Source organism: Tauraco erythrolophus, chromosome 26, assembly GCF_009769465.1.
Source record: "Tauraco erythrolophus isolate bTauEry1 chromosome 26, bTauEry1.pri, whole genome shotgun sequence".
In the NCBI taxonomy this organism is placed as follows: domain Eukaryota; kingdom Metazoa; phylum Chordata; class Aves; order Musophagiformes; family Musophagidae; genus Tauraco; species Tauraco erythrolophus.
Window position 1 is genome coordinate 7,466,773 of NC_141490.1, and position 133,815 is coordinate 7,600,587.

The window sequence follows — 133,815 nt, forward strand, 5'->3', positions numbered from 1 at the left end:
GCTTGTACCACTTGGGTCTCGGTGCCCCAGCGCAAGGCAGCGTGCTCTGGGTCCAGGAAAAAAATGTCATATATAAGAGCTTGAAAGTTGGGGTTGGGGGAATGAACTTGTTGGGGACAAGGAGATGACGATGGATGGCTTAGAAGTAGAAATGTGATATTTAGGACAGTGACTCTTGGTTGTGCCAGGCTGGCTCTGTGGCCTTTTGAGCTGGCTGGGTTTGTTTTGGAGCCACGCACCGCAGATCTCCTCCAAGTGACGCGTGTGTAGCCCTCGTTATCGCACGAGCAGTTGGATGGGAGGCTGGGAAGGGAGTTGTGCAACTTCAGCGATGGAATTCCCGTAGCTCAATCTGTTATCATCCCCATGGATATACCAGAATAACTCTTTGGCAGCTCATAAGCTGCGTCTTGTCACTTTAGCATCTTCAGACACATTGAGGGTAGGTAGATACTGTCGATAGGCTCAGAGAGTCTGGGAGATGCAGTGGTTATAGGTGTCTGGGTGGGCCCTCCCTCTGCTCAGCACCCCCAAATCTGTTGTAGGCTTATTTGCTCGCTGGCAAAAGCTCCGATAGCTCAAGGTCAGGTTGGTGAAACTCATCAGCTTTGGCTTTCCCCAGTTTTGTGAGAGCTGGTATTCCTGCGTCGAGCTGATCCCCTTGGGGCTGGGGGATCGGAAGCACTGGTGACAGCTTTCAGCTGTGTTTTGGAGAATTTCCGTGGGGGGCAAAGATAAGATCTTTAAAAGGGCATTTCCCAGTTTGGAGAGTGGGTTTTACTGGTGTTGGCTGTACGTAATTTCTGGTAGCTGAAGAGTTTTGCTGTGTAACGTTCCAACTCCATGTAGATTAAATACGTTGCGGAGTAAAAACCAAACAATAGCATGTGGTTTTTCTTTGTTCCCCCCCCTTCCCCCCTCCACCAGCGTTTCCGAATTACGGCTCCGTGTGGTATGCTGAAGCGTAGGCCCACATTTTCATAAAGTTTGCTGGGGGCTGTTGCTTCTGAGGAGCTATTTCACGTTTGCAATAGCTTCAGGAAATCTCTTTGTTTCTCCAGAGCCTTCTCAAAAGGTGTGTTTTGGATACTCGTTGCCTAAATACTTTGCAGTGACAGTGTGTCGCAGCTTGATGGAGGTTTGAGTCTTCTCTAATAAAACGCAAGCGAAGGAGGAAAACCCCGAGGGTTTTTTGGAACAGAAGATGTTTTCTGTTCCTGCCACTAATCTTTGTTGCAGAATGGAATAGGAATGTATACTTTAAATCTTTGTCAGGGTGTAGAAGGAAGCTGGCAAGGGATGTAATCAACAGTGTTGTTATCAAAACTCTCTGAATATGTTGAAATTTCGGGCTTAATGATATAATTTTCAATTCAGCTATTCAGACTGAGGCATTTTTTGGGTGCAGATTGCACTTTCAGATTGCTGCACGAGTCGGGATCAAGCAGAGAGGAGCTCGGGAGCGGAGGACAGACGGCGGGTACTGAAGTTAAACCATCCCCAGTTGCATGGCTTGAGTCCCTCCAGCTCTGGGGCTCGTGGTAGGAACAGATCCTGGTGAACTGGGCGATTGCATTAAATCAAGGTGTGGTTTTCTAGGTGATTGGCTTAAAAAAAAAAGGTCTCATTTTCAGGTTAGTGTTTTTTCTAATTAGTGTGTTTGCCATTGCTTGTATGTAACTGAGTTTGCCTGAAACAGCTCTTACTGGTTACACAGTGAAGCCACGCCAGATCCTGCGTGCTGTAGGAAAGACCCTAATCTGGTACGACAGGAGACCGAAAGTTTCCAGCCTTGTTCTTGCAGGTTGGAAGAAGGGAACTGCAAGTAACCCTCGCCTTTCCGACCCTTCTTCCTCGAGCGGAGAGGCTGCAGGTTGGGGACATGAAAGAAGCTGAAGTCCTTCTCCGAGCCAGAGGTGTGAAGCTGTTTATTTTCACTCTGGAAATGTATATATTGCAGGAGGCAGATGCTGGCCTGCTTAACCCAAGCGTTGGCTACTTATCTGGGCTCTGGCAAGCGTACAAGTGTTGTCCCTTCCAATCCCCCAATATTAAAAAGTCCAGGCACCTTTCCCTGCCTAAGTCTGAGATTTGCTTTTAAAAAAAAAAAAAAAAAACAAAAAAACCCCAACACACAAAGAGAAGCCAGCAAGAAAAGAAATGTTTGCTTTCTGTGCCAAGTTTAAATGAAGACTAATGCCGTGGTGGTGCTGCTTCGTCTTGTTTTCCGCGCTATCTGATGGACGCGAGCGTGGGATGGAGTCGGTCCCGGCAGCCGGTTATCTTTGCGAGGGCCCCCGTGTTGCTGAGCTCGGCATTAAAGTCTTGCAGGGGGGAGCTGACGTGCTATGGAGAGTCTGGAACCTTCTCCCTCTGCATCCCCTTTTTTCCTTTGGGAAGGCGTCTCCCAGAACCTCTGGTCTGCAGTTGGACGTCGGAACAGAAATCCTGTTCGGCGCAGCAGGATGTGCCTGTGCGAGTGAGAACAGGGCGCAGTCAGGTTAACCCGGTGCAAAATTCTCCCCGGTACCCGTGATGAAACTTAACTACTTTCCTATCAGTTGCTCATGTTTGAACTGGTTCTGCTGGTAGCAGCTGCCATTACCTCTGTCCGCGGGAGGAGGTTTGGGGCACTGACTCACCAACGGCAGCCGTTCCGACGTGGGTGCCCCCGGCTGCCCGTCCGCTCCGGGCTGGGGTCCCTGCCTCCAGCAGAGCCAGCAGCACGGCGACGACTCGGGAGCTCGGCTGCCGTGGGTGCCACCACGGAGCTGGAGAAGCCAAACCCTCGGGCTACGGTTTCATGACCCTTGCTGCCTCTTTGCCCGGGATCGACACTTTCCATCTGCTCCGCTGGCAGGAAGCGACGCCGGCCAGTGCTCGGTCGCGCAACGCCGCTCGGCAAATCTAACCCCAAATCCTCCTCTCCTTCCCCCGTGTTCTGCTACCCCTCTCCTCGCGTGGGAGCCAGGTCAGTTTGTTGTAGCAAACCTGCCCTGACCAACATGATATTTTTTTTTTTTTCCTTCTTTTTCTGCCTGGCTGTTGCGTTGAGACAGCTTTGTTCTGCGCCCGAGGCTAATGGGATAGTTTTGCTGCTCTGCTAAAGGAATATTGTCAGTTGTGTCGGGATTCCTTCCCTCTGGGATAAGAAGGGCAGAAGCAGAGTTTGGACTTCAATTTTGAAACCAGGTTTGATCCGTTGAGCGTGGGGGAAGGGAGGGGAGGAGAGCAGTAAAACTGAATTACCCGGTTATGAAGGATGGATCCTTGGAAGGGTTGTTTTAATCAGGGGAAGAGAGGACGGGCTCTCTCCTGCTTTGTCCCTCAGCTGTCACTGGTTAGCAGGTTTGCTTTTCAATAAGCCTCCTTCTCCTGCCCATCCACCCTGGAGACTGGGTTCAGCAGCAGCGCGTTGGCGGTGTAAAAGGAGGGGAAGCAGCGATCCGGAGTGGAGGCCAGGGCTTTTCTTTAGGAAACGGAGTCAAAATGGGTCTGTTGCTCTGTTCTGCACATGATTTCAGCTGTCCAGAGGCGCGCTGGATTCTGGAGGGCGACTAACACACGGGCTTTGCTCTCTGCTTCCAGCGCGCCTCCCGTATCCCGCAGCCATGAGTTCACAGGCTCCTAATTGCCCATGATGTCAGACAGCAGCCGATGAGGTTGCTATAAATTCTGGCTGCAGGTGTGGGTTTAATAGTCGTGCTTCCCTCGAAGGGCTCACGGAGAGCATGGATCCCTGCGAGTTGCAACAGACGGAGTTGGGCTCGGGGTAAGGCAGCTAGAAGAACCCATTTGCTTGTGATTTTTTTTTTTAGAGCTGTTGCTTGCTGGAGGCTGCCGATGGACGAGGCGGCGGTGTTCATCCGGAATCGCCGGAGGAACGAGCTCTCTGTCCCCTGACAGCTTGCCCAGCGTTGCTCCTCTTCTCATGGACCTTCTCTCATGTCAAAACCCACCAGGCATGAGAGCGCCGCTGGAAGCGGACCTTTAGGCAGCGCGTGTGGACACAAGCTCCTTTGAGAGTCCAACAGGCTTTTGGGTTTTTCTGATGACCAGAGCCAGTCCTTTTTTTTTAAATTGTGCTTGATCTGGTCGTAGGAACCATAGAGAAATTATAAACATGGGTGATTGTCCTTGGCGTGCAAAATGCAAACTTTTTGGAGGGGAAAAGATGCAGCTGAAGGTGGTACTGATGCCCGCTGGGCTAATTAGAATCATAGATTTCTATGAATTCTATGAATTCAATTCTAGAATCTAGAATTTTATGAATTCTATGATTCTAATTAGGATGGCAGCCCTCCAGCTCGCTTCAGAACATGGGCATGTCTCACTTGGAGTTGAGTTCCTTATATTTATGTTTTCTTTCTTAGTTTTTGCCTACGTTCTTGTAGTTCAGGGCTTATTAAAAATACTGAGGAGGTGCTGCATGAGTCCTCACGCAGTTGGAGGGCAAAGTTCTCTCTCATGGACGTCCGTTCCTACCCCCTCCTTTGGGCTAGTGCTCCAAGACTGCGCGGTGAGCTGGAACTGCTCCCTCATCCAGGTGAAAACCAAACCTCGTTTTCCTTTGGCTGAGTTTTTCAGCTGGATGTGCCAGCAGATCTGACTCACTCGGTGGCCGCACGATGGTTGGTGCAGATAGGAGAATGCAAGCCAGGTCCTGAAGGAAGGTGTTGCTGCCCTCCTCCATCTTTAAATTGGTTTCAACTGGGTTGCGAAATCTTATTCTTGGTAAAAAAAAAAAAAAAAAAAAATCGGTTGAAGAATTAAAACAGACCCCTTACTCTGAGGATCAGGCAGGAAGGAGCAGAGAAGGGTTTTTGTGGTTTTTATTTTCTGAAGAACCCTTGGAGACGGGGCTGAAGGTGAGCGGAGCTGTCGTTGGCGATGGTGAGGCGGGTGTCGAGCTGGGCACGGGGAAGAAAACGGGAATATGAGGCCAAGTAGTGCCCAGCCAGGAGAGAAGGAGAGGGGTGAGGGCTCGGGGGGCCTCGAAGAGCAAAGGGTGAGGATTTTGTGTGTGCTTGGTGTACGGTTACTGTGATGGAACTGTTAGACTAATGATACCTTTGGATCCCTTGGGGTCTAAAAGCCCTTATTTAGGCATTTAAGGATAATTGCAGCCCAGCAGAACTGTATATTAGGCTAATGCTCTGTTCTTTTTCTTCCCCCGAGGCTGGAAGAGTCAGAAACCATCCCCACTTCATTAGTGCGGCAGCAGGGGGACTGTCTCAGCTTTTTTTTTTCCTGAGCTTCATAATAAAATTAACCTAATTGTTACGCCTGTTTGTGGGTAAGAAAGTGTGGCTTCTGTGACGATGATTATTTTCTTTATTTTTTTTTTTTTTCCCTCTTTTTCCTTTCCCCCTGGTGCCTGCCTGCCTTGGCGCGGCAGGACGGGCATCCCGGGCTCCGAGCGCGTCCGTGCGTGCCGGTGGCAGAGTGGTGGCCGGGGAGCGTTTTCGGCTGCGTGCTGCAGAGGTGCAGTACACAAACTGTTAAATTTTCCTCGCTCGGCTCACAAATCCATCTCTGCAGCCGATGCCAAAGCATGCGTTCTTCTATCAAGACCATATGTACGCCAAGACCGAGGTTTTAAAGTCAAGGTGTTTTGGAAATATTGGAGTGCAAATTAAGTATCTGAGTAATCTTGACTGTCTTCTGAGGGGAAAAAAAAAAAATAAAAAAAAATTTCCCTATCAGCCTCACGTATAACTCAAAGGATTAATGGAAAGTTAAACTTTGATCAGAGTCCAACAGCTGATACCAACCATGAGACTTTCCAGGCCTGAAAGCAAAATAGAAAAATCCAACAAAAAACTTGGCAAAAGATCGGCTTCTCCATCTTTGAGGCAGGCCAACTCTTTGGTCATGTTTTTAGGCGAATACCTCTATTTTTATCTTTTTTTTTTTTTTTCCCCTTAATTGCTTAATGTCGTCTTGTGTCACCGTTATCCTCTGACGCTGGGCCTTACCTGTAACAGAGTTTGAGTAAATTACCAACGTTATCGAGGGTGGAAAAAGACACGTTTTCCTTAATAATAAGGAAGGCCAACAGGACTTAAGGTCCCCTGGCCTTGTAGGAACCGGGTCGCTGTCTCGTTTGCTCAGCCCTGTTTGTTTTTCCTGCCATCTCCCACCCTGAGCAAACATTGAGTCTTTGCTTGGACAGAACCAGCGTGCCAGCGGGAATCGCCGCGCGATCGGGAACGTATTTCAGCCCCTACAGCTGCTTTTGGGGTTCATCCCGGATTCACGGAGCGGGGTGGGTTTAAATCGTTCCTGCGAGGCTGCTTGTGAAAACACACGTTACCCAAAAAGAGTAAAAATACCCATTGAGTGGGAATACGTGTGGGAAACGCTGGGGTGCTGGCTCAGCACCCATGGATTTGGGCACCGGGCAGTGGGTATGGGTGGAAACGTGGAGATGTTCCTGAAATCCAAGGTGAGGACTGGGAAAAGTTGCCCACCTGTGATTTCTCTCCTTTGAGCTGTCACGATAAGGATCTAGAAAGTTATACTTTCATTTGTTTAAAATGTAATAAATAAATACGAGCAAAACATCAAAGGATGCTTTTTCTTGTAACTTTTCAATGCCTTTCATTGGGTTTGTTTCTGTAGATGCCTTTGAGTATTTCAGTCTCTGACCTGTTTATATTTTTCACACTTGGTTGATTAGGGTCACTGTCAGCAAACTGTTGTGTGTTTTTTTTTTTTTTTTTTTGTGGGATTTTCCCTTTCAGATTTTTTAGGATGCAGAGAAAAATACCAGGCTTTTGCAGCACTGCTAGGCAGAGCTCAGTTTGTTTCCGAAAAGCGCCCACAAAATCCCTTCGAAGCACCTAATTTTATTACTCACGCTCACGAAATCCTGTCTTTGGTGACGCCGTAATTCTAACACAAATGCCTGATTATGGTATTACTGTTTTTTTTCCCCTAGAAAAAAAAACATTTATGTAAATGCCTGGCTCCTTATCTCCATTGCTGGGCTTCCTGTAATTTAGTAACACAGAAACTGCATTTTCAGGGCTCGAGATGGAGAAGAGAGTAGGATGGCAGCGCTTGAAACTTTTATTTTTTAATTTTTTTTTTTTTTTTTTTTTTTTTTTTACACAAGCTGTGACTGTGGCAGGGCTCTTTCCCTGCACTCCAGCCCTCTCTTCGGAGCATAATTAGGAACACATTGATGCTGATTGCAGCTGGCAGCTGCTCGCTATTGCCTTTTTCAGCTTCTGACCCCCATCGTCCCGCTGACCTTTCCTGGGGTTAGGCGTAGGCTCCGGGCATTGTGATGGGCTAGAAGTGGCTCATGTGGAGTTGATTATTTCCTTGCTTGTCTGGCCTTTTTGGTGCCATAACTCCAAGTCACTTCCATTTTCTTCCCCTGCTTTTTGGCTGACCACAGTGAAAGGAAATGCTTTTGCTGGCGACAGGATCGGTTTGCACGCTCGGCTGGCTCGATTGAGACCCTGAAAAGGGGGGAGGGGGAGGGTGATGCACACCGTAGGTGCTGCATTTGCTCTTTAAAGGGTGATGTTAATGATCGAGTGGTCATTAAGCATTCATAAAAACCAGCCTCCAGCCTTCTCGCTACCTCCAACCCGCCTGCTGGCACCAAAAACCCGCCCGCTGCCCGCTTGTAGGAGCAGGATGGGCAAGTGGCGTGGCGTGCCAACGGCTCGGGACCACGGCAGGGCTTTGCCAACCGCCCGGCTGCTGCCCCGCTCCTCCCCGGCACAAAAACCTCATCAAGTGGACGTGCCAGCTGTTACACTCATTTTGCCAGCCCCCAGGAGGACAGCGGGAAGACAGTCAGTGATCAAAGGCTCCGGAGATCACTGAGGAGCCGAGCTGCAGGAATGTCTGATTGCTTTCTCTTGGAATGCCACGGGCTTCAATTCCTTTTTTTTTTTTTTTATTTATTTTTTTTTTTTTTTAAGGTGTCTTGGTGCGAGGTTTAATGATCTAACTCGGCTTGCTCGTGCTAAAGGCGCAGTGTTTTAGTTAATTCTGCTTCGTCCACGTTGAAGCGCTTCGAAAATCCGATTTTTGTTGTACTGATGGAAACAGTCTTGGGGAGCGAGTTAAAATGAAAATTTTCTCAGTGTTCCTGTAACAAGTGACCTTGGGAAAGGACCAATTTGCCATACTTTAGGTGTTAAGTCACGTACAGGTATGATAAAGTGAAGGTGGATTAATTGATTTTGAGTTGCTGCCGATTAGGAAAAGTAAGAAATCTTTCGTATCTAAAGCTGCTTTGCTCCAGATGTCCCATCTGCCTGTCACTTTTTCCTTGGGCTTCTTGGAGAAAGCCATCAGCTGCTGGAGGGTGGAGTGGGCAAGCTGAATAACTCCCTCTGTTCCCGAGTGTGCTGTTTCCTTCCTCCTCCTCCTCCTCCTCCTTCCCCACATCGCTCTGGCATTTGTAGGACCTGGCTGGCGAAGAAACCCTTTTCTCCTTTAGCTTCGGCGTGCCGAAAGGGCTGGCTGAAGGTTGGGTGGGTTTTGGAGCGATGGAGTGAGAGTATGGTACCGGTTGGATCGACGTAGGGTGGTGGCTAAATGGCTCTGGTGGCCACTGGCCATTGGGAAGGGAGGTCCCGGCGTTGCCCTGCCAGCTGGTCCGAGATGGCAGGAAGATGATTCAGGGAACCAAACCAGAGGAAACAAAAACTAAAGGGGGGAAAAAAACGGGTATGAGATAATGTTGGTTTTTAGTAGTGACTCTGCCCTCAGCAGCAAGGGTGGAGATGAGACGTTCATGGTCTGGTAAATAAGCAGGGCAGGTTCTCAGCTGTGTTTTGAAGGACACAGGATCCTCTTGGGCTGGGCAAACAGTGTTTTTGTTACCTTTTAGAGTGTAAAACCCCTTTCTGAGGGCGAGCACGGATAGGAGCGAGTTAATTTGAAGGTGATAAGTTGAGTTAGTTACACTGGACAGACCGGACATGTGGACCCTTACACTGAAGACTGCTGGTTTCTGGAGAAACAGTGACAGACTCTTTGGGAAGAGAGGAGAAGGTCCGCTGCCAGGGCTGCGCTGTCTCACTGCGCTGAGCCTGTCCAGATCAGAGATGAGGAGCCCCCCTGGCCAGTCTGGTGCCTGCGTCTTCCCATCTCAGCCCAGTAGGACGTTTGGATAGGTCCGTGTCTAACCTGGTGAGATCTTCAGGCTTCAACACCCAGGTGATGGTGTGCATGCTGCCCTGCAGAACCTAGCCAGGGCTGCTGTGACAACCTAACAGTGGGGACAGCCCTGCTTCTGCACTGGGAAACCTCTCTGGTGCTCCTAAAGGGATGAATTAAAATGGCACCCTTTCTTTCCTGTTTGGAGTTTGCTCTGATGATTTATTTTCCATGCCTGTGGTTGGCATCCCGAAGGTGGTGGGGCTGAAACTGTGAGCTGATGGACAGACGCGTGCCCGTCCCCATGGCTGTTAGCAAGGTGTCCCTTTAAAAAAGGGTCTGCAGCAAGATATGCACAACCAGAATTATGTCATCTTCAGGAGTACTCCATCTTACTAATTATCTCCAAAAGTACGTGTTTCTGGACACCCCTGTGTGTGCAGCGTGCTTCCAAGTCCATTGGAACGATCGGGACGATGACTCCTCATGACACAAATCTTCCTCGCTTCCCTTGATCCATCAGCAACAAGTCACTTCAGAGCTGACAAGGAGATCAAGTGCTGGATGAAAATAATTGGAAGATGATTTTAGATGAAGATGTCCCGGTGGAAGTACGAAAAATACGGGCATTTGCCATTCGGTGGCTTTCTGGTACACGGCTCTGATGGTCTGGAGAAATGGCCAGTGAAACTGGAAAGGGCTTGAAAAGTTCTTTCATGTCCATCTCTGTTCAACCTCAAATATTATTTATATGAATAATTCCTGTTACTACTGTTTTATGTCGCAAGGCTCAGGAACAGCCCCTTTTCTCAGTGACAACTCCTACTTGGCAATAACTTTTGGACTATTTGATCCACCAGTGATGGAGATTCCTTCTCTCGAGCGAGGAATAGTGGACAGTGGGCAGAGTTGTTCCTGGGTGAGCTCATCTCGGGTTTGAGACGCTCAGATGGAGCCACGTCCAACTGAAGGGCTCCTCTTTCTGTTCCCAGTAGGTCCCTGATGACTGGTACTTGCTGTCGAAGTGGGAGTTGAGGGTTATTGAAATGATGGCAAAGGGGAAGAGTCCTGGTTTTCCATCTCTAAGGCCTTCTAAAGCTCAGATATGTATTAATAGGATATTGAGGAGGCAAAGTTTCTCCGCTGGATTTCCAAAGACTCCAAAGCTACGAGCTGTGGTCTCGCCCTCCTCTCTGTACCTCGCACGGGGCTTCTGCAAGTGACACCATCCAAGGAAGAAAGAGGAAAAAGCAAATATTTTGGGGTGGTGTGGTGCATGTTAGATCTCGTGTTCCCATATCTACAAGCAAATAAGAGGTTTCTGCGGTCCCTTGGGAAGTGGATGGTAGAGGAACTTTGTTCGGATGCCTGAGTGTTGTTGCTGAACAATGCTACTCCAATTAAAGTGAATATTTTGGTGTGGTTTTTCTTTACCTCCAGTCAAAGAATTTTGGTATTTGTGGCTTGCTTTGTGTACTCACTGCCTTACAGTTGATCTTACCGCTCGGCGAGCCTGCGAAAGCCAAACTGGTAGGTCAAAAGAGGAGTAGCTGTTGACACTGGCAGCTAGGAACATGTAAAGAGAAAGATAAACAGAGGGAAATCAGAGACTGGATAAAGTAGATCTCCAAAGATAAAGTTTAGTTAAAGATAATGAGCTGGGCCTTGTTTAAAAAGACAGCTGCAAAATAACCCAGTAGCTCCATGTGCTGGGGTTAAAGTTGACCTGGAATATACGTTTCATTGCTTTTCATAAATAAATAGTGGAGGGAAGATTTGGCAAAAAGCAACATTGCCCCCCACCCCTCTTCAGCAAAGTGTTTGATGTTAACAAGTTCTCCGGGTGTTTACTTTGTCCTCGGCGCTCGCCGGTGGAGCGGCTCTCCTGCCCTTGAACCGAGTGGGAATTCAAATAAACCAACACCACGTTCTGGGCGGCCGGTCCCTTCTGCTGTCCACCTCTTACCAAAGCAGCCCCAGCTCTCGGTGGGGAACCAGCTGGCTCCACGGGGTTCCCAGTCTTCTGGATAGCTGATTAAATTCACTGGGTTAGATAAAACTGCCCGGAAGCGGGAGCAGACTCAGCAGCATCACTTTCAGCTTTCTCAAGCTGACTTTGGAAGCTTGAGATAGTAAGCAAATAGCTCCATAAAATCCAGAGTGCTTCTTTTGTTATTATTGGAGTCTTTTCCCGATGCTTATTTTGCATATATACATTTCACCGTGACGTTCCGATGATAAAATCACTGTTATTTTTAAATAAACCATGGGAATCATTTAGCTGCTGATATCTGGATCCGGCGCCTCGGAAAGCAAACGGCTCCATGAGTGCTCGATTAAACTGGGACTTATTTCTTTGGAGCATATGTGTCGTTGCACTTGTTTCTGCGCGCTGCCAGTAAAGCTCCGAGTTATTCTGTGTGTGTTAGATCCGTGTTTATGCACCCGTCTGATGTATGAGATGTTTAAAATCTATGCTGAGTGTTATCAGCAGGGAAACTGCATGGCCGGGCTGATAAATGAAGTAACTCTGCTAAATGAACTCAGATCTTATTCATCATTGTATTATGCAAAGCAAATAGAAAGTTTAAGTGAGCGACAGCTGCAGATTTTTCTTTTTCTTTTTTTTTTTTTGCGGAGAAAAGAGCGTTTGATGGAGACTGTGAGTGTCAGAAACGCTGTTTTGGAGACTCACCTCGTGCGAGTTACATCGATGGTTGAACGATTTAGTTTGTATGTTGGGGGTTTCGTGATTTAGTTCGTGGTTTTCGGTGCTGAAACTGGGATCTTCTACAGCAGAATGGTCAGGGGTGGTGTGGCCAAGGAGAGGACTGTCCTCTTGTAGAAGCAGCCGTGTAGATAGAAGCACACGTAGTGGATACCCCAGCAGTATCTATGAGAAAGCAGTATTGGTTTGGGAATATAAACGAGAACGAGATGAATATTGGTGATATTTTTTTCAGTAGGCATTGGCCACTGTTTAGCTCTAAAGCTGGAAGGAGCAAGCAGATGCCATGTCTCAGTAAGCAGGTTTAGAGCAATCACGAGCAGTAGCTGCGTGTAGATTCATAAAAACTTGTAAAACAAGCGTAGCCTGGTGATAGATGGTCAAGTGATTATTGTTTGCAAACAATATTATCTCCAATAGATAAGTTGTTTACTTTGGACTTCAGTTCCTCGAGTTGGAAAGTAGTCTAATTTATCAAGGCAGTGCGGTTCGGCACGGATGCCTCGTACCCCAGCTGCGGAAAAAAAAAATCTTAGATGAAGAATAGTGCTTGGAACCATGGTGAAGTTCAACTTCTAACTCATTTTTACAGATGGTTTCTATATTGCGAAGAATATTGGCTGTTTCCTGGTGGAGCTTTTTGGGGTTTTTTTTTGAAACCCCAAACACTTTGTTGTAAGAGAGTTAAAAGACTTAACTCCTGAAGCTTAGAGTGGACATCTGTGTGTTTGTTTTGTAGCTGCTTCGGTGCCTCGTCTTAGTCTGGAGCTTCTTGCTTCCAACCTCTGCAATCTGGCGCTATGCATCCAGATCCTGGACGCTTCCAAGCACTGCTCTTCGTCGCTGCCGCGGGTCTGCTCTCTGCCACGAGTTCAGGTAAGGTTGAGCCCCTATTTTTGAACCAACAGCCATTTGGAGCACCTTTCCAAGTGGCCAACTCTAACGCACGTTCTCAATAATCTGCTTTTATCCATAGGAGGTGGTTGAGTCCCCATCCCTGGATGTGTTTAAGAAAAGGGTGGATGATCTACTTAGGGTTATGGTTTAATGGGGATTAGGGACGGTTGGACTGGATGATCTCTAAGGTCTTTTCCAACCTAGAAATCTATGAAATAATCTGCTTTTAAGGAAGCACGGAGCGCTTGAACGCTATCCGAAGCTGAAAGCTTGGCTCAAAACAACGTGGAAGACTCTCGGTTCCGTAGGTTTGTTCTTCAGGATCCCCGTGGACTTCGCTGGACGCCGATTTTGCCGCGTACAGCGCATCTCGTGTTCCCCTGGGGTTGGGAGGGGTTTGGGATTTGCAGGGGGAGAAGGGGGATCAGGTCTCCGGGAGGCGGACGCTGATGCGTGGCGGCAGTTGGAAGAGCTCTGGCGTTTCAAAAAAAGGAGAGGGCTGGTTTTAATTGCCACATCTGCTCTGTGTAGTCAGCTTGTCTTAACGTAACCGCACAAAAAAAGAAGCTTTTACTACTTTTAGCACTTCATAGCCAAGCGTTATAAGCAAATGGGATAAATTTTATTTTTCAAGCAGTCACGGGAGATAAATTCCAGCTGCAGGGTCGCTGCTACCAATTTTGACTTTTACACTGAGCACAGAGTGTCGGTGGCGTAAGCAAAGGGCAGGGGCGAAGATGAAAGTGGCGGCGCGATTTCGCAGCAGTTGGTGGCTAGCGGGCTAAATTGGTCGTTGCTTTTTTTTCTCTTATCCTTGGAAATGCAAACTGAACTAATAGGAAAAAACAGCTTTCTAATTAAAAGCTAAAAATGGACATCTGGAGTCCTGCGAAACGCTTGGATACCGTTTTTATGGATTTCATCTTTCTTGCTAAGTGAAGCCACACGCGAATTTCCAGTTTTTATTTTATGTTTATGCAGATAGTTTATGGTTCTGTTAAAAATGTGCAGTTTCGCAGCTGAAACTCATAAGCAGAGCTTGGATGGACTGACTGTAGCAGAAAAGCAGGAGCTGAGGGCCCCACCTACAAGAAAATTGTCTCTTATTTGGATGTCACTTAATATCGTCTTGACCTGTGCTGTCTGTTACTCCCAAACTCATTTACAAACTTGGAATTGTTTTCCCCTGCTGCTGTGGCTATTTTAATTTTTTTTTTTCCTCCCATATTTCCAATCAAATAGGAGTTATCGGTGTTAATCGCCTTTTCCTCGGTCCCTTCGTACGGGATCTTTAGTGGAGAATTCCACAGAAAACAAATGGAAATAATTCCTAGTGTTTCATTGGCCAGGATAGGAAAAAAGTTCCTCCAACAAGCAGGAATTTTCTTCTGGCAAATAAATGGATTCTCATAACCAAGTTTTGTGGAACTGAACCTTTTATTTATTAGCAGCTTTTCCTGTTTCTGTTCGTCTTTCCTCAGTGAAGATAATGGATGCCCAATTCATCATTCTCATCCTGATGAAGTCCATGTATCTGGAATTAACGAGAGCCTTTGCTGTTCATCCAGCTTTTTTTTTTTTTTTTTTATCCTACTATTTTTAATTAGTTCTGCAGACTCAGAGACGGTTCTGTACAAATACCTGGCAGGCTGCTACCATTTCTAAAATTTTACAAGTCACGTCCGGGCCCGCTTCATATGGGAGAGATCAGCTGCAGCTGCGTGTTCCCAGTGCTCCATCTCCTCAGGTGATGGCTGCTGTTTCACTCCACATAAATCCAGTGGAAAACTGCAGTTTTTGCCGGCCCTGGCAGGTGTGACACCTCGTATCTCGCCCCTCCGTGCGCTGAACCTGCCTTCGTTTAGTCGCTGCTACCTTCTCCGTGGGGTTTGAATCCTGTCTTCCAGTTTCCCCTGGCGCTGGAGATACTGGGAACCTGTCGTGAGCTCCTCTCGCAGAGGAGAAGGTGGCACCTGCTTGAATATCACTTACAACTCGGAGTTGGGAGACCCTTTATTTGCTCTGAATAGTGTTTTGGTGATATTTAACCTTCAGATGAAAGAAGTTGGCCAGGTCTGAAGAGTGGCAGGAGCCTCGGGAGAGAGCATCACTGTCAAACAGATGATGGTTGGTCTTTTCTACAAGTCAGAGCATCATTGGAGAGGGACTTTTTACAAGGGTGTGTAGTGACAGGACAAGGGGCAATGGATTTAAACTGAAAGAGGGCAGATTTAGGTTAGATATAAGAAATAAATTCTTCCCTCTGAGAGTGCTGAGGCACTGGAACAGGTTGCCCAGAGAAGTTGTGGCTGCCCCATCCCTGGAGATGTTCAAGGCCAGGTTGAACGAGGCTTTGGGCAACCTGGTGTAGTGGAAGGTGTCCCTGCCCATGGCAGGGGGGTTGGAACTGGATGATCTTGGAGGTCCCTTCCAACCCAAACCATTCTGTGATTCTATGATTGACCTTTCCAGATGTGTGAATGCAAAATGCTGCTCACTAACTGAATGTAATTTTATTTTTTTTTTTTTTTTCCCTTTTAGATTTAACTCCCCGTTTTATTTCTGAGCCCTTGGCTACTGTCCAGAAGCCTGGTGGGCCCGTACACCTCCGCTGCTCCGCCGAGCCCGCCGCGGCTCGCCTGTCTTGGCTGTTTAATGGGGAGCCTCTGGACAGCAGGGTGGGAGAAGTGGAAATCCGGTCGGGATCTTTGACAATCGTCTCCCTCAGCCCGCCGAGGGCTGGTGGCTATCAGTGTGTGGCTAGCAGCAGCGTGGGCGCAGTTGTCAGCAGGCCTGCGACCGTATCGATGGGCAGTAAGTCAATTTTTCTTTATATTCCTCACTCCTTGCAAATTATATAGACCTCAGTTGGTCTTCTCACCAGTTTTTTTTTTTTCCTTATGTCATCTGAGACCTGTCAGGTGGTGCAGCCCTGGAGCAGATCCCTCGGAGAGCTGTGGATCTCCATCCTTGGAGGCTTTTAAAGACTCCACTAAACCAAACCACAGCAGATCGATTTAGTGCTGGTGGTAGCCTCGTTTCGAGCTGAAAGCTGGGCTAGAGACCTCAAGAGTCCTTTCAAGCAAATATAAATATTATTCGGTGAAATAACATTCATTTCAATGAATTGGCCTGAAGGTACAAGGTTCCCAGAAGCTTCTTGGTCTTGAAACAGCAGCCGAGCTGCCGTGCCATTACAGAAGCGTGCTTGACAGTTGATTAGAAAAGAGGAGGAATGAATGGGAATTGTCTGGGAAAAAAAGTGAGAATTGCAAAATTTCCTTTCACTTATTTCATTTGGTCAGGACTGTCTGGATGTTCTTCAGGTGGGGACAGGCTTCTGTCCTTTTCGGTCCAATTTCCCGTCTCTGTTGCACTGGTTCTTCTCATCAGTCTTTGCCTTCGGGCGTGATCTGTAAATTATTGGATGTTAAAGGGCTTTAGAAGAGGAAGGGCAACGTTTTCCACGTGGAAAGGACGATGTGGTACTGGGAGCAGGAACACAATATTCCTCCGTGAGCGTGGGATGGCGGCGCCGTCTGAATCAGACCTTTGTCAGGCAGGGTTTGAGTGATTGCTCTGTAAGGGTACCTCATCTATGGAGCATGTCCAAAATCCCCCCGGGAGGAAAATTTCGTAAAAGTGAGAGAAGTAAGTGTTTTGGTAAAGTGCTGACCCTTAGCAAGACCCTCTCAGGAGAGCTATAAGGGTGGCTAACATAGAAAAACTTGACAACCTAGGAGATGCTTTGAACGTGAAGGGAGTGGAAGAGCAGCTTTCACATATTCCTCCTCTTTTTATGATTTTTAGTAGCAAATTAGAAGGTGGTGCCAGCTGTTGAGGCTTTCTGCTTGCCTCATTGCTCGTGGCAATGAGCGGGAGGTGCTGCTGTACTCATGACCTTGGCTGCTCGTAATTTTTGACCAATTCTCTTCTAGGTCTGGCCGATTTTGGCACGCCAGTGAAACCCGTTGTTGCAGCAGAGGAAGGTGGTACGGCGCTCATCGGGTGTGAGGTGCCCCACAGTAACCCCAAAGCACAGGTCCGCTTCCAAGTGCGGGGAGAATGGCTGGAACAATCAACAGGTGAGGTGGTTTGTGCCACTGGTCAGCGATATAAACAGCCAGCAAAAGCTCGTCTGGGTTTTTTTCTTAGGACTTAAAAGGGGAGAAAAAACTTGCAGAACTTCCTGTGCAAATCCCTCTGTCGAAACCTGCCTTTGTAAATTAACGTCCCTCGCGTGGCACCGTGATCTCTTTGTGATCTTAGAGTAGCTTGATATATCTGACAAGTTATTTTAAAAAATGATAATAAAAAAAATTCAAAAAGTCTTTTCTTGGAAACTAAGTTAAATATAATCTTTTTTTTTTTTTTTTTTTATCTTTCCCCACTTGTTTAGACAACTACCTAATTCTTCCATCTGGAAACCTGCAGATTTTGAATGTATCTTTAGAAGACAAAGGATCCTACAAATGTGCAGCGTACAACCCGGTTACTCACGACCTCAGAATAGAACCCAGTGGACATAAGCTCGTAGTCACACGTGAGTATTCAGTTCAGCTTTCCAGAATTAATACATCTCGAACTGAATAAATAACATTCCTAAGATTTTTAGCATGGGCATGTCAACCTAAATATCCACTGGTCTCAGAAACCGTGTTATGTAAAATCTGTCCTGCGTTATTTGCATGTTCCATTCTTATTTCCCCCTTCTTTGGGCAACCTGGTGTAGTGGAGGGTGTCCCTGCCCATGGCAGGGGGGTTGGAACTAGATGATCTTTGAGGTGCCTTCCAACCCAAACCATTCTATGGTTCCTGTGGAGGAGCAGCACAACTGCTTTTCAGATCCCAAGAGGACAGAGCACTTAGCCCTTGAGAAGGGGATACAGCTAACATTCCAATCTCCAAGCTGATTTTGGAGCAGGACTTCTGGAAGAGAGCGTCACTTGTGCTTAGTCACAAGTAAAGCCGTGTTCGGAAGACGTGGCAAACCTCAGGGCTGGAGGATGGGATCATAGAACCATGGAATGGTTTGGGTTGGAAGGGACCTCAAAGATCATCCAGTTCCAACCCCCCTGCCATGGGCAGGGACACCCACCACTACACCAGGTTGCCCAAAACCTCATCCCACCTGGCCTTGAACACTTATGGGATGGGAGAGTGCGGTTAGTGATAAGCCTCATTTCCTTTCCTCCAGGCTCTTCCTCAGGTGGCTTCGACATCCTTCACCCCCTGGCACCCCAGAGCCTGGCAGTGCCCTGGCACAGCTCTCTGATGCTGGAATGTGTGGTCGGTGGGCTGCCCCCCGCCTCCGTCCGCTGGGTCAGAGACGGCCGCGACGCGCGGAGGACGGGCAGGTGGAGGCTGCTGCACTCCCACCTGGTGACGGACAGGCTCGAGGCGTCCGACTCTGGAAATTACTCCTGCGTGGTGGGAAATGAATCCGGAGTGGTGAAATCCGTTAACTATTCGCTGACGGTACTCGGTAAGGAATGAAGAGATTTTTGCGTCCGGGCAGCGAACGTTTTCTTTGTGTGCTTGCTGGTTTTGGCAGCTGATTACAAACAGCCTAACATTCTTTCTCAACCTGAGCTTATTAAAATAAAGAATAAAGGTATGTTCCTAACGACCATATCTCATTATCTCTCCCGAGTTAAAATCCATACCTATTTATCTCCTCAAATCCTTCGCAGTTGGAAATAATTAAACAGTAAAGGACAACAAACTCTTGAGGGAAGAACCAATCTGTTTGTTTTTCTGCAGAGTGCCAAGTGCATATGGGATACGGTGTCAATAATGTGCCAGAGATCAGATGTTTCTCCTTTGCGGTTGTGTTTAAGCAAAAAGCTGGCGAGGAGAGGTGGTGTGTTTGGATGAGGACAAAAACAAAAGCAAAAGAAATATGTTTGGCCTCTTTTGTGTGGCTGCAAGTCGTTCCCCATCTCCCCTTCCCTCTGTAGCAGATTTTCCTGTTGTTGGAGGTTTTTGCCTCCGTGACTGTTTTTGTTTGCTTTTTGAAGTGTGTGCATTAGAGTAACTCAGAAAACAGGTTGTTGACACAAAATACGCCTTTTGTTACTAAGGAATTATTTTGAAAATACAGGTGTTTTATTTGCAGTATTAACGGGAACATGGGGCTGTTTGGAATAGAAGGGAGAGACCCTGGAAATGAAAAACAGCTTCAGGCTGCGTAGAAGGAGAAGAACATGGTGACCTTATAGCGGTCTTCCAGTACCTCAAGGGTGCCTACAAGAAAGATGGGGAGAGGCTGTTCAGGAGGGCCTGTTGTGATAGGACAAGAGGTAATGGTTTTAAAATAGAGGGAGGTAGATTCAGGTTGGATATTAGGAAAAAATTTTTTACCATGAGAGTTGTAGAACACTGGAACAGGTTGCCCAGAGAGGTGGTGGATGCTCCATCCCTGGAGACGTTCAAGGCCAGGTTGGACGAGGCCCTGAGCAACCTGATCTAGTTGGAGATGTCCCTGTTCCTTGCAGGGGGGTTGGACTAGATGACCTTTGAAGGTCCCTTCCAGCCCTTCTATGATTCTATGGTGCTTGCTTAGCCTCTGTACGCGATAACGTTTCGCAGTGTTTATTCCAGGACTTAATCTGAGATCAACATACGGTTGTTTATGTCAAACTCTTTCCCTTTATAGAACCTGCCTCCATCTCCAAGGGACTCCAAGACGAAACCGTGGCCGCCGGAGCGACCGCGCATTTCTGGTGCGACGTCCGTGGAAGCCCGGCTCCCACCCTCGCCTGGCTGCACAACGCGGCCCCTCTCCGTCTCTCCCCGCGACACCTGCCGACGGGCAACCGCCTGCGGATCCGCGGCGTCACCCAGGAGGACGCTGGCTTGTACCAGTGTGTGGCAAACAACGGGGTGGGATTCGCGCAGTCCACTGGGAGACTTCGTGTCCAGCCAGGTGGGAGCACTGGCTGCCCTCAAGAACTCAAATTAAGCATTTGTGCTTCAGTTTTATTCTGATTTTTTCCCCTCTACGTTATGAATCAATTTACTTCTGACCACTCTTTGCCACTTTGCGGCAAGTACCAATAATCTTTTTGATCACTTTTCAGCCTAAGATACTTTCTGTACCTGGAGAACTTGATTTCTGCCAGTACAAGACCTTTGCTGTTCCTCTTCCCCCTGTCAGGTGTAGTTGAAGCTTTTGGTGAAAATTTTAGTTGAAGATTGATGTGAGGCTGGTTGAGCAGACACTTTGTGACCTGCTTGGCTGTGGAGTGGACTAAGCCGATGTTGCCCACACTGCGTTCCTCACTGGCAGCCAAATCTTTGTTATTCAGAAAATTTGAAGTGTGGTTTGAGCGTAGTTTTCTGTCGGCCGTCTCTAAGCACGAGTCTCAGCTGATCTCTTCAGTCTGGAAAGGAAGTCTGGAGAGGCTGTCTAGAGAAGAAATCATAGAATCATGGAATGGTTTGGGTTGGAAGGGACCTCAAAGACCATCCAGTTCCAACTCCCCTGCCATGGGCAGGGACACCCTCCACTACACCAGGTTGCCCAAAGCCCCATCCAGCCTGGCCTTGAACACTTCCAGGGATGGGGCAGCCACAGCTTCTCTGGGCAACCTGTGCCAGTGCCTCACCACCCTCAGAGGGAAGAATTTCTTCCTTATCTCTCATCGAAATCTCCCCTCTTTCAGATTAAAGCCATTGCCCCTTGTCCTACCACTACATGCCCTTGTCCAAAGCCCCTCTCCAGCTTTCTTATAGCCCCGTTAGGTACTGGAAAGCTGCAATAAGATCACCCCGGAGCCTTCTCTTCTCCAGGCTGAACAGCCCCAACTCTCTCAGCCTGTCTCCATAGCAGAGGTGTAAATAACTGTTAAAACGGTTGAAAAGAAGCGTGCATGACTTTTTTTAATTGTATTGACTCATTTTGGCATTAAGCATCATATTCCTTGGCCGAATTCATTCTTTGGTTGTTTCTTTTTCCCCCCCCTAGGCAAACACTCTCGGCCAGCTATAGTCTCCCCACCAGCAAGCATCGCCGTGGCGGATGGCGGGGACGTCACGTTGTCTTGCAACGCCACTGGCCTGCCCGTTCCCGTGATCCGTTGGTACGACAGCAGAGGGCTTATTCCCAGCCACCCTTCCCAGGTGCTTCGTTTGAAACCGCGGAAACCTCCTCCAGCGACGCCGGGCAGCGCCGTCACGGAGCCCACCTCCTTCTCCGTGTCTCAAGGGGGCTCAAGCTCCTTGCACATCAGGAACGTGACTCCCGAGCGTGCCGGGGAGTACGCGTGCGAAGCCGTCAACGAGCACGGCTCCGCGCTGTCAAAAGCCGTCCTCGCAGTCGGTAAGCTTGAAGCACACGGTCGCGCAGTCGACTCCCTGATTTGGGTGAGAAATACCTGAAAATAGGGAATTAATGGAAGGTAGGTGGTGTAGGTGTCCTGGGGAGACGAGGCGGAGGGGCCTAAGTCCTCTTTGTGGACCAGTTCCTCCCTTCCAGCTTAGGTGGAGGAGAAATGGCTGTGTGTACTGCATGAACTCGGCGTTCTTTTTTTTTTTTTTCTTTTAATTTCTTGAAATTGCTGCTGGGAAAAGACAGTTCTGATGCTAAAGGCACCATAGGAAAGCAAGATTTCCTTTCCTTTATGTGATATTAATAACAGCTTTAAGCCTCCCCCCAGGTTCCCCTCCCAAGAGCTGGGATACAGATTTTAGTTACGCGAAGTGACGTAGGATTCTCAGCTGTTTCAGCATCTTGCCTTAGGAAATCCGACGGAATGTCGGTGAGATTTAAGGTCGGTGGTATTTAATACGTGGCCCCATATTTAAAGTTCTTCATTTAGTTCATCATAAAGTTCATCACCTCTGATTAGAGTTTAAAACTCAGGTAAATGATTTGAAAAGATGCTTAAAGGTTCACTTAGAGGTAGAAAGAAAGAAGGAACCTCAAGAAAGCGATCCCATCACGTAGCTTTATAACCTGAGTTGTTGTTGGACTTTGCTGAGTGGAAACACAGAAGTAAATATCATCCCAGAATTCGGTCTGCGTCAAATCGACAAATCCCACTGCTCTGCCTCAGGATTTTATGGCAGTGAGTTGAATTTTAATGTTTTGTTTATTAACTTTTATCGGTTCCTAATATGTTGCACTAACTGCTGATTATGGTGCAGAGAGCGGTTACGGCATTTGGTTTTGATATAAAAGTCATTAAGGAGTTTCTGGGAGCCGTTAGGGTTTTCGAGCCGTTCCCAACCGTGCCACAAGACGTGCTCAAACATTTAGATGTTTTCATGAAGATGTGGTGCCAGGTGACCCTTCCCAAGCACCTGAGTGACTCGAGCTGTGGTTCCAGCGCGCGTCTTTGCTCGTAGGGTGAACTTCAGCAGCGCTCAGCCTCAGCAGCTCGTTCTCGTGATGTGCCTGCTGCAAGCACGCAGTGAGAGCGCTTCTTTGGCTGAAAAACGTGTCTTTTTTTGTTGTTTTTCTTTCTTTCTGCTGGATCTGCTCCACGGCGTGATTCATTGCATGATCCTAAAAGCGGGCAGGGCGACTTAAGCCACCAGCATAGTGAGAAACCACCGAAATGTAAGACGATAGCCTTAGGATCCCGTGCCCGTGGCGCTTGTTCTGAGTCTTTTTTAGACAGTTGTGGCATTGGCACGCGTGGCAGTAGCTTCCCAGAGCTACTAAAGACAGGGTTAATTCTCCAAAATAACTTCTTCTAATGGAAATAAAGGAGAAAAATACGCTTTAGGAAGCCTGAGGAGCAGGCAGGTTAGTATAAAGCACAAAAAATGTAGCTTTTCTTGTAGGTAGGTGATGGAGTGGAGAGCAGGCTGAAGCTCTTTTACAGAAATCATGGACCTCCGAGAAGTCTTGGGGTGATTTTGGAAGACTTGCCAGGCGTGGGTGATGGCATTCAGATTTTCAGAGCTGTGCTGAGGTGCTTGGGAGAGCTCGTTAGGAGGGAGGATCCTCGGGTGGTTTGCGAAGCCGGGCAGCAGCGCCTGGGAACGCGCTCTGTTGGCACAGCGGAGGCGAAATGCCAACGCTCCGCCGCCGGGCAAACCCAGGGCATGCCGGCGGCTTGGAATCTGCTTGTGCCTTTGCACCCCTGTTTCAGGGAGGGCGTAGAAGAACTAGGAAAGGTGCTGTGAGACGCGGCGAGTGGGTTCATAGGGGTGTGGAATAGTTTTTTTCTGCAGGAGGAGAGGCTGAGAGTGAGGGGTCTTTGCCCTCAAAAGGAGGCAGCCGAAGGGGAGACACGATAGCGGCCGTAAAATACCGGGCGTTATGGAGAAAGCGAGTAAAAGCTATGAATACATTCTTTTAATGCCCAAATTTGGGACGTTTGGTCCTTCTCTGGTTGCTGTCAGAGGCAGGGTTTTGGGCCATCCAGCCTCTGGTCTGACCCAACTCGGTGCTGGTTGAGTTTCGCAGTGGGGTTGGGAAGCCGAGGAAGAGGAGTACGTCTCAGTGGCTCAGGGGAAAGGGACGGCACTAAAAGCAGCAGCCAAAAAAAGTTGCATAATGACACAGCAGCAAAGAGCGGTCCGATGTGCTGGTTTATATGGGTAGCAATTACGCCAGAAACGGAGCAGAAAAGAGCTTAGGTCCGAATTGCTTAATGGAAATTGTTACCCGGGGGTTGTTTTCCGAAGCAGGAACGCGAACGGCTCGCCAAGTTGTTGACAACTCCCCTCTCGCAGCAATAAACACAGCGATGACTGCAGGTCTCCTGTCACCAGCCTAAACCACAGCTCATCCTCCCCACCCAAGAGCCCGTTTTCCCCCCGTGCCAGCGGGGGAAAACCACCCGCAAATCCTCCGGGTCCGCCGCAACGCAGCGGGTCTTCCGCCTCCTCCAGCCGGCGCGTCGTCGTTTTCGATGTTAACGCGCGGCACCGCGTCCCGTTCCCGCTGCTTCGGATGCCCTTTGGCTTGGAATTTGTTCTGGAGACGTCTGATGTTTTCAGTAAACTCCATCTGGTTTTGGGGACCTCCTCCCCGCCTTGTCGCCTTCTTCCCGTCTCCGAATCGTGTGGCGTTGCTGAAGAAAACGGGAAGGAACAAACAAGGAATGCTTGCTGAGAGTGTCTTCAGTTGGAAAAGAGAACTTTCCTTCCCTCCCCAGCTTTTTAAAAAGCGGCCAAAAATAGCAGCCACGCTTGCTGCTGGTATTTTAATGGAGGTTTGGAGGAATCCGAGTCAGCCAGGCTAACGCTGTGCCTCGGCTTTACATGACCAAGGAATTTGTTTGGTTTGTAAACCAAGTTCCCTTCGTTCCCTTCCCCTTCCAGACCCTGGCACATAACATAAACCTACACGGATCCGAAAGGACGGGCAGGGCTACGAACATCTGGCAGTCTGGGCGCCGCGGCGTGCAGCCTCGAGGAGCCGCGCCGCTTCCCAAACGCTCTCGTTTCAAGCGCCGGCGTTTTCTTGTCCTGCATCATCTCAGATGTCCAACCTGCCACCCCTTTCCTGCCTGGAATGCTGACAAGCCCTGCATCGGCCAGAGAGTGCTTTTTTTTTTAAATTTTTTTTTTTTTGTCTCTCAGCCTCTTTCGAACTCCTGATGTTATGTATTTTATTTTTTTTTTCCATGGTAGGCAAAGTAAATAGGATGGAGGAGGCTGGAGGAGGATTTCTAGAAGCGCGTTGGTGTTAAATTGCGTGTGAGCTCTGCCTCTAAACTGAGTTTATTCTCAGCATAAATTTTCCAGTGAAGTAGTGGAGTCGTGCAGCTTTCCAAACTGGTCGAAATTACAGCTCAGACCTCAGCAACTGGGGTAGGAGAATGTCCTCTTGTGCTCTCACCGGTCCAGGCCATGAAAAGTTCCTTGTACAACCGCGATTAATTTAAAATTACTCCGTCTCTATCACAAGTGTAGCTATTTATTATTATTTTTTTTTTCTTTTAACATGCATTGCCACTACTTAATTTATTGGAGATACTAATTAAACTGTGCCTGCGGACATGATGTTCCAGGTCTTCTCTCTTTGCTACCGTGGGGGGAAAAAAAACCCAAACAACGACCCAAAAACCAACCCAAAACCCACTGGTTTGCCCTGGAAAAAAAGCTGGCGTGAGGGTGCAGCTCGACACTGGGCTCAGGTCTGCGTGGGCATCTCTGGAACGGGCTTTTTGCAGCAGGGCTTGTTCGGAAACGACTTTTTTTAATTGATTTCGCATCCCCTGCGCGCGAGGCGAACGCGCGTCGTCCGGAAGATGTAACCAGACTCCTCCTCCCTTTCCAGTCCCTTCAGCAACTGGCACGGAAGCAGAAGAAATGGCTCCCGTGGAGGTGGCCCAGGGCGACGAAAGCGACGGTGACTCGGGTGCAGGAAGGGTGTTCTCCAGCTCGCCTCCGACGGGATTGCCTTCGGACGCAGCCGCGACGGAAAAACCCCGGAACGCCGCCGCGCCCCCCGAAGCCCCCATCATCCTCAGCCCCCCGCAGACGCCGAAGCCCGACGCCTACACCCTGGTGTGGCGCGCGGGGAGGGACGGGGGGCTGCCCATCAACGCCTACTTCGTCAAGTACCGCAAGGTGACGCGGCTGCGCGGCGGGTGGGTTTCGGGTGGGTGTTCAGGGGTGGCTGGAGTTGGTCGCCAGTCCGCTGTTCTCTCTGGGTTTCAGCAGGATTTGTTCAGAGCCCAGGCTTTTTATTCCCTTCCCAGTATCATTATGGTCTGTGGGGACTGGGGCTCCGGGGTGTGTTGTTCGCAGCTTCAGTGATGCTGGATACGCGTTCCGGGGGGTTGCGCATGGGATCAGAAGGGATGCTGGGTGTTAGCCTGGTACATCCAAGAGTTTGCTACTCTGCATCCCAAAGAGTTGAACTGAAGTGAACAAACACGAAGGTGAACTAAAATTTCCAAAGAAAATAACCTATCCTGTCCTTAAAAATGGCATGTCAACAGTGAGCTCTCCTGGTTCCAATGAGAACCGAGCAATGCCTGTGCCCGTTCTTCCGAGCGAACAAACAGTTTGCTGCATGGCAAAGCCGTTGGGTTTATTTTTCATAAGCTTTTTAATCCTCTACATCCTGATCTTGTCTTAGCCTGGAGGCAACGCTTAGATTTTTTTTTTTTTTTTTTGACCTGTTAGTTCCTGAAAACCAAGTGCCAGAGTCTGTTGATACAATTTCTTATCCAAAGGTGGTTGGTTCACACAGGCTGAAAGCTTGGAATACTCGTTTGACCTTTTTGATGCTTACCCTTGGCTCCTAACAACCCTTTCCCCATTCAATGTGCTCACTCACGCGCTTCTCGATAGGGAGTTTACTATGTTTTTTTTTAGGGTGGTGTCTTCTTTGTGTCATTAAATTATTTTATTGATTTCCCTCTTTTAAAGAGGGAAAAAAAAAAAAAAGTTGGAATAAAAGCCTCAGAAGAGTGGTTGCTTCAGAAGGAAACACTTGAACAAAGATCTCTGGCATGACCTTTGATAATCCACAACATTTAGATCTTCTTACCATGTTTTATTAAAGTCTTATATTGTTTAGTGGTTTATTTTCGGTAGAATCTTTGTCTTTTCCTTTGGGATTTGGGGTAATGTTTTCCTGCAAAGGTCAAGCATTAAGAGACTACCCCGAATCTTTTTCCTTTCTTAAGTGGAGCTGGAGATTCCACTGTTAAATTAAAAAGTGTATTTAAAAAAAAAAAAAAAGAAATATGCATTAATAAAAACCAAATCTTTGGTCTCCCTACTGACTTTTTTTCCCAGCCTCTATGAGTAACTAAGACATACTTTTTGCTGCCCATTTTAACCAATAAATATTTTAACATGCTTAAGTACAGGAAAAGCTGGGATAGTTCAGGGAAACATATCTTTCTCATTAGGCTGTGGGGTCCAGCCCTTTAATGTCACACATGCTGCCAGCTAAAGGCTGATTGAAATCTTTAAAATCATTTGGTCTCCTGCTGCTTTTAGCCACAGGTGAAAAGGACCGTTTTGGGTTTTTTCCCAAAAGAAGCGTGCGTGTGTGTATGAAGGGGGAAAGTAACTCCACTTATTGAAGGAGCACTGTGTTGCAAAAGTGCTGGTTTGTGGCAGAAGCCCTCGGAGACAAACCACAGGTAGATCCAAGAGAACATAAGGAGTTTTGGCAGGTGGCAGAGGTCCTTTGGATGCTGGTGTGTGAAAACGACGTGGGGTTTGAGTATTACCTTGGGTTCTGTGCCATTCACTGCTGACACTGAGTTTTCTCCCCCTGCCCTCTGCAGCTGGACGACAGCGCCGGCGCGGCGGGGAGCTGGCACACGGTGCGTGTCCCCGGTAGCGAGAACGAGCTGCGGCTCACCGAGCTGGAGCCTTCCAGCCTCTACGAGGTTTTGATGGTGGCGAGGAGCGCGGCGGGCGAGGGCCAGCCCGCCATGCTGACGTTCCGCACCAGCAAAGGTGGGTGCAGCGCGGCGTGCCCCGTGGCCGGGGCTTTCCAGAGGGCATTTGTTTAAATGGCATCAACCGTAAGCCATCTATGAAATATTCTCTGATTTCCTTCCTAAAGAGCAGCCTCTAAAAGCTAGAATAGCTGTAAGGCAAACTTCCCCGAGCGTTACCAGGGCTGTTGGTAAGTAGGAGCTGTTAAAAGCTTGATAATATTATTTTTGGGAAGACAGGCTGAGAGAGTTGGGGCTGTTCAGCCTGGAGAAGAGAAGGCTCCGGGGTGATCTTATTGCAGCCTTCCAGTGTCTAAAGGGGCTACAGGAAAGCTGGAGAGGGGCTTTGGACAAGGATGTGTAGTGACAGGACAATGGGCAACAGATTTAAACTGAAAGAGGGGAGATTTAGGTTAGATATAAGAAAGAAATTCTTTACATTGAGGGTGGTGAGGCACTGGCACAGGTTGCCCAGAGAAGTTGTGGCTGCCCCATCCCTGGCAGTGTTCAAGGCCAGGTTGGATGGGGCTTTGGACAACCTGGTGTAGTGGAGGGTGTCCCTGTCCATGGCAGGGGGGTTGGAACTGGATGATCTTTGAGGTCCCTTCCAACCAAAACCATTCCATGATTCTTAAGGTTTATACCACAATGTTCCTCTTGCTTAAAGGAGGTAAGTCGGGGAGCAGCCCATCCTTGTTCAGGTTTTCCACGGGATCACGAGCGAAGCTCTCTGCTCCATCACGTTTTCGTTCACCAACAAAACTGCTTCTGGTTTGCTTTGCAGACGCTTCGGTGGGAATCTCTCAGCTGACCAGGAGCCAGCTGTTTTGGTAGTTGCGTGCAGACAGCGACCAGCAAAAGGCTGTTTCTGATCAAAGTGGTGTTTTTCTCTCCAGCTTGGATGCTGGTGGCTGTACTCTTAAGCCTGCAAGCAATCAGATATTTTTCGTACTGTTGTACGAGAAGCAGATAGCTTACAATTTTATTAAGAATGTAATGTATTTGTGAATTCGTGGTACACAGGCACTGCCACAGGGCAAAAGTCCACTCAGCCCGGTGTCCTGGGTCCAGCTGTGGCTCAAATGCAGCTTCCATAGCGTTTTTATTGAACCTCTTTCAGTAAAAAGAGGTGGATTGACGTGGATTTCGGTGTGCAGCTTTCACCACCTGTTGTGATTTGATGATGAGAGAAGGCTTTGCCCCCCTGAAGCAGCTCCTTAATTGCTATCCTGATGGATTAGCTTGTGATTTGGAGGCAGGGCCTTAGTCCCCTGCAGCGACTGATCTTGTGGAGCCTCCCTGCTTAGGAGAGGCAGCCAACAGCGTTTCCTTGTCTCATCCCTGATGTACTACTGTGTGTCGAATGTTTCTTAGAAAGAACATCACCCTCAAAAAACACTCAGGCTCCATCTCCCCCGGTCGGCATTCCGAAACATCCCGTCGTTCACGAAGGGACAAATAATTTCGGTGTTGTCCTTCCAGAGCTCTCTCGACACAGCGGAGGTAGGTTTGGAATCCACCTGCACGTGTGGCTCTCAGAAAGTAAGATTTTCACCTGTAACCCGTGTTCTTGCTGCTCGTATTTAAACCTGCTGTTGCTTTTTGCTAAATACTCTGGTTTTCTCTTTTATTCCTCTGTGGAAGATCCAGAGGAAGAGGGGAAATGGGAGATGCCCGTGTCAGAGTTTTAAGTTCTCAAAGTGGATTATATCTGTTCCAAATGTTTTCCTGTGGCTTCTCAGGGACAGGCTTGTTTCTGCTGGCAAGGAGATACAACCACTGCCTGATAGGAAAGTGATTTTTTAGCCTGTTTTCCAGTGAAAACAGTGTGTTTGTAGTCATTTTTCTCACCACCCCAGCCTTTGAACTCGTTGACCTGATTCAGGCAAATTTACTCAAGGGCTGAGACCTCCCAGGTGACTTGGTATTTAAAATTTGGGGTAAAACCAAAGGTGAGTGGAGAGGTTCAGTAACGCAGGCGAGGAGCTGAGCGTTGGGTGCTTGTGACAGTGCTCAGTGTCAGAGGAGCCACGTGTGCCCAGCTGCAGACACTCTCAGCCCACTCCATGCCCCCCTGTTGCTTGCCCAGTTCCTCATCTCATCGATGATCAGCTCCGGGTTGATGAATCCACGCTGATGTAGCAAACCCTTACAGCTCTCGTTGGCCATCAGAATGGTTGCCACCAGATTTACTAACCCCACCTCTTTCTGTTCTCTCTGTCCCACTGCTCTCTGTAACTTCAAGTGAGGTCAGTAAGTATTTCATTCCTTGCATGCTTTGTTGGCTCTCCGTTCTCGTCTCGCCGGCACTATAGCGCTCGTCACTGTGGATGGGTTAAAATCACGTTGGGTCTGGGGGAATTTTGGGGGTTCGAAAGGGAAAACAGATTTTTTTTCCTCTTCTCTCAGTATATGTTTCTGTTTCCATGTAGAGATGGGTTGGGGTAGTGCCACACCGTATCTTTTTTGATGATTATACTGCTAAAGTAATTGATTCCTCTGCTTTCTACTCTTTGAGCATCTTTTCCAGAAGAGTAAGGGGAGTAGTTATTACCGGGGGATTTAAGATTCTCTGTGTTGATACATGAAGTCTAATTGAATCACCAGCAACTGCTTTAATTGATTGCTACAGAAAATGAAGTTTTAGCTGATCCCGATCCTCTTTTAACCGCATTTCCCATTGCAGTTCCAGAAGCTCCCGACCGCCCCACGATCTCCACGGCGTCGGAATCGTCCGTCTACGTCACGTGGATACCACGAGCCAACGGGGGCTCCCCCATTACTGCCTTTAAAGTGGAGTATAAACGCCTGGGTCGAAACAGTGACTGGCTGGTTGCAGCTGATAACATTTCTCCTTCCAAGCTCTCCGTGGAAGTTCGTAACTTGGAGCCAGGTATTAAAAATGATCTTTCCTTCACCTCGGCTCGTGTCGCCGTTGTCTTCGCTTAGATGGCTGCGGTGGTGCTGAGAGAATACTGCAACTCTTTGGTTGTTTCATTTTAACTTCTGCCTGGATTGTCCTGTCTCTGGTCAGTTAGGTTTTTTGTGTGGAATAGGAGCTCATTGCATGAATTCAAGTCAATTCCTGGCTTTCCAAGTGGAAAAAAAAAAACCAGCCAAATGCCCTGATTTAATACTTGCTCATGTGGAGAGGAGGGTTGTGTATTATTGCTACTTTTAACTAAATTGTCCCTCTAGTAAGCACTCAGAATGTGAAAAAAAGAAAAACGTATTGATGGGAAAACTTCTGTCCTGATTTCTGGTTTCTCCCAGTGTCCAGCCCGAAAAGCTCGTTGAAAGAGTGCGAGAGTAGGGGGAATGGATGATGGTAGGGATCCTTTGGAGCATCTTCTCAGTGCCCACCAGTTTGCAGCTCAGAGACTTGCTGAGCTGCTGGAGGCATCTCCATCTCCGCGTGTAACAAATAGCCCTTGGATTTTTCTTGAGTGACTTTCCCTAATAGCTTTCAGAAGCTGTTTACATTTCTGATGTCCACATTAGTCTGTGGCAATGAGTCCTACTTTTTTTTTTTTTCTTTTCCCTAATTGAACGTTGCGCAAAAAGTACTTCCTAATCTGTTTAGTCTCTCCTCGAATCCTGTTTCTAGTGCTTGTTTTGCTACAACGTCTTCTTTCTTTCACTTTTTCCCTTAAAAGGAGAGATGTATAGGTTCCGTGTGATTGCTGTGAACAATTACGGGGAGAGCCCGCGCAGCGCCGCGTCTCGCCCGTACCAAGTGGCCGGATTTACCAGCCGGTTCTCCAACCGCCCCATCACGGGACCTCACATCGCCTACACCGAAGCCATCAGTGACACTCAGATCATGTTGAAGTGGACGGTAGGTACCATTGTCTCTCTCCTCTCACAGTCCCAGGCCAATTTTTACTGCTTTGGCTCTTAAAAAGTCGAGGATTGAGAGCTGATTGCAGAGTAGGGAGTGGTGGTTTCCTCCCCCGGCACTTGGAGACGATCTTTTTTCTAGAAAACTAAGATACTTCATAGATTTCTAGATTGGAAAAGACCTTAGAGATCATCGAGTCCAACCATCCCTAATCCCCATTAAACCATATCCCTAAGTAGATCATCCACCCTATTCTTAAGCACATCCAGGGATGGGGACTCAGCCACCTCCCTGGGCAGCCTATTCAGCTGACAACCCTTTCAGAGAAGAAATACTTCCTAACATCCAACCTGAATCTCCCCTGACTAAGCTTATGCCCATTTCCTCTTGTTCTATCACCCATCACTAATGTAAAGAGCCCTTCCCCTACCTCCCCACCATCTTTTCTCAAGTATTTGTACGCTTGTATGGTCGGATTGGGTGACTTCAGTGGGCCATATGCCTCTCATGCCCTTAGCCCCCCATTCCCAAACCCTTTTTACCTCCCCCATGACAGCCCTGAGTGGTTGTTTGCTCCCTGTTGCGCTGTCTCCCAGCCTTCCTCCTCCTCACCCTCCCCTTCCAGCTCCCTGGGGATGCCGGGCACCACCTCCTCGGGTTACGCCAGATGTGAGCCCGCCTGGCAGCTCCAGTGAGCCCACCTGCTTTGGCACAGATGCATCAAGAGGCACCAACGGGCTTAACTCTGTCCAAACCGCTGTTCGTGCCGCGAGTCGCGAGCCGCTTGGCTTCGTGCCCTGCAATTCCTGCTGCCTTTGTCAATCCGGGGCTGTGGTGGCTGGAAGCGGGCGCCGCGTTTGAAACCCGCCGTCTTCCCTCGTGGTCCAGTCAAGGTTTCATCTTAGAGAAACGTTTTCCTTTCCCCTGCTACCTCGTCTTTTGTAAACAAGTACTTTAAAGTCCTTATTGGAACCCGCAGAAATTCTTCGCTCTTGTTTTGAAATCTAACCCCCTGGTGTACTTTGGAGGATTTAACGGGTAGAGTTCCCGGTGTTAGTTTGCTCTGCTAGCTCAGCCTTAAGAGATGTTAAGGATAATAAACTTAAAATAACCTCTTGTTCCTCAGGAGGCTGCATAACTTGACGTAAAATATTCTCAAGCTGAATTTCACTTAACTCTTTCCGAAGTGAAAGTGGTCTTAGCTTTCCCATTTCCATTAATGATGGAAAATTTTCGGGCCGTTCATGGTCAAAGCCTGATTGACGGTTCGGGAAGTCAGGTGGGAGGAAAGCGTCGTCCCCAGCTCAGTCTCTTGTCCCAGTGCTACCCTCCCGTTTTTCCACTGGTCCGAGGAGTTCAGTGGCAGGGAGTTCTCCTGCAGCCCCGTGGGAACCCCTGGCATGGTGCTCATCTTAGCTGTGTCTGCACGCCAACAGCAATTGATAATCCTCTTTTGTGTTGTGGCTCCTGTGCAAACCTCCCCCTACGCCTTGTTTGCACAACCTTATTAAAAAAAAAAAACCCCAAACCACAAAAAACCAACCAAACCCACACATATTTCAAGGTGATGAGATGTTCAGTGACGACGTTTCAGCAGGACTCGATTAAAATTGTTCTTCTCTAACGCAGTCTTTTGAAATTCTCTCCTTAGTACATTACATCCAGCAACAACAACACGCCCATCCAAGGATTTTATATCTATTATCGGCCCACGGACAGCGACAACGACAGCGACTACAAGAGGGATGTCGTGGAAGGTACGGCGCGGGGTACGCATGCGTGTTCCCCCACTGCTCCGTGGGGAAAAACATCATGTAGCCGTGTTGGCTGTGTTTATATGAAATCTAAACCGCTTTTCCCAAACTAAGCCTTATGATATATTTCACAGAAGTCACTATCTCAACTACATAACATCAAGTTCTGCCCACACATGAACTTGTTTCTTCCTCCTGAAGCCCCTTTCTACTTGGGAACTGGAGAACGCAACGCTGGGTTGGAGTTTGGCTTGTTACACTGCTGCAAACCCTTAATGCTGATCTGTTTAAACTGGTTTAGCTGGGAGTAGTTGAATAAAGAGAAAGCGGCGTAAAGGAGGCTTAACCCAGGCTGTGCTAATAACGAGCTGGCTTTTCCAAGGATTCACCCCAGCACGGATTTTCGAAGCCAGGCAGCACCTTGTGTGTAATTACCCTTCTCTCCTTTTACCTTTCTTAATTGCTTATCCTGCTATAAGGAAGTTACTTTTAGCCTCAAGTGCTGTAGGACGCTGTAAGTGCAGGTATGTTTGTGCTTCGTTTTGCCTTTTGATCAGGTTATAGATATATTTATTTTTTTTTTTCCTGCACGTATTAGATCATCGTTTTCCTGGAAGAAGTCATTAGATAATGTCTGTATTAGTCCAGAAGTGGAAAACCCTTTTAAAAATATTTTACTTCATGTCCTTACTGCTTGGGCTGAGTAAACGTAGTGATCTCATTCTGCGCCAATGACGTTAATTATTTTTTCCCCTCATTTATTTCAGTTACAGGAGGAACAGGCCTTTATTTTGAAAACTTTCCCCTGCTAGACAATACTCCGTGGAGCACTGCGATGCGCAACATAAGCTCTTGCACACTCTAAAGCTGTGGAAGATGCAGAGTTTTGGTTCTTGCACGCTCTAAAGCTGTGGAAGATGCAGAGTTTTGGCTCTTGCACGCTCTAAAGCTGTGGAAGATGCAGAGTTTTGGTTCTTGCACGCTCTAAAGCTGTGGAAGATGCAGAGTTTTGGCTCTTGCACGCTCTAAAGCTGTGGAAGATGCAGAATTTCAGCTCTTGCACACTCTAAAGCTGTGGAAGATGCAGAGTTTTGGCTCTTGCACGCTCTAAAGCTGTGGAAGATGCAGAATTTCAGCTCTTGCACACTCTAAAGCTGTGGAAGATGCAGAGTTTTGCCTCTTGCACACTCTAAAGCTGTGGAAGATGCAGAGTTTTGGTTCTTGCACACTCTAAAGCTGTGGAAGATGCAGAGTTTTGGCTCTTGCACGCTCTAAAGCTGTGAAAGATGCAGAATTTCGGCTCTTGCACACTCTAAAGCTGTGAAAGATGCAGTTTTGGCTCTTGCACACTCTAAAGCTGTGGAAGATGCAGAGTTTCGGCTCGGAGGGTTGCTTTAAAGCTGCTTACACACTCTGCACCTTCACCTGCAGATGTGTTTTAGCCTTTGTAGGCAGAACCTGTGTGTTTGTTAATGTTGCACCGAAGCAGTTGGTTGTCCAAGTGGGCTCCGTTGTGCTGTTTGGGAATTTTTTCCGCGGGAGTACGTGTGTGCATCGAGCCCTTTGTGGCAGGCTGAAACCATCAGGAGCTGCTCTGCTCTGCCAGAGCCTGGAACAGAAACTCTGTGTGCTGGAAATATTGAAACTTAAAACTTTTTCTTTACTGTGCTCCCCTAAATTAGCTTTTCGTGGGGGGAGGGAAAAAAAAAAAAAAAAAGAGCTATTTTCAATTAAAGTGTGATTGGAAGTATTTGATGTGAAATATGTAGAGAAACACGTGACTTAAGGTATTTTTGCCATAAATCACTTGTTCCTCGCTGTTTTTTCCCCTCAGTTACCTTTGAATTAATCTGTCTGTTTTTTGACAGGGAATTTTATCTTGAAATGACTGCGTGAGTTGTGGAAAAAGTGTTGTGATGCCTGTATTAGCTAAGTACTTGCCGTAGGCTTTCCTTACTGTTTCCTGTTAAGTCTTGTCTTTCGAGACATTCAAAACTCTGCAGAAAACTTTTTTTTTCCCCCCCTTGTGAATGCCGCTACAGGCAAAATCAGATTTTATTTAAAGGAAAAAAAACAAGCGAAAAGCTCCACTCGGATGGCTCCGGCGTATCTCTCAGCAACTTTTAGCAAAAGCGAAGCAAAATCAGTGGATGGTCTGAATTTTCTCTCTTTCGAGGGTCCTGGAGATTGAATTTTAAATGTAAATGCAGTCTGATGTCAGTTGTTTAAATGTTTTTCCTTGCTAATGGTGCACGGAGAGGACAGTTAAAGTGCCTGTGCTGATTCCAGTCCCACTAATGGTTTGAAGCGGAAACCTAAAACCTGGTGTAGTAATTACTGAAAGGAATGCTTGGGGGTGGGGGCGCCGGGAAAACCGAGTATGAATCTTGGGAAAACGTGCCATTTAGGGAAAGGCTGATTCCAGCTTCAGGCTGGCTGCCCTCACTCGGGACGCCCGGCGTGCCAGGGACGGAGCTTGGACCGTGCGGTGTGTGCCGTCGAACAGAGATGGGGTTCTCCTGGGTACCCCCTGCCCCTTTTTGGCTGGGCAGGGGTACCTGCACCTGGGCTTGGATCCCGAAGTTGGAACAGAGTCCCGGTGACAGCCCCCCGCCAGCCGAGCAGGCTTGATTTTTTTTTTTTTTTATTAATACTTAAATCAGTAGGTGGTATGACAGTTTCTTAGAAACAGTGGAAACAGTTCAAGGTGGTATTTTTCCAAGAAGGATTAAGAGCGCTCAAACAGTTAATTAAACTCTCTTAAAAAAAAAAAAAAAAAGGGGGGGAGGTAAAAAAAAAAAAAAGAAAGGGTGGCTGTTTATTAAAATTTGTCACAAGCCCGTGAAAGTAGAAACTGAGAGTGATTTATATGGAAGTACTCAGTACTTCAGGAGGGTGTCTAAATGAAAGGCTGGCCAGGAGCCAGAGATGACAAAACCATCCTATTAGGGAGGATGGCTTGGCTGGGGACCCGTCTCCGCAGGGGCAGGCAGCGCGAGCGGCCGCCTCGCCGCCCGGCTTGGCTTCCTACCACGTTTAATAAAACGCACGGTCGATTGTTTGCGGTTTCGGCTGAGTCGGGCATCCCAGATGGATCCTTCCTGCGGAAAACGAGCGGCTTCGGGCAGTGCCTCGCGTCCCTGGGAGAGGGGCTTATCACAGTGAGGTTTTTCCCCTTGTCCCAAATTTAATCCGTTGTCTTTGCCGGTTTTCCCTTGGTTTGTTTGCCCCGCGTGTTGTAAAGAGCTGGCATGACCCATCCCGCCAGCAGTTTCACGGTTAAGATGCACAGAACTGCATTTGGAAATTCAGATGTCTCTTTTTTTTGGGTGTAGCGACTTCTGGGCTTCGTGGAGAAAGCTATTTTTTTAAAAATCAGTTGAAAATACTGAAAAAAACCACTTTTATTCATCAACAGATGCTTCTAAGAATCTAAAACCCCACTTTTATTCATCCACAGATGCTTCTAAGAATCTAAAACCCCACTTTTATTCATCAACGGGTGCTTCTAAGAATCTGTTTCGCAAGACAACGCGAATCTTACGATTTCAGATAAGTCAGTTGAGAGATATATCTATTTTTTTTTTATTTTTTATTTTTTCCCCCTCTCTCTCCAGGCACGAAGCAGTGGCACTTGATAAGCCACCTGCAGCCAGAAACGTCGTACGACATCAAGATGCAGTGCTACAACGAAGGCGGCGAGAGCGAGTACAGCAACGTGATGATCTGCGAAACCAAAGGTGAGCGCGGCAGCAGCTGCGGGAAACGTCCGCCGGGTGGAATTTTGGGGGAATTTTTTATTTTTTTTTTTTTCAGTGAGAAAGTCAGCTGCGAGGAAGGCCCTAATTTTCCGGAATGTTTTGGAGGATTGTTTTGTCTTCCGAAGCTGGGATTGTTTTGAACATATGGGAACTGATCTGTTGCACTCCTGAGAAAGGCTCTTAGCGAAGCTCTGCAGATTTGCCAGACCTAAGAGATAGTATTGTTCTGGATTGGGGTTTTTTTTCCTTTTTTTTTTCCATGCTGATAGCCTCTCCTTAGGAGACAACTGCGCTCTTGAAGATGACAGAATTGATTTGTACGTCTGTTTTCTGTCTTCGGGGCTCTGTGACACGTTGTATAAGTGCAGACCGCAGCAATTGATGGTTGTGTTGGCTGCCTCCATCACTAATCCTGCATGCCTCTGGCACAAAGTTTGCACTGTTCTCTGGAAGTGTCAGATATGGCAGTCACATTTATTTTTGCAAAGAATTCCTGTCTCCTTTAATCTCTAAAACCAAGTAAGGTTGTAAAGGGAAAAGGCAGACAGTAAACTTCAAATGCAGTGCTATGAAAAAATGTTTTTTAAAAAGAAAAAAAAAAGCCCTCTAGGAGCGGAACCATCAAAATTTAGCTAAGTTAGTAGCAAAGCCTTTGAAAGAAGGGCTAGGAGCTGCAGGGTTTCAGGCTGTGTGCATGTTTGGCCTTCCTCCTACAAGGAATATAACTTTTTTCCCCAATTTTAAAATTGGCAAGACGCAATCTGTCGTTCATACTGCCTCTTCCTTAAAACGCATCTCCTCCAGGCTCATGGGAGTGATCCAGCTTATCTGACTTACCTGCATGGAGGTGCTTGTGTCTCTCTGACCAGCTTTGCTCCAAAGCCAGTCACCTCTTTTGGGTTTTTAGTGTCAAATGGAACGAATCTGAGCTGTGGTGTGCCGAAAACGAATGTAAATTTAATTCCTGGGTTAAACTGGCATCTCGTTTTCAGTGATTTTTCTGTTCGGCTCAGTGTCTTAAATAGTCCAGTTTGGAGAACGGGGTTAGCAGGGTTCACATCAGATAAAAGTAGGTCGTCTGGCAGCGGTCAGGCGATGGAAATGCGTGTTGTGGTTTTTCCCGACCTCAGAAGTGGAAAGATTTGCGCTCTTTCAAGTTGGGAGTCAGTGCAGTTCTGGCCGTGCGTGCGTCGAGTTGCTTGTTAAAAGTTTCGAGCGACCTCAATGAGAGGGTTAGCAAGCTGGATAATAACCATTTTCCAAGGCAAATAGTTATTACCCAATAGTAGTTGGCCTTCTCGTTGTAGGTTTTAGTATTGACTTGGAAGCTTTCTCTTGGAGGCATTAGGAGTCTACCTCAGCTGTCATAATTTTCACTTCATAATAGAATCATAGAATGGTCAGGGCTGGAAGGGACCTTCAAAGGTCATCTGGTCCAACCCCCCTGCAAGGAACAGGGACATCTCCAACTAGATCAGGTTGCTCAGGGCCTGATGCGAGAACGCGTTTAGAAAATGCCTTCGGCGAACGCGGCGCCTACTCGTCTCTCGTTTCGTCCAGTGAAACGCACGCCGGGAGCATCCGAGTACCCGGCGAAGGACCTGAGCACGCCGCCGAACGCCCCGGACCGGGCGGGGGGAAGCGGAGCTGGGCCTTCCAGCGGCCCCGTTCGGAGCAGCGACATGCTGTACCTGATCGTGGGCTGCGTGCTGGGAGTCATGGTCCTCATTCTCATCGCTTTCATCGCCATGTGCCTGTGGAAGAACCGTCAGCAGAACGCCATGCAGAGTGAGTCGTTCCTGCTGTCCTTCCCGGAGGAAAATGTTATCAGAGGAAGATTAGGAACGTTCATATTGCATTTTATGAGTGGGAAGTGGTTTCCTGTTGGGAGCCAACTGGCTTTTGTTTGGAGACTTGTACTTTCTAGGTGAAGGTTTGTGTTGAGGGCAGCAGTGTCTCCATGGCTTTGCGTGGGTGCTGCGTCGCTGTACCATTTTGCAGCGGTTTCACCCAGCGGTGCCCACCAAACGGTGGCTCTGTGCCAACAGAATCTGGCCCTTTCTGCTCGTAAGGCGTGCATCAGCCTTGCTCTTTGCGCAGCCTGCGGTTATTTTTAGGTGTCCTTCCTCTCTGACAGAGAGAAATGAAACACAGCTCCTTGCCAGATAAGATAGTGTCTCCACGTATTCCAGACATGTTTTCTGGAAGTAGTTTGTTGCAGATAGCAGAGGGTCTATGGATTATACTGAACGGCCCGTTTTTAGGATGCTCTTCGCAGTGACTGACGTCAGCTGAGTCCTCTCAGACCAACGTTGTAGTATCATAGAATGGTCAGGGCTGGAAGGGACCTTCAAAGGTCATCTAGTCCAACCCCCCTGCAAGGAACAGGGATATCTCCAACTAGATCAGGTTGCTCAGGGCCTCAACGTTCCTGGTCTGTTCTCCAGGACGTGGCTGTTTTCCATTTCTACTTTTGTGTACCAAGCACTTGATTATTACGGTTAATTTGCAAAAGCTGTAGAAAGAGAAAAGAAGTTTCTTTTGTTTCTGAGAGACGCTCGTTCGACTTCTCACGTGGCAACAATTCGGTCGTAACGTCTCTTGCAGAATACGACCCTCCTGGCTATCTCTATCAAGGGGCAGATCTCTCCGGGCAGTTGATCGAGTATGCCACCTTACCTGGCACCAGCCGAGTCAACGGCAGCATCCACGGAAACTTCCTCAGCAACGGCGGCCTGGGCAACGGCTGTCCGCACGCCCATCATAAAGTGGCTAATGGAGTTAATGGGATCATGAACGGAGGAGCTGGGCTGTACCCAGGACACACCAACTCCCTGTCCAGGACGCACGTGGACTACGAACATCCCCACCATCTTGTGAACGTAAGCCCTTACAGCGGGTGGGAGGCTCAGCCTAGACCTTGGGATTTGCTCAGAGGTGGTAGAGGCAGATTTAATTCGGGTGGGGGAGATACTCATCCATTGATAACAGCCAGTTCCACTAAATTACTTATCCCAGAGGAAGCAACTGGGCTGATATTGCTGATACAAACATCATGGTTTTCGTTGGAGAATATCAGATGACAGCAAGAATTCCACTTACTCTGGGAAATCTGCCTCTACCCTCCTCCTCCTAACAGCATGTAAGCTCTGAGAACGCTTCAGCGCTGGGCTGAGATCCTTTCGTTGTACATATGGTATTTCTCAATCTTCAAGTTAAATAGATTTAATTATAGCTGCTTATTCTGCAGCTTTATGGATCACCCGTTTTTCCCCCACCTGTTTCAGATCTGTAACTCCAAGCAATGCTATTAATTATGGCAAAGCACGAATGGAGCAGGAGGTTCCATAAAATGAAATGCCCCATACATCTCAAAATGCAGCAACGTAGTAACGCTGCCTTTTATTTTATATTTTTTTTTTTCAGTCCCTTGTTTGTGACTGCTGAGACAGGCTCATTTTTAGGTTTGAAATTTAAAAATAAAATGAAAAACTAATTGAAGTCTGTGATCCAGCCTTCGTGTGCTGTGGAAAAATACTTCATTTGCTGAAATGTGTCCCGTTTCCAAGAGAGAATAATGATTTCATTATTGTCTATGGAAACAGATGGCTTGCATTCAGACTTGCTAAACTTACTCAAAACTGTGAACATTGCCCAGGAAAACTGAAAGAAAAAGTTCAAAAAGTCTGAATAACCCATGCTGTTGCTGGAGAAAAAAAAAAAATAAAATATGGGGCTATTGTTTGTGTTAGTAATTGAACACAAGCACTTGGGTTTATTGAACAACAAATTAGCACTTGCACAGTAGTTGCCACTTCAGTTACCTCCAGCTTTGAGCCCAGACCCGGTGGTTCTTCACCTGATTGTGTCTTTGGGCTGCTCCTGTAGCCAGAAGTTGGTTTCTTTTTCTTTTTGGTTGCTTTCAAGAGCACCCAGGCCCCAAAACATGTTTTTTGGACCCGTCCAACCTCCCGGTGGGTGAAACTCTCCCAACACCTCCAGCTGCACAAGCTCTCACGAGGGGAAGATTTTCGCAGCGCTCAAGAAAGCCCAAGGGCTTGTGTTAATGTTTCATCCCTCCTATTTTTCTTTTTTTTGGGGAAAAGAAGGAAATGGTGGCGCAAGTCTCCATCCTTGGAGCTCCTCCGTGCCGCGAGCCGGGACGTGCAACGCCGCTGTCGCGTGGAGTTTTTTTCTTTTCCCCGCTCCACGTTGTTGGAAGTTTTGAGTCACACAATCCCTCCCCAGGTAGAAGGACGGGGACTGGCACGCAGAGCAACAGGATGTTCTCATCCTCGTTAGGGCTCTCTTTATTGTTCCCTTGATTGGACTGAATTAGGAAGAGAGCAAACTGGCCAGGATGGCAATCAGGGCTAATCAGGCATTTCCTCATCGCACTGAGCAGCCTCAAAAACTTAAGGATGAGCCCTGCTTCTGCAGAGACAGGGATTGTTAGGAAATCTCAAAAAATGTCGAAATCTCAAAAACCAGGTGAGCTTTCCCAAACTGACTTTTCCCAAACTGGCTCCCCTCCGGAACGCCGCGTGGTAGCCTGGCTCCGCAGCCCCGTGCCCCAGTGTCCGCCCAGTCTTTAACAATGAGGTATGTGTTAATCTGGGCATTTTTACTGGCTTGTAATGGTCCCTTCAGCCAAAACTAACAGCACCAAATCCCTCTCACCCAGAGTCGTTGCTGGCTAAGGAGTTACCCCATCTGTAAAAATACGAAATGGTTCAAAAAATCGGTGGAGCGAAGTAAACTGATCTAATCGGAGTAATTACAGGAAAGTGGGATGGGTTTGTGTTGTGACATCAGCCCTCCAAATTTAATACCGGCTCTGCTCGGCCGGGCACGGTTTTGCTAACGAACAGCCATTTGCTTTCATGTCTGTCGTCAGCCTTAAAAATAAACATATTTACAGCGTGTTTATTAAATCAAACCTGAGCGTATGAAGCTGAAAACAGACCAGGGAAATGACCACATACTTGTCTAAGCTGCAGTTATTTACTTTTTCCCTGGCAAAAAAACCCCTCCGCTCGACTGCGGATAATAGCCCAGTGTTGCCCCGGAGCGCGGATCCGGGGATCGATAAGGTGATGGGAGTTGGGAAGCGCAGCGAGGGGCACAAGCAGGAGCCAAAGTGCCTCCTCGGTGCCTGGCTCTTGTCTTTTTGGAAAAGCCACTGATTTCTTTTTCTTCCCTGAACTCGTCTTTCCCGCTGCAGGGCGGCGGGGTGTACGCAGCGGTGCCGCAGGCCGACCCCTCGGAGTGCATCAGTTGCCGAAATTGTCGGAATAACAACAGGTGAGGGGGAAAAACGGGCAGGAAGGCAGGACCTTCGGCCAGCCAACGGAAGCGGAGAGCTCGAGTCCCGAAGGAGAGTCGGGAAGAGCTCCATGTCGGGGTAGGAGAAGCAGTTGGTGATTGTGAGATGGAATAAAACAAGTTATTCAACCCCCGGCACTCGCTTTGCCCAACACATTCAGCTGATGCTCTCTGGGAAGGGGGGCAGGTTGGGCATAGGATATTCTATTTTTTTTTTTTTTAAACCTTACTTCCTGTGTTTTCTTCAGTTTCGAGATAACAGAATCATTCCATATGGAGTTTGTCAAGCAGGATTTCATTGGTCTGTATTTTGCATTTCCTGCCGTTCTCCTAAGGACACCGACGGGCTGGAGTCGCAGCTTTGCCGTCGCGGCGCCGTTCCGTGTAAAACACGGGATTTGGGGTTCCTCAGGCCTTCGGGAGCAGTCCCTGCCAGTGTGGGATAGATTTGTTGCGTGAGAAAAAGAATTCTTGTGTAGAACAAGGGAAAAAAATCTGCCTTCTGCGTTGTAGCTGGGAGTCTGGATTTTTATTAGGTTTTTAACTTTTGGAAGTTTTAAAGAACATCTTTCCAGGGGTCTAACTGAATCCCTGGTTATTTTAATGATTAAAAGTAGGGCTTGAATGTCAGACGTGCTGGACTGCTCTGACTGGTAAATTCTGGATTTTTTCAATCATACTCGGAGTTTTTTGTCTTATTAAAATTGCCAGCTGCCTTTAGGTGCCCATCTGGAGAAGGCTGAGTTGAAATTAAGCTGTTGTTGAATGCAGAAAACCTGTTTGCTTTATTTTCGTGGGCTTACTTTTGAAAATGCAGTGGGCTTTAACCTCTTCCTCCCTCCAAAAAGATTCGTGTGATGGAGACGGGCTGCCACTCGCAGGTGGAGCTGGGTGCACTTTGTCTGGACCGGTGTCGCGGCTGGTCTCCGGGGAGAGCGAGCTCATTTCCTTACAAGCCAATTGTCTGTTTTCAGGGCAGGCTGTGTGGCAGCAGTCACCAAGATGTGCACGACTGGCTGTAATTTGGAACATGCTGCATGTGTTACGCCGTAATTAAGAGCTCGCTTTCCAGTTCCAAGCGTATCTAAATTTTTAATTGCTCTTTTTTTAATTCGGAAAGCAGGGAGAATGGGTTCCGTCCTCTGCAACTGTACTGTTCCTCCCAGATGGGTCATCAGCAGGGTCTGAACTTGGAATTTTCACATCCCCATTCTATATTTGACTGCTTGATAGAGAAACAAGTTGTCCTTTACAGCTGTCTTACCCCAGAGGGGACCATTAACCTCCGTTTGGCAGAAGAGCTGCGCAGCCGGGACTGCTCCGTTCCCTTCCCGGTGCCGGGGGAATGGAGGGAGGACATGGGAGAGGGGAATGGGGAGGACCTGGGACGTGCCTGAATATTACCCCAGGGGCCAGGGAGCTGGGTGAATGGCCGGGGTGAGGAGGAGGAGGAGAAAGGCCTGGGTCAAGTCAGTAGGTTTTTGGCAAGCGGGAATTCGGAGCCGGAGTCGTTTTCCCCCGTCTTTGTGCAGGTGTGGGCTGTCCCCTCCATCTGGTCTCGTTGGCACGGAGGGGACCCGAGCCGTGTCCCACCCTGGCATCATCACACCTCCCGTAGCAAAACCAGGCGATTCCCTCCGCAGAGCCCCTGCGAGGGGACAGAGGAAGGCAGGATCGAGCGGAAACGCCTCCGGCAGGGGCGATGGTCTCCAGCTCCTGAGCCTTTCAGGTTCTGAAAGGTTCTGGCGCGTTCCACGTTCCAAACCGAGCCCGTTGCCACGGAACGCCCGGAGCTGCTGCAGGTTGACCCGCGACCGCGTGCAAACGGATCCGAAAGGTTCGAGCGTGTTTCCGAGCCGCCTGCCAGGGCTGCGCTCAGCAACCGGCGTCACGGAGCAGGTTTGATTATTACGAGGGTGAAATCCCTCGGTCTTCTGTTGAAATTAGCACTCGATGCTCTCGGAACGGCTCGTGGAGCCGTGCCAGGGCTGGGAGCTGCTGAAACCCGGATACCCGCTTTGCTGGCGTGGACAAAGCCGGTGAGACGAGCGTGGTTTGCGCTTGTTACGTGAGGATTGAGAACTGATTTATTTTTTTTTTTCCCCCTCCTCTGGTGCTTTTGCACTAAAACTTTCTAGATACCGGTTGGTTGCGGAGGAATTTACGTTTTTCCAGCAAATTGGCCGTATTCTGATCAGAAATCTGAAATATACATTCCGAATAAACCAGTATTGGTCTGGTTTTCCAGCTCTTCAAAGCCCCACACCACCGTGATTTAGATTTAAAGTCAGATGACAGTTTGGTAAGGGTTGCTTTTGAAATTTGAATTGATAGAAACTTTCTTCTCTGAAAGGGTTGTCAGCCACTGGAACAGGCTGCCCAGGGAGGTGGTTGAGTCTCCATCCCTGGATGTGTTTAAGAAAAGGGTGGATGATCTACTTAGGGATATGGTTTAATGGGGATTAGGGACGGTTGGACTCAATCTCTAAGGTCTTTTCCAACCTAGAAATCTATGAAATCTATGAAAATGTGTTTTCTGCAGCAGGGATTTTACGTGGCTGTTCATGTGCACACCGCTCTGGATATGCCAATGGCTAGTTTCCATCAAAACGTGGTTATTCAAGCTTAAAAAGCTGAACTGCTGTCTTGAAACATCATTCAAGCCCGTACAGTAACACAAGGAACTACACCAGCCTCTGTATCTTTAAAAAAGAAACCCCCGTAAACATGCAAAACCAAACATTTTAAATGGGTTCCTCTAAGATTATTATTATTTTTTTTTAATAATAAGCGAGTGTAGTCAAAACCTCTGCGGAAAGAAATGCAAACTAATAAATGGATTTGTTTGAAGACCAGATGTGTTTCATGTGGCTTCTTCCAGTGGCTTCTGTGGTATTTTGGTGCTTGGAATAACCATTTTGGAGGCGGTTATGGGAGCAGAAGGACAAAATAGGAGAGTGAAGGTCGGTGCTGCTCCGTCCTCGCCGCGTTCCGGAGGGGAGCGGGCTCCCGGGGCGGCACCGCCGCTGCTGGAGGGATCCCCCTTGTCCTGCGTTTTGACTTGGCCAGTGAAGCATCTGCCAGAGGGGAAACTCGCTCCAGTTCCTCTTCTGGAAAGTTTTTTGTGGGTGTTTTGTTGCTCTTTCAGTCCTGGCACTATTGATGGCGTTTTACAGGTGAAAGCATTGACTGAGGCTCCGAGCGAGCTTGTCGCAGGGGTGTGATGTGTTTGTGCGTTGCTGCCACCTTTTTCATGCAATAAAAGTGGTTTTCGAGGAGCTGGCAGGACCTTACTGTGATTTCCAGTGTTTCAATCCAGTGATTTCACGTCTCCCAGTTGTCAGTCCATCTGGAGTTTAGTGCTTTGGTGCTGAGGCTCTGCTGGCCGATACCCTGTCACCGATGACGTCAAAAGTCCATCTTTCCCCCCACTTTTGGCAATACAACAATCAGCTCTGCTCAGTTTTGGGCCAGAATCCCTCTAAAAGAGCCAAGCCAGCACTTGAACCGCCAGATCCCAGGTATCCACTTTTATATTTTGTTTTTGTAGTTCTATTTATGGTGGCATCCCAGCAGTAACCTATAGCACGGTGTGTTGGGCTTGTCACCGTGAGCGGAACAGCCGACGGATCTATTTAGGATATTTATATTTATTTAAAATTTATATTTAAATTTTATACTTATTTTTAGCAGCAAAAAAATATAAATCCTCTGAGTCGTATCCCTATCACCATATAAAAAAAAACCATCATGAAGCCTGTTCAGCCTTCGTGGGAGCGTTTTGGAATATCTCTGGCTGTGGGTTTGAACACTCTCCATCCTTATTTCGATGCTTTTTTTCTTTTTATCTGCGGCTCCATCTCCGTTCCGCGGAACACGGAGCGTTTTTGGGGGGTGGTTTCCCCAAGTTTATGGCAGCTGTACAAGCGGACCTTTTATTTTCGTGGTAATTATGGTTTTGTGGAAAACCACACTGAAGTGTGAGTTTCGGGCTTTCTTACGTGGGAATTGCTTATGTAAAAGTTCGCTGAGGCCACGTTGTTCCCGGGGCTCCGAGCACCGTCGGCGCTTTCCCTGCTTGCCATGGTGGTATGTGTGTCTCCTAAGGTCCAGCTCTTTTTTGTTTAAAGGTTAAATAACGATTGATTTAGGAGTTTGACTTCAGTTTCACAGCCTTATGCACGTATTACGGGGCCACGATCCGAGCTACACAGCAGAGGGAGGTTCATATTTGTAATATTCCATCAATTTTTCTAATCCATGTTCCCTCTGATAACGCTCTGTGTTTATTTTCCAAGGTGCTCAAGTTTGCTGGTTGGCTTTCAAACTTGAGCTCTTTTTCTTGGCAGCGAAAACCTGTTTTATGGGGCTGCCTTGATGGAGAAATGGACTCACGAGTCAGGTCACCGGGTCGCAGTCGATGGGGGGAGTAACCGAGCGCGTGTTTCAAATGTTTTCCGCTGTCTGTTGGGATTCAAAAATGCTGGATCCTTTTCTTAACGTCAGGATTGATCCAAAAATGTATGTAAAACTTCCCTGGCGAGCTGTCTGACTGTTGTTACAGCGAGTGACACGTGGTGAAGTCCTTCAAAAATTGCCGTTTCTCAGGATAAGTGGTGGAAATTGCCCAGAGAAGTTGTGGCTGCCCCATCCCTGGGGGTGTTCAAGGCCAGGTTGGATGAGGCTTTGGGCAACCTGGTGTAGTGGAGGGTGTCCCTGCCTATGGCAGGGGGGTTGGAACTCGATCTTTGAGGTCCCTTCCAACCCAAACCATTCTGTGATTCTATGAAAGCAGCAGCTCTGAGTAACCCCACTTGGGCTTGTGTCCCATCTGCAGGTGTTTCACCAAAACCAACGGCACTTTCGGCAGCACCGCCCTCCCCGTCGTGCCCATCGTGGCGCCTTACCAGCAGGACGGGTTGGAGATGAAACCTTTGAATCCCCACATCATGGTGGCCATGTGCTTGGCCTCCACCGTCCCGGAGTGCGGCGCCCGGCTGGAGGAGGAGGAGGACGGCAAGGAGAAAGCGGAGCAGCCCTCCGCACGGCATCCCTGCTGCCGAGAAGGCGTGAACCGGCTCTCCACGGATTTCGGGGACGGTAAGGCGTGCTGGAGAGGATGGCGCCCGGCTTTGAAGCCGGGAACGTTCTGTAGGACAGCTGTAGGGCGCTTCATTTATTGCAGTGAAGCTGGTAATTAAGCCCACAAAAGACCTGGCTGTTGGAGGAAGGTTGAGCGTTCCACCTTCCCCATCGTGGACGCGAGGTGTGCCCGTGGCTGTCGTGACTGATTGCCTCCAGACGGAGCTGGGTCGCGCTCCGGGTATCGAGGCTGCGGCTGATGTACGTTGCCACGCCGTTGCCTGCACCCACAGCATACCCGTGGTCTCCCAAAAATGCTGGAATTCTTCCTTAATGGAGTTTTCCCCTAATGAGCAGGCAGCTGGAGGCATCCCGTAGGCAGGAAGAGGCGCAGAACTGTAGTTGGGAGCTGGGCTGACCTAATCGGCGTGAGCTATTCCGTAGCGGTGCCGTCGGATAGAGCCGACGCTCCGATACGGTGGGGATGAGCCTGAGCTGAAAGAGCATCACCCACTTTGATGAATCTGAATTTTTGGGGCTTGTGGGTCCACCGAGCGGGAAGAGGAGATGATCTGCTTAAAAAATAAAACTCCAAAAAAAACCCCACCAAGCACCAACCAACCCCACCCCGCTCTTGCTTTGCAGGCGACGCCTGCGCCCACTCGGAAACACCGAACCACGTTTTGAGCTGGAGTCCCCTTATTCTGCAGCCCGTTCCGAAGGACTGGAAGGAAAAACCAGGATGGGCTTCATCCGGAGTCGCCTTAAACGGTTCTGGGGACCTTCGGCAGCTCCAGCTGCAGGAAACCTGAGGACGTGCCCGTTGTCCCCAGTTGGCGCCAGTAACTGCACAGCCGAGTCGCCGAGGGAGTGATGGGGGGATGTTAATTATAACAGAGAGAGTCACTATTTATTTTTTTGTAGTAGTGTCGTGTGAATGTATCTTGGGTTTAAAAATTGCCTTTTTTTATATTATTTATGCCTGGAAATTCCTTCCCCCCCCCCCCCCCCACCACACACCGCGAAACTAGCCTGGTTACGTGTATATAAAAAAAAAAAAAATTGTAATAATATAAAAGAACAACGATGGGAAATACGGAGTGCGTTTTCCGTGGCGCGTTCCCGGCGCGGGAAGCTCTTCCTCGGAGTCTGATCCGATGGCTGCCGGCGCGGTACTCGGAGCCTCCTTTCCACCATCGCTTCCCGGCCTCTTCCAGGTTCTCCGGGAAGAACCTGGTGAGTAAATAAGAAAAATAAAGAAGAAAAATGAACTTTGGCTGAGTCCCTCCGGCGCGGCTGGAGGAAGCGGAGCTCGGTTTGGCCACTTTTGTGTCTTTCGGGGATCCGTAACGCAGAAGCGCGGAGGAAAATCCAACCTCCCGCTTCCAGAAGACAAAATCCGCTTCGGCAGCGCCGGTGACTTCTCAATTTCGGGGAATATTCGTGGCTGGAATGGTGCCTGGAATGAAAGAAGTGGTGTGGGAGCAGCTCCCGTGGCCCCGCGGCGAGAAACCCGCCTGCCACCGGGAAGTGGTGCCGGGGTCGCGCCGTGGGCGGCGGGGTCGGAGGTGGTTGTGGGGTGGTTTTTCCAAATTTCATCGGGAAATAAAACGAACCGGTGCTTAGGAAGCACTCCCACCCCCCCCAAAAAAAAAAAAATGGAGAGCGCATAAGCCCAGAAATTACAATTAGGGCGACACGTGCCCGCAGCCGCCTTTTTCGCCGAGCGAGTGTTTTTCCAGGATTTTTTCTTTTTTCCCCTTTTATTGTATTATTTAGAAATATATTGATTTTTTTGCCTTTGTCTTTTAGGGTCCTCCCTACCAGAGCTGAACTTTGAACCTGCAACTTCCATCCCGGCACCCTGGACCCGTAGGCTTCGACTGCCGCCTACCCCGGAGCCGCTGCAAAGCCCTTCTCCTCCCTCTTCATTTTCCTCCTCTTCCTCTCCTAAACACTCATCCTCCTCCATCTTCTCCTCGCAGCGTGGCTTTACCCTCGCTGGATTTTTTTTTTTTTTTCCCTTCACGACACCTGCTCCAAGGCTTTTCCAACGGAGTGGTTGGGTTTTACCCCTGGCTGCTTTGTTTTCCCCAAACGCTGGGATTTTCACCCCATTTTTAAACAACCTGGCTTACATCGGACCCCGCACGTGCTCCTGTTGATCATTTTTGTGTCGTATAAAGCCTATATTTTCCTAAGAAGCTGTAATTTTTTTTTTAAATGATACATATTTTGAAATGATGCAGTTTTTTGCAGGGTTTGGGTGTTATTGGGGGTTTTTTTGGGGTGGTTTTATGAGGAGGGTGATGCTGCTTTATGCCAGGAGTGGGGATTGATGCTCCACGGACACCGAAGTGAGGTCGGTTCTCATCGCTCGCCGCTGGGCTGGCAGGTTTTTAACCAAACACGGGAGAAAATGGCCAGGAATGCTCTTCTTTGTCACACACACCACTGGGACCAAGGAAAGGCAGAGCCCCTTTCCTCGCAACCCACCTCCCTCCACGCTTGCTTTTCCAGAGGGGGAAAAAAAGGTCACTCATCCCTATTTTTAACATTCCGCAGTTTGCCCTGAAAAGGGGGAATTTGGGGTGAAGACGAGGACCCTTCCCCGTCCCACCAGGGCTGTGTGGCATAAAGCTCAGTGTGGTCCCAGAACAGCATCCCCGACCGCAGCTGCCACAAGCCCTTGGTTTTTGGGGTTTTTTTTCCTCCCATCGGTGCGAAAAATATTTTATTTTAGCCTAAATATTGATTTTAGCTCCAGAAGTAACTCGAGGGGTTTTCACCGCGTGCCGGCAGGCGCATCCCCGCGCCGCGCTGCTTTTTGTAACCCGCTGACCTCTCCCCAGTGCCTAAAACTGGGCGAAACTGGGCGCGAGGCTCCTGGCGAAGCCTCCCGCCTTTCTCACCGCCCGGCTCTAGCACGATTTATCCCGTCCTCCCTACTTTCTGGGATCAGAAAAGCTTTTCCTTCCCTAGGAAAAATCACACATCTCCCTCGAAGCATTTTTTTTAAATATCATAAAGAAGTGAAACCCTTTTGCCGCGAGCCCCAGATTTTTTGTGCCGGATCTGGATCACGGATATTTTTCCAGCTGCTGAGTTTTGACTTCAGCAGCATCGCCGGAGCCGAGGCAGGGGAGACGCATCCACCCTTCCCAGTTTATTAACGCGAAGGGACGGGTGGGATGCGGCACAGGTGGGTGCTGCTGTCCCGGGGTGTGAAACGAGGGTGGAAAAGGAAGAGGGAAAACCGGAGGGATCACGGTGTCGCCGTCACGGTGATGGTGACGTTGACCGGTGGGTCATCGGTGGCGTCCGGCGGTGCTGAGAGCGGCTCTGCAAGGGGTGGGAGAGCCCCCGGTGCCACCAGCTGGGTGCTGGGTCACCAGGGTGGGTGGCTGAGCCCTCGGCTCACCCCATGGGTGCCGTTACCTGCCGCTGTGCCGGGGGCAGCCGGATCTCCCGGTGCCGGTGTTGCTCCGTCCTCCGTGCTCGCGGCTGTTTCAGCATCCTCTGGTGTGCCAATGGGCTCCTCGGTGCCAGCGCCGGCCCTGGAGGGGGGCATGCAGGGGTCCCACCGGCGCTGGAGTGCGGCAACGACGGGGCAAGGGGCTTGGGGCACTCACGTGCGGAAGAGCAGGTCGTGCAGCCCTGGGGACAGACGGACGGACGTGAGCTGTGGGTGTCCGGGGTCCCGCCGCGGCCCCCGCCGAGCCACCTCGGCCCCGGCACTCACGTGGGAGGGTGTCCCGGTGGCGCGCCACGCAGCGCACGGCCAGGAGCGATGCCACGGTGGCCACCAGCATCCCTGCCACTGCTGCCCCCGTCACTGCCGGGTAGGCCTCGAAGGGAGGCTCGGCTGGAAGAGAGCGGCAGCTCGTCAGCCTGTCCCCCTCGTCCCTGGGGATAATTAATTTAACGAGGCACCTGGAGAGGAGGGAGCGTGGCAGGCACCAGGCTCCTCCAGCACAAGGACTGGCAGAGCCCAGAAAGGGAGAGGACAGTGGGACCCTGTGCCTGTTCACTCTGAAACCTACTGCCGGCTGCTCATACTCGGCTCCACTGGGATGCAAACGTCGCCCTTCTCCGCTCAAACCCTGCTCTGCCCGCACGGAGCAGCGTCCCCCCGCCCACTTCACCTGGCGTCTGCACCTCGGAGGGGTGCCCGGCCGTCCGGTGGTTGACAGCCAGGACACGGAAAGCGTAGACCACCGCCGGGTCCAGCCCCCCCAGGCGCCGGTCGCGGGAGTGGGGCTCAATGTCGCCGGCGGCCGTTTCCCAGGGGCCGGGCACCCGCCGGGGGGGTTTCTTGGCTTGGCGCCGCTGTACCACGAAGCCGGTGAGGTTGCCGGCGCCCTGTGTCCGCCACTCCAGCCGCACCTCGGTGCGCGCCCGCGTGTACCGCAGCTTGCTGATGGTGACGTTGGGAGGGGCCGGGTACCCTACGGTGAGATGGCACCCAACAGGAGGGGGGCTGATCACCCCCACCACCCCGGGGTGACCCCCAAAACCCCTCCCAGGACTCACGGTCCACGCGGAGGCGGACGGGGAGGCTGGCGGTGCCCACGGCGTTGGCTGCGGTGCAGCGGTAGATCCCACCGTCCCCCGGCCACTCGGCATCCCGGACGGTGAGGTTGACCCACGTTTCTCCTCGCTCCAGCAGGTACTTGGCCAACCCCAGCGTCACCTCCCGCTCCTTCGGATCGTACCAAGCCACGGCGGCACCGAGATTGACACCGCCGCCCCGCCGCCGGCACGCCAACCGCGCCTCGCCGCCCTCCAGCACCGCCACCTCGCTCCTCTCCACCTCCAGCTCCGGCACCTCTGCGCGGTGAGAAGTGGGCAACCGGGCTGGCAGGGATGCGCAACCCCACCGCGGCACGGTCGGGGCACCCCGGGGACGGATCCGGCGTACCCAGCCGGAGGCGGCACTCGGCGCCGGTGGCCCGGAGCGGGTGGGCGGCCGCGCAGACGAAATCCCGGCCCCGCAAGCTGCCGTCGGCGCTCAGCACCAGGACGGCGGCGGAGAGCGAGGGGTCCCCCAGCGCCCGGCCCCCGCCGTCCCGCCAGCGCAGGGTGACCGGCGGCGTGCCCCCCTCCCACCGGCACCGCAGCATCACGTACTCGTCACCCTTGGTGGCCGCCGCCGCGCAGGAGGGGCCGTCGGCCGGGACCCCTGTGGGATGGAGACGCGTCAGAGCGGGTTCCGTGACGCCGTGCCAAGGCATCCCCCAAAAAGGAGACCCCCCCCCAGGGCACGGGGGGGCTTTGCACTCTGGCTGTGCCGTGGGGACCCCCGTTTTGGAGCAAGTTGGGATTGCTGGAGGTCCCGGCCAAGGTGGCATCACCTTGAGGTGCCCATCCCATGGCGTGGCCATGGCACGGGGGTCACCGTGGCTCTGCTGTGCCAAGTTGGGGGGGTCAGGAAGGGCTTTTTTTGGGGGGGAATGACCTGTCTGCACTCACAGAGGGTGGTCCCGCACGCAGCCCCCTGCGGCAGCGCGGGGTGGGAGGCCAGGCAGGAGAAGGAGCTGCCGTTCCTGGTGGCCGCCCCTGGCTGGATGCTGGTGGCCATGGAAAAACTCGGCCCCATCATCCCCTCTTCCTCCTCCTCCTCCTCCTCCTCGGGGGGCCCGGGGCCCACCCAGCGCAGCCGTGCCGGGGGGAAGCCCCCCAGCCAGCGGCACCGCAGGGCCACGTCCCGCAGGTCACCGGTGGCCAGGGCGGAGCAGCTGGGGCTCCCAGCTGGTGGATCTGCAGGAGACCATCAGCGCTGGGGTAAGGTGGGCTTTCACCCCCCCTCCCAAATTACCCCTGGCACCCACGTCCTCACCAGGGAGCTGCGTTGGTCCGTCTCGCCCCAGGGGGGACCCACCGGGCCACCCCCTCCCCACCCAGGGTTACTTACAGTAGACGGTGAGGACGATGGTGGCCTGGGTGCGGGTTTGGAGGTGGGTGTTTTCGGCCAGGCAGGTGTAGGTGCCCGCCTGGGCGCGGGCGATGGCGGCAAGGACGTAAGTCTGGCCGATGTGGACCTGGGAACCGTTGTGGAGCCAGACGTAGCGGCTGGGGGGGTTGGAAGGGGCCAGGCAGCTCAGCACCACGTCCTCCCGCTCGCCTGCTGAGAAGCCCCCCTGTTCCGGGGAGAAGGGCTCCACGCTGATGGCTGGCTCGTCGGGGCCATCTGCGGTGACACGAGGTCCCATAGCCTCGGGGATGTCCCTGCGGAGGGGACGCAGCCCTCCCCAGGGCACCCTCCCACTGGTTGGAAACAGCCTGCGAAGCCTCCTTAGAAAGGGCGCACCATGGTGGTTGTGAATGCCAGCATGGTGCGTGGTGGCCATGGGGACACCGTGGTGGCCATGGGGACACCGTGGTGGTGTGGTGCTTGATGGCCACTGATGTGCCGTGGTGAGTGGTGGTCATAGGCACGCCGTGCTGGTGTGGTGAGTGTGGAGGTGGCACCGTGTATGGTGGCCATGGACGTGTGTCACGGTGGCAGCATGCTTGTTGGCTGTGGACGTTCCATGGTGACCTTGGACATACCATGGTGGCCCTGGATGCATCATGGTGGCAACATGCTTGTTGGCCATGGCCGTACCATGGAGGCATCGTGGCGGCAGAGTACATGGTGGCAATAGATGCATCATGGGGGCAGCGTGCTTGGCCACGGCCATACCATGGTGACCATGGAGGCATCATGGTGGCCATGGCTGTACCATGGTGGCCATGGATGCATCATGGTGGCAACATACTTGGTGGCCATGGCCGTACCATGGTGGCCATGGATGTATCATGGTGGCAACGTGCTTGTTGACCATGGCCATACCATGGTGGCCATGGATGTATCATGGTGGCAACGTGCTTGTTGACCGTGGCCATACCATGGTGGCCATGGATGTATCATGATGGCAACATACTTGTTGGCCATGGCCGTACCATGGTGGCCATGGATGTACCATGGTGACCATGGAAGCATCATGGTGGCAGGGTGCGTGGCGCCCATGGATGTACCATGGGAGCTGTGGTGGCCACGGCCATGCCATGATGGCATCTTCAGCCCTGCAGATGCCCCCACAGCTGGTGCCCAAGGCCACCTCCTTGGGGCAGCTCCCCCGGGAAGGTGGGACCGAGCCCCGAGACACTCACAGACGATGTCCAGGTAGACGGGCTCGCTGGTGTGGTTGTTGACCTCGTTGCGCACGGTGCAGGCGTACCAGCCAGCATGGCTGCGGTTGGCGGGCGTCAGGTGCAGCTCTGCCCCGGAGGCCCCCAGCCCCGCTGAGGGACCCCCCCGGGGCTCCCGGTGCTGCCAGGAGAAGCTCAGCGGCTCCGTCCCCTCCCGCACGGCGCACGTCAGGGCCACCGCCGCCCCCTCCGCCGCCGCTGCCGCCGTCGGCCGCACGAAGGGCTTGGAGACGGGCACTGGGGGCACCGAGCCATGAGTGGCCCCTGAAGATGCCAACCCCTTCCCCCTGGTCCTGCTGGGAGCCCCCCCAGATCCTCCCTCCCAGGGATGATCTTTCCAGCCCGGATGATTTATTGGCTAGCGAGGTGCTATAGCGGCTAGCGGGATGGCTAGTGAGAACATCTATGGGCTAGTGAGGGGGTGTCCTGGCTGTGGGCACAGGGACTTGCTGGAGCAGTCATGTCCAGGCTGATGAGACCAGTTGTGGGCTGCTGGGTTGGCTAGAGGGGCAAGGAGATAGAGATGGCTAGTGGGGCGCTATGTTGGCTAGAGGGGCACTACATTGGCTGGAGACATAGGAGTTCATTGGCTAGTGGTGTGCTGTGCTGGGTAGTGAGGTGCTATGTCAGCTACCGGCATGCTTTGCTGGCTGGTGGGGCTCTATTTTGGCTAATGGGGTGCTTCATTGTCTGGTGAGTGCTACGTTGGCTAGTGGTGAGCTGCTTTGGCTAGTAGAGTGCTTTGTTGGCTAGTGCAGTGCTACATTAGCTCATGGGGCACAACATTGGTTAGTGGGAGTGCTGTCTTGGCCGGTGGGGTGCTATGTTGGCTAGCGCAGCACTACGTTGCCTAGTGGGGTGCTTTTCTGGCTAGTGGGTGCCACATTGTCTGGTGGGCCACTAAGTTGGCTAGTGGGGCTTGACATTGGCTAGTGGCATGCTTCGTTGGCTAGCTTCGTTGCCTAGTGGGGCTCTTGGTTGGCTAGTGGGGCTCTTGGTTGTCTAGTGGCATGCTTCATTGGCTGGTGGGGCTCTACATTGTCTGGTGGGGCTCTACGTTGGCTAGTGGCATGCTGTGTTGGCTAGTGGGGCTCTACGTTGGCTGGTGGGGCTCTACATTGGCGGGTGGGGCTCTACATTGGTGGGTGGCATGCGTCATTGGCTGGTGGAGCTCTACCTTGGCTAGTGGCATGCTTTGTTGGCTAGTGGGGCCCTGTGTTGGCTAGTGGCATGCTTTGTGGACTAGTGGGGCCTTACGTTGGCTAGTGGCATGCTTTGTCGGCTAGTGGGGCTCTATGTTGGCTAGTGGGATGCTTTGTTGGCTAGTGGGGCCCTACGTTGGCTAGTGGCATGCTTTGTCGGCTAGTGGGGCTCTATGTTGGCTAGTGGCATGCTTTGTCGGCTAGTGGGGCCCTACGTTGGCTAGTGGCATGCTGTGTTGGCAAGTGGAGCTCTACGTTGGCTAGTGGCACGCTGTGTTGGCAAGTGGAGCTCTACGTTGGCTAGTGGCACGCTGTGTTGGCAAGTGGGGCTCTACGTTGGCTAGTGGCATGCTGTGTTGGCTAGTGGCATGCTGGGTTGGCAAGTGGGGCTCTACGTTGGCTAGAGGCATGCTTCATTGGCTGGTGGAGCTCTGCGTTGGCTAGTGGCATGCTTTGTGGACTAGTGGGGCCTTACGTTGGCTAGTGGCATGCTTTGTCGGCTAGTGGGGCTCTATGTTGGCTAGTGGCATGCTTTGTTGGCTAGTGGGGCCTTACGTTGGCTAGTGGCATGCTTTGTCAGCTAGTGGGGCTCTATGTTGGCTAGTGGCATGCTTTGTCGGCTAGTGGGGCCCTACGTTGGCTAGTGGCATGCTGTGTTGGCAAGTGGGGCTCTACGTTGGCTAGTGGCATGCTGTGTTGGCAAGTGGGGCTCTACGTTGGCTAGTGGCATGCTGTGTTGGCTAGTGGCATGCTGGGTTGGCAAGTGGGGCTCTACGTTGGCTAGAGGCATGCTGTGTTGGCTAGTGGGGCTCTACGTTGGCTAGTGGCATGCTTCATTGGCTGGTGGAGCTCTGCGTTGGCTAGTGGCATGCTTTGTTGGCTAGTGGGGGTCTACGTTGGCTAGTGGCATGCTTTGTCGGCTAGTGGGGCTCTATGTTGGCTAGTGGCATGCTTTGTTGGCTAGTGGGGCCCTACGTTGGCTAGTGGCATGCTTTGTCGGCTAGTGGGGCCTTACGTTGGCTAGTGGCATGCTTTGTTGGCTAGTGGGGGTCTATGTTGGCTAGTGGCATGCTTCATTGGCTAGTGGGGCCTTTTGGTGGCTAGTGGGATGCTTCATCGGCCAGTAGCACGCTCCGTTGGCCAATGGAAGACTGTTGGCTAGCGGGCGAGGGGATGTTTCGCCCCAAACCAGGGCAACGCGATGCCGGTCCGTGGCTAATGGGGACCCCGGGGGAGGACGCCGGCCGGCGGCTTACCCAGGACACGCAGGTCGATGGCGGCGTAGCCGACGCGGAGCCGCCCCAGCTCCGGGAAGAGCCCCTGGCAGAGGAAGCGGCCCTGGGCGGCCGCCCGCAGCTCCCGCAGCTCCAGCGTCCCGTTGCGCAGCGTCACCCGGCCCAGCGCCCCCGCGCCGGGGGCCACCGCCACCTCCGGACCCGAGCCCACCGCCACCGCCCGCGGCGGCCCCGAGCCCACCGTCGCCGTGAAGCTCCAGAAGACCACCGCTGGCGGGGCCACCACCGGCCCGCAGCTCAACTCCACCGCCCGGCCCCGGATCCCCGTCACCGGCCGCTCCGCGTACGCCGCCTCGCCGGCCGCCAGCGGCTGACCTGGCCGACAGGTGCGGCGAGTTGGTCAGGTCTCTGCTCAGACCCCCCCCCCAACCCCATCCCAGGGGAAAATTTTGGGAGAAGGGGGTGTCTGCTCACCCGCCACCAGCGCCGGCAGCAGGCAGAGGATCCAGGGCCCCCTCCAAGGCGGCGGCGGTGCCCGGCCGCGCTCCATGGCGCCATGTCCGAGCGCCGAAGCAGGGCTGCGCTCTCCACCCCGACCTCCTCTCCGGTTACCCCTGGGTAATTAGGCCCGGCCCTGATTAACTGTTAATTATTGATCACCCTGGCCGTGCAGGCGGGCGGGGAGCGTGGCGGGGGGGGGGGGGAACCCGGCTCAATCTCGGGGCTGAGGACGGGCACGCTCGTTGCAGGAATGGCACCATCACCTCCTCCCTCCCCTCCTCCTCCTCGCGGGGAAAATTTATTCCTGAGTGTTACCCTGCCACCCCCAAATTTTTTTTTGGGGGGGTTAAAGGAAGGGAAAACAAGCTGGCACCCCCCCTCGATCGAAAAGCGGGGAGTTTGGGAGCCGGGGGAAGCCGGGCGAGCGGGGTTTGATATTTCATCTCCCGCTCTCCGGCCCATCAAACATTCATGGGGGGTGGCGACGCCGTAATGCGATGCCAGAGGAGGGGTGGGGGGGGCTGGAGCATCCCAGCGGGAGGATTTTGGGGTGGGGGTGGTGCCAGTGGGGGGCACCAGAAAAATACCTGCTGCCTCTCATCCCCCTCCCCGCCCATTCTTTAATTGCTCGTTAATCACACCGTTAATGCGCAACGTGAGGTTTTTGGGCTTAAAATACCCAAAATAGGTTAAAGCTGGGTGCTGGGGGGGGCGTAGAGCTGGGGGGCAGCTTCGCTCCCCACCTCCAGCCGCTGCCAGCCACCTCCAGGCACATTTTTCTGCCCGTACAGGTCGGGTTTGGAAAGAAAATTGTTGTTGATGCTTTGACCACCTAAAAAATAAATCCTTCTGCGAGTAAAACAAGCAATAAATTTCACGGGGTTTCGGTAAAAGAGGAGCGACACCACCGCTGCGATTATAAATAATTCTCTTTTATTAGAGCTCCGCGCGGCGGCGGCGAAGGGAAAAACTTTTCCTCTGGGAACAAACGCCGCCCTTGGGGGCGCCGGCGGCGGATTGACGCCGCCATCTAGCGAAACTGGGTTAGTTTTGTATTTTTTTATAGAACTCGCTCCTTTCTCTCGATTCATTTTTGCCTTCTTTAACGTTTTCGCCGAGATTTTGCCGGCAGAAACGCCACCCACCGCTGCTGCCTGGAAATAACCCCCAGATTTTTTATTTTGGGGGGGTGAGTTACCAGAATTTACCTGTTTTCTGACCGCTTTGAGCGTGCCTAGACCCGTTTTTCCGGAGCGTTATCCCATGTTAAGCCCTCGGGGTTGGGATTCCTCAAGCCACAGCTACGAAAACTTCACCAATATAACCAGGAACAAAACCATCGTCACCAGCTCTGAGGGTTCCCACCCCCCATATTTCCCTAAAACATCCCAACAAAACCAAACAGGAAATGGTAAGAGAACTGGGAGATTTTTTTTTGCTCCCCTGTAACTTTTCCTTCATGAACCAAAACTTGGAATCGGGGCGGAACAAACCCCCCTCTTCCTCAGTTTTCAAGCTGCTCGAGCTCATCCATGTCATCCGGGTCCAGCTGCTTGATCTTTGTCTCTGTAAAAAAAAGAAAAAGGAAAATATGGTCAGTGTTTGGCACAACCAGGGTGAAAAAAAACACTGGGAAAACAGGCGCCGGGAACTGAAAAGCCACCGGTGCAGCACCTTGTAAATCCCGTGAAAATCCTTATTGATGCTTACGACTGACAACGGAGTTGCCATCAGGAGAGATTTCAGCTGCTGGCTTCAACCCCACAGCCAGGGCTGAGCTAAACTGGGGCACCAGCTCCCCTGGGACAGGGATTTGCAGGGTAAAGGCAGCTAAAAATGCCTGAAGGAGGGAAAAAAAAGGAGGTGCTGAGGCATCCTGGCTACTTGGAAGGAATGTCACAAGTCACGCACAACCTCTTGGGCTGTATCGCTGAAAAATTTGGCTGCTAGGGGAAAAAAAAAATAAAAAAAACCCAAACCCTGAAAGGGTGAGGGGCTGGAAGGAACAGGGCTGTTGCCTGTACCGAGCAGGATGAGGCCCGGGAGGAGAGCAGCCCAAAAAGGTCCGTTTGTAGATGAGAAACGAGCCGGAGGGGAAACACCGATCCCAAAACGGCCTCTCGGAGAGATGGGATACGCGCGGATACTCACGGAAATGCTCCTCTATCTTCTGCACGAGCCTCACGTCCTGGCTTTCCACCATGCTGAAGGCGATGCCCTTCTTCCCGAAGCGGCCCGTGCGCCCGATGCGGTGCAGGTAGGTCTCGAAATCCGGCTGGCTGTTCCGCTTGGTGGGGAGGCTGAAGTTCACCACGATGGTCACCTGCTGCACGTCGATCCCTGTCCCAAAAAAAAATGTGGAAAGAGGGTCACCTCACCCCTTGGATCGGGGACAATCCCTTGCTCCAGCCCCCGCTGCCAGCGGAAGAACCGGAGGCCAGGAAGCGCGTTCCGCGCCACGGAAAGGGTGAGGGGCGTTGGGTTTTCCGGCGCTACCTCTGGCGCAGACGTTGGTGGCGATGAGGACCTTCTCCTTCCCTTCCCGGAAGCGCTGGATGACGTTGGCCCGCTGGGCTACCGTCAGGTCCGCCGTCAGGAGGGCCACCTGATGCCCGTCCTGGCTCATCTCCACCGACAGCCAGTCCGCGCTCCTCCGAGTCTGGACGCGCGGGGAGAGGCAGGTTGAGGTTTCACAGCTCTGCTGTCGCTCCGCTCGCTCCCAGCCGATATTTTCCCCTCTCCCAAGCCCCCTGCTCCTTTCCAGGGAGCACCTGGCGCTTTTTAACACCTCAAAACAAGGCAAAAACGACGGGGACGAGCAAAAAAGGGCCGGGAAACGTCGTGTTTTCCGTGCGCTGGTGACTGCGGAAGCCAGGCAAGGGCAGTCCCAACTGCTGGGAGAGATGCTGTCAAAAACACGTTCCCACCCCTCCCTGGGCTCCTCTCCGTGGGTTTTCCAGGGTGCTGAGGAGCGTCCCGCCGCATCCGTTTCCGTTCTCGCCGACCGCAAATACACCGATGTCCCCGGAGCGGGCTGAGCCGCCTCACCTGGCAGAAGATCATGGCCTGGCCGATGGTGATGCTGCCGTAGATGTTGCAGAGGGCTCTGTACTTCTCCTCCTGGTTCCTGCACGTGAAGAAGTACTGCCGGATGTTGCCGAGGGTGAGCTCTTCCTCCCGCAGCTTTATGGTGATGGGGTTGGAGACGATGCGCGTGGCAAAGGACCGCACACTCTCCCTGAAGGTGGCGGAGAAGAGGAGCATCTGGCAGCCCGTGGGTAAAGCCCTGGAGCAGAGGGAAAAAGGACTCGTCAGCCCAGTGCCCAAAGGTATAAACAATCCTGATTTACGCTGATTTTGTGTCAACTTGAACAGAAACGGGACCCATCCCAAGGGCTCAAAGGAAAGGTAAGTTAGAGAAGAGTCTTCCTGCGTGTCTTATGGACGTGGTTTGATCCCTGGACTCACGTTTCCGTCAATGTGACTCTCACTGCCGATTGTTTGGTCACTGATTCCCTCAAAGCCAAGCAAAGAGGGGGGAAAAAAACCAGGGAAGTGGGATGCAAGCCGTCAGGAATACTCACCTCTGAATGCGAATGCTTTGACAGGATAAGCCCTGCGTGTCTATCATGATGTCAGCTTCGTCCAGCACAAACATCTTGATCTTCGTCATGTCTACGACCCTCCGTTTGAAACACCAGTCCAGCACCGTCCCCGGAGTCCCGATGACGATCTGCTCCTGCACCGCGGCGTCCTGCGGAGCTGCGGGAAGGGGAAATGGCGACCCACCGTCTCCAACCATGACGTGTTTTCTCCTGCTCCAGCGCATTTTTTGCATCTGGAGCACATTTTGCACTGGAGCACCTCTGCTCTGGAGACAGGCTGAGAGAGTTGGGGCTGTTCAGCCTGGAGAAGAGAAGGCTCCAGGGAGACCTTCCAGCACCTTCCAGTGCCTGAAGGGGCTACAGGAAAGCTGGAGAGGGGCTTTGGACATGGGTGTGGAGTGACAGGATGGGGGGCAATGGATTTAAACGGAAAGAAGGGAGATTTCGATGGGATTGAAGGAAGAAATTCTTCCCTCTGAGGGCGGTGAGGCACTGGCACAGGTTGCCCAGAGAAGCTGTGGCTGCCCCATCCCTGGCAGTGTTCAAGGCCAGGCTGGATGAGGCTTTGGGCAACCTGGTGTAGTGGAAGGTGTCCCTGCCCATGGCAGGGGGGTTGGAACTGGATGATCTTTGAGGTCCCTTCCAACCCAAACCATTCCATGGTTCTATGATTTTCCCTCGGTTCTCTCCGATCGCGGCCTTGAGATGAAAACTGCCAGCAGGGCTGACGCTTCCCCACAGCCTCGTGGGGGTGGAAACCAGCCCCACGTGGGAACGAGGGAGCCTGGAAGCAGCCAGCGGTCCTGACGAAGGCTCCTGAGCCAGAGAGCGGAACACAAATGCTATTTGACCACCGAGGTCCGTGCGGCTCCCGGTAGCCGAAGGCTCTGAGAGAGGATCCCTGAACCTGTTCCAGCAGCGGTAGATCCGCTCGGCAGGACGGGACTCACCTCGGTTTCCCCGGACGGCGTACATCACCCTGATGTCGGCGCAGAACTGCCCGATCCTCTCGATCACGCGCCCGATCTGCAGGGCCAGCTCGTAGGTGGGAGCCAGGCAGAGGCACTGGGGGGGGAGGAGAGAAGAGCTGTCAGAGGGAAACGCCACATCCAAACGCCGAGGGATACACCGGGAAGGCGAGGAGGAATTTCAGAGGGACAGAGAGACGAGCACGTGACGATCCCGCACCGCTGAACTCCCTCGAAAGCGCAGGGGATCGGGAAGTCAGGCGTGGTCGGGGGTTAGGGAGCTGGGAATGCCACCCAGCTCGAGGGATGAAGGCAGAAAGATGTTGCTGTTGCCATTTTTGAGGGGAAAATCTGTCTCCTGAAGCACGGTGCGGCTCCTTTCCGCGATCCGCTTGAATCGCCCCGTGTGCTCCGGACGAGAGACTTCAAACCGCGCTGACCCGGCACGCAGAGAGGCGACCGGGGCCGAAAAAAACAGCCGTCTCTGCAGCTGCTTTTCCAAATTTATATTCCAGGATATCTAAAGCCTGGCTCAATCCGCCCCGAACAATGACCTCCCTTCAGCGGGCGCCACGCGTTCCGTCCTACCTGCTGCTGCAACGGCACCTGGAGGTTTATCATCCATCCCTCCAGTTGATAAAACCAGAAAACGGGGATAAAAACCGGAGCTCTGCCCCCGGGCAGCGTCTTGAGGCTTTGGACAACCCCCTCCTGCATCCAACTCTCCCTTTCCCTACGTTACCTGCGGGAATTTCTCAGCGGCATTAACTCTGCTCAACATGGCCAAGACAAAAGCTGCCGTTTTCCCTGTCCCCGACTGGCTCTGGGCAATCAGATTTTGGGGCCTGCAAGGCAAAAAGCTGCTTAGTGGCAGGAGCGGGCCGGAATGCCGCCCGCGCCCGCCTGGCATCGCTACTCACGGGTACGCCAGCATGATGGGCAGAGCCGACGCCTGGATCTTGGATGGTCTGTTGAAGCCCATGATGTAAATCCCCTGCAAAAGCTCCTTTTTCCTGCAAAACAAAATAAAATGGGAGAGCATCCCGGAGGGCCCGGCGGAGGGACGGCGGCGGCTCCGGCGGCCACTCACAGCGGCAGCTCCTCGAAGGTTTTGGCGGAGAAGAGCGGCGAGGTGGGATCGCGCTGCAGGATCTCCACGCTGTGGCTCGATTCCACGAGGGACGTGCGGATCAGCTTGTTCAGCAGGGAGGTTTCCGCCGCGGCCGCTGGAAAAGGCAAGGAAAAACGCACGGAACGCTAAGGGATCTCCCCCGCTTCTTGCAAACACGCAAAAATTAGTGAGTAATTAATGAGCGCGCCGTGCCGCAGCGCCCCGCGCCGTGCCTCAGTTTCCCCGAGCGCGCAGCCCGCGGCGCACGGACCCACCTCGCTCCTCCTCCTCCTCATCGCCGCGGGCTCCTGCGGAAGGTGAAACCGGGATGTGCGGGGCCGCGGCCGGGAGCGCTGCCCGGAGGCGCACCAAGGGCCCCGCCCCCGCCATGACACCCGCCTCATGCATATTCATGAGGGACGCGAGCGGAAGGGCGCCCCCCGGCGGGCGGGCGGACCGCGGCTCCCGCGCCCAGAGGGCACCGGACGGGGCGGGCGCTTCCGGAGCGGCGGCCCCGGGACCGGTGGCGGCCTGCGGGTAGGGTCGGGATGGGGAATGGGGTGGGGGGGCGCAGCGAGGCCGGGGGCGGGGGGCGGCTCCGGTCCCGGCTGGCGGCTCCGGTCGGAGGAGCAGCGACCCCACGGAGCGGTGGTGCTGCCCCACGTGGGGTCTCGGGGGGTCCCTTGGGTGCTGGGGGGGGGGGCAGACCCCCCCATGGGGTGATGGGGGTCCCTGGGGGATCATAGGGTGGGGGATTCCCAGCATGATGGAGGAGCAGGTACCCCCGTAGGGTTTTGGGGGGGTCTCTAGGGTGGTGGGGGTCCCTGGGGTGTTGGAGGACCACACAGAGCGGTGGTGCTGCCCCACGTGGGGTTTTGGGGGGTCCCTTGGGTGCTGGGAGGGGAGGCAGAGACCCCCTCCCCATTGAGGGACCATAGGGTGGGGGAGTCCCAGCATGCTGGAGGAGCAGGTACTCCATAGGGTTTTAGGGGGGGGGGGTCTCTAGGGTGCTGGGGAGTCAGAGACCCTCTCAGAGGGTGGTGGGGGTCCCAGAGGGTGGTGGGGGTCCCTGGGGTGTTGGAGGACACGGACCCCCCCCCCATAGGGTGGTGGGGGTCTGCAGGATGCCAGGCACAGGACCCCATAGGGCGGAGGCGGGGAGCTGGCCCCAGGGTGATGGAGGAGTAGGGACCCCAGAGGGGTTTGGGTGCTTGGGGGGGGGAGGAGATCCCCCATGGGGTGATGGGGGTCCCTGGGGGACCATAGGATGGGGGAGTCCCAGCATGCTGGAGGAGCAGGTACCCCCATAGAGTTTTGGGGGGGTCTCTAGGGTGCTGGAGGGGCAGAGACCCTCTCAGAGGGTGTTGGAGGACCCCATGGAGCGGTGGTGCTGCCCCACGTGGGGTTTTGGGGGGTCCCTTGGGTGCTGGGGGGGAAGGCAGAGACCCATCCCCATTGGGGGACCATAGGGTGGGGAGTCCCAGCATGCTGGAGGAGCAGGTACCCCATAGGGTTTTCAGGGGGGTCTCTAGGGTGCTGGGGGGGCAGAGATCCTCTCAGACAGTGGTGGGGGTCCCTGGGGTGTTAGAGGACACGGACCCCCCCCCATAGGGTGGTAGGGGTCTGCAGGGTGCCAGGCACAGGACCCCACAGGGCAGGGGGGGGGGGCTGGCCCCAGGGTGATGGAGGAGGACGGACCCCAGAGGGTTTCAGGGGTCCCTGGGGGGCAGCGACACCCCCATAGGGTGGGTTTGGTCTGCAGGGTGCTGCAGAGCCAGGGACCCCCCTCCCCGAGGGGTCTTTGGGGTGCCAGGACTCCCCAACATGGGGTGGCAGCAGGGTCCCCATACTGGGGTGAAATGTGTGTATCCCCCTTCTTTTCCTCCGGGATCCCCCCGTGCTCCCCTCCAGAGGTTTGGGGGGAAGCTCAGCACAGGGCTTCAGACCCGCTTCCCATCGTTCCCACACCCTTTGCCAGCCATCCCAAGGTTTCAGGGACTTTTTCTGTGGGGTCGAGAGCCCCCAGCCCCTCTCCCCACCGCAGCTTCATGGAGTTTCCCTGCGGAAAAACTGCCAAATTTTCAGTCCACCCTGCTACCTGGGGAAAAAAAAAAAAAAAAAAAATTATTATCTCCACTTCATCCTAAAGCTCATTTCTTTTAAAAACAAGGTGAAAATAAGGCAAGGGGAGCCAAGAGCTTGGTGGTGCGAGGATCCCAAGGGATTAACCCACGGAACTATGTTTCCACATGCTTTATTAAAGTGAATAAAACCGCCTGGAGAGCCCGCACGACAATCCAGGGATGATCGCGTGCCCAAAATCACCAGGCTCCTTATATTCCAAATTTCTCCTGATTTTGGAAAAGAGCCGCCGCTGGGTTTCTCCGTGCCCGTTCCGCCTCAGCTCGGACAGAAGCTTTGCACGACACGGTACGGAAGCAGAGCGCCGGGAAAAGTTTTAATGCCAGAATTTAACCCGCTCGAAACGCAAAAATGAGATTTTTTTTTTTTTTTTTTCCAAGTTATCGAGGACTTTGAGGAGGAAAAAAAAACCCAATAGTACTCGGTTAAAGGATGGTCCGTGTGGAGCGGGGCTTTAGGGAACTAGGAGGAGGTGTTTTTTCTGGGAATGAGGCCCTTGGCCAGGGCACAGCGCACCTCCCAGCGCAGGGCAGCTCTCTTTTTTTCGGTCGGCACGGCGTAGGCGTTGGGGGCGTAGGAGTGCTGCGGCTTGCTGGGGGGCTCGGGCTTGCAGAGCATCTGCTCCCGGATCTCCCAGCGCAGTTCTTGCCGCTGATCCTCTCCCGGGATTCGGAATTTCTCCCATTCACGTTTATATTCGAAATATTTGGCCACTGGGTCGGTTTTGCCCCGGTTCCGGCCCAGTGGCTCAAACCGTGGAGGGATGAAGGACTTGAGTTGTCCTGCTGCAGTGGTGTACAGAGAAGCGGGAGAGCTCCGGCTCCCGAAATCCCTGAGGAGAAAGGGGACGTTGTCCCCACGGGGCCACCGCTCTGGGGATTCATCGAGGGAGCTGCTGCTCGTCTCGATCTCCCCCTCGGAGATGCTGTCTTCCAGACTTCGGTGGAGCGTTTTCTGCCTCAGGCTCCACGTTTCGGCGTCGTTCTCCGGCTCGCTGCTCACCGACTCGTCGGAGACCTCTACTCCTCCGTCGGGTCTGCGCCGCAGCACTTTCCTTTTCATGACCAACCTCCTGGTTCCCCTCTGATCCTCGGAAGATGGAGGAAGGGCTGGTTGCAGCTCCGGAAGGAGGGAGGTCTCGGCGCAGGGATGTGCTTGTTCCTCTGCCCGCTGCTCCTCCTCGTCCAGAGCTGCCCATCGAAACCTGTCCGGTCCCGTTGGCTCCTCCATGATTTCCACCAAACTGGATGGATTCTGAAACAAACAACAACAACAAAAAAAATCCCAGGAATTAATTTCTTACAGCACATCTGAGCTGGCTGAAGACATAAAATTAGTCTCAAAACCTGCTGCGGAAAGGGACACAGACAGAGGTTCGGGATATCTTTACACCATGAAGAAAACCAAAAAAAAACGTTAAAAAAATGGAAGTTTTAAGCGTGGCGTTACGAAATGCCGGAGCAGATGGCACGGCGGGATGAGTGGCAGCCGTTCGCGGGCTGTCTGAAGCGTCGATGCTGGCTGAGCGCGGTGCGAAAACGGAACGGGCTCCGTGAAAGGCCACCCGGGAACGCGCTGGCGGAGCCGAGCCCGTCGTGCGGCGGTGGCTTGTGGGGGGGGAGAGGAGTGATGAAAAAGTGCAAAAAATTAAAAAAAAAAAAAAAAAAAAGACTTGAGTAAGATGAAACTGTCCGAGCTAAATCCACTCGGCCCTTCCTGTGCTCTGCCAGGAACGCTGAGGGGTTAAAAAATAAGGAATTATTCCACAGGCAACAATTATTTTACAGGTCAAACCTCTAGGTGTGATAAACAACCACATAAAAACACAAACCCTCCAATTTTTTTCTTTCTCTGCAGACCCTGAGGAGCTACCAGCAGCTCCGGAGGGCTCCGAGACAGCGGCTATGGCAGAGGAGAACGCGGCCACCGACCAAGAGCGGCTCCTGAGGAGGGTGCAGGAGCTGGAAGAGGAGGTGAAGCGGCTGCAGGAGCAGCTCCGAGAGGAGAAGGAAGGCGCTGGGCGAAGAGAAGCTCCGCTGGGCCCTGGCAAAGCCCGGAAACGGCAGCAACGGCCGTTCGATTTCGGCGCCCACGGCCGCAGGCACGTGGCGCTGAGGATCGCCTACCTGGGCTGGGGCTACCAGGGCTTCGCCAGCCAGGAGAACACCAGCAACACCATCGAGGAGAAGCTCTTCGAGGCCTTGAAGAAGACGCGGCTGGTGGACGACAGGCAGAGCTCCAACTACCACCGCTGCGGGCGGACGGACAAAGGAGTCAGTGCCTTCGGACAGGTCAGCAGCCCCCGTCGCCACAGGCTTTCCCGGGTTTCCAGGCTCTCACGTGGGATGGAGATCCCGTGGGATTGCTGTCCCACAGCACAGGATTTGGTTTTGAAAAGCCATCAGCTTTTAAATCTGAAAGCGAGCCTGGCGATGGCTTCCCGCATGCAGAATGATGATTTTTAGACCCTCCAAGTGTTTATTAGTATTTTCCATATTAGTGCCAGTTTTTTCCCAGGGGCCTGTTTTGAGAGGATCAAACGCATTTTAGACTCCAGCTTCCCCGATAGCTCAGCGCTGCCAAAAAAAAAAGGAGATGCCCTTTCCTTGGCAGAGCCCTCTCAGCTGATTGAACTCCCTAACCCCACAAAAAAAAAATAATAAAAAAGAAAATATCCAAGAACTGGATAGCTTCCTGCGGAATCAGAGAGCTGAATTCCTGCGCAGAAGGGTCTGAGGGGAGCGGGAGCCAGCCGGCCCGCTCGGTGGGCACAGAGCCATCAGGGAAAGCACAGCTCTTGGGCCGGTTACTCCTTCCGTCCCGGCTCGGGAAGCGGAGCTGGCTTAGCTAAAAAAAAAAAAAATAAATATATATATATAAAAAAAAAAAAATCACATTCCATCCTAAAAACAGTGACTAAAAGCTGAAGCTGTTTCAGGACCACGTAGGCAGCCTGCAGCTTTCCGTGGTTTATTAAAGGAATCCGTAGCAGCTGGTGGGAACCTCGGCAGAGGCGCGCGCAGCTTTTCCCACGGGAAGGAGGGGCGGAATCGCCTGACTTGAGACACCTTCATCCACAGATCCGGAATTTATTCCGCAGCGGTGCAGGAAGACGTGGCTGAGACACCCACTACGCCCGTCCGCGGTCTAATCCTGGCTTCCCTCGTGTTGCAGGTGATCTCCCTCGATCTCCGCTCGAAGCTGCCGGAGGGGAAGAAGCTGAACGGCCACGAGGCGGAAGGCAGGAGCGAGGAGGAGGAGGAGGAGGAGCTCCGCTACACCCATATGCTCAACAGGGTGCTCCCACCCGACATCCGGGCGCTGGCCTGGGCCCCCGTGGAGCCCGGTTTCAGCGCCAGGTTCAGCTGCCTCCGCAGGACCTACCGCTACTTCTTCCCCTGCGCCGACCTGGACGTGGCCCTCATGCACGCCGCCGCCCAGAGGTACGTGGGCACCCACGACTTCCGGAACCTGTGTAAAATGGACGTGGCCAACGGGGTGGTCAACTTCCAGAGAACCATCCTCAGCGCCGGAGTGACGTGGGTGGAGAGAGGGGGAGAAACGGAGCGGCGGGATCCCTTCCGCCTGTGCCAGTTCGAAGTGACGGGACAGGCGTTCCTCTATCACCAAGTCCGCTGCATGATGGCCATCCTCTTCCTCATCGGGCAGAGGATGGAGAGGCCAGAGATCATCAACGAGCTGCTGGATGTGGAGAAGAACCCCCAGAAACCGCAGTACAGGTACGGAGAGCTCGGGAGAACCTCCCAGGCTGCTTCTCAAAGTGAGCCTCTCACAAGAGCGGCCTCTCTGGCAGGTATCCGTAGAGATCCTGTTTTTTCTTGCTTTCGGAGCAGCTCTAGTCCCTGGTATTTTGTTAAATTTAATTCAGTTTTTATCAGAAAAAGGAGTTCTGGAAAAGACAGGGCTGGTTTGGACACACAGGACAGACCGATGCGCTAGTGCACAGCCCTTTTTGTCACTGCATCCCTACAGAAAGCAGCGGATAACACCCTCTCTCCTTCTCCCAGCATGGCAGTGGAGTTTCCCCTCGTCCTGTACGACTGCGAGTTCGAGAACCTTGAGTGGCTCTACGACCGAGAAGTGCAGGAGTTCAACGTGACCCACCTGCAGCAGCTCTGGGCCAACCACGCCGTCAAAACTCATGTGCTACGTGACATGTTACAAGGATTAGACACTGCTCCCGTGGCTACTGGGAAAAGTAAGGGATGGTTTTGTGGCAGTACCTTAGATTGTGTCCAACGCAAGGACATGGAGCTGTTGGAGCGGGTCCAGAGGAGGCCACCAAGATGATCTGAGGGCTGGAGCACCTCTGCTATGGAGACAGGCTGAGAGAGTTGGGGCTGTTCAGCCTGGAGAAGAGAAGGCTCTGGGGAGACCTTCCAGCACCTTAAGGGGCTACAAGAAAGCTGGAGAGGGGCTTTGGAAAAGGGCGTGGAGTGACAGGACAAGGGGTGATGGCTTTAAATGGAAGAGAGGAGATTTAGATTAGATCTAAGGGAGAAATTCTTCCCTCTGAGGGCAGTGAGGCACTGGCACAGGTTGCCCAGAGAAGTTGTGGCTGCCCCTTCCCTGGAAGTGTTCAAGGCCAGGTTGGATGGGTCTTTGGGCAACCTGGTGTAGTGGAAGGTGTCCCTGCCCATGGCAGGGGGGTTGGAACTGGGTGATCTCTGAGGTCCCTTCCAACCCAAACCATTCCATGATTTACAAAGGGATGGGGGTAACTCGTTTAGAAAAGATAAAAAAAAAGAAAGAAAGGGGTAATTAAACAGATTGTTCAAGCCACTGGTATTTTTTCCCTTACATCACAGGCGCAGGGAACAGCACGACCGTCCTGTGGGGCGACGCGGAGCCCCCGCTGCGCAGCCAGCTCATCGGCTTCGTGGAAGGCGTCCGAGCCCGCACCTACAAGCCCTTACTGGCGCGGCCCAAGTGCCAGGGGCTGGAGGCCCGCATCCAGCACTTCGTCCGGAGGGGCCGCATCGACTCCCCCTGGGAGCCGGGGGCCAGCGGGGAGCAGCCCCCCGAGCCCAAGAGGAGCCACTGCCGCGACGACGCCCCAGAGCAGCCCCCCAAGCGGGTCTGTGCAGACATGGACGGGTCACCTCAGCGGGAGGAGGGCGGCTGCCCCTCCACTGCTCTTTTTTAATGGGAAAAAATGCCCTTTTCCAGCCCTGTTTTTTATAAATTTCAAGGAATCACGTAGAGGGCTGCTGTGTCCTGGGCTGGGAGGGGACGGGGGGCGCCTCGGCCTCTTCTGAGCGCCTCACCCCGCTGTGAGGCGGCCCTGGGGCGGAGGGGAACCGGTGGGCCACGGTGGGTCCCAGTGGGCTACCAGCGGGCCCCGGTGGGCTACCGTGGGCTACCAGCGGGCCCAGCACACCTACCTGCTCGGCCTCCCCGCGGGGCCCCCTGCCCCGGCCGCCCCGGTACCGCACGGGGCCCCGCTGCTCCCGTCCTCCCGCCGCGACCGTTACCGGCCGCCAACGGTCGCCGGTGTTTAAACAGCCGGGCGGGGGGCGGGGCCCCCTAGCGCGGTCCGCCCCGTCGCGGCGGCGCCATTGGGCGGCGGGGGTGTCGCTCGGCTGGTCGCCCTCATCGGATTGGACGCGCCTGTTGAGGTGCCGCCTCCGCGCCGCTGCTATTGGCCTGAAGGGGAAAGCGGGGCGGAAAGGAGGGAAGATGGCGGCGGCGAGCGGCGGCGGGGTGAGGCGGTTCGCCGCGGGGCTGGGCCGGGCGGTCTGCGGCGGCGGCGGGCGGGTGGCGGAGGCTCCGCAGGCTCCGCGGGCCGAGCAGCTGGCGGAGCGGCTGCGGAGGAGCGAGGAGGAGAAGCGAGAGGTGAGCGGCGGGCGATGGGGCGGCGGGGCACGGGCCTGAGGGGAGAGACTACAGCTCCCGGCGTGCCCCGCGCCGCCTTCCCGGCGTGCCCCGCGCGGCGGGGGCGCACACGTGGAGCGGAGCGGGGCGGCGGGCGCTTCGCTCCGGTTCTCTCGCCCTGCCCGGACCGGGCGCTCCCCCGCGCCCGCTGTGGGTTGGGTGGGCAGCCGGGGCGGGCGAGACCGGCCGGCCGGCGGGTTTTGCCTCCCCGCTTTGCCCGGGGAGCGGGGTTTGGGGGTAGGCACCCCCGCGTGTGGCCGGGCGCGATGCCGCCGAGCCGGGCGGGGGGTGGGATGGCGGGGGCTACGGCTCCGTAGTGACTGTGTGCATCACGCTCCGCCTCAAACGCGGCCGCCTGAAGCGAGTGGCGGGAGCAGATGGAAGGCGAGTGAGTTGCCGGAGCTTTGCGCCGAGGCCAAGAGCTGTTTGCGAGTGAGTTCCCGAAGCCAAGAGCTGTTTATCCCCCACCCACGGCGTTTCATTCTCTCCTCAGATCCCCAAAGACCCAGCGCGGAGACGGGTGCAGGAGCTTGCCCTGCTGAGCAAGTGGCTGCAGCAGGTTCACCCCAACGTCCTGGCCAAAGTGCTCAAGCAGGCAACCGTGTACCAGAACGAGGAGATTGTGGTGATCAACAAACCCTACGGCCTTCCCGTGCACGGTGAGGGAAAAGCCGGCTGTGCTGCCTCTGCACTGATGCCTTAGAGGGAGAAATGGAAACGGTTCCATGGCACTGATAGAGGATCCTCTGTCTCCATCCTTCCTGTGCTGAGGTTTTCCTTCCCAGGGAGGGGTGCAGGGAGTTTGTCACCTTTAGATCACCGCAGCCTTCGTCTCATGTTTTGGAGCTGATTTAAGGTATGCGGGGAGATGACCGCCTCCCCTGATTGCCTTGCCTGTGGGTTATGCAGGTGGCCCTGGGATCAAGAACTGTATCGCTGACGTGCTGCCGATTTTGGCCAAGATGTTGGAGAACATGAAAGCAGAACCCCTCCACCTCTGTCACCGGCTGGACAAAGAGACCACGGGTGTGATGGTGCTGGCGCGGAGCAAGGAGGCGGCAGAGAAGATCCGGTTTCTCTTCAAAACTCGTCAGGTGGAGAAGGTCTACTGGTAGGAAAGGCTTGAGTGGAAAGGCTAGGAAAGCCTTCAAATGGCTTTGAAGGGCCTGTAGGGTTTGAAGAGGGGTGAAGGGACATGGTGTGGGGACGTGGGGCCTTGTGGAAGTGGTTGCTTGTATTTGCTGAAGCGTCTTTTGACAGGGCTGGGTCATGGGGAGAGAGGATGAGGGGAGGGTTCCCTTCCCTCTGGAGGGACCTCTGGTTTCCTTCCCCAGGGCAATTAGCCTAGGGGACCCAGACCCTGCTGAGGGCATCGTGGACATCCCCATCGTGGAGAAGGAGGTGCGGAGCCACCAGTCGCACTACAAGGTGAGCGGGACATCCTCTCAGCCATTGTTCCGGCCTTGCGCTGCCCCCCCTCCTGCTCTTCCCCCTGCCTCACCCTCTCATCACCGTTCAGATGACGCTGGCCCCCAACTATCGCCTGTCTCCAGAGGACGGGAAGGTGGTGAAAATCCGCAAGAACCGCAGCGCGGAAAGCGCCGTGACGCGGTACCGCCTTCTGGCTAGCTCTTCCGCCTGCTCTCTGCTGGAGCTCCAGCCCATCACAGGTGAGGCCTGGCTGGGTGTCCCTGGGCTTGCTGGATCCGTTTTCCCTGCAGCTTAGCAGCCAAGATCAGCTCTGGAAGCAGGAACTCGTCGTTACAGACGACTGAAATCCTTTTTGGGCTGAGGCTCTGGGAATAAGCCACCCTGGGGGCAATGGTTTGCTGCCAGGCCGCTCTCCGGCTGCCGGTGATTTGGTTGCAGGATTATCCAATGCTGAGGGTGGCAGATGGGAGCCGAGGCCTGGCATGGCTGGTTGTCACTTTTCTCTTCTTTCCCTTCCCTCCTCAGGGGTGAAGCACCAGCTCCGGGTTCACCTGGCCTATGGGTTGGGGTGCCCCATCCTGGGGGATCACAAATATTCACACTGGAGCAAGCTGGCGCCCCAGGTAAGGCGGGTCCTGTGGCGGGGGGGGCACTGCCAGAGCCAGATCCAGGGCTGGGCAGCCGCTTTGTCCCCCAGCTGCCCCTTGGGCCAGGGTTTTCAAGTCCCCATGGAAAAGACGGGGTTGTGGAAGGGACGTTTTCTGTCCTCGCTGCAGAAGCTGCCTGAGGTCACCCTGAAGAGGCTGAAGCTGGAGCAGAGCAAGGCTCGCCACCTCCCCCTCCACCTCCATGCCTACCGCCTCTCCCTGCCCCTGGGTGAGCGGGTAGACCTCGTCTGCAAGCCACCCCTCTTCTTCCAAAAGACTCTGAAGAAGCTGGAGCTGGATGTTGCCAATGACTGATGAGGCAGGATGAGAGCGGTGCCGTCTATCTCCGCGTCTCCAGCACGTGGGAGCACCAGGGCTGGCCGCTCCGCGGCGGTGTCCGTCCGGGAGCCAGCGGTGTGATGAACTCTGCGCTCTCTGCCTCTTGCCAGAGACCGCCTGTGTCGGTACTGGTGTTGCTGGCGCCAAACCAGGTACCCACGTGTGCTTCTTGCCCTGATTTGGCGCAGAGACACGGCTGGGGGCACCGAAGAGCCTCCTGTTCGGACAGACAGGGCTGGGTGGAAGCTGGGCTTTGCCCAGTCCGTGTTTGGAACTTGTCCCTGAGCAATAAACGATCCGGCTCCTGCCGAGGTGAAGGGTTGTGTGTCTCTCTCCGCTCTGGCCGGGAGGATCTCGGTCCCTGGGTGGGTTTGAGCACACCTGGGTGCAGTCCCTCCCGGATTGAGGCCCGGAGCTGTTCAGCAGTCTCTCCCTCCTACCCTGGCACTCCGCGCTCCAACTGGGAGACTCCCTCCATTGGAAAATCCATCGAAAGTGCAGTTTGGCAGCGGCCGTGGGGTTTTTTTGCTGTGCTGAGAGACGGCGCGGGGAGTTCCTCCGCTCGGCTGAGCAGCTCCGGGACTCCCTCCGCTCTGCGTGCTGCCAGCAGTGTTGGCACGGGTTTCTGGGCACAGACCGCGCTGCTGGGAGCAACTTTTATCCCACCACTCCATCCAGTTTCCCCATTGCTTGTTTCTAGATCCCGTTACCGGGATCCCTCTCCCTCAGGAGCTTGCCTTGGAGCCAGGTTCCCTTCCCTGTACCCTGAGAGGGAGGCGAGTGGGAAAAACTGGGGAAGAGTAGCCGATGTCCTGCCTCAAAATCACAGCCACCAGCGTTTGGTGCCTCCTGGCCGGTCCCCAAAAGCCCGGGGCCGGGCAGCAGGACGTGTCTCCAGCCCCTCCGTCTGGTTTGGGTGCTGGAAAGGGCTCTTTGTACCCCACGGAGCCACCGTGTACCCGGCTGGGGCTTTTCCAGAGGGTACCGGCTTTTCCAGAGGGTCCCGCACTCCTCGCATGGGGCGAAAATAGCCGGGGAGCCCCACGCCCCTCGGAAGCGCCGCCAGAAATTCCTCTGCTGATGAGAGAGCGGCGTAAAACCACGGGGAGCCGGAGCGGCCGCGGCGGGGCAGGAACGCTGCCTTCCCAGCTCCGTGCCCCGGCTCCTGGTGGATTTTTTTTTTTGTGTTTTTCTATTTTGGGGCGTGCTATTTTCCCCCCTGTAATTTCCAGTGGATTTAACGCGCCCTCCAAGCTGCCATTTGCAGTCGCTCCTCAGACGACATCCCGGGCAGCAGCAGCAGCAGCCATCGTCGCCGTCGCCTCCTCCTCTTCCTCGACAGAAAAATGTCCCTCTCGCACACGGCCGCCGATTACATGCTCTCCGATGCTCTTCTCCCGCATCCCGGCGGTTCCCGAGCCAAGGGCCTGCGGCTGGAGCTGCCGAGCGATCGCCTGCTGAAGTTGGTCACCGTGGGGCTGCCCCTCTTCCTCGTCTCCCTGGCTTTCGCCCGGGAATTCTCCGCCGGTGAGTTGCGGCTTTCGCTGCAGGTGGTCGCCGCCACCGGCAGTTCGGTTGCCGCGGTGGTGTTGCGGGGCCTGGAAATCCTGTTTTAGGAATGTCCTTTCTCAGGGATGTTTATTGATTGGTTTTAATGGATCATTGATCGCTGGGAAAGCCCGGGAACAGCTGTGTTAGACGCCAGGGCTGGCGGTGGATCAATGCCTGGGCTCAGCTGTTTCCCTCCAGCACCTTTGGGTGCCGCAGGGCTGTTTCCGAGGAGGAGGAGGAGGGTGCTGGCAGGGTGGCTCGGGATGCGTCCCGCCAGGATTTGCGAGGGCGGCACAGAGGGCTGCATTGATGGTGCTAAATCTGGCCTCAGCCCACATCCCACTGCTGCCCCTGGGGATTTGGTCTGACTCTGGTTTCTGGCCGGTCCCTAATTCCCCCTCACCGTGTACCCACGGCCGAGCTCAAAGGGTTTGTGTTCGGGAAGCGCTGGAAAAGTCCTTGCTGGAAAACGCAGCGGTGGGGAAGGACAGCTACAGAACGGTTGTGGAAAAGGCTTTTTTGAATTCCAAGGTGTCATCGCCCTCCTGGAAGGCGTTGGCACCCGGCTGCGGCGCGCTCGCCCGTGCTCGCCGGACCCCCGCGGCCGACGTTCCCCCTTCTCCTCGCCCCAGGCTCGCAGATCAGCTGCTTCTCTCCCACCAACTTCACCGGGAAGCAGTCCGCCTACGTCGACACGGCTTGCTGGGACTCCCTGGTCCACCACGGCTTCGACGCCGAGGGAAACGCCGTCACCAAGTCCCTCTGGGCTCTCAAGGTACGGGTCCGGCTCACGCCTGGGTGCCCTCCGGTCCCGTCCGGGCGCACGGCAGCTCAGTGCCCGCTCCTCTCCTCCTCCCAGGTCTTCCCCTACTCGCTGCTGGTGGTGGCGGTGCTCATGTACCTGCCGTACCTGCTGTGGCGTTACACCGCCGCCCCCGCCCTCCACTCCGACCTCCTCTTCATCATCGACGAGCTGGACAAATCCTACAACCGCTCCGTGCGCCTGGTGCAGCACATGAGGAAGGTCCAGCAGGCCAGCGCCGAGCCGGAGCGGTTCTGGGAGGAATATGAGAGGTGAGCCGCTGGGAAGACTGACTGGTCCCTCCCAAGCCCCTCCACGTGGCGTCGTGGCCGCGTTCAGGACGGACTCCGGTGAAGCGACTGGGTTTGGGGGGTGGCCCTAAGTCCCCGCTGGTGTCCCCTCTCCCCCCAGGGCCCGCCGGGAGAGGTACTTCGAATTCCCGTTGCTGGAGCGCTACCTCACCTGCAAGCAGCACGCCCACTCCCTGGTCTTCGTCTACGTCCTGAGGAACCTGCTTCTGCTCTTGTTCTTAGCTGCCACCTGCCTCTACCTCATCTTCCTCCACCTCAACATCTTCTTCCAGGACGAGTTCAGCTGTTCCATCAAAACGGGGCTGCTCCAGGCGGAGCCCCACATTCCCCCGCTCATCCCCTGCAAGCTGGTCTTCTTCTCCATCTTCCAGCTCATCAGCCTCTCGGTTGGCAGTGTCTACATCCTCCTCGTACCCGTCGTCATCTACAACGCCCTGCAGCTCTGCCAGTGGGACAAGGGGCTGCTCTCCGTCTACGAGATGCTGCCCGCCTTCGACCTCCTCAGCCGCAAGATGCTCACCTGCCCCGTCAACGACCTCAACGTCATCCTCCTCTTCCTCCGGGCCAACATCTCCGAGCTGACTTCCTTCGGCCGCCTCAACGCCGTCAGCGCCTTGAGGGAAACCGCCGACAGGCGGGACATCGATACCGTCGTCGACTTCATGACGCTGCTGGCCGGCCTGGAGACCACCAAGCCCAAACACCACGCTTGCACCCCCGAGGCTGACGGCATGGTGCCCCTCTCCGATGGCACGGTGCCCCTCTCCAACGGCGCGGCCCTGGGTAAGGCTCTTTCGGTAGAGAAGGCTTCTTGGCTCTTCCTCTGGGATCCCACCCTGGGCGGTGAGGCTGGATCCATCCACCGTGGCCCTAAACCCTTTGCCAAGACCTTAAGGTTTTTTGGGGGGCTGCCAGGGGTCGCCGGGAGGGCCGATGGCTGCGTTGGCAGCCGAGGATGGGTCCTGGCAGCCGGGATGCGGGCAGGAGTTGCTATAGGCACAGAAAGCCGAGAGCTCATGGCTTAAACCTGAGCTCTGGGCAAAGCAGGGGGCCAGTGGGTTCCCCTGGTTTCAGCAGGGAGTGGGGTTGGGAGCTTTGAATCCTGCCAAGGATGCCATTCCTGCCCCCTTCTCCCGTTAGCATGGCACTGGTGGGCACAGCCAGGGCTGCGTGGGGAGATGGAGACGGGTCTCCGAGGTGGATCCGCATCGCCCGGCGCCTGCGTGTGCCCTCCCTGGGCACCGCTGCTCCCTCTGCCCCACACTTGGGGTTCTGGGGAGCCGGGGGTGCCCCCTTTGCGGGCTCACCGGGATCGCCGAGCTGGCAGGGTGGGAGCTGGGACGCCTGGGCTGCTTCCCTGGCCCTGAACGCAGCCTGGGCTGCGGTTTGAAATAAAACCCACCCAGACTGAGCTGTATTTAGCATCCCCGTTGGCATGGCAACGGCGGGGCTAGCACAACTGCCGCTCGGGCTAGTCGTGCGCTGGTGGAGAAAGCCCAGGATCCCAGTTCATTAACTTCCTCCTCTTCCCTCCCTTGCCCAGGAACGAAGCCTGGAGTGGAAGCGATGGGAAAAACCTCCCGGGACTCGCTCGGCTCTGCCTGACCCCAGGAGCAGGCGGGGTGGCTGCTGCCGGGACCTGCCCAGTTTGACCCCCTGGCATCCAGTTTGACCCCCTGGCATCCAGTTTGATCCCCTGGGATCCAGTTTGATCCAATTCCTTCTTGCCAGCGGTCGCATTAAACTCTGGTTTTGATACAGCCGGGTGAGGTGACGTCTGTGACGCGACAGCGGCGCCCAGGCGGGGCTCTCCCGCTCTCTTCCCGCTTTTGAGGTTCCCCTTTTTAGGGATGATTTTGGGGTGGGGGGGGTTGATCCCTCCCTCCTCTCCAGAAAAAAAAAAAAAGTCAAACGATCCATTTTTGGGGCAGAAAAACTCTTGGATGTCTTATTCCGGGCACTGGGTGCGACGCCGTGCTTCTTCCACACAAATTTCCCAGCTGTTGTGGCAGGAAGGTGGGAATGGAGGACTAAGGGGATGCTCCTCTGAGGGGGAAAAAAAGGATCCAGGAATAAAACGAGCTGGTTTATTAACCCTTTATTAACAGGGGAGGGGGAAGGCACTCGCTGCTACAAAGCAACACGCCCTGTGCAGCGCCAGGGCTCAGCCTCAGTTCCGGGGGGGGATTTTTTTGGCAGAGTTCCTCTCCTTTCCCCCTCTCCGCCCCACGCAGACGGAGGCCGGACCCCGCGAGCACCCTGCCGTGGGGGTCAGCTCTCCGTGCTCCGAGAGGTTGGGGTGTCCCCCGGGGGGGGCCAGGACCAGCTCCACGGGCAGGGAGGAGCAGCAGTGAGGGGTTAAACTCCCATCCCTGCATCCCGCTGCTTGTCTTAACACGGTTTTCCGTAAATTTTGTTTTAAATTGGGTTTGTTTGGGGTTTTTTCCCCTCCCCTGCAGCCTTGACTTCAGGCCAAAGCGGAGCTGGAAAGTGTTTTAATTAGTCAGACACTAATCAAGCATCCCTGAATCGGAAAGGCACGCTGCCAGCAGCCCTGAGCCGCTTTACCAGAGGTCAGACTTCCCTCCGCCGTCCACCTAAATCCCCGGAGAGAACCGGGAGCCGGGGAGGAGAAGCAGCTCTCTCCCTCCAGCTGCTCCGGAAAGCCCCGGGCTCTCTGCTGTGGGCAAAGCCTCCAGGAGGAAGGGGGGCACGGGCAGCCCCTGGGCATTGTAGAGGGCACAGGACTGGTACTGGCACGGCCACTCGGCCCAGGCGTAGCGCAGGGCCAGCACCGGCGGCGCGCAGCCGGCCAGCGCCAGCGTCACCGTGCGCGACTCCACCGCCAGCACCGGCACCGGCAGCCACCGGCAGCGGGACGGCGGGCTGGCACAGCACACCTGGCGTGGGGAGAAAATTCCATCAAGGTGGGCTTCCCTCTTCCAGCCCTGGGGCCGGGGGAGCTTTTCCCGCTCCTCACCTCGAAGGCTGGCACGTCCCGCCGGCGCCAGACGAGCTCCTGGGTGTAGGTGATGTTCAGCAGGGCCCTGGTCGCCTCCAGGACGGCGCGGGTGGGATACGGCCCCTGGAAAACCAGGTCTTTCTCCCCATATGCCACAGCCCGGGCACCCAGCTGCAGCCGGTGGGCCACGTTCTGCTTGTCCCGGGGGTGGATGCTGCCGAGGAAGAGGAGGGAGGCGCGGGGTTGGGACCCCAGAGCTTCGTCCCCGCGCCCCCGCCGCCCGGGACTCGCCTGCCGTAGGGCGAGCGCTCGTCGCACAGATCCATCGCCACCGCCATGAAGGTGCCGGGCATCCTGGCGTTGGGCACGACTCCCAGATCAGCCGTTTGGTGCCAGCGGAGGCGGGCGAAGCTGGCGCCAGGGCTCTCACGGCGGTAGGTGGACAACTGGAAGGCAGAGGCGGGGGGAGCTGGGGAAGGGGCTCAGCCAGCGCTCCCAATCCAGCCACCTCAGCACCCTGGCAGGATCTGTCCACCCGCTTCCAGCATCCTCTCCCTCCTGCCAGCTTGGAAGCAGCCTCCGGAGCGCGAAAGGATGGGTAAAACCTGGAATGTTGCGACACCATCCCGGCGGGAGGGTGGGGGTCCTGCCCCTCGCCCCCTCTCACCTGCACGAAGCCAAAGGGCAGGAGCAGCTCTGTCTGCCCGGCCGATCCGGCGTGGAAAGCCCGGCGCCAGTCGGCAATGAGCGCGGGGAAGGTGCAGTTGTACCGATCCGTGTGCAGGAAGGCGTTGGCTTCGCCTGGCCCCGAGAGCGAGGGGGAATAACGGGGTGGGGGGGGTGCTCCACGCCAGGGAGGAGGGATAAGGGGGTGGGGAGCTTACCCTGGTACCAAGCGACACCCCGCAGCGTCATGTTGAGCAGCGGGTGGATCATGGCATTCCAGAGCACGGAGGGCGTTTGCGGGCCGGAGAGCTGCGGGTGCGAGGAGATGCTGGAAGACAAAGCCGGGATTAAAGGGGGTGCGAGGAGCCAGGCTGGCACAGTTAAAGCAAGTGCCACGCAAAAGGGGAGCCCCGGGGTCACCCTCGTCCTTCCCTTCCTTCCCTCCACCCCCTTTACACGCGGAGATGCGCCCCAAAAGCCATGTGGCATGGGGCAGGAGGTGATTCCTTTGCGTCTCCTCTCACCTCCCCGTGCCCTCCGGCAGCCCACATGCCCGCAGAGCCCCTCGGGAGGACCAGGCCTCGATGGGGGTGCCCCCCCAGGCCGCCTCCACCAGCCCCACCGGGTACCGCAGCGCCTCGTAGAGGTACCGCCCCAGCAACCAGCAGACGGCCGAGAAGTAGGTGAAATTCCCGTGGCCCAGGTTTTCTGGTCAAGGAAAAGAGGGCTAAAAAGGGGGGGGAAAAACCACCATTTCCAGGCTTTTTTGGTTTTTGGGAGAAGCGTTGGCACTCACCGGCCGTCGGGATGGACCACGGCAAGTCGATTCGCTCCAGGTCCTCCAGCTCGATGTCGGAGCGGGCAGGCGCCGCGGCGAAGACGCGGACATAGGGGTAGCGAGCGGCGGCGGCGAGCTCCTGGCTGGCGTTGGCGATCTAGGGAAGGGGTGGGAGCATGCCAGGTCCTTCCCTGCCCGATCCATGCCCAATCTGGCAGGATCAGGCTGTGCCACGGGCACTTACCTGCAAGACCGTCATTGCCATGTTGCTCTGCCCGCTGCAGAGCCACACGTCCCCAAAGTAGATGTCCCGCAGCGTCACGTTCTCCGTGCCCTGCCCGGCCGTTAGCGTGTAGGGACCACCCTGATCCATAGGGTCCAGGACAGTTGTCCACGTTCCAGAAGGTCCTGGAAGAAGGGGATGGTGCTTGTCTTTCACAACTCCTACGAAGACCTGAAGATCTTCAGGAAGAAGTTGGATGAGCGGCCAACAACCAGTGGGGATGGCCAGGCAACAAGGAAAAGCTTCCCCACCATGGAGCCGGGCCGGGGAAACGGATTTTGGAAGCTCTCCATCATCAGAGGGTCTTTCCTCCTGCAGGAACTCAGGGGTTAAAAAGCAAAATCTTGGAAGACAAATGTGTGTCAGAGCAGAAGCTGCTGGGAGGAACTGGGATTACAGGAGCAGCCTGGTGTGTGTGACACCGAGATGTCTCCAGCTAATTTTAGAGGCGCCGAATCGAGGCGTAAAGATATTCTGCTAGAGTGGAGTGTGGATTTTCTGGCCCGGCTCGGGCCGGATCCCGCAGATCTCCCGCTAGTGCCGGATCGCTGCTTTCTCACAAGACGCCTCCGGGCTCTCCGGCTTGCGGAGGAGCCCTTTAGGCAGAAGTTTCTCCCCCCCAAAAAGGTGCTGAGCAGCACCCCCGACTCCTTAGGCAGGGAATGAGGCCACCAGCTGAGATCCGAGATGCCTCCAAGCCCTCCCAGCCTCGAGGAACCTGCAGAGTCAACGTCCCTCAGGGCTCAGAGATCCCAGCAGCATCCTCTGATACATCAAAAAAAAAAAAAAAAGAGGAGCCAGGAACGCTCTGGAGATTTCCCCGGAGATGGTTTTGACAGGGAGAGGAGTTAAATCCCGCTCCTGTCCCCTCCACAGCCTCATCGTTGGGCTCAAGCCTACGTGGTGCCACCCACGCCAGCGGCAGCTCGGCTCCCGCTGGGCGCCTCCGGGATCCCTCTGTTGGGAAACCGAAGTGAGCAAAGGCCGGCGTTGGCACGGAGGGGGACGGCTGAACCCCCTTCTGGGGACGGGGAGGATGGCACGGCCCCGGGGGCACAGAGCTGGAGATGGCACTGTCACCTCTGCAAGCCCAGAGCAGCGGTGTGACATTCCCAGGGGGTGACAGGGGTGATGGGACCCACCAGCAGGTCCCATCTGGGCTCCGACGTGTTCCTCGGCCACCAAAACCCCTGGCGAAGGGCCGGGACTGACCTTGAACTCGCGCCGCCTTCTTCCCGACGATGCCGCCGCCGTCCCTGGCGAGAGCCACCGTCACCGTGCCCCCCGGCTGCCCGTAGCCCCACACCAGCGCTCCCGCCGGCTCCTTCTGCAGCACCATGTGGTCGCCGTAGTAGGACGCGAAGCCAAACGGTGCCCCTGGCATCAAGAGACGGAGCAAACATCGGCTCCGAGCGGCAAAAAACCCCCCGCACGGCCTCCGACTCCCTCTTAACTCCAGATTATTCCAGATCCCACTGAATTTATCGCTTCCTTCAGCCCTTAAGGGTTCAAAGGTGGTCCTTTCAACCACCTTTGAACCCTCAAGGTGGTTCAAATCTCCAAGGAGCTGAGGAAGTCGCCAGGAGAGTCCATCCCTACGAGGGACGTCGCCTCCCGAAACACGGGAGCTTGTGTTACACGGAGTTTGGATACAGATTTCGCGAAAAATTCTTCTAATAACGGCGCGGGAGCATCTCTGCCAGCCCAGCCTTGCGAATAAATACGCTCCGATGTTATTCTTCCCCTTGGAAAAAGAGTTTGGCGAGGGGTGGGATGGCACGTGGCACCGGCAAAGGCGCCTTCCGCAAGGAGAGGAGCAGAGGGCTCAGCCCTGGCACCCCCAAAAGCCTCGTTTTTTTGGGGTGTGAAAATAAAACCACGCTCGGAAGGGGGTCGGGGCGAGGCGTGCGGGGCGTGGAGAGGCGATCCGGGCGGCGATGCCCATCTTTGCCATCAACCCGGGGCTTGCGGAGCCCCGTTTTCTTCCGTGGCTCGTCCCAGGCTGGGTTTAAGGATGGAAAGAAACGACGGTTCCGGCCTCTCCGGAATCCGCCGCGTCGCCGGTTGCACCATCATGCGACGAGGCTCCGCGAAGGACGAGTTACATAAAAAAAAAACGAGTTGGAGGAGGAAAAAATTAAAAAATAAAATAAAGCCCGAGACGCCGGGAAGAGAGCGGCGGCTATAAAAAGCGGCGGGGAGGAGGGAAGGGAGGAAGAGCCCACGAGATGCCAGCCAGGAGCCGCGTGCGACTCCCGCCTTACGTAAAGCACCGTCCCACGGCGGCAGGAACGTGCCAAGGGCGTCCAAGAGGGGCTGAGGGGGTGCCAAGGGCATCGAAGTGGGGTTTGGGGGGTGTCAAGGGCCCTGAAGCGGGGCTGGGGGGTGCCAAGGATATCGAAGCTGGGCTAAGGGAGATGCCAAAGGCAGCGAAGTGGGGCCAGGGGGTGTGCCAAGGGCATCAGAGCAGGGCTGGGGGGGTGCCAAGGGCATCAAAGTGGGTTTGTGGGGGGTACCAAGGGCCCTGCAGTGGTGCTCAAAGCAGTGCCAAAGGCATTGAAGTGGGTCTGGGGAGTATCAAGGGCATCGAAGCGGGGCTGGGGGGGTGCCAAGGGCATCAGAGCAGGGCTGGGGGTGTGCCAACGGTGTCGAAGAAAGGCTGGGGGGGGTGTGTAAGGGCACTGAAGCGGGGCCGGGGCAGTGCCAAAGACATCAAAGCAGGGCTCAGGGGGATGCCAAAGGCATTGAAGCGGGTCCGGGGAGAGGTGCGAAGGGCATCGAAGCCGGGTTTAGGGGATGCCAAGGGCCCCGCCAAGGGCCTGCAGGTGTGCAAAAGGGCTCAGGGGGATGCCAAGGGTGTCAAAACGGGCCTGGGGGGTGCCAAGGGTGCCGAAAGGGGGCTCGGGGGGGTGTCAAGGGCATTGAAGCGGGTCCGGTGGGGTGCCAAGTGTCCCGAAGCAGGGCTGGGCGGGGGGTGCCAAGGGTGCCGAAGTGGGGCTGGGGGGGTGCCAAGGGTGTCAAAACGGGGCTCGAGGGGTGCCAAGAGTCCCGAAGCAGGGCTGGAGGGGGTGCCAAGGGCGCCGAAGCGGGGCTCGGGGCATGCCAAGGGTCCCGAAGCGGGGCTCGGGGGCTGCCAAGGCTCCTGAAGCAGGGCTGGGGGGGGTGCCAAGGGTGCCAAAGCGGGGCTCGGGGGGTGCCAAGGGTGCCGAAGCAGGGCTGGGGGGGGGTGCCAAGGGTGCCGAAGTGGGGCTGGGGGGGTGCCAAGGGTGTCAAAACGGGGCTCGAGGGGTGCCAAGAGTCCCGAAGCGGGGCTGGGGCAGGGTGCCAAGGGTGCCGAGGCGGGTCCGGGGGGTTCCGCTGCCCGGGCCGGGCCGCAGCGGGTGCCCGCGGGGCCGGGGGTGCCGAGCCAGCCCCCCCCAGCCCGTTACCTGCCGCCAGCGGAGCCAGCGCCAGCAGCAGCCAGGCCGCCATCGCGGCGCCGGACCCTCCCCTGGCCCCGCCCCTTTCACCAGGCCCCGCCCGTGTGGGCGTGGCCAGCGCACGGGGGGGCGTGGCCTGGGCACGCGCCGCCGGGGCGGGGGGGGGCGGTTGCCAAGCGACAGCGTCCTCACCGCAGCCACAGGCGCCGGCGCGGCCTGGCCGGGTGGGAGGGGCTGAGGGAAGGGGCCGGGATGGGGTGCGGGGACCGGGGGGGCCCGGGGGGCCCGGGAGGGCCGGGGGGCCCGGGGGGGCCCGGGGGGGACCGGGGGGGACCGGGGGGGACCGGGGGTCCGGGCCGCTCTGCGGCCGCTCACCCGCCCTGCCCCGGCGGCCGCCGCGCAGGCGCAGTTCGAGGTGGCCGCGCGCAGGTGCTGTGTCTCCCCCTCCCTCGTCCTTGGAGCCGCGGGTTCGAGTCCCGGCACCGCCCAGTCGGGATAGGGGGAGTGTGAGTCGTGACTAACCCCGGCCGTGCCGCTGCAGGGGACTCGTGAGAGGCGGCCATGTCCATCCCCTTCTCCAGCACTGCCCTGCCGCTGCCTGCCGGCTTCCGACACCTGCTGGAGGGGCTGGTGCTGAAGGTGCTGCGGGCGCAGCCCACCGACGTGGTGGCCTTCGCTGCTCAGCACTTCCAGACGCTGCTGGAGCAGAGGGAGGGTGAGTGGCCCCAGCTGGCAGCACCCATCCCTGCACCTCCATCCCCTGCTCCGCGCTGCATTTCCTGTCTATCCTGCGGGGCATCACGACTGCCACATGTGCCCATCACCCAGGGTGTTGGGCATTCCCCATGTGCTCATCACCCAGGGCATCAGGCCTTCCCTATGTGGCTATCACCCAGGGTGTCAGACCTTCCCATGTGCCCATCACCCATGGCGTCAAGGCCTTTCCATGTGCCCATCACCAGGGTGTCAGACCTTCCCATTTGCCCATCACCCATGGCGTCAAGGCCTTTCCATGTGCCCATCACCAGGGTGTCAGACCTTCCCATGTGCCCATCACCAGGGTGTCAGACCTTCCCATGTGCCCATCACCCATGGCGTCAAGGCCTTTTCATGTGCCCATCACCAGGATGTCAGGCTTTCCCATGTGCCCATCACTCAGGGCATCAGGCCTTCCCCATGTGCCCATCACCCAGGGCATCAGGCCTTCTCCATGTGCTCATCATCCAGGGCATAAAGCCTTCCCCATGTGCCCATCACCTAGGGTGTCAAGCCTTCCCCACGTGCCCATCACCCAAGGCATCAGGCCTTCCCCATGTGCCCATCACCCAGGGCGTTAGGCCTTCCCCATGTGCCCATCCCCGGGGTGTCAGCCCTGCCATGCGTGCCCATCTTCTGTGGCATCAAGCCTCCTCCTTTCCCAGGCAGCTCCGCTGACCCAGCAGCACGGGGATCCCGCTTGGAAGACGAGCTTCTCCACCAGCCCCCTTTCCAGGTAGGCTGCCCTCCCTGCCCGCCCCACCGCAGGATTTGGGGTGCCCGGGGTGAAGGGCTGCGACCCTACACCCCCTGACGCCCCCCCCTTATCCCACAGCACCTAAATTTTAGGATTTTCCTTTTTTTCCTCCAGGAGCCGGATGAAGAAGAGGAGGAGGAGGCAGGAGAGCAGGTGGGCAGCGTTGTACCCACAGGCACGGTAAGGGGCACAGCGCCCGCACCCAAAACCGGAATATTTGAGCCCAAAAGAGCATCGGGCACAGCCACCAGCACGGTGATTCCTCCCCACAAACCCTCGCTGCGCCCCCAGACCCCTCTTTAAAAGGGGGGCACCTCCCCGGGGACCCCACCTGAGTGCTCGCCCCAAATCCCCCATTTCAGGACGTTTCAACCCAAAACGAGGTGCCACGACTCAAAAAAAGAACCCGACACCCCGTTTCATTTCCGTGCCCTCCCTGGAGGGTTTCCCATCCCACTTTCCCCCCGCCCCCGGCGCTTTTTTAATGAGAATTTTTATTAACGAGGTCCCTGCCGTTATTAACGACCCTCACCTGGGAATTTTATCCTAAAAAACCCAGATTTAGGAGCCGGGCTGAGCTCGAGTTGATATTTTAAGTCTCTATATTTAGCTCCTCCGAATCCCTTGGGAATGTCGAAAATTGAATATCGGCCCCGCGTGAAGGAGGGATGTGACATTGCTCCTCTTTTACCCCCCCCCCCATCCAAAACCTCACTTTTCCCCCCGGTATTTTTTTTGAGGAGGGTCCCCCCGTTCTAATAAACTGACGAAATTCCTGTTTTCCCACCCGGAACGGTTTCAAAATCCCAACCAGCGTTGGAAAAAAAAAATACAAGGGGTGATGGGGTTGGTGACGAAGCGGCTGCTCTTTTTTTTGGGGGGAGGGCTGAACCCCCCACCCATGTTCACCCCAGTTTGGCCCCCCCGTGGTTGTTTCTCCCGGGGGACGCCGGGCAGATGCGGAGCGCGACGCTCGCCCACGGGGACGCGATGACGGTGGATGCCCCGGAAAAAAAAAACAGGAAGGAGGGATGGCAGTGATAAGGGGGGGGGTAAAAAAAGTTGGCAGGGACCCCACGCCGGAGCTGGTGCCAACGCCTTGACCCCCCGCTCCTGGCACCGCCTCGCCGGCTGCCGGCTCCCGCTTCGGCAGCCGGCGCCGCTGCCCGCCCAGGGCACTTTTCCAGCGTCAAATTTTCCTTTCTTGAATCCCGTATTTTATTTTTAAAAAGGAATTTTTTAACACCTCGGTGCCACCATGTCAAACCACGACGGTCGGATGGTTCCGCTCCCCGTTCCCCTTCTTCCCAAATACGAATGATTTGATGGGGATTCGAGTTCAGGAGATACCAGAGCACCCGGAAAAGCGCCACCCCGATATTCCCTCCCTGGGGATTAAAAAAAAAAACAGAAAAAACACCAAAAAAACCACCGCAGAACCTGGAACGGGCTCAAAAGCCGCCGTTAATGATTAGAAATGTTCTGGCATTTCGCGTCCCTCCTCCGCAGCCGCAGCCGGAGGGAGACGCCGGCGCTTGGCGGCTCTGCCAGGACCGGGGGGCCGCGGCCGGAGCCGGTTTTGGGAATGTGGGAGGGGGGTTCCATCCGTTCTTACATCAAAACTGCTCCCAAATCCCTCGGGTTTGGTGCATTTTGGGGGGTTGCCGGCAGCGGGATGATCCAGCGTTTTGCCGTCCTAGTTTTGGGTTAATTTTCCCAGATCTTTGATGCAGGAGTCACCCCAAAAAATCTTTCCACGCGAGGGTGTCACTGCCCACACCCCGGCTGGAGCGGCCTTGGGGACGGAGATGGCTGCAGGGGTGGGGATGGGAATGGGAACAGGGATGGGGACAGAGACAGGGATGGAGATCATGATGGGGACAGGGAAGGAGCCAAAGACGATGGTGGGGATGGGGACAGGGAGGAGGATGAGGACAGGAACGGAGGTGGAAGTCATGATGGGGATGATGATGGGGACGGGGACAAGGATGGGACAGGAATGGGGATGGAGACCTTGACGGGGATGATGGGGACAGGGAAGAGGATGATGGGAATGGGGATAGGGACAAGGGTGGGATAGGAATGGAGATGGGAATCATGATGGGAATGGGTACAGAGAGAGGGACGAGGATGGGGACAGGGATGGAGATGGGGAAAGGAACAGGGATGGAGACTGGAACAGGAATAGGGACAGGAATGGGGATGGAGTTCATGACGGGGATGATGATGGAGACAGGGAAGAGGATGATGATGGGGATGGAGGCAGGGACAATAATGGGGACAGGAACGGAGATGGGGATGATGATGGGGACAGGGAAGAGGATGATGATGGGGACAGGGATGAGGATGGGGACAGGAATGGGGATGGGGAAAGGAACAGGGATGGAGACTGGAACAGGAATAGGGACAGGAATGGGGATGGAGTTCATGATGGGGATGATGATGGAGACAGGGAAGAGGATGATGATGGGGACAGGGCTGATGGTGGAGGTGATGAGATGAGGACAGGGATGGAGATAGTGACAGGGCTGGTGGCAGCAGCGGGGATGGTGCCAGTGCCAGCAGTGGGAACAGTGCCATCGACGGGACAGGGATGCTAACGGTGACGGTGAGGATGACGCCGGTGATGCCAAAGAGGAAGGTTGATGCCACCAGACCCCCGGGCAGGTCACAGCCCTGTGAGCAAGCCCGGCCGTGGAGACCTGGTGAGACCCACACGTGCCGGTCGTCCGTGGGGTGCCGGTGCCTGGCTGGGGGGTCCACGGTGTGTTTCGGGGGCCGGCCGGAGCCACCACCGGCATGCGGAGCCCACGGGCGATGGATGCGGTTGCTTAGCAACACCCAAACCCGGATTAAAGGCGAGCGAGGCAGGCGGGGTGGGGGGCTGCATCGCCCTGGGGGTCCCCCCCTCTTTTCTGGGGTCCCCCCATCTCACCCTGGCACCTCGCCGTGGTCGGAGGGCGAAAGCGGGGTCAGTGGATAGCGGGAAAACCATCTGGGTTTGCAGTTTGGGGGAAAACCCCCCAAATTTGGGGGGGGGTGTCAGTTGCTCTTGGGGTATTGCCCCCCCCCTCAAACCCCAAAAGCGGAGCCCCCTCCTTTTTGCAGAGCTCACGTTTGGGCACGTCACCCCCTGGGCTCCAGCGGGTGCTCGGTGGGACGCAGCGTCCTGCCGTGCCCACCCTTCCTCAGCCTCACCATCCTCATCCTCACCCACCTTCGGGACTGAGCACTAAGTGGGTCGGGATGGTTTTTGGCCCATGGAGGGGTAAAACACCCCCCCAGCATCTCTACAGGTCAAGCATCCCAAAAATCCTCCTCAAAAAATAACCCGTCGCCCCTGTTTGGCTGCGGATTCGCCCCCCTGCCAAAAAAAAAAAAAAAAAAAATTAAAAAATAAAAGAAATCGCTGCAAATTTTGGCGTGGGGCTCCTAAACCCGCCAAAAGCCCCGCGTGGAATTTGGCACGGCAGCCAACTCCGCCGCGAGCCGCCGGCTCCTTTAACGCGCGGGGAGGCTGCGGGATCGCGATCGGATCGGAGGTCGCGATGAAATAGTGAAAAAAAACCCGATAAAAATTAGAGGGGGGGGGAAATAATAAAAAAAAAAAAAAAAAAAGAGGAGAAAGGGAATTAAAAAAAAAAAAAAGAGAGAATAAGACATTCCTCCCCCCCTGAAAAAATGGGAAAATGGGAAGCAGGCTGGCAGGGGTGTGGGGCTGATAGGCTCGCCCGGAGCAGAGCGCATTACGTAGGCACCCAGCTCCGCTCAACTTGCCACCCGCGCCCGGAGAGCAGCTGGGCAGGCTGAGCGCGTGCCGGAGCCCCTCGCCCATCGCCCGCCACCCACCCACCCACCCGCCGCCATGGACTGCTGCAATGTAGGTGCCCCCCCCCCCCCCAACCCCGCGCTTTGTTTTTGCTTTATTTTCCCTTTTTTCCCCCACTCCATGTCGTTTTTTTTCGGCTTTGCTGGGATTTTATTTAGCGGGAGGAGTGGTGGGAGTGGGATCCGGGGGTGGCGGAGGGGTTTTGGGGGGTGATGGAGGTGGGGGGGGGGGTGACTCGAGAGCTTGACCAACTCTATGGCATGTCCCCCCCCCCTGCCCTGGCACCTGCAGACCCCCGGGTCCATCATCACCCATCATCTTCCTCCCCCCTCCGACACCCCCATCGTCCCGTTTGGCACCGGTTCGGCTCAGCGTCCCGCTCGGGAAAGTCACCGTTTCACCCCTTTTGGCCCCAAATTCGGTGGCTAAACAGGGGGGTTTTGCTTTTTTTCTCCTTTTTCTGTATCCCCCCCCCCCCGCCGCCCCTTTCCTTAAATTACTCTCCAGGTGGGATCGGGATAAACTGGGGGGGCTGCACCCGTCCAGCCTCACCCCTCGCTGCCCGGCCACCAGCCAGCTCACGGACCTGATCCATCAGAAAATCACTTTTTTTTTCCCCTTTTCTCCCTTTTTTCCCCCCTTTTTCCTCCTTTTTTTCCTCTTTTCCCCCTTTGTCTCCTTTTCCCCCTTTTTTCCCCCTTTTTTCCCCTCCTGCTCAGTGGCAGCACGGAGAGAAGCGCCCATCTGCCCTCCCGAGCACCTCCAGAGAGGCAAAGCCCACCCTGGGTATAGGATTTATTTCCCTGGATATAGGATTTATCCCCCTGGCTATAGGATTTCTTCCCTGAATAGAAGATTCCCCCCCCATATATAGGATTTCTCCCTCTGACTATAAGATTTCTCCCCTATATATAGGATTTCTCCCCCTGGATGCAGGTTTTTCCCCTCCTGGATATAGGATTTCTCCCCTGGATACAAGTTTTCGCCCTTTGTATATAGGATTTCTCCCCTGCATGTAGGATTTCTCCCCCTGGATGTATGTTTTTCCCCCCCTGGATGTAGGATTTCTCCCCTGGATATAGGATTTCTCCCCTGGATATAGGGTTTCTCTCCTGGATATAGGATATGCCCCCCCATATATAGGTTTTCACCCCTGATAACAGGATTTATCCCCTAAATATAGGATTTCTCCCCTGGATATAGGATATTACCCCTCCGTATATAGGTGTTCACCCCTGGATATAGGATATCTCCCCTGGATATAGCTTTCCCCAATCTGGATATAGGTTCTCAACCCTCTATACAGGATTTCTGCCCTGAATATAGGATTTCTATCCTAGATACAGGATTTCTTCCCCCTGGATATAGGATTTCTCCCCTGGCTACAGGTTTCCTCCCCCTTATATAGGATTTCTTCCCTGAATATAGGATTTCTCTCCTGGATATATGATTTCCTCCCCTCCAGATATAGGGTTTCTCCCTCGGCTATAGGGTTTCTCCCTCGGCTATAGGATTTCTCCCTCGGCTATAGGATTTCCACCCCTGGCTCTAACATTTCCACTCCGGACGTATCATTTCCACCTCGGACCCGTCACTTAAGAAGCCGTCGTTCTTTCGCTCCCCTCACCTTCCACCACGGTAAAAACAACTTCGCGGAGCCCTGGGACGCTCCGAAGGGAAGAGCATTCCCCCCCCCCCCCAAATCTGCAGCTTCCAAATTACTCCCCCTCCCGAAAAAAACCCTCCTTTAAAGAGCTCCCAGGGTGATTTAAAGGATGCACCCGCTGCCGACACCGGAGCATCCAACGCCAACTCGTTCCCATCTCGTTTGGTTTTTCCTGTGGGATTTTTTTCCCCTTCTCCCTTGACCCTGGCACCGAATCCAACCATTCCGGTGGGATGTGGCTGGAGGGGAGTGGGCTGCAATGATTTATCCTCCCCTCCCCTCTCCAGCATCACTCCCTTCCCCAATTTCCGAGTGTTTTCGGCCAAAGCCCTGAGCTGGGATTCAGGAGGATGCAAGATGCTGCGAGGGAAGGGGAAACTGAGGCACGACCAGCTCGGCGTGACCCCCCTGTCATACCCCCCCAAAAAGACCCATCCTCTGCTCCTGTGACTGCTCCTCTCGGGAGCAGGATCAGGCCCCAGCAGTGGGGGGAATGCAGTGGGGTGGTCCGGGGGGACACCTCATTTTTAGCAAAGAACCCTCATTTTTAGAAAAAAATCCTATTTTTTAGCAAAGCACTTTTGGTTGCAGCAGAGAACCCTGATATTTAGCAAAGAACTCTTGTTTTTAGCAAAGACCCCTAATTTTTAGAAAAGACCCCGCTTTTTAGCAAAGATCCCTCATTTTTAGCGAAGGACCGTAATTTTTAGCGAAGAACCCTCTTTTTTAGCAAAAAGAACTCTCTTTTTCAGCAAAGACCCTGGATTTTTGGCAAAACCCTCTCGTTTTTAACAAAACCCCCTCAGATTTAGCAAAAGACCCTCATTTTTAGCAGAAAGAACCCTCTTTTTTTTTAGCAAAGATCCCTTATTTTTAGCAAAGAACCCGAATTTTCAGTGAAGGACACTCATTTTTAGCAAAGAACCCGAATTTTCAGTGAAGGACCCTCATTTTTAGCAAAGTATCCCAATTTTTAGCAAAGAACTCTCTTTTTTTAGCAAAGGACCCTCTTTTTCAGCAAAGACCCCTGATTTTTACCAAAGAACTCACTTTTTTAGTAAAGAACCCTAATTTCTAGCAAGGACCTCTATTTTTTTTAGCAAAGCACCCTCATTTTTAGCAAAGAACCCACATTTTTAGCAAAGATCCCTCATTTTTAGCGAAGATCCCTTATCTTTTTTTAACAAAGACCCCTGATTTTTAGCAAAGCACTCTGAATTTTTAGCAAAGAACCCTCATTTTTAGCAAGGACCCTTAATTTTTAGCAAAGAACCCTCTTTTTTTTTTTTGGCAAAGGACCCTCATTTTTAGCAAAGAACCCTCATTTTTAGCAAAGTACCCCAATTTTTAGCGAAGTATCCCAATTTTTAGCAAAGTATCCCAATTTTTAGCGAAGTATCCCAATTTTTAGCAAAGTATCCCAATTTTTAGCGAAGTATCCCAATTTTTAGCAAAGTATCCCAATTTTTAGCGAAGTATCCCAATTTTTAGCAAAGTATCCCAATTTTTAGCAAAGAACCCTCTTTTTTTTAGCAAAGGACCCTCTTTTTTAGTCAAGACCCCTCGTTTTTAGCAGATAATCCTAATTTACGACCTTATTTAACGGATCGAATCGGGGGGGAGATGCTTTTTTTCGGACCACCCCCAGCCGTAACCCTCCCGTTGGTCTCCGGCAGGAGGGAGCGTGCACGAAACTGGACGAAGACATCCTGGACATCCCCTTGGACGATCCCGACGCCAACGCGGCGGCCGCCAAGATCCAGGCGAGTTTCCGCGGCCATATGACCCGTAAGAAGATCAAAGGGGGCGAGATCGAGCGGAAAACCAAGGACGCCGAGTGCGCCAACAGCACCCGCGCCGGCGACCTGCGCAACGGCGACTAGGTACGGCCCCAAATCGGGGAGATTTTCAGCAGGATGCTCCTCCGAGCATCCTTCAATTTGGGCCGGAAAAGGGGTTTTTTTTTGCTTCCCAGGAGCCCCTGCCTGCCCTAATTTCGGGAGCGTGCCGTAGTAGTCAGGGAGGGGAGGCGAAGCCCTAGATTTAAATCGAATTTCTCCCTTAGCAACACCGCCCCGAACGCCTCGCCTCAGCACATGCTATTTTTAAAAGCCTGTGTCACAGTCTCCTGGCAGGAAAAGGGGAATTTAGAAAAGCACCCACGGGGCCGCGTGGCACCCGCGTCCCGGCGTGGGGCGGTTGGTGCCGCGGCCCGCGCGGCCGGCCGGGAACGGTGCCCGTCACGGGGAGGGTTTGCTGCCGGAGCGGTCACGGGGGTGCGGCGGGGCTGGGGGCGCAGCGGGGCTGCAGTGGGGATGTAGTGGGGATGAACTGGGATGCAGCTGGGATAGAGTGGGGATGCAACGAGGATGAACTGAGGATGCAGTGGGAACGCAGTGGGGATGCAACTGGGATGCAGTGGAGATGAAATGAAGATGCAGCTGGGATAGAGTGGGAATGCAACGAGGATGAACTGAGGATGCAGTGGGAACGCAGTGGGGATGCAACTGGGATGCAGTGGGGATGAACTGAGAATGCAGTGGGAACGCAGTGGGGATGCAACTGGGATGCAGTGGGGATGAACTGAGAATGCAGTGGGAACGCAGTGGGGATGCAACTGGGATGCAGTGGGGATGAACTGAGAATGCAGTGGGAACGCAGTGGGGATGCAACTGGGATGCAGTGGGGATGAACTGAGAATGCAGTGGGAACGCAGTGGGGATGCAACTGGGATGCAGTGGGGATGAGCTGAGCATGCAGCTGGGATAGAGTGGGAATGCAACGAGGATGAACTGAGGATGCAGTGGGAACGCACTGGGGATGCAACTGGGATGAAGTGGGGATGCAACTGGGTTGAAGTGGGGATGAAATGAGGATGCAGTAGGAACGCAGTGGGGATGCAACTGGGATGAAGTGGGGATGAACTGAGGATGCAGTGGGAACGCAGTGGGGATGCAACTGGGATGCAGTGGGGATGAGCTGAGCATGCAGCTGGGATAGAGTGGGAATGCAATGAGGATGAACTGAGGATGCAGTGGAACGCAGTGGGGATGAACTGAGGATGCAGTGGGGATGTAATGGGAATGCAACAGGAATAAACTGAGGATGCAATGGGAATGCAATAGGGATGCAGTGGGGAAAAGCTGAGGATGCAGCTGGGATAGAGTGGAAATGCAACGAGGATGCAATGGAGATGCAATAGGGATGCAGTGGGGGAAGTAATAGGAATGCAGTGGAAATGAACTGAGGATGCAGCTGGGACAGAGTGGGATAACAATGGGAATGAACTGAGGATGTAATGGGCATGTAACAGGGATGCAGTGGGGACGAGCTGAGGAAGCAGCCGGGATGTAGTGGGAATGCATCAGGGATGAGCTGAGGATGCAACAGGAATGCTCTAGGGCTGCAGTGGGGACACAGTGGGCATGAACTAAGGATGCAATGGAGACACAGTGGGGATGACACGGGGATGAGCTGAGGGTGCAGCTGTGATGCAGTGGGGACGCAGTGGGAACGCAACAGGGATGAACTGAAGAAGCAATGGGGATCCAGTGGGGATGAGCTGAGGATGCATCTGGGATAGTGTGGGAATGCGATGGGAACGAACTGAGGATGCAACGGGAATGCACTAGGAATGCAGTGGGAACGAACTGAAGATGCAGCTGGGATAGCGTGGGAGTGCAACAGGGATGAGCTGAGGATGCAACGGGACCGCTATAGGGATGCAATGGGAATACAATGGGGATACAGTGGGAATGACCTGAGGATGCTGCTGGGATAGAGTGGAAATGCAAAGGGGATGAACTGAGGATGCAACAGGAATGCTACAGGGATACAGTGGGAATGCAGTGGGAATGAGCTGAGAATGCAGCTGGGATAGTGGGGGAATGCAATGGGGATTGATCTGAGGATGCAATGAGGATGCAGTGGGAATGAACTGAGGATGCAGCGGGGACACAGTGGGGATGCAACTGGGATGAGCTGGGGATGAGCTGAGAATGCAATGGGAATACAACGGGGATGAGCTGAGGATGCAATGGGGACACAGTGGGGATGAACTGAGGATGCAGCTGGAGTAGAGTGGGAACACAATGGGGATGAACTGGCGATGTAAAGGGGATGCAGCGGGGATACAGTGGGGTCGCAGTGGGAATGCAATGGGAATGAACTGAAGATGCAATGGGGATTCAGTGAGGACGCCGTGGAGGTGCAGTGGGGAAGCAATGGGAGTGCAGTGGGGATGCAGTGGGGGTGCGGTGGGGATGCAGTGGGGGTGCAGTGGAGAAGCAATGGGGGTGCAGTGGGGGTGCAGTGGGGAAGCAACACGGGCACAGTGGAAATGCAGTGGAGGTGCAGTGGGGGTGCAGTGGAGAAGCAATGGGGGTGCAGTGGGGATGCAGTGGGGGTGCAGTGGGGAAGCAACACTGGCGCAGTGGAGATGCAGTGGAGGTGCAGTGGGGATGCAATGGAGAAGTAATGGGGGTGCAGTGGGGATGCAATGGGGATGCAATGGAGAAGCAATGGGGGTGCAGTGGGGATGCAGTGGAGAAGCAATGGGGGTGCAGTGGGGATGCAGTGGGGGTGCAGTGGGGAAGCAACACGGGCGCAGTGGAGATGCAGTGGAGGTGCAGTGGGGGTGCAGTGGAGAAGCAATGGGGGTGCAGTGGGGGTGCAGTGGGGAAGCAACACGGGCGCAGTGGAGATGCAGTGGAGGTGCAGTGGGGATGCAATGGAGAAGTAATGGGGGTGCAGTGGGGATGCAATGGGGATGCAGTGGAGAAGCAATGGGGGTGCAGTGGGGGATGCAATAAGGAAGCAGCTGCCAATTGCAGGGGCCGTGATGCTCGTTAGGACCACCGCGTTAGGTGGGCTGAGCAGGCTGGCACCCCGGGCAGGGGCTGCAGCCCCAGGTGAGCTGGGTTCACCCCTGTACCCCCCACCCTGGGGTCCCCCGGAGGCTGGGTGCGGGCAGCAGCGGGCTGCAGGCAGGACGGGGGCGCGGGAGCAGGGTGCAGGCAGGGTGTGGGTGGGCTGCAAGTAGGGCATGGGCGGGGGGGGGAAGGCATGGAGAGGGTGCAGGATGCAGGAGAGCGTGGGCACGGTGGAAAGAGGGCAGGGAGGGGGCAGGGTTGGGGGACGTGGATGCAGCAGGGTGCAGGAGCAGGGTGCAGGGCCGCCGGCGCTGACCGCTCTCTCCTCCCTGGCAGGGGCCGCCCGTCGCCGCCCGGACCCCCGTCGCCGCCACCGCCCCCCCGCCGAGGCCCGGGACCCCCCGCTTCGCCCCGCCGCCCCCCGCATGCGCCCCTCGGGGCCCCCCCGCAGCCGAGCCCCGCCCCCGCCTGCCCACCCACCCCCCCAATAAAGGTCCCTGCCAGAGGCCCCGGCCTCTCCTTGGCGCCTTTTGACGTCACGCGGCGGAGCGGTGAGGTCACACAGCGGAGCGGTGAGGTCACACGGCGGAGCGGTGAGGTCACGCGAGGCGGGCGACGCCCGGCAGCGATGTCATCCGCACACGCGTGAGGTCACTGGCAGGTGCGTGGCGGCCGGCGTGACATCATACAGGCGTGCGTGACGTCACCGCAGGGCTTGCGCCGGTTGGTGTGACATCACGCAGGTGAGCGAGGTGCCGCTCGGGGGTGGGGGAGGGCTCGTGTGATGCTCTGCAGCTGCAAGTTGGGTGGTGTTACGTCACTACTGGGCGTGTGACATCATACAGGGACAGCACTGCCGGATGTTGTCGGGGTGTGAGGTCATACAGGCACATGTCGCGTCACTGCCCGATGTGTGACATCATGCAGGGACATTGCTGCTAGTCATGGTTGGGGTGTGATGTCATACAGGCACGTGTCACGTCACTGCTGGATGTGTGATGGCTGGTGTGACATCACAGAGGTGCGTGGGACATCACTGCTAGATGTGGGCAGGGGTGTGACGTCATCCGGGTACATGTCACGTCACTACTGCCTGCGCAGTGGTGAGTGCGACATCACGCAGGCGCGCACGACATCACTGCTGGGCACGTGGCAGCCACCGTGACATCACACGGACGCGAATCGGGCGCTGCGACGCCGCACGCTCATCGTGACATCACACCGCCCGACTCAGAACCGGGGCAGGGCATGACATCACGGTGACATCACGCTGGGTCTGGCGGCATGACGCCACACGCACGTCGCGACACCACCCCAAGGACCCTGGCGGGTGCAACACGACATCACCCAGCCGCTGTGACATCACCCAGCCGCCGTGACATCACCCAGCCGCCGTGACATCACCCGGCAGGCCGCGAAGCCCCCAGCCCCCCCCCAAAATCCCCACAAACTCCCCCAACCCCGCGGCGCTGGGCAGCGCAGCCACCTTTTAATCAGAAAATCCCTAAAAAAAGTGCACGGCTGTGTCGTCCGTCCCCCCCCCACCCCCCACCCTCCCCCCCCACCCCCCCCCACCCCGCCCCCGTTAACGCTTTTTGTGAAAAATCCCCCATTTTGACTCATATATAGATATAAAAAAAAAAAAAAAAAGGACTCCCCACTCCAAGTGGGGCTGTTTTGGGGGGGGCATTTATGGGGAGCCTTATGGGGAGCCTCGCCCCCCCCAAAATGCAGCGACCCCCCCCCATTAAAACCCCCCCACGATGAGTCCAGCTGCTCGAGGTGTCTTTTAAAACCAAAAAAAAACCCCAAAAAGGGAAAAAGCCCCCCCAGAAAATGGGGGGAGGGGGTGTTGGTGGATACAACCCCCCCCCATGTTTTTTTTTGGGGTGCGGGGGGGTCACACCAAGGAGCCGGCTCGGCTCTGTGCCGGCACCATGACGGGGACGGCGCCCGCCCGGGCCAAACCGGAATGGGGTAAAAATCCCGGGGGCGCAGCAGCGGCCGGATCCTGACGGCGCTGGGGGGTCCCGTTAACAGCGGCGGGGGGGGGCGGGGAGAGGTTGGGGGTGCGCCTTCCTCCCCGGGGAGGGGGTCCCCGGTAACTGGCGGTGTCGGAGGGGGGGTTGACCCCGTAGGTTTTTTCCCGGGTGCCGGCGATGGAGGACAAGGTGCTGGTTTTGGAGATGGTGTCCGAAGCCGGGTGCCGGGCCCACGTCGGGGTTTTCGGGGCTACAGCGTCTTCCCTGCCGAGAGGGGACAGCGTCGGGGGGGGGAGAAGAGAGGAAAAGGAGGGGCGGCAGAGGGGAAAAGTGCCCTTGTGAACTCTGAAACCTAATGATGGCTGGGCGGAGATGGAAACTTCCTCCTGTTAACTCTGAAACCTAATGATGGCTGGCCAGAGAGGGAAACCTCCTCCTCTCTGTTAACTCTGAAGCCTAGTGATGGCTGGGTAGAGATGGAAACCTCCTCCCCTCTTGTTAACTCTGAAACCTAGCGATGACTGGCCAGAGGGTGAAACCTCCTTCCCCCATTACTCTGAAACCTAATGATGATTGGCTAGAGATGAAAACCACCTCCCCCTCCCCTGTTAACTTGAAAACTTAGGAACAACTGGCCGGAGGTTGACACTTCCTCCTCCCTGTTAACTCTGAAACCTAATGATGATTGGCTAGAGACAGAAACTGCCTCCCCTCTGTTAACTCTGAAAACTAGCAATAACTGGCCAGAGGTTGAAACTTCCTCCTTTCTGTTAACTCTGAAACCTAGTGATGACTGGCCAGAGATGAAAACCTCCTCCTCCCTGTTAACTCTGAAACCTAATGACGGCTAGCCACAGATAGAAACCTCATTCCCCCCTTCCTGTTAACTCTGAACCCTAGCACTGACGATTTGAACCTCCTCCACGGGAGAGGCGCCTCACTTGATCTCATTGGCTGCTTCTTCCTGGTTGTCACGTTTCTTCCTCCGGTAGCCAACGACCCGCTGGGCGAAGAAGACGACGGTGGCGAGGGCGCCCAGGGAGCCCAGCACGGCGCCGGCGATGACGGCCTTGGTGCTCGCTACCGGAGAGAGACAGAGAGGTGGCGGGGGGGGGGGTGGAATTCGCCTCCCTCCTTATTCCCACGGGGACCTCGCGGGGGCCGTGTCCCCCCCCCAAACCCTGCGGACACGTACTCACTTGAGTGCACCTCCAGGACAACGCTGCACTCGGCCAAACCCGCTCGGTTTTCCGCCACGCAGACGTAGACACCCGACATGTCCAGGGAGACGTTGGTCAGCTTGAGGGTGCCCCTGACTCGGTCTAGGGTTGGGGGGACGGGGCCAAACTTGGGTGCTGCCCCACGGCCACCCATCCCCACGCCTCCTCGCGCAAGGAACGGGCGGAGCGAAGGGGGCGAAGCCAAAAGCGTCCCCCAGTTGAAGCTTCTCGGGATCTTCCGGCGTCCCCCACCCCACCCCACGTCCCCGTGTGCCCCCCGCCACCAGCGCCACCTTACCCTGGGCGGGGGGGAAGAAGACCTGCAGGGTGGGCGCCGTGCGCTGCCACTGGTACATGGGCGAGGGCTTCCCCTTCTCGGAGGAGCAGCTCAACGTCACGTTGGATCCCACCACGGGGTTGCCGTGCAGCCGGCAGGCGGGGGCGGCCGGTGGCACTGCCGGGCAAGCCGGGTGAGTCCTGAGGGACGTCCCGCTGGGGTGGCAGCGGAGGCAGGGGCACCGGCGGAGCCTTACCCAGGACGGTGAGGTTGATGACGCCGACGTTCTTGCCCGTGCTGGTGACGTCGTCCACCACGTTGACGGTGCACATGTACTGGCCCGAGTCGCCCTCCCGCGTGGCGTTGATGAACACCGAGATGTTGTGGGTGACGACCGGGTACAGGAAGCCCACGCGGGGCTTCAGCTCCGTCTCCTCCACCTTCACCACCCCGTCCAGGTAGGTCAGGATCTGCCGGGCGGGGGGGCAAAAAATCACCCGCTCAGTCAACTCTGGCTGGCATTGCAGGAGGAGGAACCACCCCCAAATCCCAAATTTTGGGGAGCAGCTGTTCCTGCACGAGCTCCTTCCATCCTCACCTGTCCTGAGCTTCCACAGCATGGGGACCATGGGCATCTCCCCACCGTGGGCACCTCAAGTAGCCCCATCATAGGCACCATGAGCAACCGCCCCATCGTGAGCATCTCCCCATGGTGGGAACCTCCTCATCATGGGCACCAGGAGCATCCTCCCATCATGGGCATCTCCCCATCACAGGTACCATGAGTACCTTCCCATTGTGGGCACCACGAGCATCCCCCTATCATGGGCATCTCCCCATCTTGGGTATCTCCCCATTGTGGGCACCACAAGCACCTCCCTATTGCGGGCACCACAATGACCTCATGGTGGGCATCTACACATCATCATGAGCATCCCCCCATCAAAGGCACCTCTTCATGGTGGGCACCGTGAACTTTACCCCATCATGGGCACCGCCTTATCATGGACCCATGACCTTCCCCTCATCGTGGGCAGCTCCCTATCGTGGGGACCACAAGCAGCTCCACGTTGCAGGCACCATGGGTATGTCTCCATCATGGGCATCTAACCATCATAGGTACCATGGGCACCTTCCCATCATGGGCACCATAAGCATCTCCCCATTATGGGCACTGAGCACCTCCCCATTGTGGGCATGTCCCCATTATAGGCACCATGAGCATCTCCCCATTGTGGGCACCATGAGCACCTCCCCATTGTGGGCATCTCCCCATTATAGGCACCATGAGCATCTCCCCATTGTGGGCACCATGAGCACCTCCCCATTGTGGGCATCTCCCCATTGTGGGCACCATGAGCACCTCCCCATTGTGGGCATCTCCCCATTATAGGCACCATGAGCATCTCCCCATCATGGGCACCACAAGCATCTCCCCATTATGGGCACGATGAGCACCTCCCCATTGTGGGCATCTCCTCATCACAGGCACCATAAGCATCTCCCCATCATGGGCACCATGAGCACCTCCCCATTGTGGGCATCTCCCCATTGTGGGCACCATGAGCTCCTCCCCATTGCAGGCATCTCCCCATCACGGGCACCACAAGCATCTCCCCCATCAGGGGAATCTCCCCATGGTGGTCACCTCCCCGCGGTGGGCACCGTGATCTTCACCCCATCATGGGCACCTCCTCACCATGGGTACCATGAGCATCCCCCCACTGCAGGCACCACAAGCACATCCTCCATCATGGGCATCTACCCATTATAGGTACCTTGGGTACCTCCCCATCATGGGCATCTCACCATCATGGGCACCATGAGCATCCCCCCATCACAGTCACATCCCCATCATGGTCACCACAAGCATCCTCCCATCGTGGTCACCTTCCCATCATGAGCACCATGAGTTTCACCCCATCATGGGCACCATGTCATCAGTGACACTATAAGCTTTTCCCCATCATGGGCATCTCCCCATGGTGGGCACCATCAGTCTGCTTCTATTGTAGGTACCTCCCTATCATGGGCACCATGGGCAACTTGCCATTGTGGGAACAATGAGCATCCCCCCATTGTGGTCACCTCTCCATCATGGGCACCATGAGCATCCCCCTCCACCATGGGCACCTTCCCATGGTGGGCATCATGAGGCTGCTTCCATCATGGGCACCTCTCTGTCACAGGCACCATAGGCACCTCCCCATGGCGGGCACCTCCCCATAGCAGGCATCTCTCTATCATGGGCACCATGAGCATCCCCCCATCATGGTCACCTCCTCATCATGGGCATCATGAACATCCCCCCCACCATGGCTACCTCCCCATGGTGGGCACCATGAGCTTCATCCCATCATGGGCACCACCTCATCATGGACACCATAAACTTCCTCCCATCATGGGCATCTCTCTATGGGGGCATCTCCCTACCATGGACACCATGGCTACCTCCCCATGGTGGGCACCATGAGCTTCACCTCATCATGAGCACCTCTCCATCATGGCCATCACAAGCACCCCCCCACCCATGGCCACCTCCTGGCTTGTCCCCCTCCCTCTCCTGCCACGTCCCACCCCACCGCTCACCTGGAAGGGGTCGGCATCATCCTTATCAAGCAGCCAGGTGATGTAGGGCTTCTTCTGGGAGCGGCTGGTGTACCAGACGGGCAGCACCGCTTGCTGCCCCTCCACCGCGAACACCGAGCCCGTCCCCACGTGCACCTCCAGCATGGCCGAGGAGACACCTGCCCGCGGCCGGAGAAGGAAGAAAACGGGATGTGACTCAAGCCCGGGGGCCGTTTTTTTTTTCCAGAAAAACCCACCCATTGTTGGAAAACCTCCCTGTTCCCACGGGAAAACCCAACGATCCCGGGTTCTCGCTGGGAGGTTGGGCCAGGAGGACGTTTCTCCTCCTTCCCCACCACAGGAAAGGCTTTTCCGGCCGCTCCGGAGGATGCGGGACAATGCCGCTCCCTCCCAGCCCCGTTTCCCCTCGTTCCTCCGCCTTGGGAAAACCTCCGGCCAAGACTCCCCCACACCCCTCCCACCACCCTCTGCCGGGGGGGCCAGCAGCCAGACCCCCCTTAGCTCAGTATCGGGGTACCCCGACCCCCACCATGACGATGCAGAGATCCTCCATCCCATGGGATTTATTCTGGGGGACTGGGCACCCCACAAGCCCTCCCCATCATGCCAGTATCCCCCCCTTTTTGTGCCAGCGTTGAACTGGGATTATTATTCTCTTGAACCTCCATCTCATCCCACCCCCTCCCATCTTATCCCATCCCATCCCACCCCATCTCATCTCATCCCCTCTAGATCTTGTCCTGTCTTGTCTCATCCCATCCCACCCCATCTCATCCCATTCCATCTTATCCTGTCCCACCCTATCCCGTTTGACCCTATCCCATCCCACCCCATCCCGTCCCACCCCCTCTCATCTCATCCTGTCCCATCCCATCTCGTCCCACTCTGTCCCATCCTACCCCATCTTGTCCCATGTCATCTCATCCCACTCCGTCCCGTCCTATCCCATCTTGTCCCATCTCATCCCATCCCCTCTCATCTCGTCCCACCTCATCCCACCCCATTTTGTCCCATCTCATCCCACCCCCTCTCATCTTGTCCCACCTCATCCCACCCCATTTTGTCCCATCTCATCTCAGCCCACGTCCCATTTCATCCCACCCCATCTTGTCCCACCTCATCCCACTCCCTCTCACCTCATCCCACGCCCCATCTCATCCTGTCCCGTCCCATCTCGTCCCACTCCATCCCATCCTACCCCATCTTGTCCCATTTTATCCCACCCCCTCATCTCATCCCACCCCATTTGTCCCATCTCATCTCATCCCACCTCATCCCATCCCATCGTGTCCCATCTCATCCCACCCCATCTCATCCCCCTCCATTTATTCCCATCTCATCCCATCCCATCCCACCTCATCCCATCCCGTCCCATCTTGTCCCATCTCATCTAACCCCACCCCATCTCATCCCACCCCGTCTCATCCCACTCCATTTATTCCCATCTCATCTCATCCCATGTCCCATCTCATCCCACCTCATCCCATCCCACCTCATCCCATCTCATCTAACCCCACCCCATCTCATCCCACCCCGTCTCATCCCACTCCATTTATTCCCATCTCATCTCATCCCATGTCCCATCTCATCCCACCTCATCCCATCCCATCCCATCCCACTCCATTTATTCCCATCTCATCTCATCTCATCCCATGTCCCATCTCATCCCACCTCATCCCATCCCATCCCATCTAACCCCACCCCATCTCATCCCACCCCATCCCACCCCATTTTGTCCCCTCTCATCCCACCCCACCCCATCCCGTCCCACCTCATCCCACCTCATCCCATCCCATCCCACCTCATCCCATCCCATCCCATCCCATCCCATCCCATCCCATCCCATCCCATCTAACCCCACCCCATCTCATCCCACCCCATCTTGTCCCATCTCACCTCATCCCACCCCATCCCGTCCCACCTTATCCCACCCCATCCCACCCCACCCCCCGGACGGCAGCACTGGGCCCCGCCGGGTACCACCACCGGGACGCTGGGAGGAAGATTATTCCCCGGCTTTGCCCGTTAAGGCTCAGTCGGAAAATTAATCGGCTCAGCGCGGTCGGGTTTGTGCCGGGGGTCGGGTTATTTTTTTTTTATCCCAGGGCGGGGGGTGTGGGGGGTGTGACGTCACCGCATCCCAGCGCCTCCAGCCCCGCATCCCACCATCGATCCGTGTCCCCGGCCGGCCCCGCTCCCGCCGCCCCGGGGATGCTCTGCCACGGGATCCGCAGGGGGAAAAACCACAGCACCGCCCTCGCTCCGGCCCACGATTTGGGGCAAAATCCTCGTTTTTGAGGGATTTCGGGAGCCTGCGATGGCTCCATCTTCTTCCCTGGGAACTCGGAGGGTTTAATTTCTTGGGTTTGGTTTTTTTTTTCCAGGGTGGGAAGAGGAAAACAAGGCGCAGGGTGGGTATTTTTAGCTTCATCCCCCCGCCGGCATCCGGACGGAGCCTTCCAGCACCGGGCAGGAAACTCTGCTCCGGCCGATAAGTCTTCCCAGGAATTTAAAAAAAAAAATAATTAAAAAAAATCAAATTTTCCAAATTTCCTCTGCTGAAAAAGCGGGAGAAATGAGGCCCGGTCTGGTGAGGATGTTTAAAAATAGCTCGCTTGAGGCTAAGAACCTAAATCCTTAAGTCCTGGCGAAGGGAGGGGGGGGAAGTGCGCCCGCGGGCAAATTAATCGATATTATTAGTATTATTAATGCTATCGAGCTGTGGTAGAGGATCAAACGTATGGCGTGGCAAAAGCCCGGAAATGACATCGGAATTATATGCCGTTCGGAAGATTATTCTATTAAAAATGGAGAATATTAAAGAAAATATACTTTGTCTACTAATCATATTGTAATTTTGATAATAAAATAGGTAATAGGTCATATACATTCCATAATAATTATACGGATCTTTTTAGAAGAAGAATGAGAATAGTGGGTGATAACGATAAGAGCGATGATAAGGATGATAGTCATTAGAAGAGTGATGATAATAACAATATTAGTGGTAATAATAAGGATATTAGTGGTAATAATAGCGATATTAGTGGTAATAATAGTGATATTAGTGGTAATAATAGTGATATTAGTGGTAATAATGGTATTAGTGATACTAATAAGTGATTATAATAATGATATTAGTGATAATAACGATAATATTGGTATTAGTAACTATAATAGTGGTATTAATAAAGACAATAATGATCTTAGTAATGTTAATAGCTATCTTAGTAATGATAATAGTGATCTTAGTAATGATAATAGTGATCTTAGTAATGTTAATGGTGATCTTAATAAACATAATGGTGATAATCATAATAGTGATAATCATAATAGTGATAATAATCACGATATTAGTGATAATGATAAGGATTATAATATTCATGATGCTAATAATAATATTAATAATATAGTTCATTAATGATGCAGACGGCACCATTAAATGCCGCCACGGCTCCAAAACCTCTGTGTGTCCCCAAAAGCCAGAAAAATCCAGGTCTTTGCATCCTGGTTCCTCCATCACCATCATTTTTGGGGCTAAAAAATGCTGTGGGTCCCCAGGGAAATCCAGGCTCCAGAGGTGGGAAAGATGCTCCGGCACCAGCCGGGGGTTTCCCGCCACAGCCCTGGCCATGGAAACAGCCCCACGTGTCCCAGCCGTGGCACAGTCACTGGTGCCAGTGCAGGCTGGGCTCCCCGTGCTCTCACCGGGGTGTGTTAACTCTGAAACCTAATGACGACTAGCCTCCTAGCCCTCTACAGCTGCACCTTAGCTGTGTCGTTCTCAAACAGCTGCGACAGGAGATCACGGCTCCGTCATCTCCCACCCGGCATGTCGGGGAGAGGTGGATGGATCCGGATCCGGAGAACGCTCGCTTCCTTAACCAAAAAATCTCATTTTTTCTTGCAAAATTCCTTACCTGGGCCGAATTTGATTCTAAAAAAAGGGCTGGAAGAGCTCGAGCTGCGGGCACGGGACCGAACCCTTTGGCATCAGCTCCGGCTTTAGCCACCTCGCCGCTCCAAATCCCCTAATGCTTTAACCAGATCGAAAAAATTAAGCCGCTCCCGGCGCTCATACGCGTCTCGGGGGGGTGGCGGGGGGGCCGGACACGGAGCTCGGGACCTCCCGGTGGCTCTTTGGGCGGAAAATCCTGGATTTTTATCCAGCTGCCCCAAGCTAAGCACCTGCCCGTGTGTTTGCTCTCTGCTCCAGCCCATCTGCCGGGATTTTTTCCCTATGGAAAAAAAACAACCTTGAAATTCACCTTTAAAAACATTTTTAAAATTCACCTTTAAAAATACCTTTAAATTTTTCCCTATGGAAAACAAACAAACAAACCACCTTTAAATTTACCGTTAAAAATACCTTTAAATTCACCTTTAAAAATACCCTCAAATTTTTGCCCTATGGAATAAAAAAAACCCTTTAAATTCACCTTGAAAAATACTCTGAAATTTTTGCCCGACAGAAAAAATACTTTTGATTTTACCTTTAAAAATATCTTTAAATTCACCTTTAAAAATACACTTAAATTTTTCCCTATGGAAAAAAAAACTCACCACCTTTAAAAATATCCTTACATTTTTGCCTTCTGAAAAAAACACCTTTAAATTCACCTTTAAAAATACCTTGATTTTTTTTTCCCCTATGGAAAAAAACCTCACCACCTTTAAAAATTATCCTTAAATTTTTTCCCTATAAGAAAAAAAACTTTAATTTTACCTTTTAAAATACCTTTAAATTCACTTTTAAAAATACCTTTACATTTTTTCCTTATGGAAAAAACCACAAACCACCTTTAAATTCCCCTTTAAATTTAAAAATCCCTAAATTGTTGCCCTACAGAAAAAAACCCGCCCTTAAGTCCCTGAACCGACATTCACCACCCCATCCTCATCTAAAATCCATTATTTTCCAAAAAAAAATCCATCCCCTGCCCCAAACCAGCATCCCCCCCTGCCCCTCTAAGCCGTTAACCCTTCGGGGTCTGCCGACCCGGCTCCAGAGGATGAAGGCGCCGGCGTCACGTGAACCCCGGCCCCAAATTCCATCCCGAGGGACCAACTTCAGGATTTAAAACACGCAGCGGGAATCCGGCCGGAAAAAAAAAGACCCTTCAAAAAACGTCGGAAAAAGGTCAAAGGGCATCTCAGCGATGCGACGCAGGCACTTTTTTTTTTTTTCCAATTATTATTTTTTGGGGGATTTTTCTTTTTGGTTTATTCCCTGAACTCCGACTATTTATAACCGGGCAGATAGGAGCTGCCGGGCTGCGGAGCGGCGTCCGTTGGGAAAAGCCACGGCGGCTTTTCTCATGACCCCGGGGTGGGGGTGGCAGGGCAAGGAGCAGGGGGTGGGGAGCAGAAAGGGCCGTAGCGTCCGGAGAGGCCAAATTTGGGAAAAAAATTTAAAAAATAAAATTAAATAATGATAATATGTGACTTTGCTATAGATAGAACTGCCGGTTAACTCCTGGTGTCGGAGAAAGAGGCGGCCATGGGATAAGGATGAAGATGGGGAATGAGACAGGGATGAGGATGAGGACGGGGATGAGGATGGGGAATGGGACGGGGATGAGGATGAGGACGGGGGATGAAGATGGGGAATGGGACGGGGATGAGGATGAGGACGGGGGATGAAGATGGGGAATGGGATGAGGATGAGGATGCAGATGGGGGATGAAGATGGGGAATGGGATGGGGATGAGGATGAAGACAGGGAATGGGACGAGGATGAGGACGGGGGATGAAGACAGGGAATGGGACAGGGATGAGGATGAAGACGGGGAATGGGACGAGGATGAGGATGCAGATGGGGGATGAAGATGGGGAATGGGATGGGGATGAGGACGGGGATGAGGATGTGGAATGGGACGAGGATGAGGATGAGGACGGGGAATGAAGATGGGGAATGGGATGAGGATGAGGATGCAGATGGGGGATGAAGATGGGGAATGGGATGGGGATGAGGATGAAGACGGGGAATGGGATGAGGATGAGGATGCAGATGGGGGATGAAGATGGGGAATAGGATGAGGATGAAGACAGGGAATGGGACGAGGATGAGGACGGGGGATGAAGACAGGGAATGGGACAGGGATGAGGATGAAGATGGGGAATCGGACGAGGATGAGGACGGGGGATGAAGACAGGGGATGAGGACAGGGAATGGAATGAGGATGAGGAAGGGGGAAGAAGACAGGGATGAGGATGAGGACGGGGAATGGGATGGGGATGAGGATGAAGACAGGGAATGGGATGGGGACAAAGATGGGGAATGGGACAGGGAATGGGACGGGGACAGGGACAAGGAACGGGATGAAGATGGGGACAAGGAATGGGATGAAGACATGAAATGGGATGAGGATGAAGATGGGGAATGGGACGAAGATGAAGACATGAAATGGGATGAGGATGAAGACGGGGAATGGGATGAAGACAGGGATGAAGACGCTGAGCATCGCCCCTCATTTTGCCCTCCCCCATCCCATACGGATTGCGGGCTCTTTGAATGCCAACTTAAGGGACAACACCACCCATTTTGGGTCCAGAAGCATCTTTTTTGCTGCTTTTTTATGCTATGGCATCACTTCCCAGGATTCGGGCGCGATTTTGGGGGGCAGGGGGGATCCATCACGACCCCGCGCGAATCGACACCGTCGGGAACACCTCGGTGGGTTTTCAGGATAGAGCGACCTCCGCATCTCATCCTTGACATCTTTTAATTAACTTTTAGGGGAGGAATTAAAAAAAAAAAAAAATCCCAACCGCCTTCAAGATGGAAAAAGCGGCAGCTCCGGGCGCAGGGACCCCCACCCAGCGTCCCGCCGCGGAGGAAACGTCGCTGCCATTGTTTTTGGGGCCGTTTCCTTTCCCCAAAGGCCTCTCCTTCAGCGGGAACGCCAAGGGACGTTTCCCTTTGGAGCAACTGTGGCGCTTCCCAAAAAAAAAACCCAAAACCCAACACCCCCAAATTCAAAGCGGGTTGGAAATTAAGGGGGGATGGAGGAAAAACCCGCTTTGAATTTGGAAAAAAACAGCTGGAGTGGCCTTGAAGCACCAGTGAAGAAGGGAAGCGGCAGGTTTTTATCATGGGAAAACTAAAAAAAACGGATTTTTTTTTTCCCCGTGGAGGGAGGGGAATTGTCGGCTCCGGTAAATCGGGGTCCCCAAGGTCCCCCCCCCGGGTGGCTTTTGGTTTTAGGGTGCTGGAAGGTGCCATCCGGCAGCTCCAAAGTGGCTTTTCCCAGAGGATCCCAAAAAGGCGACGGGGGCAGACTGGGTCCCCCCGGCACCCACCCGACTGCTGGGTGGGGGGATCGGGGACACGGAGAGAGGCGGTGGGTGCTGTGCACCCACCCCCCCTCCGGTACCCCCCGCAAAGCTCCCCAGCGTCCTGCCCGCTGCTCCCGAGTTCCCGCACGTCTCGCCGGTGCCCCCGGCGGCTCCGCGCCCTGCCCGGTGCCCCCCCGGCTGCCCCCTATCCTGCCCGGTGCCCCCCCGGCTGCCCCGTATCCCGCCCGATGCTCCCCCCAGTAGCGCCGGGTCCTGCCCAGTACATCCCAGTACCGCTGGATCCTGCCGGTTATTCCCCTCCAGTACCTCCGTGTCCTGCCCAGTACCCCCCCAGTAACCTCAGCTCCTGCCCAGTGCCCCCAAAAAACTCCCCTGCCCCTGCCCGGTGCCCCCCACCGTGTCCTGCGCGGTGCGCTCCGAGATCCCGGGATCCCGCCCGCTGCCCCCGCCGCTCCCACCGCCGCTCCCCGGGGCTGCCCCCCCCCTCCGCGGTGCCCCCCCCGGTTCCCGGTGCCCCGGGGCTCACCCAGCAGCGCGGCGAGCGCCAGCGCGGCCCGCGGGAACGCGCCCATGGCCGGAGCCGCCGCCGCAGCAGGTGCCGGGGCCGCGCCTGGGGCGGGGTGGGGGGGGGTGGTGGTGATGGTGGGAGGAACTGGGAGGGGGCGGTGCCCGCCCAGCAGGTGGGGGCGGGGCCAAGGAGGGGGCGGGGCCTGATGAAGGGGCGGGGTCTCTTCCCACCCTGCCCCATGGGGGGGGAGGGGGTCCCAGTGGGAGCCCCCCCCCCCAACCCCCAAGCCGGGAATAGCGACCACGCACCAAGAATTTGGCGATGATTAGTTAATTATCGGGGTTATTAGTAATTAATTATTAGGGTTATTAGTAATTAATTAATAAAGGGGTGCAGGTGTAATTTTTAGGGACCCCTAAACCCTCCCCAGCCCCACTGTTCCCAGCTTCCCTCCCCCAGGGGCCTTCGAATAATCACCTTAATCCTTAAAAACCAAATTAAAAATATAAAAATACCCTCCCACCACCACCAAAAAAGGACATTTTTGACACTCTGGTTTGAGGGAGCCCCGGGACGAATCCCTCCCGGCTCGGCCGAGGTTATCCCGGATCGTGGATGCAGCCAGGGTCAGACCTCGAAGCCGGAGCGGAGAGATTAGACATCAGCGGAGGAGGAGGGGGGGGGGGGGGGGGGGGGAGGAAATTAATCCCTTCTCGCCCTCGTCTCCCCCCTCCCGGTAAATCCAGCCTGGCCGGCGGGATTGCAGGATCCAGCCTCGGCTTTGGGGAGATCGACTCAGCCAGATCCCACTGGGATGCCACCTTTCCCCGCAGCCGGAATCCCCTACCTGCCATCTCACCTCCTGGTCCATCCGGTGCTTCCCTCTTGGCTCTCCAGGAAAACTCCCCCTCTTTTTGGGGGCAATTCACCCCGGGGGGCGAGCGGGGCGACCTCCTCCTCTTCCTCTCTCCACTGCCTTAAGGCTTAACCGCATCCGAAGGCGACGCCGATCTCCAGCCGGGCAGCGCCCCTCGCAATTCCAGGCATCTCCGTGGGGAAGGGAAGCACCTCCAGCCGATAAAATTAATTAATTAAGCATCTCTCACCGTTAACAACGCCCCCGTGGAAATATCCCAGGAGGAGACCTCTGCATCTGTGTGTCCCCCCGCCCAAAATTCCCCGTGTTGGGGGAGGAGAAAGACATTTGCCAAAGCTCGTCCGTGTTTGCTTGATTTTATTAGGACCGACACATTCATCGTATGTCACAACTTCACCGATCGATGAGCTTTAGAAAATAAAATAAAATTAAAAAAAAACAAACAAACAAACAAAAAAAAACAACTGAAACTGCCAGCGCCAGCCAGCGAGATAATGGGGCTTCTATAGTAACACGTCTGAAAAAGGCATTAAATGCGTCCTCCCCCGCCCCCCCCGTGACCCTCCCCATCCCTGTGTCCCCCCCTCCCCTCCCAAGCCCCCCCCTTTTCCCATTCTCACAGCTTTGATTGTATCCATAAGCATGGTTCGACCGGAAAAAAAAAAATAAAATATGTTTCCCAGCTGCCAGGTTATTCTCACAAAGAGGCTAACTAGAACTCGGAATAAAAAAAAAAAAAACAAAACACCCCACAAAATTAAAAAAAAAAAAAATAAAAAGGCCAGGAATTATTTTAATGTTACAAAATAAAATAAAATAAAATAAAAGCGGATATGGCAACGCTACTAGTAAAGTGGAATACATCACAGAAACCAAAGTCTTTTTTTTTTTTTTTTTTTTTTTTTTGCAGGCAACACTGTTCGGAGAGAGGAGAACACTTGACGGGTGAAAAAAAGTGACGTTCTAAATTATGTACAAGAGTATCCAGGGGTGGCTTTGGAAAAAACAGCCGCCTTTACCGTGGTTCAAGGTTTAACTCGCCGTTATCTATTGCTTATCGAGTCAGATCCGTAATAACACTTAAGAGACGGATGCGGAAAAACGAGACACTGTGGAAAAAAGAAAAAAATAAAAACATAAAACCCCCCAAAATCCAGCTTTTTTCGTATGAAAACGCCACGTGTACGCGCTTGTCCGATGTGGAATGTACCTACAGTCGGGAGGTGCTCGCCTGGCGGGGCTGAGCTCGTGGGAAGCGCCCCGCGAGCCTCCCGTCACCCCAAAACTCCTTCCCGGGCGGAAAAGTCCCGACTCACCCGGAACAGGATCCGAAAGCGGCTGGTAGCGAGATGGAAAACAAAAAAAAAAAAAAAAAGGGAAAAAAAAAAAAGGGGGGGGGGCAGAAAGCCCTAATCCTTATGAAGGATGAGACTCAGTTGTTAAATTTTAAGGGGTATCCGATGGCTTTTTCCAGGCACTCTACCAAAGAGCCGGCGGAAAGAAAATCCCTCTCCACCTCCACAAATTTGATGTAGATGGATTTGGGGGAGACGCCGGGCTCTACGACGCAGTTCTGAGATAAAAAGGCGTTGATCCCCACCCAATCCTTGCTGAAGGTTTTGGTGTTGGCCTGAAAATGTAGGAACAGGCACTGCTGGAGAGTCCGCACCTCGGCGATGCCGAGGTAACAGTAGATAATCCGGGCGGATTCCATGTCCACCCGGAGGGAAGCTTGCGGCGAAGGGACCTCCAGCTCCGCTTGAGTCTCACTGCCAGGATCGGGCCCCCTGTGCTCGGCCAGCGGCGACAGGGGCTTCTCGTGGCACTCTTCGTAGCCGATGGCGTACAAGCCAGGGCTTTTTGGGATCCCTCCCGGTAATAAATACTGCACGACGTTGCCTCCGGTGGGTTTGGAGTGAGCGATGGGGATCCAGTCGATCTCCATGTGGAGCTCGAGGCACCTGGCTTCGCTGATGGTGATCTCCAAGAATTTGTAATAAACGTTTTTCCAGTTCATTTTCTGCACTCTGGTCATGATAACCCGCCCCTCGGGTTTTTCCGAGTTGAAATATTCCCGGAGGCGTTTGCCGAGGGGTACCTGCGAGCTGATCTCCGCGTAGTGGTAACGGATATCCTCCTTCCAGCGGGTGTTGTAACCGATGCCGAAAATGGCCAGTTTGTTAGAAAGATGGAGCCTGGAGAAGTCCGTCCAGCTCTGGAACAGCTCCCACTTCAACTGCACCGACTCCAAGATCTGCATAATGTTCTGCATCACGTCGCGTTTCCTGCAAATTTAAAAAAAAAAAAACATGGAGAGAAGGATAAAGGCATCGGTCAACCGGAGCAGCGAAACCCCCCCGGCGAGCGCACCGACTTTTGGAAAAATATGAATCCCTTCCGGTTTTCTCAGCGGCGGGTGTTTTGTATTTTATCACGACACACGTCCCGCTTCCGAGAAAGATTTCTGCTCGTATCCACCCAAAAAAAAAAATCCCCGTGGTGGAAACGTCCTGCTCCTACCCGTGCTGCTTCACGGCGAGCGTGCCTCTAAATCAACGCCATTATCCGGTTATTCTTCCCAGCCCGGCTTCCCGACCGGCATTCCCACCCGAAACGCTTCCACCTCGTTATTGCCCTGGAGTTAACGTGAGCGAACGGCGCTGTGAATTGCACAAAAAGCCCAAAAACAACCCAAAGGAAGGGCCAAGGCGCCCTTTCCAAGGTGGGAAACACGGCTCGAGGAAGCGATCCCGCGGAGCAGAGGACACAACCGACGCGATAACGCGCTGCGCGACGGACGGGGAAAATTCCCTCTGGATAACGAATAAAGGAATCCTCGTGTTCCTAACGATCCCTTTCTCGCTGACGCCGCCGGCGTCAAAACGAGTTTCCACGGAGGGATTTAGGCTTTTGCTAAGCCATCGGGAGAGAGCGTTCGCTCCAGCCAGCGTTCCCATCTCCCGGATGAACGAGGCACCGGGGCGCTCATGAGTGCGTAGGGAGAACGACACGTTTTTGGAATTATTGTCCTACAATCAAAGCTGTAGGATGATAAACACGACTCGTTTGGTAATGGGGAAACCTCCCTCGGTCCAACAAACGGGATTTAAAAGGTTGCTCCATGCAACTCTCCTCCTTTTTTCCCTTGTCGTGTCCCATCTGTAAAGCTGAACCGGCCATCGCATGATCACCGTGTCCCCAAGAGGGTGGTTCTTCCTCCCATGTCCCACCAGGAGAACGTTCTGCACCAGGCAACATCAGTTTCCTTCTTTCTTTCTGCCCGATAAATCCCTACGTGGATCAGAAGGTCTCTTGTTCCATCATACTGATGGAAGCATTGAAATGAAAAAAGGTTTGGGAGCTGCAGACCCTTTCCACAGTGTTAAATCAACGTCATTATCCTGTTATTTTTCCCAGCCCGGCATCCCGACCGGCATTCCCACCCGAAACGCTTCCACCTCGTTATTGCCCTGGAGTTAACATGAGCGAACGGCGCTGTGAATTGCACAAAAAGCCCAAAAACAACCCAAAGGAAGGGCCAAGGCGCCCTTTCCAAGGTGGGAAACACGGCTCGAGGAAGCGATCCCGCGGAGCAGAGGACACAACCGACACGATAACGCGCTGCGCGACGGACGGGGAAAATTCCCTCTGGATAACGAATAAAGGAATCCTCGTGTTCCTAACGATCCCTTTCTCGCTGACGCCGCCGGCGTCAAAACGAGTTTCCACGGAGGGATTTAGGCTTTGCTAAGCCATCGGGAGAGAGTGTTCGCTCCAGCCGGCGTTCCCATCTCCCGGATGAACGAGGCACCGGGGCGCTCATGAGCACGTAGGGAGAATGACGCGTTTTTGGAGTTATTGTCCTACAGTCAAAGCTGTAGGATGATAAACACGACTCGTTTGGTAATGGGGAAACCTCCCTCGGTCCAACAAACAGGATTTAAAAGGTTGCTCCATGCAACTCTCCTCCTTTTTTCCCTTGTCATATCCCATCTGTAAAGCTGAACCGGCCACCACATGGTCACCGTGTCCCCAGGAGGGTGGTTCTTCCTCCCATGTCCCACCAGGAGAACGTTCTGCACCTTTAGTCCCTGCATCAGGCAACACCAGGTTCCTTCTTTCTTTCTGCCCGATAAATCCCTACGTGGATCAGAAGGTCTCTTGTTCCATCATATTGATGGAAGCGTTCGAACGAAAAAAGGTTTGGGAGCTGCAGACCCTTTCCACAGCGCTGGAGAGGTCCAACCTCCCAGCCTCCCATCTCAAAAAAACCCTTGCTTTTACAAGTTTAAGTGGAACACACGTGATTTTGGGAAGGTTCTCCAAGCGCTGGTGCCTCCAGGGGGGACTGAAGGCACTGGGTTCCCCATCGAGCAGTTTGGCACACGATGGCTGGTGCACCCCAGCTCTGCAAACCTCAAGTGGGGTGTCCAAGCTCCTCCACAGACCAGCTCTGAGCGACCACATCCATCAGTACATCAATTTTTTTTTTTTTTTTGAAGACTTTTGGAAGTGGAAATTCACTCTCCAGGGATGAGACGGACAAGAGGGAGGAGGGCATGTGGCACAAGGCCGTTCGGGAGCGCAGAGCCCGTGTTCCACCTCCATCGATACGCTCATCCGACTCAAGACAGACAGCTGAACTCAATTTAAAGCAAGCAATCCCAATCCAAACCCAGGAGAAAAGCAGCGTGGGCAGGTTTTCATTCAACAGTGGAGGAACAGAGCGAAAAAATCTCAAAAAAAACCCTAATAAAAAAGCCCCCACCTTTATTAATTACACTATAAATACTCCTGCTAAGTTTAGTTCAGTACGAAACAACGCTAAAAAAAACGAAATTAGTCACTCAAACTGTTGCTGCTGGGAAGAGGAATAATTTCATGAGATGATCTCCAGCAGCACCTCGCGTACGGGAGAGGAAAAGGGCTTTTTGTGGGGGGAATCCGTCACTTCCAGCACGGAGGAAGCGACAGGGAGAAAAGAAATTTCAAACAAGCTCTGCCGTTCGCTGTCCCGGGCTCTATCCAGCATCTCCACGACTCGGCCGAGCAGAGGTCTCCAGCAGCAAGAGTCAAATTATGACTATTTTTTGTTCTTCAACAGACAAACCCGAGCTGGCGGAGGGTTTACGCCGCGTCTCGCAGGGCAACCTCGTTTTTCATCCGCAGAAGGTGGCCCAGGGCTGGATTTCATCCTATCGGCAAACCACGACCTTCTACTTAGAATCATGGAATCACAGAATGGTTTGAGTTGGAAGGGACCTTAAAGACGATCTAGTTCCAACCCCCCTGCCATGGGCAGGGACACCCTCCACTACACTACTTCTCCAAACCCTTCGCAAGCAGCGGGAACACAGCGAGCTCCCTTCGTTTTTCCAGGTTTGCAGTCACTGATAGCCACAGCAGCCTCACACGTGGGGGTTTATCAGGAAAAGAAGAGCTAGAATAAATTCCAGCGCCCAGGAAGCCCATGATCCGTTTCCTGTAGGAAGCATCTCCCACCCTCTCTGCTGGGATAACAACGTCGTGGCACACGTCCACGTCCCGGGGCTTCTGCAAGCTGCTAGACTCCAAAAAAAACCCTTCCAAAAATCCTTCCAAAATCCCAGGGAGATGAAAGAGAGAAGCAAAGACATTCTCTATGCAATTCCCTAAAGCATTCCTTGAAAGGCAAAATTATCCCACAACAGTCCTAAGAAACTGCTCCAAGAGACAACAATACCAGAGGATTTTTTTGAGCTTTGAGAGGATTTTTTTTCACGTTTCGGAGGATTTTTTTTCACGGCATGTAAACACGTACGGTTGCTGACTTCCCACCCTCCAGCAGCTCGTTTTCCAGCGTAGGAAACACCAGCCTGACTTGGGATGACACTACAAATTACCGGCAGGGGAGCTCGTGTGCGGAACGAAGAAGGATCCGCGAGTCCGATTGGGATGGCTCGTTCCCATCACAGACAGATCTCCAGCCACTCCCTGGATTTTAAAACCCATTTGGGGTTTTTATTTGGGTAAATACGGCACAACTCCCCTCATTTTTGGAAATGCTCTGGGTATTTATCAGATTAAACCGATCCAAAGGGTTACAAGTCAGCTCTGGAAAGTTATAAAAATCAAATAAAAATAATCCCAAGCTTTGGCATGCCTTCCCACCGAGGAGGGGAACTGCCTGAACTTTTCCTGCAAGCATCACTCGCACCGAGCCATCAGAACACGCCACTACCGCGGTGCCGCGTCCCTCTTCTCACTCCTCTTTTCCTCCTCTATTCTCCTTTTCCCTACATCCAAAGGGGCAAACATCAGGCAGATGTGGGAAAGAAAAAAAAATATAAATCAAACAAACCTCAGAGATTACAAATAGATTTAAGAGTTTGGCCTCATGTCGCGATACCCACAGCCTGCCCGCCTGCATCCCTAATGAATCCGATGTGGAGTTTATCCACATTTTAAGTCCTTGTTTTCACGCAGTAAGTCTCATTTTCAACGAGAAGAAGAGTTGTGAAGCTTTCCCAACACTCTGAGGTAACTGGAATAACGTGGAAAGCGGATTTGAGTGTACAAAGAGTCTTGCACAATGTACTTCTAATTACAATCAGAAGTTTCAAATATCCTCCCCTCCTGCACCACATCCCCAGGGAAACACATTCCAGAGGAAAACATTCAGAAATTACTTACTGCGTGTCTTCTGAAGATTCCTGTTTTATCTTTAACGTTCTTTTCGTGGTAGGCATTTCATCTGAAAGGTAAAATTCCAACACATAATTATATTTTAAATAATGCTCCTGGGGCTTCTTGTTTCAAAAAAAAAATTTTAAAAAGGCTGAAATTAAATTAAAAAAAATAAATCAGAGTTGCTTCCTACGTCAGGAAAGTCCACTAGAGCTCTGCACGAGACAGCTCCAGTTCCTAAATCCTCCGTAACTGAACAGTATTTTTATTTTTCTTCCCCCTTTGGAAGAGACGTGGTCAGTCAAGACCTGAATCCCTCTCCGCACGTGCAAAACCTTTCAAGGACGAGACTACAAATTCTCACTATTAAATCACAAATCAACAGAATTGTTTGTTTGGTTTTTTTTTAAAAAAAAAGAGGAAAGAGGGGAAAAAGAAAAAGAGGCTACTCTGCTTTCAGCGGGCACCAGCACGAAGGCACCTGCGTTCCATTTAGACGCCGTGTGCCAACTGTCTCCGATCCGACGGAAGGAGAACAAACCAGGAGACCATGGAATGAGTCAAACTAGGCAGGATTCGGCGCCGTTTCCACACGTTTTGTAATGTCACCTTCTCCCCACCGTTTCTCTCCCACCTAATTTGGAATTTTAAACCCTCTAGGGAAGAAGTCTGGCAGGACCGGAAGGTTGTTTAGAGCCAGCGTGAAAATTTGAATGTTAAACTGCGATTTAAGCCTCTTCCAAAGCATCTCAGCTCACCGACCCCCCGAATACAGATGTGCCCAGGTAAGGAACTGCCTCTCTTCTCCCTGTTTTAGCCTGGAAATCACAAGGGGAAGACAAAAAATCCACCCCATGGCACCAAGAGCCTTGATCCAATTCACTTCCTAACTACTCCCTTGCTTGGGTCTCCATTGAATTTGGTGGACTTAAAAGTTTCCACCTCTTTAAACTCAAGTCTTGATCCTAAAAATATTTTAGGAACCGTGGTTTGCTTTTGATGATGGACTGGGGAACTTCTTTCCCTTTCCTCCCCAAGGATGTCAGGTGCTGGAGACACCCGGAGCACGTTCCGTCCCAAACACGAAAGCTGATGCACGAGACAGGCAGGAGCACAGCGTAAAAGCGCCGTGCCAACATCTCACCCAACTCCTGCTCGCCCGTCTGGTAGCAGTGAAGATCCTGACTGTGGTTTCCCCAATCCTCCTGCGAATATTCCTCCATCGTGCTGCCGTCCGACTCCAGCTCCTGGTACAAGCCGCTGCTGTTGATGAGGACGGGCTGGCAGGGCTGGGAGTCCCATCCTCCCTGCCCGAACACCTGCTCCAGCTGTTCGAAGGTGTAGCTGCTTTTCCTCTTCCCGACGCCGTGCTCCTTCACGCGGCTGTAGCACCTGCGAAGGGTCTGAGACGGAAAAATTCCCGTTAATCAGGCGGCGGCGCGGCGGAGGAGCACACATTCACACCCGCAGACAGTCACGCAGCTCTAGGCAGAGGTTAGGGGTTTCTTTGGCTTCTGCTGGTGGGAATTCGCCCCGCGCTCACGAGCTAAACACAACGCTCCCGAATTAATCTACGCCCGCCAGGAAGCGCCGGTACGTATCCGACGTTCCCGCTGCAGCGCTTGAGCGTTAACGTCCACCGCACGGGACAACGTTGCGTAGCAGCTACAGGTTCGTCAGGTTTAACTCGGGTGATTTATTCTCTTCCCCACTCCAAAAATTAAAAAAAAAAAAAAAAAAAAAAAAAAAAAATCCCCAGATCTGCTATGTAACACAAGGGGAAAAAAAAATAAAAAAATAAAAATACCAAGAGACCCCGAGTCAGAGATACCAACCAGCCAAGAAAATGCACACCTACTACGAGGAGGAGAAAGCAGAGCTGGTGTTGTGCCCACAGCGTGGAGGAGGTGAAGCAGGGAGGGGGAAAGAAAGGGAAAGAGAAAGGAGAGTCCCCCAAAGCAAAGACGGTCCAACCTTCCTCACTCTGGTAAGAAGACACAAGGTACAAAATGTGTATGCCTAAGCTATTCAGCTAGGAAAATATATATTACTTACATATTTTGCATTCCTTACTAACTCACTCTGCCTCTTGTGAAGCTGCTGAAATTTAAAAGAGGTCAAATCAATAATGCTCCCAATGCCCAGACTTCCATAGCAAGCATTAAGTAAGGAATAATAAATACTCTGCCTAATAAGCCTTTAAAAACGGCGCTGGGGCCGAAGAGACGGATGCAAAATCCTGCTCTACTTTCGGGTGATCCCTTCAGCACCGAGGCCAAGCCGTAGCCACGTTTCCCCCCTAATCCGGAGCGACACGCAACTGTTTGGGGATCAAAATTTAAAAAAAAAAAAAAAAAAAAAAAGCAATCTTTATGTGCATCCCTCAATGTGGTTTTAATCCTACTCCCACTCCACATTTGAAAGATAACGATGTGCCCCAGGTTCGCTGGATCTCGATGGTTTTCAGATCGGTAGAGTGCTAAAAAACATATTTTTTTCCGTATTAAATTTATTAGACTGCTCAGGTTCCGGCTCGAATGGCAAAACCACCTCCGGAATTCAAATTTGGGAAGAGCTAGCCCTGTCCCCTCGTGGTCTGGAGGAGGACTGTAACGGACTGCCGAGCACACAGCGTTGCAAAAACCGCTTGTTCCCCCCCAAAAAGGAACCTTTACATCTCCAGAGAGCTCAAACCTACCTAGTGCTCCTCACATACTGGTTTTACAGCATCAGCGGGAAAAGGAATACATTCCTAACCAGTTGCCTCCCGATATTCAGAGCCCTGGGGGCAGAAGCAGAACTCCTAAGTCAGTTTGACCCTGCTGTTTCAAAATAAATAAATAAAAAAAAGACAATCCCACAACCAATCGCACCCAAAAAGAACCCAAAGTAATAAAAAAATAAATAAAGTCGATAGGAACACCCAGGCAGCAATAAGCACCGGAGTTATCCAGAGGTTTAAGGTGGAACCTTTCCCTCGGGATAAATGGGCAGATCCTCTTTGGATGGACATCGCCGAATTTTTACGTTTTGGTCTGCCGGCGGGGTAGGAAACAACCGGCTGCGTCGACCTGGGACAAAGACTCGGCCAAGAAACCTGTTGATAGTCACTGGAGGTAAACTGGGTGGCTGGGGGTACTGGTTTGTTAAAATTTGGCTGGCAAAATTCGGCAACAAGAACCCCTCGGGAACATCCAGGCAGTTTTAATGCTCCGCTTTGCCCTCCTTCCCGTTTCAGAGGGAAAATCACGCCGGAGGACGCATCGCTCGGCTTTTGCACTCCGATTTCTCTCCTTTCAGCCCAAATCCCACCCAGCGATGGGGGAAAACTCTTTGTTTCACTCCCAGACTCTTCCTAGCATCCACCCAAGCCCCAGTTTCTCGGAAATACGTTTCCCAAACCCCAGTTCTTACATCTGCCCCGGCTTATCCCTCGGAGTGAACGGCAGATTTAGAGCCTCTGGAACCTTCCCCACCGCAGTTAACCAAAAACGCCAGTTCTGTTGGCCAAATCCTCTTGGGAACGCTCCACAGCCACAGCCACTCGCTCTGTTTTAAGTGTGTGCTTCAAACACCTCTCCCTGACGATGAAGAGGACTCCCAAGGGGACTGTCTAGATGATTCCGGACCTGGCTGCACAATTCATCTTCTACCTCTGCATCTGGCAACAGACAAACTAAAATTGGAGTGGGATGAGCTCAAGTTTGGTGCCCTCAAAAGCACCAGGAAGCCTGTGGCCAAGCAGCTGGCAGCTCCCTGGTCTTGCTTCCCGGAGAATCAAGACTCCTGCTAGCTCTTCCTCCTCGGAGGCAGTCCCTACCCCTTCTCTAAGTGATGTTCACCTCCGAATAACACGGGTCAGCTCCGTTTCACGGGCGCCCACGGGCTTCTGCCTGCACCTCCCGTGACGATTTTCTTCAGAAATCCTGGGAAGAACCTAAACAACTGCTCAGGACATTTCCCCGGGATGTTTTATAGCACTCAACAGTTCAGACACCTTTCTCCCAAGCAGCTTGTTCTGATCGCCCAGATTTAAGACCGAGGTTTTTCTTACGCACCTCCTCTACTCCTGCCGGTGTCCAGCTCAACTCCTGCTCCGTGGATCCTAAAGTGCACATACATATGTTGGTACAGATGGACAAGAAACCAGTAAATTTAGGACAAGGAACTGAAAACAGACCTGATAATTGCCCAGTGACTGCACAGACTGGAAGAGACCGAGGCTTTTGCTTACTGTTCTGCAACACTGCCTGCAATACGAAGACAGATTATCCCCGCTTAATTCAGAATTACGGAATGCGAAGGAGGAGACAGTCAAAAAGCTCAAGGTGGATTTTCTCACCGTTTCTAACTTACGAGCCCTCGTTCTTCTCTACGAGTGAAGCCACAGGAGAACTGATCTGCAGGAGCTGCAGCGTGACGACCAGAAACACCGGTCAGAAAAGCCTTAGGAAGCAATTTTGGGGAAGGCTGTAGACACAGACCTCCTCCCAACAAAAAAATGAGGGAGAACCACAGCCCAGCGAGCTTTTCATGTATAACCTCAGCGATGGTCCAACGCGAGGAACTCCAGATCCCTGATCCAAGACATACTCTTACTCAGCGAGATGCTACAGGCTCCACAGAGCAGTTAGGTGGCCTACAGGCATGTCCACATTAACCTGTTTAAGTCTCTTAAACGACAGCAGCTGGCCTGGAAGCGGTCCCGATGGCTCAGAGCATCACTTAGCACAACATTCAGCTTCAAAGATGCTCTTTTACTGAATGGGAGAGAAGAGCTCTTGGCTTTACGTCCCGAATTAAGAACAGCAATATCCTTCCTCACCGTGCCACAATACTCACAAGCAACACGAGATGAAACCACACTGGGACGAAAGAAACAGCTTTCAAAGCCTGGAGTGGTTGTAGGGGGCACAGGCACGACGGGCACAGCAAAAGCTCTTGGAATCTTCATTCCTGAGCTGGCTAGTGGGAGCATAAGGGAACAGAGCTGACGACAGTAGCCCGATAGCTCTGCTCAACTTGCTGGCTCATGAATTTTTAGGTTCAAAGATGTGCATGAGGCAGGAGAACACGAGACTGACACGGGATATTGCCACGAAAAGCCTTATTTCTGTGCTCTATCCAGACCAGGAGAAGAAAGAGCACCTTAAACTCTGGAGAGTTTACAGAAAGGGCAGCCAACAACTTCAACACGCCTCCAACACGGAAAACCAAGTCGTAATGCTCCTGTGCAGAACACCAGCAGCCCTGTGCAAACCCATCCTTAAAATTCTGCAGGTGTGTGCTGCAGGAGCTGCCGTGGACCTGTCCACAACGGCTCCGGCCCCACAGGTCGGATCACCACCGGCACTGGGGGACAGGCCAGCAGCCAAAACAAACCACGCTGTGCACCGGAGAGCGAAGCCGCAGTCCTATCCCGACCTGCCCGAACGCACAGGGGCTTCCTGAAAGCTCTGGCTCTGGCCCAAAGGTCTCCGGGACGGAAGAAGGAAAGTGATGGGAATGTCCTGAGGGGAGAAAGGTGGTGAGCGGGAACACAGATGAGCCGATTGTCTGATCGAGCGAGGAACCAGAGATCTCTTTGGACAACGACTCGAAGAAGCAAAGTCACCCTAGAAGACACAGATAAGGGATGTCAGTCGAGGCAGGGCGGGCACGTGTTTTGAAATCGGGTTAGCGAGAGCTAGAACCTCACGAAAACCCAAAAACCAGCAGATTTTCCACCACTGCCAGTTCCTAAATCACAATTAAATACATTAAAAAAAAAAAAAAAGCTCTTGCCTGGGCAGGAATTATTTACAGAAGTGCTACAGGTCAGCCTGGATGTGGCAGGACTTTGCTGGTGACCAACAGGGAACGAAGCCACACGGTGACACGCGGTGCCGAGAGATGAGGAACTTCCTCGCAGCCTACGCCTCGTGTCCCAAAACCAGCCACCTGCGAAGACGCTCCACTGGTTGCTGCCATTAGAGAGCACAGAATAAAATGATTCCTACCCTTCTCAGGGATCTGACGCTGATCAGGTTAGACATGGAGAGACAAGGAGCTCTCCAGCATCGCCTGTGGAGAGGCAGATGGCTGGGCACCTCCATCTCCCACCACACTCAGCTCCCACTTTTGGACAGCACTGGAGGAAAGGAGGAGAAACCAGGCAGAGCTTGAGAAGGCAGACCAGCAAAAAACCCTCTGCCGTGCCCATACCCACTGCAGCCAAGGATTTTTGGCTCTGGAAAGAGTTTAGATGGGATGGATGCATCCTACAGACAGAGCTTGAGACGCATGAGGAAGCGCAGCAGCCTGGACCAAGGAGGTCCCAGAGGCCACCCAGGGCTCGTATCTCTGCTGTCAGCAAGCCACGAGAGACCTCCAGCTCAAATCCTTGCTGGTTCCCACTCTCACACGCTCCTTCCCGACGCCAGAGCAGCCTCTGCAACGACTGACGCCCAAGGGATGCCCAGAATTTCCACCTGCACAAGGGCAAGTGACCGAAATCAGGAGGAGGATTTTTGACACCTTTCCAAGTCCTCTCTAGTTGAGAAGCACGGCAGGGAAAAACTGTTCGGCCCCAAACTTGGATTTAACACTCCCAAATCTCCCAAATCTCGATTTAATGTCCAAGTTTGGCAAGTTTGTCCTTCTGCAGTGAGTTCCTGGCCATCAGCCGTTTCTGTCTCAGCAGGATAACCCGCCGGCTCGCTCCCAGCTCCCTCTGGGAATCACTTTGCACCCATGCAATGAGCGGTGGATGAGCCAGGTACGCCGGAACGACCAGTCCGGAGTATTCCAGACTCCCAGCACGGCTGCAGAAGCTACTGGGCAGTAAAAACGCTCGTCCTGCACGTGCAAAGCCAGACAGATCCCGAGCGGCACGACACCGCTCCGCAAACACCCCGGCCGAAGGCAGCAAGAGGGTTCACTCCACGCGACGCCCTCCTCCCCGAGACGCTCCTCAATACATCCCAGAAGGAGCAAACCAAATAAATCTGTTCTTTGCCACCAAAGAGTTTTATTTTTTTTTTTTCCAGCTTATAAAATCGCTCCCAAAGCCCCGTTACGAACGAGCGCGGCGTCACCGCCTGGAGCTAGACAACACCAACGGCGGATATTCAGGCGGAATTTTCCGTTCCTTCCCGTTTCATGTGGCTTCGTGGCATCCTCTTCCCCCCTTTGTGCCTACGTTCTCCCCGAGCGTTTAACCAGCGTCTTCAAAGGATTTATTTTTCCTTTGAAAAAGAAACTACACGCTTAGCGGGCAACCACAACCCAGCGGAAACCTCCGGTGACCCGTCTGGGGTGAGAGGGAGGTCGTTACCTACGGAAAAATCCAACAGTTTGCGATGGGCAGTGGGACTCAGGAATTCCTGCAGCCAGGAATTTGATGTTGGAGCTGCTCCTCTGAATCAACAAACGCCTCGGCAGCGGCTCCGGGGACAGGAGAAGGAATTTCAGCGGCCGGCGCGCAAAATGAAAACGGAACTCGTGTTTCTGCGGCAGCTGAAGGAACGACACGTTAAAAACATCCCTGAACTCCTTTGAACAGTCTCCTGGCAACTTTTAAGGATTTCTCTCCGCTGGAAAAAGGCTGCAGCCAGGGAATTTCTAGCACCGAAACGCTCTCGCGGCTCAGCGAAGTGCTGTCAGGAGAGGGAGTCTTTGATTCCACCTTCCACGAAGAAAGCCGCAGGCAGAAACTCTTGCGCCGATCCGTACGACCCAGGATTGGGAAAACGACTGGAGCGCGTTGTTGCAAGACCATTCCTTTAACACAAACCAAGACTTTATCCCTCAAAAATCACCCCCGACTCGCACCGCTCCGCGGCAGCCGTGACACCTGAGCTCACCTGCGCTTTCCCACCGCCGCAGCCACGTGCGAAGGCTGGAAGAGGATGAAACGATGAAGTCATGGAGTATTTCCCGACGGAAAACCACCTCAAAGAACTGGGTACGGCGGCTTTCGGCAGCGACGGCTCATTTTCTGGGATTAAAAGCGCTCGAGTTAACGGCGAATCTCCCGCTCGCCGGCTGGAACATGGAAGGGCACGAAACCAGCGGGCAGATCCGACAAGGGTTTGGCCAAATATTCCATCACCTGCCGTAAACACCAGCGCTAAGGTCAAACCTGAAAACTCACAGGCTCTCCGCGCGCTGCTGGAGGGAGGTGATGAGTTTTGGGATACACAAACCTTGGGATACACGCACTAAATCCTTGACCGTGAACATATTTAGGAAATCGGAGAAGGTCTGGATGAAAACGACTCTTTAACAAGTGCTACTTATCATAGGGATGGTTGGAATGTGTCACTAAAGGAGCAAAGATGAAGGACACAACAGGATGAGGAACCTACAGAGCACAAGACAGCTTTTTTGGGAACACAAATCCAGACGTTTCAATCCTCCTGCAGCTCCCGATTGCCAAACTCACCAATCCACCAGCCTCTGAGCCACGATGTCGGATTCCAGGTCTCTTTCCGAAGGAAGAAACTAGGAAAAGCTGCTGGAACGGTGGCGTGTGAATCCCTGAATTTGAAACACACACTTCCAGAGTGGCTCGAACCCAACAGCGGTCTCATTCCCAGATGTTAAGAGGCAGATGAAAATCCGAATTGGGATCTTACTTGACATCCTGTTTGAATTAGGAGAGAATGCAGCGACACAACTGGAAAACTTCCTTCTGCGGAGCTGACTTTTTCCTTTCCAGCTCATTCCTAACTCGCTCTTCGGGATTTGGCAGAGTCCAGGAGAGGCAGGTGTCCTGCAGAAAGCCAGTACCGAGTTCTTCTCTAAAACATATTCACGAAATAAGTTGAATCCGAAACGTTTTCAGCACCATTTACATTTATAACACATCCACAAATCCTCACGGTACTCTCCCTGGCAGGCATTAAGTGAAAGTATCCTACAAAATCACAGAAATACGGGTAACGAACGGAACGACGCAGCTACGTGCTCCTCCACCATCGCCTCCCCGGCTCTGCTTCCAGCTCAGCCGGCCGACAGCCAAGGAAGCACCTGGGACCTCTCCTTGTTCCAACAGCGTGTTCCAGTCATCCTGCTCCATCCTAAAGGTGACTTCAGCAAGAAATCCCACCTTTCAACGAGCGCTCACTTCACAGCAATTCCATTGAAAAACCCACTGCGGGCCCAAAGCTTTTGGAAAAATCCACATGTTTGCGCCTCCGGACGACCGCAGCGATGAAAGACCCTTGCGGTGGGGATCCGGGATGCACAAAAGATGGGCAAAGATGTGTTCAGGCACCACTTGTTAAGGGAAAGGGGGAGAAATCCTTCAGGTGGGATCTTCCAGCAGTCGCCAGAACGCGCGCTCTGGTGCCAAACCCACGACCAGCTCCTGCAGCTCCTACAAACTCCCACCACGATCCGAAGGATCGGAGTCTTGCGGACGAAGCCAGACTGCCTCCAGCAGCTCCTCCACCGCGCACAGCCCAAAGTTTTGCGGAAGAACCGATTGAAGCAACGAGCACCTTGGAAGCCACAGCAAAAACAAGGGACTTGAAGTTCACGGTGCAACAACGTTCCTCTAAAAAAAAACCTGGATGCACTCAGGGATACGAATCCCTGAGCAGCCAATACACGGAGTTGACAAGACGCCGTGGGGAAAAATACATCACAAAACTCAAACAGCTCGAGGAAGGGGGGTGCTTCGTGGTGACCACCTGCTTCCAGGGATGGAGCTGTCTGAATGAACATGGATTGAAGGGCGAGTCTCTCATTCCCGAGTATCCTCGATACTGCAGAATCCCTTCTTCCACGTCTTTTGCCAAGCAAAGGCAGCCCCGGTGTATCCACCTGGAGAATCGCAGCCAGGCTGGGCTGGCAGAGCTGTATTTAATGGATGAGAAGAGGAACGGAGAAACAACCGGCCTCGCTGCTCCGCAGCAATAACGAAGCATTACTTTTCAATCGTTCCGCATTTCCAGCGGCTGCACGGGCAGCTCACAGGTCATGAAAGGGGAAAACAAAATCCAGAGGGAGCTCAGAGCGTTTAACTCGCCCTTCCGAGCTTCATTCACATTTATAAACAGAAAACCCACAGCAATTCCCACCCCATATCCAAATATCTCCTCTTCATAAAAGCTGGGCGCGCGGAGCGGCTGCTCCCAAGCCAGACACCAAACCCAGCCTTTCCCTTTTCCCCCAGGGAACGATGCAACTGGGAAGATCCCTCTTTAAAAGCTGCCGGCAGAGGAAACGCAGCCCAATTATTAAAGAGGTTTCTGCTGCACAGCACGCTCCGGTGCGAGCCGGGGAAGGCGTCGTACCCTGCAAAGCAACTCTGAAGCAAAGGAGCAAGCCACGAGTGCAAGAGGGCAACCAGAGTGCGAGCTATCCCTCATTACTGGGGTAACTGGGAGCCCTCTTTTCCCACAGGGGCTTCCAGGAGCAACTAGTACCACTCCCTCAGGGACAGAAGATGCTGGAGGGCAGGTAAGGGAAGTCAGCCCACCCGGGGCCACGGTGCCCGGCACACTCGGGGCTGAAAGAGGCAACCCAGGGGATGCAGCGCCCCAAAAGTCCAGGGAAAAGGATGCTGTCCGTGTGAGGGGACACAAATAACCGGGACACTGTGTCTCTCCCCACTCAGGACCAAATGATGCTACCACAGCCCACCCGCGCAGAGGCTGAACTCAATGGATGCAGCACCCGGAGCAGAAAGATGCTGCTGGAGGTGGTGGGTGCTGAACCCACAGGACGTGGTGCCCAGCCTGCTCCGGGCCAGCAGATGCCATCTGGGTGCTGCGGGAAGCCGGGAGCCCTGTGGACGAGGTGCCTCGCACCCAGGGGACAGCCAGAGCCAAAGGATGCTCCAGGAAACTACCTGCATGGAGAGACCTGGAAGGGCTGAGCCGAGGGGCCACGGTGCCCCCACAGCCAGGGCCAAAGGCTGGGCTGAGCCCAAGGGACACCCAAAACCAGCGTCACAGGATGCTCCAGAAAGCCGCCGGCATGGGGACATCCCTGAAGGATCGATCCCAAGGAACGAGGCGCCTTGCACTCAGGGCCAAAGGCTGAGCTGAGCCTAAGGGACACCCAAAACCAGCACCAGAGGACGCTCCAGAAAACCGCCCACAGGGGGACATCTTGAAGGATCGATCCCAAGGAACCAGGTGCCTCGCACCCAGGGGACACCCAAAACCAGCACCAGAGGATGCTCCAGAAAACCGTCCGCATGGGGACATCCCTGAAGGATCAATCCCAAGGGACGAGGTGCCTCGCACCCAGGGGACATCCCCAGCCAGAGCCAGAGGATGCTCCAGAAAACCGCCTCGCACCCAGGGCCAAAGGCCAAGCCCTGGCGAGACGCAGCGACGGAAGGATGCTCTGGAAAACGCCTCGCACGGGGACACCCCGAGGGGTGACCCCAGGGACGGGCTGCCCCCACCCCCGGGGGCCACGAGTCGCCCCGGGAGATCGCCCCGCTTCCCCCCCCGCCCCGGGGCCGACCCCCCCGCCGCCGGGGTACCTTGATGCGCTCCCGGCACTGCGAAGGGGTGCGCTCGTAGCCCAGCTCGGCCAGGGCGCGGGAGACGCGCTCGTACATGGCGGGCCCGGGGGCTTTGCTGCCGAAGACGGTGCCGGCGCCCTCCAGCTGCTGGTACCGCGCCTCCACCAGCCGCTCGTTGCCCCAGACGGCGATCAGCGCGTTGGTCTCCGCCGGCGTCCAGGACATCCCGCGGCAAGCGGCTGCGGCGGCGGCAGCGGCGGCGCCGCCCGGCGAGAAGGAGACGGAGGGCGAGGCCCCGCCGCGGCCCCCCGCCCCGCCGCCGCCGCCCCCCAGCGCGGCCCCGCCGGCCGCCGGCCCCGGGCCGAGCGGGGAGGCGCCGCTGGGGGTGGAGGGGTCGGAGAGGCTGCGGTTGCCGTCGCTCAGCGCGCCCGGCGAGCCCGGCGACAGCACCTCCATCTTGGGGATCTTCAGCGGCGGCTCGGCGGCCGGGAGCTGCGAGGAGCCGCAGGACGCCGCCATATTGGAGATGCCGGAGCGAGCGGGCGGAAGTGACGCGCGCCGGCGGGAGGGACTTCCGGCAGCCCCCAGGCTGGGGGGGGCGGTGGTGGAGGGGAGGGGGGAGCGCGTGGCGAAGGGGGCGTGGTTGAGGTGGGGGCGTGGCCACCGAGGGGGCGTGGTTGGATGCGAAGGGGGCGTGGCTCGCTGTGAAAGGGGCGGGGCGCAGCTCGGGGGGCGTGGTCTTGTGGAAGTGGGCGTGGCCAATGCAGGAGGAGGGGAGGGGCTGTCGGGATGGGGCGGGGCTTGGAGGGAGGAGGCGTGGCCAGGGGTAGGGGCGCGCGCGGGGTCGGGGCTTGGCGCGTAGGGTGAGGCCACGGGCAGGGGGCGTGGCTTCGGGGGTGGGCGTGGTTTGCGAGTGGGCGTGGTTTAGGGAGTGGGCGTGGCACAGGGACCCCACACCGGCAGGGTCCCCGTAGCCCCCACCGGGACACGGACCCCATGTGCTGAGCGCCCCCCACCCCGGGTCCCAGCACCCCCCAAACACCGAGACTGAGCACCCCTAATTATAGGGGCGGAGCACCCCCATTTCCGGGGGGGGCTGAACGCTCCCCAAATATTGGGGCCGAGCACCCCCTACCCCCGGGGCCGAGCACCCCCCGCCTCGGGGCCGAGCACCCCCCAAACACCCCCCCAGTACCGAGATGGAGTATCTTCAATCTACAGGGGCTGAGTCCTCGCCCAATTACCGGGGCTGAGCCCCCCATTTATTAGCGCTGAGCCCCCCAATTATTAGGGCTTACCCCCCCCCCAATTATTAGCGCTGAGCCCTCCAATTATCGGGGCTGAGCCTCCCAATTATTAGCGCTGAGCTCACCCGTTTATTAGAGCTGAGCCCTCCAATTATTAGCATTGAGCCCCCTGATTATCGGGGCTGAGCCTCCCAATTATCGGGACTGAGCCCCCGAATTATTAGGGCTGAGCCCCCTCATTTATTAGCGCTGAGCCCCCCAATTATTAGCACTGAGCCCCCAATTATCGAGGCTGAGCCCCCCAATTATTAGCGCTGAGCTCTCCAATTATCGGGACTGAGCCCCCCAACTATCGGGTCTGAGCCCCCCCATTTCTCAGCTCCGAGCCCCCCAACATCAGCGCTGAGCCCCCCCATGTACTAACCCCTCCAGGTTTCGGGGCTCCCTCCTTTTCGGGGACCCCTGGCGGACCCCCAAGCCCACACCGCTTGTGTCCGCCCCCCCCCTCCGCCCCCCTCCGGTGCCACCGGCAGCACAAAGGGCCCCCGCGTGCGCGGCGCAGCCCCCCCCGCCGCGATCCTAATTAACGGGGCTGGAACCAGAGGGGACCCATGATTGATGAGCCCGGGGGGGGGCGGGGGGGGGGGTGGGGGGGATCGAAATGGGGGGGGGCAGCACCCCAGCTGCGCCCCGAACTCTTCGTTAAGCCAAGCCTAACGAGCAGCGCGGAGGTTTGACCCCACTGCACCACCCCCAAAATAAACCTCCCCCCCAAAAAATAAACTTCCCCCCCCCCAAATACTGCCCCCCACCGGAGGGGGGTGGTTTTGGGGGGGTCCTGGGGGGTCCCCCTCAGGGTTGGTATCACCCGGATGGGGTCGTTAATGAAACGCTTTAATTAGGGCCGTGTTGGTTAAACAAATGGGGGGGGGGACGAGGGGGACACGGGGACGGGCAATCAGGGGCCGTAATTATCCCCTTCTAATTACGGGGATTAAGGGCTGGCGGTGGGGAGCGGAGGGGGGGGACGACGACGAGGGGACCGCAGGCTCTTTGTCACCGGCTGCCAGTCCCCAAAGGGGTGTTCCCGGTGCCACCCCGGTGGTGGGTCCCAAAAGGGGTGTCCCCAAACGGGTGTCCCTGATGCCACCGTGTCCCCAAACGGGTGTCCCCAAAGGGATGTCCCCGATGCCGCTCTGTCCCCAAAGGGGCGTCCCCAAAGGGTGTCCTTGATGACACCGTGTCCCCAAAGGGGTGTCCCCGATGCCATCCCTGTGGTGTGTCCCCAAAGGAGTGGCCTCAAATGGGTGCACCCACTGCCACCTCTGTGACATGTCCCCAAAAGGGTGTCCCTGCTGCCACTGTGTCCCCAAAGGGATGTTCCTGCTGTCAGCATGTCCCCAAAAGGATGTCCCCATTGCCACTGTCTCCCCAAAGGGTTGTCCCCAATGCCAGTCCTTCAATGTGTCCCCAAAGGGATGTCCCTGCCACCAGCTCTTCGCCATGTCCCCAAAAGGATGTACCCGTTGCCACCGTGTCCCTAAAGGGATGTCCCCAAAGGGACGTCCCCACTGCCGCTGTGTCCCCAAAGGGGTGCACCCACTGCCAGCCTTGTGTCATGTCCCCAAACGGTGTCCCTGTGCCACCGCATCTCCAGGGGGATGTACCTGCTGCCAGCATGTCCCCAAAGGGGTACACCCACTGCCACCCCCATGACATGTCCCCAAAGGGAGGTACTGCTGCTGACGTGTCCCAAAGGGGTGCACCCACTGCCACCTCTGCAGCATGTCCCCAACGGGGTGTCCTTGCTGCCACCATGTCCCCAAAGGGATGTCCCCAATGCCAGCCGTACAGCATGTCCCCAACAGGGTGTCCTTGCTGCCACCGTGTCCCCAAAGGGGTGTCCCCAAAGGGATGTCCCCAAAGAGGTGTCCCCGCTGCCAGCCCCACGCCGTGCCCCCACAGGGCTGCACCCACCAAAGTGGGTCCCCAAAACGATGCACCCGCGGCCGGTGTCCCCACAGCCAGCCCTGCCAGCGTGCCCCCAAGGCCCAGGAGGGCCACCAGCCCCTTGTGTCCCCCCATCCCCATCCTCGAGCCCACCGTGGTGGTGCAGGGCGGCAGCCCCCCCTGCCTGGGAGCTCATCAGGCCCCAATTAGAGGGGCTCGCTGGAAAGCGGGGGACGAATGCAAATGAGGTTAACGGTTAATTAGGGATTGAAAAATTCATTATTCCTCCAGAGCAGCTGATTGCGATGCAGCCCCGCGTCCCCGTCAGGGCCATTTGACCGCTGGCTAATGACACGGCGGTGGGGGGCTCGCGGGTGTCCCCCCCCTCTCCCCTCCTCAACCCGCCGAACACATCTGAGTCATTCCTGGAGAGAGTTGTGGCCGTTCTCAGCCTCGGAGCAGCCGTGTCGGTTCAGGCAGTGACTTGTAGGGGCTCATCTGTGCGGTGAGTTGTGGCCGTTCTCAGCCAGGGTGCCCCAGTGCAACGAGTTGTGGCTGTTCTCAGCCAGGATCGCCCATGCAATGAGTTGTGGCTGTTCTCAGTGGGGTTCACCCATGCAATGAGTTGTGGCTGTTCCCAGTGGGGTTCATCTCTGCCATGAATTGTGGCTGTTCTCAGCTGGAACTCATCTATGATATGAATTGTGGCCGTTCTCAGCCAGAGCTTACCCGTGCAACGAGTTGTGGCTGTTCTCAGCCAGGATCGCCCATGTAACGAGTTGTTGCTGTTCTCAGCAGGGTTCATCTACGAAATGAATTGCGACTGTTCTCAGCCAGTATTGCCCAGTGCAAGGAATTACAGCTGTTCTCAGCTGGAACTCAACTGGGATATGACTGGTGGCTGTTCTCAGCCAGGGCCCACTCGTGCCATGAATCGTGGCTGTTCTCAGCCGGGATCACCCGTGTAATGAGTTGTTCTCACACACATGCAATGAGTTGTGGCTGTTCTCAGCCAGTATTGCCCAGTGCAACGAATTACAGCTGTTCTCAGCTGGAACTCAGCTGGGATACAAATCGTGGCCGTTCTTAGCGGGGCCCACTCGTGCCATGAATTGTGGCTGTTCTCAGCCGGGGTCGCTCCTGCGGTGAGTTGTGCCTGTTCTCAGCGGGGTTCATCTAGGAAATGAGTCGTGGCCGTCCTCAGCTGCCCGGAGGTGGGCAGACGGCGGGACGAGCAGCTCGGGGCAGCGATGGGGAACCCCGTCCCTGCTCCCCAAAGCTCCCCCCGCCACCTCGCTCGAGCCAACCTGAAGACAATTAACAAATCGCCAAAAAAGACAAGCACGGAAGTTTATTTATTACCCCGGGACACGCGACAGCGCCGTGACCGGGGAGAGAAAAGATGCGATACAGAGGAGGAGGGGGATGATGCCGAGCCCCCCCCCCCCCCAACTCCGGTACCTAGCAGCATCCTTCGGGGCTGCCCCCCCCCGGGCCCGCTGCCACAAAAGAGGGACCCAGGCGGCCTCATCCTGCGCGGGGCCCAGCGTCCCGCCTCCGCCTTTTGTCTGCCTTTCAAAGCCAATCTCGCGGCCCCAGATGGGTTAATACATAATGCAGACAAGCAAATAATTGCTCGCCTTTGTAGGGCCGGCAGCTCCGGGTCCCCGGCCCCTCTGATCCCCCATTAACGCCCATGCAAACGAGCCTTCCACCCAATTAAGCCCAGCTTTGATGGAGCCTTTCCCAATGATGCGCCGGTCCCAGACTAACCAGTCGCACATGAGCCACTACCTGTTAAACCGGGAGGTCGGTTTCCTTCGGGGCTCGGCTTCCCGGCTCCCTCGCCGGGTCCCAGCTGCCGAGCTCCGCCCGGTTTCCCCCGGCCCCGAAGGGAGGCTGGGCTGATAAATGATCCCGACAAAA

At 54.4% G+C, this 133,815-nt stretch overlaps 11 protein-coding genes across 18 annotated transcripts; 5 read left to right on the plus strand and 6 right to left on the minus strand.

Annotated features, from left to right (window-relative positions):
- The first annotated feature begins 12,657 nt into the window (after positions 1-12,657).
- On the plus strand, positions 12,658-47,698 carry CDON (cell adhesion associated, oncogene regulated). 2 transcript variants are annotated; one of them, XM_086626910.1, is made up of 19 exons: positions 12,658-12,733; positions 15,296-15,568; positions 16,693-16,839; positions 17,154-17,297; positions 17,952-18,239; positions 19,413-19,682; positions 20,724-21,077; positions 24,996-25,288; positions 26,968-27,142; positions 28,498-28,626; positions 29,810-30,016; positions 30,780-30,961; positions 32,616-32,721; positions 36,336-36,458; positions 38,040-38,267; positions 39,087-39,361; positions 41,704-41,783; positions 46,642-46,904; positions 47,532-47,698. In XM_086626910.1, the coding sequence occupies exons 1-19, from the start codon at positions 12,658-12,660 to the stop codon at positions 47,696-47,698; spliced, it is 3,780 nt and encodes a 1,259-aa protein (XP_086483036.1). The 2 variants fall into 2 exon arrangements, with proteins under 2 accessions (XP_086483036.1, XP_086483037.1); XM_086626911.1 differs by lacking the exon at positions 20,724-21,077 and having other exon boundaries at positions 17,154-17,304; positions 17,947-18,239.
- Positions 47,699-50,151: 2,453 nt separating this feature from the next.
- On the minus strand, positions 50,152-57,067 carry VSIG10L2 (V-set and immunoglobulin domain containing 10 like 2). The gene is made up of 12 exons (XM_086626792.1): positions 56,992-57,067; positions 56,539-56,892; positions 54,042-54,317; positions 52,801-53,076; positions 52,359-52,646; positions 51,808-52,068; positions 51,420-51,716; positions 51,032-51,334; positions 50,629-50,751; positions 50,519-50,543; positions 50,325-50,443; positions 50,152-50,228 (listed from the first exon to the last, which is right to left on the minus strand). The coding sequence occupies exons 1-12, from the start codon at positions 57,065-57,067 to the stop codon at positions 50,152-50,154; spliced, it is 2,475 nt and encodes an 824-aa protein (XP_086482918.1).
- Positions 57,068-57,929: 862 nt separating this feature from the next.
- DDX25 (DEAD-box helicase 25) lies at positions 57,930-63,047 on the minus strand. The gene is made up of 10 exons (XM_086627089.1): positions 62,978-63,047; positions 62,682-62,817; positions 62,512-62,604; positions 62,334-62,436; positions 61,574-61,688; positions 60,603-60,780; positions 60,067-60,304; positions 59,515-59,677; positions 59,170-59,358; positions 57,930-58,584 (listed from the first exon to the last, which is right to left on the minus strand). The coding sequence occupies exons 3-10, from the start codon at positions 62,571-62,573 to the stop codon at positions 58,523-58,525; spliced, it is 1,110 nt and encodes a 369-aa protein (XP_086483215.1). The 5' UTR covers positions 62,574-62,604; positions 62,682-62,817; positions 62,978-63,047; the 3' UTR covers positions 57,930-58,522.
- A 1,906-nt stretch (positions 63,048-64,953) lies between these two features.
- HYLS1 (HYLS1 centriolar and ciliogenesis associated) lies at positions 64,954-70,461 on the minus strand. The gene is made up of 3 exons (XM_086626793.1): positions 70,433-70,461; positions 70,250-70,391; positions 64,954-66,098 (listed from the first exon to the last, which is right to left on the minus strand). The coding sequence occupies exons 1-3, from the start codon at positions 70,459-70,461 to the stop codon at positions 65,307-65,309; spliced, it is 963 nt and encodes a 320-aa protein (XP_086482919.1). The 3' UTR covers positions 64,954-65,306.
- Positions 66,749-70,011, plus strand: PUS3 (pseudouridine synthase 3). The gene is made up of 4 exons (XM_086627041.1): positions 66,749-67,135; positions 68,019-68,584; positions 68,873-69,063; positions 69,674-70,011. Exons 1-4 carry the CDS (start codon positions 66,749-66,751, stop codon positions 70,009-70,011), a joined length of 1,482 nt encoding a protein of 493 aa, XP_086483167.1.
- Positions 70,462-70,544: 83 nt separating the features above from the next.
- On the plus strand, positions 70,545-73,486 carry RPUSD4 (RNA pseudouridine synthase D4). Its single transcript, XM_086626853.1, has 7 exons — positions 70,545-70,700; positions 71,233-71,398; positions 71,649-71,850; positions 72,074-72,167; positions 72,259-72,409; positions 72,696-72,793; positions 72,947-73,486. Exons 1-7 carry the CDS (start codon positions 70,545-70,547, stop codon positions 73,130-73,132), a joined length of 1,053 nt encoding a protein of 350 aa, XP_086482979.1. The 3' UTR covers positions 73,133-73,486.
- On the plus strand, positions 73,279-77,425 carry PANX3 (pannexin 3). 3 transcript variants are annotated; one of them, XM_086626850.1, is made up of 6 exons: positions 73,279-73,308; positions 74,499-74,683; positions 75,340-75,482; positions 75,567-75,781; positions 75,921-76,603; positions 77,364-77,425. In XM_086626850.1, the coding sequence occupies exons 2-6, from the start codon at positions 74,503-74,505 to the stop codon at positions 77,423-77,425; spliced, it is 1,284 nt and encodes a 427-aa protein (XP_086482976.1). In that variant the 5' UTR covers positions 73,279-73,308; positions 74,499-74,502. The 3 variants fall into 3 exon arrangements, with proteins under 3 accessions (XP_086482976.1, XP_086482977.1, XP_086482978.1); XM_086626851.1 differs by lacking the exon at positions 73,279-73,308 and having other exon boundaries at positions 74,328-74,683; positions 75,921-76,556; positions 77,329-77,425; XM_086626852.1 differs by lacking the exon at positions 73,279-73,308 and having other exon boundaries at positions 74,328-74,683; positions 75,921-76,555; positions 77,355-77,425.
- An 828-nt stretch (positions 77,426-78,253) lies between these two features.
- On the minus strand, positions 78,254-81,869 carry SIAE (sialic acid acetylesterase). The gene is made up of 9 exons (XM_086626972.1): positions 81,722-81,869; positions 80,471-80,634; positions 80,245-80,383; positions 79,973-80,156; positions 79,667-79,794; positions 79,450-79,583; positions 79,074-79,228; positions 78,801-78,996; positions 78,254-78,720 (listed from the first exon to the last, which is right to left on the minus strand). Exons 1-9 carry the CDS (start codon positions 81,846-81,848, stop codon positions 78,418-78,420), a joined length of 1,530 nt encoding a protein of 509 aa, XP_086483098.1. The 5' UTR covers positions 81,849-81,869; the 3' UTR covers positions 78,254-78,417.
- A 2,620-nt stretch (positions 81,870-84,489) lies between these two features.
- Positions 84,490-92,819, plus strand: LOC104371736 (neurogranin). 3 transcript variants are annotated; one of them, XM_086626991.1, is made up of 4 exons: positions 84,490-84,643; positions 85,371-85,420; positions 85,556-85,621; positions 92,613-92,819. In XM_086626991.1, the coding sequence occupies exons 1-4, from the start codon at positions 84,490-84,492 to the stop codon at positions 92,817-92,819; spliced, it is 477 nt and encodes a 158-aa protein (XP_086483117.1). The 3 variants fall into 3 exon arrangements, with proteins under 3 accessions (XP_086483117.1, XP_086483118.1, XP_086483119.1); XM_086626992.1 differs by lacking the exon at positions 85,556-85,621 and having other exon boundaries at positions 85,350-85,420; XM_086626993.1 differs by lacking the exons at positions 84,490-84,643; positions 85,371-85,420; positions 85,556-85,621 and adding an exon at positions 89,245-89,321.
- A 4,888-nt stretch (positions 92,820-97,707) lies between these two features.
- LOC147526877 (endothelial cell-selective adhesion molecule-like) lies at positions 97,708-109,746 on the minus strand. Its single transcript, XM_086627036.1, has 7 exons — positions 109,701-109,746; positions 101,876-102,033; positions 99,543-99,756; positions 99,308-99,463; positions 98,989-99,111; positions 98,731-98,869; positions 97,708-98,053 (listed from the first exon to the last, which is right to left on the minus strand). Exons 1-7 carry the CDS (start codon positions 109,744-109,746, stop codon positions 97,708-97,710), a joined length of 1,182 nt encoding a protein of 393 aa, XP_086483162.1.
- A 2,217-nt stretch (positions 109,747-111,963) lies between these two features.
- Positions 111,964-129,211, minus strand: MSANTD2 (Myb/SANT DNA binding domain containing 2). 3 transcript variants are annotated; one of them, XM_086627005.1, is made up of 5 exons: positions 128,711-129,211; positions 119,281-119,325; positions 118,370-118,628; positions 117,232-117,292; positions 111,964-112,844 (listed from the first exon to the last, which is right to left on the minus strand). In XM_086627005.1, exons 1-5 carry the CDS (start codon positions 129,209-129,211, stop codon positions 111,992-111,994), a joined length of 1,719 nt encoding a protein of 572 aa, XP_086483131.1. In that variant the 3' UTR covers positions 111,964-111,991. The 3 variants fall into 3 exon arrangements, with proteins under 3 accessions (XP_086483131.1, XP_086483133.1, XP_086483132.1); XM_086627007.1 differs by lacking the exon at positions 119,281-119,325 and having other exon boundaries at positions 118,370-118,472; XM_086627006.1 differs by lacking the exon at positions 119,281-119,325.
- Between the last annotated feature and the right edge of the window lie 4,604 nt (positions 129,212-133,815).

Excerpts from the sequence above, each read along its gene's own strand:
- HYLS1 (XM_086626793.1), bottom strand. The coding sequence starts at position 70,461 with ATGAGGGCGACCAGCCGAGCGACACCCCC. Across the intron at positions 70,392-70,432 it reads ACCAGCCGAGCGACACCCCC|GGGGCCCCGCCCCCCGCCCG; the intron begins GCCGCCCAATGG and ends GGACCGCGCTAG. Across the intron at positions 66,099-70,249 it reads CCCGCGGGGAGGCCGAGCAG|AATCCATCCAGTTTGGTGGA; the intron begins GTAGGTGTGCTG and ends TGTTTGTTTCAG.
- SIAE (XM_086626972.1), bottom strand. The coding sequence starts at position 81,848 with ATGGTGCTGCAGAAGGAGCCGGCGGGAGCGCTGGTGTGGGGCTACGGG. Across the intron at positions 80,157-80,244 it reads GTGGTCCATCCCGACGGCCG|AAAACCTGGGCCACGGGAAT; the intron begins GTGAGTGCCAAC and ends TTCCTTGACCAG. Across the intron at positions 79,229-79,449 it reads TGCCCTTTGGCTTCGTGCAG|TTGTCCACCTACCGCCGTGA; the intron begins GTGAGAGGGGGC and ends TCTGCCTTCCAG.
- MSANTD2 (XM_086627005.1), bottom strand. The coding sequence starts at position 129,211 with ATGGCGGCGTCCTGCGGCTCCTCGCAGCTCCCGGCCGCCGAGCCGCCG. Across the intron at positions 118,629-119,280 it reads TAGTAAGGAATGCAAAATAT|ACCCTTCGCAGGTGCTACAG; the intron begins GTAAGTAATATA and ends TTTCCGTCTCAG. Across the intron at positions 117,293-118,369 it reads GACGGGCGAGCAGGAGTTGG|ATGAAATGCCTACCACGAAA; the intron begins GTGAGATGTTGG and ends TTTACCTTTCAG.
- LOC104371736 (XM_086626991.1), top strand. The coding sequence starts at position 84,490 with ATGTCCATCCCCTTCTCCAGCACTGCCCTGCCGCTGCCTGCCGGCTTC. Across the intron at positions 85,421-85,555 it reads TCCACCAGCCCCCTTTCCAG|GAGCCGGATGAAGAAGAGGA; the intron begins GTAGGCTGCCCT and ends TTTTTCCTCCAG. Across the intron at positions 85,622-92,612 it reads GCGTTGTACCCACAGGCACG|GAGGGAGCGTGCACGAAACT; the intron begins GTAAGGGGCACA and ends GGTCTCCGGCAG.
- CDON (XM_086626910.1), top strand. The coding sequence starts at position 12,658 with ATGCATCCAGATCCTGGACGCTTCCAAGCACTGCTCTTCGTCGCTGCC. Across the intron at positions 17,298-17,951 it reads ACATAAGCTCGTAGTCACAC|GCTCTTCCTCAGGTGGCTTC; the intron begins GTGAGTATTCAG and ends CCTTTCCTCCAG. Across the intron at positions 36,459-38,039 it reads GATGATCTGCGAAACCAAAG|TGAAACGCACGCCGGGAGCA; the intron begins GTGAGCGCGGCA and ends CGTTTCGTCCAG.
- DDX25 (XM_086627089.1), bottom strand. The coding sequence starts at position 62,573 with ATGGGCTTCAACAGACCATCCAAGATCCAGGCGTCGGCTCTGCCCATC. Across the intron at positions 61,689-62,333 it reads CCGCTGAGAAATTCCCGCAG|TGCCTCTGCCTGGCTCCCAC; the intron begins GTAACGTAGGGA and ends CTCCCCCCCCAG. Across the intron at positions 58,585-59,169 it reads GAAGATAGAGGAGCATTTCC|AGACAAAGATCAAGCAGCTG; the intron begins GTGAGTATCCGC and ends TTTTTTTTACAG.
- PUS3 (XM_086627041.1), top strand. The coding sequence starts at position 66,749 with ATGGCAGAGGAGAACGCGGCCACCGACCAAGAGCGGCTCCTGAGGAGG. Across the intron at positions 68,585-68,872 it reads CCCCAGAAACCGCAGTACAG|CATGGCAGTGGAGTTTCCCC; the intron begins GTACGGAGAGCT and ends TCCTTCTCCCAG. Across the intron at positions 69,064-69,673 it reads TCCCGTGGCTACTGGGAAAA|GCGCAGGGAACAGCACGACC; the intron begins GTAAGGGATGGT and ends CTTACATCACAG.
- PANX3 (XM_086626850.1), top strand. The coding sequence starts at position 74,503 with ATGTCCCTCTCGCACACGGCCGCCGATTACATGCTCTCCGATGCTCTT. Across the intron at positions 74,684-75,339 it reads CGCCCGGGAATTCTCCGCCG|GCTCGCAGATCAGCTGCTTC; the intron begins GTGAGTTGCGGC and ends TCCTCGCCCCAG. Across the intron at positions 75,782-75,920 it reads TTCTGGGAGGAATATGAGAG|GGCCCGCCGGGAGAGGTACT; the intron begins GTGAGCCGCTGG and ends CTCTCCCCCCAG.
- VSIG10L2 (XM_086626792.1), bottom strand. The coding sequence starts at position 57,067 with ATGGAGCGCGGCCGGGCACCGCCGCCGCCTTGGAGGGGGCCCTGGATC. Across the intron at positions 56,893-56,991 it reads GCTGCCGGCGCTGGTGGCGG|GTCAGCCGCTGGCGGCCGGC; the intron begins GTGAGCAGACAC and ends CCTGTCGGCCAG. Across the intron at positions 54,318-56,538 it reads CATCGACCTGCGTGTCCTGG|TGCCCGTCTCCAAGCCCTTC; the intron begins GTAAGCCGCCGG and ends CGGTGCCCCCAG.
- LOC147526877 (XM_086627036.1), bottom strand. The coding sequence starts at position 109,746 with ATGGGCGCGTTCCCGCGGGCCGCGCTGGCGCTCGCCGCGCTGCTGG. Across the intron at positions 99,757-101,875 it reads ATGATGCCGACCCCTTCCAG|ATCCTGACCTACCTGGACGG; the intron begins GTGAGCGGTGGG and ends CCCGCCCGGCAG. Across the intron at positions 99,112-99,307 it reads CTTCTTCCCCCCCGCCCAGG|ACCGAGTCAGGGGCACCCTC; the intron begins GTAAGGTGGCGC and ends CCCCAACCCTAG.
- RPUSD4 (XM_086626853.1), top strand. The coding sequence starts at position 70,545 with ATGGCGGCGGCGAGCGGCGGCGGGGTGAGGCGGTTCGCCGCGGGGCTG. Across the intron at positions 72,410-72,695 it reads GGAGCTCCAGCCCATCACAG|GGGTGAAGCACCAGCTCCGG; the intron begins GTGAGGCCTGGC and ends TTCCCTCCTCAG. Across the intron at positions 72,794-72,946 it reads GGAGCAAGCTGGCGCCCCAG|AAGCTGCCTGAGGTCACCCT; the intron begins GTAAGGCGGGTC and ends TCCTCGCTGCAG.